The sequence below is a fragment of the Teleopsis dalmanni genome, chromosome 1, assembly GCF_002237135.1.
Source record: "Teleopsis dalmanni isolate 2A chromosome 1, ASM223713v2, whole genome shotgun sequence".
Taxonomy (NCBI): Eukaryota; Metazoa; Arthropoda; class Insecta; order Diptera; family Diopsidae; genus Teleopsis; species Teleopsis dalmanni.
Window position 1 is genome coordinate 74,842,693 of NC_051846.1, and position 144,179 is coordinate 74,986,871.

A 144,179-nucleotide genomic window follows, 5' to 3' on the forward strand; every position below is an offset into this window, starting at 1 on the left:
TTATACTACACATAATAAAATCGCATTGAATTTGAGAAATCTAAAACTTCAATACATGCCTGCAAGTTTTAAGTTTAAATATAAATTTTTTATATTTAAACCATCGCTCAGATTTTAAAGATGCCTACAAACGAGTTATTTTAATCAGACAAAGAATATAAAACAGTATCAGCAACAAAGTTATACTCTGTGTAGGGCACCATACATATATTATATTATTATTTTTATTGCAGTAATTGGCAACACCAAACAAATCATCATTTTGTATTTGTAAATTTTGGAATTCACATTCAAACTTCAATAACGCGTCTCTATCTATTACGCTTTCATTCTTTTAAATAAATATTAAAGAATACACGCATTTCTAGCTCGGAAAAATGGATAACAAATTATCTAAATGGTCCACTTTAACGTAAGTATATATTTACACAAATACATGTTATGAATAAATTTGTGTTGATAAGCAATTTTTAATTTCAGCGAAAAGGAAAAAGTTGATATTTTAAGTGGTGGCCTTGATACGGACTGTAGCTTTATTGCTTGCGGTAGTCCAAATTCAGAAGCTGTACATTGCCATCAAACCATATTGTCACAGACCTCTAAAGTCTTTTATGATATGTTTGCTAAAAACGCTGGTGAAGACTTGACCAATAATGAAATTCGTTTGGACAATGTCGAAGCAAATACTGTCCATCAATTTGTTGATTTCGTTTATTTTGGAAACAAACAACAAATAAGTAAGCTCTCTCTTCAAATTCTTAAGGAATTGGTTTATATTGCAGAAAGTTATAAGATCAGCGATCTATCTGACTCTTGCTTGAGTGCAATTGATAATATCAAAACCAACATATCGTTAAGAGATATGGCTAATTTTTATGAATACGCTCACAGAGTAGATAATCAAAAGCTGATTGAGTTATTCAATCGTAAAAAAACTGTAAGTGCGCTGTTAAATACAATATTCTATTAAATATATATGTATTTATTTTAAATTTGCAGGAATGGTGTAATAATGTACAAAGAGATCAAAATGATATTTATTGCTCGTCCATATACGACATGAGTTCAGCTTGTTTCATGGATTTTATAAAAATATTTGCAAAAGAAAATGTGAAACATTGTTTCGAAATGGTACAATATTACATAAAAAGGAATTTAAGCGATAAATCAGTTGAAGGTGAAAATGGGGAAGAGAATTTAAAGAAATTCGAAGATGATGATCATCTTAAAAAACCAAATGGTGAAGTTATAAATCGCGAAGATATTTCTGACGTTTCTAAGATTGATTTAAAAAGTCCAGAAAATGATTCTAAAATCTTAGCAGATACTTCTAATAAACGTAAACGTAATATAAACGAAGGAGATAATTCTGATGCATCTCAAGATGACTTTAAGGACAAAGGAACTATTTCTGAAGCATCTGAAGATGAGTTTAAACAATCAGAAATTTCTAAGAATCAGAAAGGCGGTTGTGGAAAACTGCAAGAAGACGTGAATAGTTCCAAGGAATCTAAAACTTATAAAAAAAATAAATTAATTATAAATATGTTGTTAAATTTGATTGATTTCAAAAGTATGTCTTTGGTTGAATTTCTCAATGGACCTATTAACTCTGATCTACTAGACGTTAATACAAAATTAGAGGTTTTAGCGGAGATTGTTCCAAAGAATTAATCCTGTAAATTTATCTTCAGAAAACAAAATTTAAGAATACAATTAGTATGTACAATCATATTCAATAAAACTACTTTTCGATACGTTATTTTGATTATATATAAATCTTTTTATTTTTTTTTTGTATGTTTATAAAATTTGTGTTAATATATATAAATTGAAAAGGATAGATAAAAGAAGACTTTTTTGCTTCAGCTTTTTAGTCTACGGGATCTGGTTTCCAAAGTCAGTGAATGGAGTTTATTAAGTATGGAAAAAATGGATTCGGTATACATCATGGTTATCCAAAAATACAATTTGTATAAAATATATTTAATTTAAATTTTAATATATATTGTGATACACACGAAAGAATGACGTCAGTGAAACTTAACTCTTAACTAATTGTGAAAATATTAAATTCTCTAACTTCAATAAATTGTATTAGTTGCGTTGTTGTAAGATTTATATTTAAATCTTTTTATTTTGTTTGCATTTCAGATAAGAATTTGTTGATGTACATATAGTGACCATATACATATGAAAAATTGCGATATTCGAACGTGCACTACATACTTTGCTATTTGTGAAATTGCAGGGTTACATAGGCATCACGTTTGAAAACTTATTAATCAGATGAATCTTATTATTGTGAAATGTTGCACTTAAATTTAATTTGGTTTTGAATATGTTATGTGAAAAAATAACATATATAAAAATATTGATACAAAAACCTAAAGAAATGAAAGTTTTATAATAATTTTAGATATATTTTTTCTACTTTTTTTTGTCCTTATATACAATACAAAAAACAAAAATAATTATTTAAATTATATGCAAAATAGTTTTTTCAGTTCAAGTTTACAATTAAATTGAGATAGAATTAAAAAGGAGCATTCAAAAGTTTGTCATTTTATTATTTTACCGAATGCAAAGTTATTGATTAACCTCTTAATGCCTTCAATGTTACTTTTATTAATATTAATAACAATTTCATAGCTAAAACCAAAAGTTTTATTATTTTTATTCATTTTAAATTAAACTTACAACAGAGATACATATGTATATATTGCTATATCAATATCTTCTGCGTAATATTAAATTTATGGTTTTGTTTTTGTAAGAATAAATGCAAAATTTTAAACGAAACAAAAAAAGTTATGAATGTTTGTTTTTCCTTTTAAGGCATAAATATTTGATGACAATAAAAGATGGATTTTTTGTTGGCATTAGCAAATTAATCTGTGTATGGTTGTAAATTGCTGAGTGTGTTTAAAGTGGCAATAAATGAAATTTGGTTGGAATTAGTTTGTATAAGTTTTATTCTACAATTTTAACTTTAGTTTTTGCTTTTCTAATTAATAATCATAATTTTATCAAGATATGTAAAATTTATCAATGTATTAAAATCATTACGGTTTATAAAAAAATTAATCATATTTTTCACGTAATGTTTATGAAGTTTAAAAAAAAATGTGTTCTTGTACTAATTTTGTCGTGTTATTAGTGAAACAAATAAAATTCGGTATTTAAGCCGTGTGCGAGTTCGAGTAAATTGATGGTAAATTGTGGGATATAATAAAAGATGTCGATATGGCAGCGAATGTTGGTATTTACCAAAATTTCAAGTAGGGTAAATTAGATAAAAATTAGCTAAATTAGGTGTTACCATTGTGAACATTTTATAAGATATTTAATAAATAAATAAATAAATGAATTTGAAAACTCTTAATCAAAAATAATCAATAAGTGCAATAAATAAATATTTACATAAGTGCAGTGCAAAAAATTCCTAGACAATTTCAATTTACATTACCTCAATTTACTCGAACTCGCACACGGCCTTAGGCTACAATATTAATACTAATTGACATATATGCTGTTTAATTCTTAAATAAATATAACGTACAAGAATTATGCATTCAAAAATTTTGTAGTTATTTTGTAGTTAAGTTTTGTAAAAAATTCTGCAGTTATCAGTGCATTTAATACTATGTTCAGGCAGCCAATTTTCTTTCATTTCGTTAAAATGAAATTAAGTTAATTTGGAAAGTGTTCATACTGCCCCAAATTAAGGAAATCATATATTTTTTGTTTAAAAATCGAATGTTAAAAATTACATGCTCCAAACACTACTTGTATCTGGAAAATTGATTGTTTTAACTATAAAGGATGGCATTCAGCAGTTTTATTAGTTCTTGTGGATTTTAGGTATGTAAATTATTATTTTCCACTTCTTTTTAAATTAATAACAGTTACAGTTTTTTCTCTATATTCAAATTTAAAACTTTGCATTTCTTTTTAAATATTTTCCCAGTTTTATTAAAGTAAACTGTCACTGACATTCACTTTATCTTTTGCTTAAAATTTATCTTACGCATGATTGCATTTGAAATGTGCTTTAATTTCAGCCTTCGTTTCAACGAAATTATGGCAATTTTCCTTAATTTCGATCTAACCTTAAAACTGAATTAAGGTTATTAAACAACTTAATTTCGCTGAAACGAAGATGAAATTAAGATTTCTGCGAACTTAGGTCGTGTGCGAGTTAGGCTAAGTTGATGCTAAACCAAATGAGAGATTTTTTGGGATATTTTGCACTGCCATTTATCAACACGTATCGACACATCAATACATTATCGACACAACTTAGAATTTCCCTCATTTAGAACGCAACTTAGCCTAACTCGCACACGACCATAGTATATGACTTATTAGTACTCTGCTTATGAGTAGCTTATACGCCATTCTACTTAGTAAAGTGTACACACTCGTGTAACGCTGATTCATTAACTCCACCAATCGTTAACGAATATACTTATGGATCATATCTGTGGTGAATAAGAATGCGTAAAAGTAGTGTATAATACGGCGTTTACATTGGCCGAAAATGGCTCATTTTGAATGACTCATTTGAAAGTGTTTACATTCGTTGTATTTCATTCGTTGTCATGGTAACAATTCAAACTGAAATAAAACTACTAAACATTTGTTTATCTTTTTTTGTAAATATGTCAAAACAGCTTTTACAAACTGTCAAAATGCCATGAAGAGCTTTCATTTAGGGTATGTTCAATAGATTCCTTTGCATTTGGAACATATGTGGAATGCATTCGAACGTCATTCATACAGAATGTGAGAAAATTGCTCATTTTGTGCTTGAAATTTTATATGCAAGAATGAGCCATTCGATACTCATTTTCGATTTTTGACCAAAATGAACCATTTTCGGCCAATGTAAACGCCGTATAAGAAAAATATTTATACATACTTATATTTGCTTTTTATGAGTGTACTGTAAGCAATTGCTATATAAAACTTTTTTGTTTTTTGATTATTGCAAAAAAAATTTTTATCTAGTTATACTTAAAATAAAGACCATGCGTAGGAAGAAAGAGGAAATTGGAAAATATTATATATAATATAAATATTAAATTAAAAATATTACAAAAACAGTGCTTTCATTATTCATTTTCCATTTACCACGATTAGACCAGTCTACATTGAAAATTGAGTGCTTTTGCAAATTGTTACTCCATATATATACACACGCCATGATTTATGTGTCCGTTCTTGCATAAATATTCTTTGTCTGAAAGTGGCAATCAGCTGTTTTCCTAAATGCATAATATGCAATTGTAATGATGCCACTTTGCGCACTGAAATGCTTGCGCATTTGCATAAATATTTTTTAAAAGCTATACGTACAGAAACATTTGAACAAATATTCAAAGATTTGAATGAAATGGATTCGTCTTTCTTGTGTAGTCATATCGGGATATGGAAACAAAAGTTTGAAAAGAAATTGTACTCAATTGCAATCAGTTTTAGAGTTAATAAATATTTACAAGCTATTATATCTATTTAATTAATAGATTAACGTTTTTATATTTTTTTAAATCAAAATAAATGTAATATATATTGTGCTGTTATTGACAACAAAACAGTAATCGAAATGAACAACATGTTGACTACTGTTTTGATTCATAGAAGGAGAAGAGCTGCATTAAGACGAGCGGCTAACTTGAAAAAAATTTGTGCCTTAGAATCACTATTGTCTTATTACAGAAATACAAATAGTCGAAATGTATGGACACACGTAAGATTTTCAAAGAACAGTAATATTTGCAAAAATTGAATACATTTTTGTCTTTTAGGAAAGGGGTAGCAGATTTTGGGAAGATGATGTGCCAAAATATTCCGATTGCCAGTTTAAAAATAATTTTCGGATTGAAAGATCAACTTTCTCGTACTTAGTAAACAGATTTCAGCATCTCAAAAGGCGTGATACTAACATGCGCAAAGGCATATCTGTTGAGAAGCGTGTCGCAGTTGCTCTCTACGCACTTTCGTCTTCTGTCGAATACAAAAAAATAGCTAACCTATTTGGAATTGGTATATCAACGGTTTGTGAAATGGTGTTGGAATTTTGTGAGAGCGTTAATAATAAACTAGCTAATGAGTTTTTAAAGGATTATCCTTTTACTGATGAAAGATTAAAGGAAATTGTTGAAGGTTTTCAAAGTTTAGGATTTCCACAATGTTGTGGTGCAATAGGTACATATATTTACTTTGTGATCTGATAAATAAACTAAAAATTATATATCCACAGATGGTTGTCATATTGAAGTGTCTCCATCAAAACAACAGGCCCCAGATTACTACAACTTTAAGGGATGGTATTCTATTATACTGTTTGCAGCAGTAGATCATAAGTAAAAAACAGTTTTAGTTTTGGGTACATGAAATATATTTTAAATATTTTATGCTTTTTCAGATGTCGCTTCACTTACATAAATGTTGGTGGTACAGGGAGTAGTAATGATTCACATATTTTTGAAAACTCCTCCCTTAAGAGATATCATGAAGAAAATGACATTTTTAAAAAATATATTAACGTCGATGGTGTAAACGTACCTATAATGTTAATAGGTGATTCTGCTTTTCAGTTATCATCAATATTAATGAAACCATATCCTTATCGAATAAACCAACCGGAACATGAAAGAAATTTTAACAAAAAGCTGTCATCATCAAGACGTGTTGTTAAAAATGCCTTTGGTCGTCTGAAAGCAAGATTTCGGCGTCTCGGAAAGGGTTTCGAAAATCGTATTGAAAATGTGAGTAGCATTGTTAAGGCATGCTGCATTCTCCACAACATCTGTACTGAAAGGGATGATCGTATAGTTGAGTCTTGGCTACAATTCATTCCTTCATCCAAACATCAACCTAATGTATCAACAACACTGGGAAATAAAGATAAAGATGCTAACGCTATACGAAATGCAATAAGTTCTTATTTAGGTATGTATTTGAAATATAACAACAAAAAATAATATAATGTAAAATGTGTTAATATAGTGTAAAATATTAACTTTTTATTAACTAATTGTGCTACACATCACGATTTAAAATTTTTGTAAAATTTACATCTGAAAATTTAAATAGTGATTTGTATTATAACAATTCCACAAGTTATTTTTAAATCATTAGTACAAATTGTTATAAAACAATAAAATAAGCAGCAATACTTTAGTCTATTAGTAATTTTTTCTATTATAAAAAATTTATAATCTATATCTGAGGCTATTTGTAATAACCATTATCTTGCCTTTTTCTAGGTTTACTACCAAATGTGAACGTTACAACAGACGAAGATGATGACATTGACAGCGAAGCAGATCTCATCGACTGTGACGACATACCTACAAGTGGTGCTAACGCAGTTTGCGACGCTGATAATTTGCTGTCGACATGACTGTTGGCGTCCTACATAAGTTGAATTAATATCACTGTTGGCGATACAATTGCTGCTGCAATCACTAACACGCCTGATTTGCGTCGAATTTTCAGTATTTAAATAAACTTATAATAGAGAGGAAATGAGCACAAATTTGTAAAGTATTTTTTGCATTTATTTTATTTATTAATTCAATGGTTAGTTCAGCAACTAGGAACAAAATATATAGTTTAAAAATGTTATTTACATTGGAAAATACACTCAAGGAGAGGGTTGATAAAATTCGAATTTAAGATAACGCAAATTAAGTTAATGTCCTGTTGGTTCATTTATAAGCAGATTCAATTAGTTACACTAGCATTTCAAAAACTAGAAACGGACTATTACCAATCAGCAAACAATTTCAGACGATTAATGGTTAGTATTTGGCAAGTTTCGAAGCAACTATATAGTTAGCCCAATTCAATTCATTAAAATAAATTTTTGCAATTCATGTTTTCTGCACTATGATTCATTTTTGTATATAAAAATAGATAACATGTTCCAAAAAACATAGAAGTCAGATGATTTCTTGCTTTTTTCCCTAAAGTAACCTTAGTGTGTTCTAATTATCTATATTGCTAAATTTCTAAATAAAATAAAAAGAAAGTTGTATGGTCATAAGTTAATATTTATTATTCAAAACATTATTTATTAATTTATCTTATTTCTCATTTAGCATTTGCAATTCTGCTTCCTCCATAATGTTCAATATCTTTTTCTTTGTCTGAATTTGAAGTGGTAGTGACATACTTTGCACCAGTTTTGCATAACCAAGAAAAATTAATTCCAAAGAAGATAAATTTGTATGATTAAAGGATTGTGTAAAATCCCCATTCGTGTCATTTTCCACACATTGATGTTCTTGTAAATGAGAAACTCTTTCTTGCACCACCAAATTCATTTCATTCTGCTTTAAGTCATTTTTTTCTATAGTTTTATCCCGAACATTATTTGTGCGAGTTTTTTCTAGGATGGTGCATTGATTATCCTCATCTTCAGAATTTAAAATACGATCCAATTCATTTTCGTCATATTCAACATTCAACGTACTATTTTCACAGAGCCTAAATTCAGAATGTTCAATTAAAACAGAAAATTAAATATCAGTTAATCTTACTCATCTTCAAATATAAATGCTTGCATAAACTGCATATCATTAGCATATGTAAACTTTGTTCCTTTTGTCAAATAATTCCTATAATTATAAAGAACTGTTTGCCACATACTTATTGCTCCTGAAACTTTAATACATCATTAAATATAACACACAATTCCGAGATTTAGTACCACTCTCAATATTGCAAGAATTCGCGATTTCCATCCATTTTTTTTTTTGTTCCTCTGTCAAATTATTTTTGATAAAGGGTTTCCGGTATAAAATTTCATTCTCTTTAACTTTTCTAATTAATTTCTTTACAGGCATTTCAAAACACACCAATTAGTCTGTTATTAAACAAATATTTATCCGAAAATGTTTTGACAATTGCTTAAGTTATTGTAGATGCCACCTTTCTCTAGAGCAGTGTCAGTATTCTAAAATATATAATATTAGGTCTTTTTCACGATATACTCATAGTAAAACTCAAGTAAAATTTACACCAAAATTTGCTGGTGAAACGCACTTGTTTAAACACAGTGTTACTCAAAGTTACTAGGAGTAGCTCGTGGAACAGACTTATTATTAGGTAGTGTACACTCTCATGAAGATCGCACCTGTCGATAATAAATAAATGTAATATTTTTAAAAATATGTCAAAACAATATTTGCCGACGTAGCAAGATAGTTTATGAAAATAATTCGGTTTAATCAAAAAGACTGTTACGAACGGCGCTAATCTGTAGGTTTTATAATTTAATAAAGTATATAAATAAAATAAGTTTTGTACAGAATGATGTTAAGATATATTATTAGCCAGTCAGTTTGGTTTACATCAATAAATAGAAATGATTGACTTGTACACCTATTATGTAAACTAGAGCTGCCTCAATTTACAAGTTGAAGGTAGTTTAAACACACTATGAGACCGTTTTCGATTGATGAATATGGGGTCACTTTTTCAATCGAGATCGAGATTTTCAGAGCAATTTTCATTTTCTTTTGGTGATTTATAACACTAGATATTTTGCTAGAGTAGCAAGACTACTCTGAAATTAATAGTTGTTTTATATGTATAACATGACAGATAAAGTCTAATTTGATATTTATAAAAATATTAACACAACAACGAAATTGTTAAATCTAAAAAGGTTCGATTGGGCAACAAAATTTGTCAAATTTAGTGTGAATCTAGATAAATCCAGGTTTATAGTTATGCGCGGTTTGAGTTCATTTCTAAAATTAATTTGTTCAAAATTCGATATTTTACATTGGTTCTTTATGATACATTTATATATGTATTTTTAGGCATAGATTTAAGGGTTTCAGTATTTTGATTTAAAAAATGGAGAAATAAAGGACGTCTACTGTTATTATTTAAAAATTTAATGCTTAATTGAGCATGAGATTAACCTGCTAAATAAAAGCCGTAAAGAAATTTAGTGTTAACATTAAGTTACTGCATACATTTATACAGGTGCTACATTAGCAAATGTTTGATTTGACTGTAAGACCGTTTGCGAGTTCGGGTAAATTGAGGAAAATAGTAAATTATGTCGATATGGAAGCGAATGTTGGTATTTACCACAATTTCGAGTAGGGTACGTTAGATAAAATTAAGTAAATTAGGTGTTACCGTTGTAAAAATTTTGTAAGATAGTTTAATAACTTTGATAATTTTGGTTAATAACCAAATACTTTTTTTTGGTTATACTTTTAACCAAAAATAATAAATAAGTGCAATAAATAAATAAATAAATGTTTATATAACTAAACAGAATTTACTTTATCTTAATTTACTCGAACTCGCACACGGCCTAAATACATATTTAATGTTTGACTTTAAACCTATCAAACTTCGGTAATTTCATGTTTATTATAAAAATGTCCATTACAAGTTTTTAGCAAGCAAATCGCAAGTTTTAAACTTTGTAATTAAAAAGGTTGCCAGACATACAATTCTGAGTGCAGCTGTGCGTTAATAAATTTGTGATTTGTGGTTAAATGGGCAGCACCGCAAAATGGAAAAACAAATTTTGTGATCTGGTGTTTTATTTAAAAACTATATACATATGTACACAGAAAGACCGTAATGTTTTTAAACATGACGATTAATTCAACATACATGTCTAATTTCGATTGTAGTAAAAATTGATTTCAAAATGAATTCAAATAGAAAAATTTCTAATGTTGAAGTTTTGGGCGATGAAAGACTAGTAAAATCAGCTCGTCGACCTAGAAATTGTCGTTCTCGAAATATTGTTGCAATATATTGCGATGTGGTTAGCACTAAACGCTATGATAATGTTGATATATTAGTTCGCGTTTCCATTGTAAATCAATCACGAAAGGTATTGTTGGACACATATGTAAAACCTGAGAAAAAATTAGTTGACAAGCGTATTAGAATAAACCGAATAATACGCACGGCTTCTAAATATGGAGAGGATTTTGTAAATGTACAGAATGAAGTGGTTAATATATTGCAAGGTAAATTATTAAAATTTAGTATAATTAAATAATTGCAATTCCAATATACAAAACATAGGTAAAATATTGGTGGGTCATAATATAAAAAGAAGTTTGTCGGTTTTACATATAACACATCCACAAAAAAATATACGTGACACACTTGATTATGAGCCATTGCGCCAGTTATTATCAAATGGAAACACAACTGCATTAATCCATATATTTAAAGTAATACTAGGTTCAACAATTCTAAAACGGCTATATAATTCCGTCATGTATGCAAAATCAATAATGGACGTATACAATCGACTAATTCCAAATTGGGAAACGTATATGCTTGAATTGCAGAAGAATAACAGTAATAATATATAATTGTAAAATTTCATTTAATAATATATCAGTTAATTTCTTATTTTAAAGCACAAATTGAATCTGCTGAAGAAAAAACTCAGATTATTTCAATTGGAATTAGTAGCTTGGATCCAATATACCAAACAGATGAAAATAAAGCAGATGAGTTGTTAGTAGAACATGCTATAGATAATCAGAAGAAAGAAGTTGATGAAGGTAGATATTTTGTTGTGTTTTATGAGTTTCATTTGTAAATATGGTACCAAAATAATTAATTGATCTAAACGTAGATTCCCCAGAGATAGAAGATAATGAATATATGTTCACATATAATTTAGAGTGGTTATTTGCAGAATCCATTGTGGATACTCCAAAAAAAGTAAATAATGGATATGTCACAACAGATGTTGATGAAGGTAAATATTTTATTATGCTACATACTTTCATTTGCCAATAAAGAACTTGAATCATTATTTGATTGGTAGATTCGCCAGAGAAAATGGAAAGTGAATATATGTTTTTAAACGATCTGAAGCGCTTATTTGCAGAACCTATTGTAGTTCCTCAGCAAGAAGAGGCAGATGATGGGCATACCAAAGCATATATAAAAGGAGGTTAATATATTATTGTGTTATGAAATTTTAACTCTAAATACATCAGTTGATTTATATATACATCAATTATTAGATTCACCAGAGAAAGATGAGAAGTGGTTATGTCCAGAACACTTGGTGGATCATCAAAAAAAAGGGCGTAATGAACATGCTACAACAGATATTAATAAAGGTAAATATTTTGTGTCATGAACTTTCAGTTGAAAACAATAAAGAAATATTTCATTTTGTCACGATGGTCAACTGAAAATGAAACAACTAAGATAACAATTGTAAGCCTTAAATATGGAAACACATATCAAAGTACTATTAATTATATATGAAAAAATGTAGAAAGTAAAATTTAAGTATTTATTTATTATATTTTATTAGGTTAAATGTTTGTTTTCTATTTCATATATAAATAATTTTTGCAGCTGACTCGGAATGGCATAAAAATAGTTCCAAACTTCAATACGATGATAAGAAGAATAAGAATAGTGAATCAGTTCAAGAAAAAACTTCATCTGCAGATAGAAGCTCTGGTCATGGACTACGATATCAATATGACCGACGACCGAGATATCGTAGGAGTATTGCCACAACCAACCGTAAATATAATAATGGTATACCAACAGAACAATTTGTGGATCCTTCAAAAAAAGAAACTAATGGATATGACAGAACTAATAATGGTGAATATTTCATTATTTTTTAACAATCAGACGGAAGGAAGTTAAAAAAAGTCATAATTTTCAAGATATAAAATATGTTTAATTGTAATATTAATTATATAGAAAATAGTTTCAAAAGTAACTTGTAAATATTTAATTTTATTGTATCTAGTTTGCTAATTTATTATTTGTTTTCTTTTTCGAATATGAAAAACATGAAGCTGTCTCAAAGTGGAATAAATAAGTTTCTAAAAAACAGCACGTCCATAAGAAGCCTAAATCAGGTCGAGAAAAAACTAATATTATTTTTTTTAAGCTAAAATATCAAACTTTAGATTACGAGATAGAGATAGAAGACGTCTGAGATATCATGAAAATATTACTCCAATTTATGGGTCCTCAAAGAAAGGAAGAAATAGATACAACAGATCTTAATAATGGTAGAATATACGAATATAAATCGTCGTGGTATATATTATTTCAAAACGATTAAAGTGTGTTAGTAAAGTTTTTAATATACATAAATTATTTGGCGATATTAGGAGTATTTTACATTTACGCATTCTTACGCTTGCTTTGTTTTTTTTGTTGCTCTCATTTCTGTTGCATTAAATATATTTTATGTTTCATTGTTTATAATTCTTCTCATCATTATACAAACAAATTTTACGTGCTTAAATTAATCAGCTTTATGCTTCACTCAAACTTTTATAAGGACATATATTCTGACATACAGCTATTATTCATAAGCTAGCCATTTGGTATTTCTATAGTTGTAATTTATAATCTTTTTTCTATTTATATATTATTTTCTATTAATGTTTGCTTTTTCAGGAATAGCGGTGGCTAAAACGTATAATGTTGGCCCAAAGAAAAATGACAGATATGAAATACCATGTTCAGAAATTCATTTAATTGAGAAATTGGGACATGGAAACTTTAGTGAGGTTTACTATGGCAAATGGCGCAACATTGATGTGGCTGTAAAAGTCTTAGATGAAGAAAATACGTCAAGATACGCATTCTGGAGAGAAGCGGATATAATTAAAAAATTTCGTCATAATCGTTTAATTGCACTGTATGCAATGAGTTCACAGGTCAGCTATAGTTTATAATGTACAAAATGCAAGTTGTATTAATTTTCAGTGTGAAATCGTGAAGGAATCATAATGATTTTTTAAAGTGTGATGTTAAATCATTGCTGTATTATCAATGGGTTTCACAAATGTCATCAAAATATTATCGTTTCATATTTTTCAAGAAAAATAATATTTAAACTAAAATGGATATTAAATATATGGAAAATATAGACTAGGTATCTATTAGATTTCATTAATTGGTGGAAATTATAACATGGTTTGCTTAGATAGCGGTTAGAAAATATGTAAATACAGTCAAACTTCTATAACTCGAAATCCAATTTTGCAAAGAAAAGGTTCGACTTATGGAGACTTCAAGTTAGAGAATTTTTTTTTTATTTATTTTTGTTTTATTTTTGAAAGAAATTAGAATTATATTTTAAGATATTTATTTATTTATTTAAAATCAAATACAGCATAGAAGTTATAGTGAAGTAAAATAATTAGAAATTAGTGTTTGGGATTTTAATTCTTTTTTTATTTTCAGTAAAAAAAGATTCCAATTTTTTTCAAGCCTTATAGTGTAGTATCATTCAGTTGGAGTATCATTCATTTGTAAATAAAAATTCAGAATTAAGAAGGAGTCTTCTACTTCATCCTTGGAAGGCTGATGAACACTTACATCCACCGAACCCTCATAATCACTTTCCGTTGCGCTTAGAATTGGATTCAGTAATTTAGAGCTATAGTGCTCAATAATATCGGCATCTGCAGGAAAGCTTGATGTACAAATTTCATTGTCAAGCTTAATATAATCGTTAAGAGAAGCATTTAAAGTTATTTTATTTACTTTAAGCCACGACGCCAGCGACTGGCAGTTGCACAAAAAAACAACTTAAGAAAGAAAAAATTTAACATTTGGTTTGAAAAAAGGGACTTCCCTTAACAGCAAAATGCATTTATGTATACTTAAACCAACAACAATTCGACTTATAGAATGCACTTTCCCATATTCTTATCGGCACGGAACAAAATTTTTGTTAGAGTCATAAAAAAATTCAAGTTATAAGTTTGAGTTATGGAAGCAGAATTGTATGTAATTAGTTCTCTAAAACCTTGGTACACCTTTTTTGGTTAAAATTATAGAAAATTCAAGTTATAGAAGTTCGAGTTATGGAAGTTTGACTGTATATGTATATAAGAGAACTGTACCGAATCATAATTTTCATACTTAGAATACACTCATAAAAACCAAAATATTTTTTCATGCCCTAATTATAATCATTTAATCACTGATTCATTAGCCGGTGCTAATGAGTCAGTGTAATAAGAGTGCGTACAATTTTCTAAGTAGAGTAGCATACATACCAGCTGAGTCATAGCATATACTCGAGTAGTATGAATCAATGAGTATACTCACGGAAAATGAATGACTACCGCTTCGATCAGTTTTGGTACTTGTAAAAAATTTGTGAGACCGCTGTTGTTTGCTAAGCAAGCATATTGTTTGTCTTCTTGAATATTATATGTGCATTAAATTAGAAATTTTTTTAATTGGAAATTATATGCACAGTGACAATAGTTGAAAAATTTTCGCCGATTTCGACGAAATACTCATGAATGATACATAAATTTTTATGTCAAGTGTGAGTGTTAATGATTATCGTATGAGAAGAGTATAAATCATTATAAGTCCTGTAAGCTGGTTGTATGAATCAGGTGAAGTCGAGTATACAAAAAATAGGGTTGGAATGGGTACAAGTGACATATAGGCAATGATTTGAGTATAACTCAACTATTAAGTACTCATTGAAGTTCTCTAATACAAATGACGTTGTTGTTTAGTTTTTGTTGAATCTGTTCCTCTGAAATAAATATTCTATACGTTTTCGTTTTGTATTGTTTTCAATTGTTTCTTTACATAATTGATCAGTCATCAGTGATCTTTATAAATAACTCATTTGTTTTTGAAGTATTTTGATTTTGTCCTTTTGTGGGAACTAATGCACTCATTCTAATTTCGTTCTAACAAATTGTACATTTTCATTTCACATTTGTTATAGCATAAACGTTATATCATTTATAAAAAAAACCGGTTTTTTTAAAAATATTTTATTTTTTTTAATACAGATTGGTCCAATTTACATTGTGCAAGAATACATGCCCAAAGGCAACTTATTAAATTTTTTAAGTAAAGGCGCAGGTCGTTACTTATACTTCGAGGATCTTATTGACATAGCAATACAAATAGCATCTGGTATGGAGTATTTAGAATACAAACAGTTGGTACATGGTAATCTGGCAGCACGTAACGTTCTAATGGGTGAAAATAATATAGTCAAAATTTGTGATTTCGGTTTGGCACGTGCTATAACTGACAATAACTATTGTCCAAAAAAAGATCCACGTTTTCCTGTTAAATGGACTGCTCTAGAAGCCATAATGTTTAATTTATATTCTATTAAATCTGATATTTGGTCGTATGGTGTAGTATTAATGGAAATTTTTACATATGGGCAAGAGCCATATCCTGATATGGATAATGGTCAAGTTATAGATTTTATAGAACGTGGACTACGTATACCAATGCCAACAAATCATTTCATGCCTGTTCAGTTATATCATTTATTGTTACAATGCTGGGATATTACGCTAGATAAACGACCAACTTTTAAATTTCTGAACCATTTCTTCGAAACGTTATCTTAAACATTGTATTTAGAGATGCTTTACTAAATAAAATTGCCATAATAGTTTAGGCACAAAAGTTTATAATTACAACTTTTAAATAAATTTAAAATTAAAAATATTATATAAGAAATAAACAGAATATTTAAAGATAAGTTTATAAATTATGTGTAATTAATACAATACTAAAATTTTATGTCGCAATTAATGTAAATATATTAACTGAAGTTTCAATATATGCTCGTTAAGCTAAGCTTTGTTTTATATATAGCGGATTGAACGCGCATTTTTATGTATTTATTTATTTGTGAGTTAACACATAAAATTAATATTTTGAGTTTATGCATACATCACATCTATACTTATTTATTGATTAAAATGTTGTAATATCAGTAATAAAAATGTCTTATAATAAAAGTATTTTTCTTTTAATAATTTTAAAAATTCATAAAATTTTCTCATTATATTAAATATGTTTAGGAAGTGAGACCCATCTTCCTAACATATGAAAAGCAAAATTGATTTTTTTACTGGAGATCCTGATTTAGCAATCAATTCTGCTAATAAAAGTTTCATTTAATGCCGTTTCTATTAGAAATGATATAAATTTACAAGCACTTTGGAGATGACGAGCTAAGATCATTTTTCAGTAGCGTTGGTATGCAAAATTCACCACATACAATGCCTAAGTCTTTCACAATCCCACAACGCTGAAATATGATATTGCGTCGAACACTGGTTTACATTGTTGTGTTTGGTAAACGAAACCAAATTTTGCTTGTTTTTCATATAAATAAGGTATTACACGCAGATTGACCACTTAATTTGATAAATATAGTGAATATTTGAATATATTTACATATATTCTCTAGAATTGCCTTCTTCAGTTTAGACTACTTTTGATCACATAAAGCATATGCAAAGTTTAAATCTGTATGAACAAATTATAATTTCAGTTATTTGAGCCTTGATCATATTCTCTCTAACTTTTTTTTTAAATATTTTTTTTTATAAAAAAGTGATTACATCTAAACCAGAGAACTGCAACCAGTCATAATTTTAATACTCAAAGTACACTCATAAAAACTATGTATGAATGCGTATAAATTTTTTTCTCATACGCCACCATGTTCGCCATAGAAATGACTCATAAGTCTTTTCGGTAACAAGTGCCGGTGGTAATGTATTAGCGACATAAATATGCGTACACTTTTCTAAATAGAGTAGCATATATAGCTAAAAGAGAGAAAAGTCCTCTACGAGTTGGCAACTAGTATCGCATACGAATGAATCATGAGCTGTATGAGCTTTATCACGACATTGATATAATTTAGCGAATTAACATCGTGAGAATGGATGAAGATGCTCCAGAGAAAAAGGTGTAGTTGGCAGAAGAAGACGTAGAGGCAGACCGTGTCTCCGGTAGAGTGATCAAGTTGAGGGAGCACTAAGTGGAGTTGATGTACTTGATTGGAGAAGGCGCACACGAGGGCGGAAACTCGGTAACGAGTTGTTATGGCCAAATAAGTAAGTAAGCATAAATAGCAGATAAGTTATAAGTCATAGTATATACTCGAGTAGTATGAATCAATGGATATACTCGTCAAAAACGATTCGATCAGTTTTGGCATTCGTAGAAATATTATGTGAGCGCGAGTATAATTCGAGTATATCTCGAGTGTTGAGTACTTATTGAAGTCCTTTGATTTAGACATATTAAAAAAGCAAAGAAATGGAAAATAAACACGTTTTAGTTGCTTCTGAAAAACGTTCATAAACTTCTAAAACACAAATATTCTACTTCACAAGAGTACGATATCAACGCCTGAGTTCCTCAGGGTAGTGTCCTTGGGCCTTTTCTATACTTAATCTACACAGCTGATATTCCATAATACCCAAACAAATTAATGACGACGTTCGCTAACGACACTGCTATAGTCAGTACCGACCGTGACTGGACTATGGCATCACAAAATCTATGCATCTTGCTTTAATTGAAGAGTGGGTTGCTAAATGGAGCATTAAGTTACAAGAAACTAAATGCGTTCAAGTAACTTTTACTTTAAGGGGAGAAATATGCCCGGCAGTAAAAATCAATAATGTAGACATTGCTCAATCACATTTTGTGAAATATCTGAAAATTCATCTAGATAGAAGGCTCACGTGAACAAGTCATATTGAAGCCAAAAGACTCCAATTAAATCTTAAATATAAAGAATTGTACGGGTTTTTAAATCTCAACTCTAAACTCATTCTTGATAACATAATATTAATTTATAAATTAATTTTAAAGCCAATTTGGAACTATCGTATAGAACTGTGGTGTTCACTATGTAACACAAATATAGAAAAAAATCCAGAGTACAAATTAAAATTCTCTGACAAGCTACGTGTGCTCCATGGTATGTCAAAAACAAAAACCTTCACAAAGATCTAAATCTACTAACTGGTAAAGAAGTTATTCGCCAATATACATCTAAATTTCTAGAGAGACTCCAGTCGTATCTAAATTCTCATGCTCAACATATATTTTCTGCAACTGCACTAAATCGCCTTAAAAGAAAATCATTAATAAATATGAATATTCTAGTTTAGTAGCATACATGATAATTTTTAAGATTCACAAAATTATTGTCAATTTCTATTTAGAATGATTGAATAAATAATCGAATGAATAAAAAAAAAGTCAATGAAAATCAATGATGTTTAAAAAAAAAAGAAGCTTCGAAAACTGTTAGGACCATAGTATCCAGATAATTGTTGAACGACATGTCAAAAATAAAGTGAGGCAGTATGTTTACGAACGTCGGCGAGTAAAGTTGTGCACACAAGTATTGCTATTGCTTGTATACTTTTTATTGTATTGCAATTTATTCTAATACACATATATCAAACTTAAACTAACGTCGTGTTTATTTTTGACAAATCAGAAGTGGGATACAAATCCAAAAGCGAATTGAAAAACACAGTATAAGTGCATACTCGCCGGTAGACAGAAAGTGGTCGCCAGACAGACGACAAACGGTTAAACGGTAGTAAGAAAAAAAAAACATGCACGCACGCATGCTTTAACGAGAATCAACGGCGTCGGGATTCTAAGGAAAAAAAAAAAGTAATAAATAACATGCACGTACGCATGCTTTAAAGAAATTAATATTCGTAAAAGGAAAAAGTAAACAACATAGGGGAGTTTTGTTCAAACAGCCAAACGGAGCGGTTGCGGTGAATTAAACAATGTTAAAAAAATTGAAGGAGTTAAGCATAAAAGATCTTAACGTGATCTTAAATGCAAATGGGATTCAAGCAGTAGGCAGTAAGCAATCTAAAATTGCGGAAATAGAAAAGGTGTTAGGTAGTGACGAAATCAACACCGAACACTACGACCTTGATAAATCGGAAGAAAACGTAAGCATGTCAAAGCAGTTGGAAGAGCTAAAAGACATAGTGATGAATTTAACCCAAGCGGTGCACGCAATGACTATGCAACAGCCAGAGCAGGTCACGCAACGACAGGAAAGTTTGGCTGAGGCAGCAGTGACGGGTGTGCGGACGGAGGCAATAAGTTCACCAGTATCAACAGCAATCACAAGGGCAGATACAGTACAAGGTAACTCAATTGTTAAAGATGTTGTAGGAGTACTGCCTGAGTTTGATCCGATCAAAGGTTGCATAACGTCTGAACAATTTATAACAAAAATCGAACAGCTTCAACGAGCATATTGCTGGAAAGATGAAATAATTTTGTTTGCGGCTCAGCATAAAATGAAGGGTGTAGCAAAGGAATGGCTGGATGCGCAACCAGTGTTTGAAACTTGGCAGGAGTTTGTACGGGCGTTAACCCAGGATTTTCCAAGCTTAATAAATTCGGCAGATGCGCACAGAGAGATGATGCGACACAAGCGTAAATATAACGAAACGCTTACCGAATATTTTTATAGCATGTTAGCTATGGGACGGAGAGCGAATATGGACGAGCCATCTATAAATTCGTATATAATAAATGGGCTAAATCAACCGGAGTCTACAAGAGCATTGTTAGCAATAAATGTGCGTTCATGCTCAGAACTTCTTCAGTCGATACAAAATATGAAGTCAGCCCAAAGTGTTCCACAGCATTTTAATTTTCCAACGGCAAAGTCAACAGACATTAACTACAATAATGAAATAGCAAAGGGACCGAAGTGCTATAATTGCAATCAGATGGGGCACATTACAATCAAATGTACGGCTCCACAACGAAAATTACGTTGCACGAAGTGTTTAAAGATAGGCCATGAAGAAAAGAATTGCAAGGCAAAAGGTTCATCTATATCACAAGTTTACGAAGAAAAAACAAACGCGTACCCTCCCATCCTGAGAAAAATTAAAATTGGGTCTTCTGAACTGTTAGCATTTGTAGACACTGGGAGCGATAACACTTTAATTAAAGATTCTTCTGTTCCGAAAGATGTAAGTAGACAACTATCGGTGAAGAGGTTGCAAGGATTTGGTGGTGCAGTTGTAGAATCACGGGAACGTATTTTAACAAAAGTCGAGTATGAGGGCAAACAGCTGTTTACATCTATTCAAGTGGTTCCTGATGAATTCCTCATGTATCCAGTTCTCCTAGGTAGAGATGTCATCAGCCATAACAATAATCTGATAAAAACTGAAACTGAAACACAAGTAGGTGTATCAGTTAATCGACAACATTTTGATATAAGCGCTGATATCAACGGTACACAGCGCAAGCAGGTGAGTGCCTTACTAAAACAATTTGAAAGTTGTTTTGCCGAAGATCTTTCCAATATTGGCAGATGTAAGACGGCAGAAATGAAGATCGAAGCATCATTTACGAAACCGATTTTGGGTAAACGGTATCAAGTGCCTTTTTCCCAAAGAAGTACGCTACGCTCAATTCTCGATGATCTTTTAAAAAACAACATAATTCAACGCAGTACATTACCACACGCAGCATCGGCGTTATTAGTACCCAAGGCAAACGGGGAAAATCGATTATGTATTGATTATAGTGCATTAAATGCAGTGACGGTTAAGAAACAATATCCAATGCCTATAGTGGAAGAGCAATTAGCTAAACTGGCAGGAAACAAATATTTTACCACGTTAGACATGACGTCGGGATATTATCAAATACCGATGAGTGACGACAGCAAACTATTTACAGCTTTTATGACACCCGATGGTTTGTTTGAATATAATGTTATGCCATTTGGCTTAGTCAACGCACCAATGGTATTTCAAGAGGTCGTTTCAAACATAATAAGAGGGCTTGAGAATCAGCACAAGATCATTAGCTACGTGGACGAAGTAATCATTGCATCAACTTCAGTTGACGAGGGACTAACCATATTAAAAGAATTTCTTAATGCAATGGCTTCAGCTGGCTTAACGTTACGACCGTCGAAATGTTCTTTTATGCAGACAAAAGTAAAATTTTTGGGACACGTCATAAACAATGCTGGTATTCAGCCGGGTACAGAGAAAACACGATGTATTGATGAATATCCACAACCGAGAAACGAAACTGAAGTACGCAGATTTTTAGGTGTTACAGGATTTTTCCGTAAATTTGTTAAGCAATACAGTTTGATAGCTCAACCGTTAAGTAAATTGCTTAAGAAAAATCATCAGTTTATATGGGAAGAGGAGCAAAACAACGCTTTTAAACTTTTGAAAGCAGCCATTACATCACAGCCTGTATTGACGTTATATGATCCAACAAAATATCATGAAGTTCATACAGACGCAAGTGCAACAGGAATTGCTGCAGTACTATTTCAACGAGAGCAAGAGGGTTTAAGACCAGCGTTTTATTATAGTCGTTTGTGCAGTGATGCCGAAAGTCGCTATTCAAGCCACGAACTTGAAGTACTGGCAATTACCGAGGCGCTAGAAAGATTTCGTATATACTTGCTAGGAGCAAAATTTTTAGTGGTAACAGATTGTAACGCAGTAGCTACTCTTAAAGCGTCAACAGCACTAATACCACGTGTAGCTCGTTGGTGGTTAAAGCTACAGGAGTTCGATTTTGAGTGCATTCATTGCGCAGGTGAACTTATGCCACACGTAGATGGTATGAGCAGACAAGCAGTGCTTCAAACACCAGACAAGCCGTTAACAGTTGCGGATAACGTGTTAAAAATTACTCCAATTGATGAAGACTGGGTGTTCACCATGCAAAAACAAGATCCAAAAATAAAAGAAATTTGCGAAATACTCCAAGGCAAGAACGATTGTACACGCTGGCCACAGGTGAAAGAAGATTATGTTATCTTAGCGAGTCGATTATATCGCAAAACGGAAAATGGAAACAAGCTTGTTATTCCACAGGCGGTTCGGTGGCGTATGCTGAAATCCAACCATGATGATGCAGGGCATTATGGAACAGAAAAAACTTTAGAACGTATGCGACGTTATTTTTGGTTTCCACGTATGAGAAACTACGTAAAGTCTTATATAGCATCAAGTCCAGAATGTTGTATAAACAAAGTGAAAGGAGGAAAACCTGTAGGAGAATTGCATATAGAAGATGTCATACCAATACCATTCAGAACAATTAATATTGATCACGTTGGACCGTTTCCAAAAAGCAAAGCAGGAAATTGCTATATCTTGGTAATTGTTTGCGCATCTCTAAGTATACGTTTTTGACAGCAGTGCGAAATACAAAAACAACACCCGTTATAAAGGCATTGAAACAGATGTTTTCAGTATTTGGTCAACCACAGCGCATTATATCGGATAGAGGCACGTCGTTCACATCAAAAGAATTTGAAAAGTTCGTAAAACAGCACGGAGTTCAACATATTAAAACAGCGGTGCGTACTCCTCGTGCCAACGGCCAGGTGGAGAGAATTAATAAAACAATAGTAAGTGCTCTAAAATGTTGTACAAACAAAAACATGGAATGGGATCAACATTTACTAAAGATTCAATGGACTATAAATACGAATGCCAATTCAACAACGAAATTCACTCCTAACGATTTGATTTTTAATTTTAACCCAAAAGATGTATCATATAACAGAATAGTTCAGGTATTAGTAGATAGTTCAGAAGGGAAAACTGATGTAATAACAAATCAACAACAAGCAGCAATCAACATCAAGGTTGAGAAACAAAAATGGAAACAGCGCTATGATTCAAAGCATACAAAACCATATCAGTTTAAAGAAGACGACTTGGTGGTTATCAATTTCGATCCAACAGCGTCAGGCGAAAGTCATAAACTCGATCCTGCGTTTAAAGGTCCGTATATTGTTTCAAAAGTATTAGGCAATGATCGCTACGTTGTAGAAGATTTACCAGATCGAAGTGTTACTCAAAGGCGTTACACAAATGTTGTATCCAGTGATCATATCAAGCCTTGGTGCGCTTTAATACCAATTCTAGATGTCGACGAAAATTCTTACAACTATTCCAGCGATGATGACGAATTGTCAGGAAAGGCCGAGTTGTCAAAAATAAAGTGAGGCAGTATGTTTACGAACGTCGGCGAGTAAAGTTGTGCACACAAGTATTGCTATTGCTTGTATACTTTTTATTGTATTGCAATTTATTCTAATACACATATATCAAACTTAAACTAATGTCGTGTTTATTTTTGACAGACAATACAGATTTGGTGCATTTTTTTATCATATATATGTTTGTGCATGATATCGGCGACTTTACAGGTACTGAAGATGCGTTACCTGTCCTTCATCTTTGTTCATCTATAGTTCTGTATATAATGCCTAGGTTAAGTACCGCTTTTATTTGATTCTTTGCAATGTTAATGCCAATTCTAATAATATTGTCAACCAATTCATTTTTCTTTATGTCTTTTTAACAAGTAACCTGATATAAACAACGCCTACCAACGCCTATGAATCAATGCGTCTATTGCTGAACATTATTTGTTGTTAGTTGTTGCTTCAATGAAGCAAGTTTTACCTCTTTTCTAGCAGAAAAATTGGTCCAGGCGTTGTTGAGTTATGCGCTTACCAACACATTTTTCGATTCATTTTTACATATAAGAAGACAAGAACATAACCAGAATAAATGAGTTTGTATGTTGTAGTAAGTTGTTGATTATTGCAGGTATGTTTATTAAATCCCCAGGACTTCCTTTGTAGATCATTATCTTCGAGTCACTCAGTTTTTATATATTTGTCACCTTTAAGCTTCCACTGTCCCTTTAAATTATTTTCCAATCAGGTTTGAACCCTAAGTTCGACTAAAACATCTTAGTCGGGGTTTTTTACTGAATCCCAGAAGGGTGGCCAAAGTTCTTGGAAGAGAAGATACTGTTCTGTTCAAAAGATTTTTTTGCCCCGACTATAAATAGGTAGGAACAAAAAACTGCCACATTCCAATTCTTTTTGACAGACCGAAGGCTGTCGGGTCCGCTAGTAATTGATAAAAACACAAGAGTGACGGAGTAATTAATTATATTAAAGGGACGCGGATGGTCACATAAAATCCATCTTTTTTGTGTTAGGTAAAATGTTTGGTTAATTTCTATATGAAAAGGTGTACCATTTCCAAGAAATATAAGAAAGGTTAAAAAAAATGAATGACAGGTTAAAGATGATTTTTCGCGTTAAATTTGAAAAACAATAAAATTATTTACAATGTGATACATGAAATATATTATTAATGCATTTTTTACAAAAATTATCCGCTGAAGAGTTTTTTAAAACCTATACAAATATATACACAAGATCGTTTTTATGTTGTTTTTTATATTCCATTTTTATTAAAACAAATCACCCATCTGTAATAAACTATTATATTTTTGTAGCACATCACCAAATATTAGGTGAAGTAAATAGTAATCCATTATTTTCCCAATAGATGACTTTAGTCATCTATATCCCGCGTTGTATAAGTCCAATCAAGTTACGCAATATAGCGTTAGAAAGATGAGATTTTGTAATAAAAAAACTTTCGACAGTTTGGTAATTGGTTGAATCAGTTTTTTATGACCGTGAACTAAAGATGGACACCAGCAAAGAGAAAAATCACCATATTTTACAGTTTTTTTTGATAAAAACAAAAACGCAATCTAGATGGCTGAAAATGCATATAATGTCTATGGTTCGGATATTGTAGCAATCAATCCTGCGCAATTTAGGTTTCGTAGATTTCGTTTTAGTAATATCGATGTCAAAGATGCACCACTCACTGGAAGACCAATTGCCGAAAATGTTCATAAAATCATGGAAATTATCAAGTCCCATCGTCATATTAGCATTGTTTTGATTGCACAAGAGCTCAAGATTGCACAAAAAATCTTTTGGACCCATTTTAATTAATGGTAATCAAACGTTACTCGGTAATCAGATATTCGGTAAAGTGATAAAATCGTAAATGCCTAAGAACCACCTTTAAAATCACTTTCGTAAAATGTTTAAAATTGTTGTTAATGCGACTGATTTCAATTTTGTTGTACATAAATGCAAGGAAATAGCAAGAAAACGTGGATAATCAAATTTCAAATTAATATATGATTTTTATTATTTTTTCAAACACTTTAAATTTTAAAATTAAATTTAATTGTATCATTTCACAATAATAATATAATAATATGCGAAAATTGACAGGCTATCCTACTTACCACTATCTAATCTTAGAGTAATCACTCTCCGCACGGGGAGGTACGCAGATCTTAGATAAATCACTGAATAATCATGAAGCTTATAGGCAATACATAAATTATTCAATGAGATGGGTGGGACCCTGTAGTACCCCCAGCTATCAAAGAGTAAAAGTGCCCAGTTGCGCTGACTCGAAAAAAGGATCAACATACAATAATAAAAATCAGTTGAATCTGGTGTAACAGTAAAGCAACAAGACCTGATGACTCTGTAACGTTCTAAATTTACAAAAACAAACACACCAAATTTTATTACTTAATTTTAGCATAAACATTATATATGGTTACTGCACACATAAACAAATTCTTATCTAAAATGTAAACAAAATAAATATAAATCTTACTGAGGTGTTGTAAGCACAATTTATTGTAGTTAGAGAATTTAATATTTTCACAATTAGTTAAGAGTTAAGTTCAACTGATGTCATTCTTTATTGTGTATCACAATATATATTAAAATTTAAATTAAATAAATTTTATACAAATTGTATTTTAGGATAACCATGATGTATACCGAATCCATTTATTTCATACTTAAATAAACTCCCTTCACTGACTTTGGAAACCAGATCCCGTAGACTAGAAAGCTGAAGCAAAAAAGTTTTCTTTTATCTATCTTTTTCAATTTATGTATATTAACACAAATTTTATAAACATACAAAAAAAAATAAAAACATTTATATATAGTCAAAATAACGTATCGAAAAGTAGTTTTATTGAATATGATTGTACATACTAATTGTATTCTTAAATTTTGTTTTTTGAAGATAAATTTACAGGATTAATTCTTTGGAACAATCTCCGCTAAAACCTCTAATTTTGTATTAGCGTCTAGTAGATCAGAGTTAATAGGTCCATTGAGAAATTCAACCAAAGACATACTTTTGAAATCAATCAAATTTAACAACATATTTATAATTAATTTATTTTTTTTATAAGTTTTAGATTCCTTGGAACTATTTTCGTCTTCTTGTAGTTTTCCGCAACCGCCTTTCTGATTCTTAGAAATTTCTGATTGTTTAGATGCTTCAGAAATAGTTCCTTTGTCCTTAAAGTCATCTTGAGATGCATCAGAATTATCTCCTTCGTTGATATTAGGTTGACGTTTATTCGAAGTATCTGCTAAGATTTTAGAATTATTTTCTGGACTTTTTAAATCAATCTTCGAAACGTCAGAAATATCTTCGCGATTTATAATTTCACCATTTGGTTTTTTAAGATGATCATCATCTTCGAATTTATTTAAATTCTCTTCTCCATTTCCACCTTCAACTGCTTTATCGCTTAAATTCCTTTTTATGTAATATTGTACCATTTCGAAACAATGTTTCACATTTTCTTTTGCAAATATTTTTATAAAATCCATGAAACAAGCTGAACTCATGTCGTATATGGACGAGCAATAAATATCATTTTGATCTCTTTGTACATTCTTACACCATTCCTGCAAATTTAAAATAAATACATATATATTTAATAGAATATTGTATTCAACAGCGCACTTACAGTTTTTTTAAGATTGAATAATTCAATCAGCTTTTTATTATCTACTCTGTGAGCGTATTCATAAAAATTAGCTATATCTCTTAAAGATATGTTGGTTTTGATATTATCAATTGCAGTCAAGCAAGAGTCAGATAGATCGCTGATCTTATAATTTTCTCCAAGATAAACCAATTCCTTAAGAATTTGAAGAGAGAGCTTACTTATTTGTTGTTTGTTTCCAAAATAAACGAAATCAATAAATTGATGGACAGTATTTGCTTCGACATTGTCCAAACGAATTTCATTATTGGTCAAGTCTTCACCAGCGTTTTTAGCAAACATATCATAAAAGACTTCAGAGGTCTGTGACAATATGATTTGATGGCAATGTACAGCTTCAGAATTTGGACTACCGGAAGCAATAAAGCTACAGTCCGTATCAAGGCCATCACATAAAATATCAACTTTTTCCTTTTCGCTGAAATTAAAAATTGTTTATCAAAATAAATTTATTTATAACATGTATTTGTGTAAATATATACTTACGTTAAAGTGGACCACTTAGATAATTTTTTCTCCATTTTCCCGAGCTAGAAATGCACGTATTCTTTAATATTCCTTTAAAAGAATAAAAGCGTAATAGATAGAGACGCGTTATTGAAGTTTGAATGGGAATTCCTAAATTTACAAATACAAAATGAGAGCACTAAAGAATATTTGGCCGAGTATTGCTTGGTGTTGCCAATTACTGCAATAAAAATAGTAATGTAATATATGTATGGTGCCCTAACAGAGTAAAACCGAAGATTATTCAAAACGCCAATAAAACAAAATAAATTAAAACATAATAAAATTCTAATATATTGAATATTACTATGATTTATATTATATTATGAATTATTGAAACTAAGATAGGAATACCTAATGTCTCTTTGCAAACTTTAAAAGTTAAATACATTATTATAAAATAATGTTTATAATATAATCCATTTATAAAACAATGCATAAAAAAATAAATGTTTTAAACAATAACTTCTACACTTAATGATATATGTAGATAATAAATTAATAAATAAAAAATTAATTAATTATCATTATTTGAGTTTTAATAGTTTAACAAAAACATTCCCAGATGTACAAAAACAAAAAGTTTTTGTCTATTTCCAGCAATACCCACTTATAATCAAAATCAATACCGCATTTGAAATGTATTACAATACAAAAGATATTTGAATACATCCACATTTTATTGAAATTTCATATGTTTATACCAATTTTTGTTTGTTTACCATAGAGCCATTGTGAGTTGTTGTCTATCGGTAATAGACAGTAGAAAAGTTTATATTGTTGATAGGCAAAAATTAGCTATAAAATGATAAACATGTAAACAATGATAAAATGATAAACATAAACATATAATTATTTTATATCTATATCTATTTTATATTTATAATCACGCAAATGTTCTTTTTGAGTACTGGTAAAACTACATTATTTTATTTTTATGGTATAACAAATAAATGAATTTATATTAATAAATTAAGAAATTTAATATTATAACCGCTTTTTCATTTTTGTCGAAAACAACTATGAAAGTACATGTTTGTTTCTGCGGCCCTCCAATCTGTACAGTGATTTGTATTGGCCCGCGATCGCATCTAGTCTGGACAGCCCTGGTCTATATCATGCTTAACATAATTTCTATAGATTAAGTCTGTTTCACGAGCTACTCGTAGTAAAACTAAAGTAAAACACAAGTAAACTACAAACTGAGAGCGTAACACAAATAAAGTGCCAAATTTCGCTCTTTACATAAATTTTCATGGAACAGCTTTGTGTAAAGTCTGGTCTGGTGAGAACATCAGTGCCGCGGAGATAAGCAATACAAAAATTTAAATTCGAACCAAAACAGCTGAGTCACTCATGAACACAATTTAACTTGATATAAAATGTACGAGTAAAGTCTGTATAGCAATTTCAAATTTGGATAGGGATGTTACGCTCTCCCAGATGCTCTCATGTACTCGAAAATTTGCTGGTGGAACGCGCTTGTGTAGTGTTACGGTTAGGTTAGTACGAGTAGCTTATGGAACAGACCTAATATGTTTTTGAAAAATTGAATTTTTACTGGGATTACACTGAACATATACAAATATGTGTAAAACTATTATTTGAATATGGCAGTTCTACAAAAGTCAGATTTGTTTGACACATTATTTTTTTAAAATAAAGTGTGTGGTTATTATTATTTTGGTCATACAATAACAAATAATAAATTTGTAATTTTTGTGTTGATTATAAAAGACTTTTTCAGGTGCCTTTATATAATGAATAACAACGATCGAAAGAAACCTTTAAAAGAAAATAGAAATAAAAATTCACAAAATTCATCCCAAGAATCAAAATCTATCGAGAAGCAACACATGCTAACAAATATAAAAAGATATAATTCTGGTTCAAATTGGAACAAGCATATTTCTGAAAATCATAGTAATAATCCTAAAGAAACTGAATCAAATAAACAGACTTCTGACAGTTCAACTTCTCAACTGAGTAAGTCGGCGCGTCGTCGTCAACGACGTCAGCAAGAAATACAACTCACTATTAATCAAGCAAACAATGCGGAAAGCTCAGCACATGCTCCTGTTGTAAATAAAGCGGATCAGAATGTTTGTATTAAAGCAAACAATGTAACTAGAGGTATATATTTAATTGTTGATTATTGAATATATTATATTATTAAAATGAATGTAAGTAATATGAATACCAAACAGTCATGTCGCTAGCGTATATATTGTTTTAATAATCTATGAAATTAATAAACCCAATAAGAAATTCGTTCTTTCTATATATAGATTTAGAGATAATGCTTATTACATTCCACGATAATATAATATATAGTTTAATAAAATATGACTGTTTTAATTTGGTAATTGAATTTAAAATAGTCTGTTAATAATCTTACTATAGTTGGTTACACTGATTCTAAAAGCATCTTAATATATTATTTGGGTTAGAAACTATTGATGAGAAGTTACTTGTACCAACAAATATAAGCAGAAATGCTGCTGGTTCAAATTGGGTTAAGCATTCATCGGATAAAGATGACGATGTTAAGGAAGTTGTATTAAATAAACAAAATTCGGAGAGTTTGAATTCACAGCTCAGTAAATCGGCACGCCAACGTCGGAAACGTCAAGCACAACGTGAACTCTATGTAGCAATGGACTGTGAAATGGTTGGTATTGGGCCCCATGGCAATGATGATATGTTAGCCCGTGTTTCAATTGTAAATAAATCAGGCGAAGTGTTATTGGATAAATATGTAAAACCACGAGAGAAGGTGGTGGACTATCGTACTGAAATAAGTGGAATAAGACCAACCGATATTGAAAATGGAGAAGATATTACTGTTGTACAGGATGAAGTTATTGAAATTTTGCAAGGTAATGAATTAATTTCTTAAATATAACGGTGAGACTAATTTTTTACATATACATTTTTTTGAACAGGCAAAATATTAGTTGGTCATGGCATACGTAAAGATTTGTCAGTCCTCTACATAAAACATCCATATAAAAATATACGTGACACTTCTCGTTACAGGCCATTGTCTCGATTAATATCGAATGGCCGAACACCATCATTAAAACGTTTAAGCGAAGAAATACTTGGTTTAAAAATTCAAACAGGAGAACACAACTCTATTGAGGACGCAAGAGCAGCAATGAACATATACAATCGTTTAAGTCAAGATTGGGAAAAATATATACAAAAAAGGAAGTACAAAACCAATTCATCCCATTTTTATTGAAGACTTTGATACAATTTTCTATACTTGCACATCTTTGTACATTATTTATATCAATTCAATAAAAAAAGTAAGTTAATAATATTAATATCAAAGACATCAGCTGTGGTTTACAGAATTAGGTTATATTTTTCCTTAATATAAGAAAAAGTTTATTAATTACATAAAACATTGTTTACAATGTTTATATTTATCCATCATTCTTGTCATCTATATTATTATACAGTTTTGCCGATTTCTTTAGCGCTGTGTGTCTTTCCATGAGCTCAACCCATGGATCTTCCACCATGGTTGGATGGTAATACGATACATCTATTCGATTGTTTATTTGTTCCTATTTAAAAAAAAAATAAGTATATTGAGATAATTATATTAATGTTTACTTACAAATTTCTGATATCCTTCGCTGTTGCGGTTATTCTTACGGAAATTATTGAATTTATTCCTATGCGGTCTATTTTGATTGTTTCGATAGAATGGTATATTTTTTTCCGCTTCGAAATTCCGGTTCATAGATTTTGCTGGCGTTGAAAAGAAACGTCCTGGTCGACGATATGGATGTTGTTGCATATTACTAGACGATGGCGTCTGACCAGGTCCACCCATTTCCAGAGAAATATAGTCTTCGGATTGAGAAGCATATTTTGGTTCAGATTTTCCATATGGTGCTGTATAATCTTTCGGAGACGACATATTCAACAATTCACTTAGATTTTAAAGTATTTAAAAAATAACTTTATTACTCGATGTTACTCCTTTGTATTACTGCAACAAACTAAACAGAAAAACTAAGTGTGTGACATTTATTAACAATTTCCAAAGTGAAAGCAGCAGGGTTGATTTTTTAACAAAACAATGTTGCCACACTTTGCAATTGTACATTAATTATGTTAACCTATATTATGTCGTTCAATAAAAATTACATTTGATATATTTATTAGATCTTTTTTTATTAAATTAGATTAATTGAATTTATTATGGACAAAGTAACATTCTATTCATATAGCATAAGTAATTTTAGTATTACTTGTTAAACTTACTGTGCAGTTAATGCTAAACATATTAATACTAAACATATTGTGTTAAACAAACCTCAATAAAATTTGCTACATTTACGTTTTGCACATTCCTACATGTATTTATAGAATCGATGAGTTGTTCCATAAAATGGATATAATCCATAAGCATATTTAAGTAGTTTATGACAATTCTTTGTTACACATTTTTCACTTTCTCAACTATATATTATATTTCCAAAACAATTTGTGTTGAATTTACAGAATGTAAAAAAAAACAAGATTAGACGTTCCGTTAATAATAATTAATAAAAATTGTTACTTTGAACATCTGTTTTGGTTAATAGTAATACTTTTATGTATTGCAATAAATCAATACCAGCTTGAAGGTGCTATAAAAATATGTTTATACAGTAAAACACAGTTTTGATTCATTTCGTTTATTTTTTTTTTTTAATTGAAACCGTAAATGAAAATGTATTATTCAACATTCGTTCACGAATTCCAGCAATATGTTTTAATGAAGTCATATATAATTAATATTAATAGAATTACAAAAATTTAACATGTAGGTTAATATAATAGAATTAAAATTTAGCAAATGTTTAAGATTGTATACTAATTTAGAGATAAATCGATTTAGTAATATTTATTAATCTGTTTGACTTGTTAACTGAATAAGACGATCAAATCAAATTAAACACACAGTGTTTGTGAATAAATAATGTAGATTACATTTAGGGTGTTCACGGGGCACCGGTTATCGGGTTATGTGTGTATGTGCTTATATGAGCAACAACAAAATGCACTGAATAAAAATAACCAACTTTGCACAACCCCTGCCTATGTATACAAATTATGTGGTTATGTGATTATTTGCAGTGTTGAAAAATAATATAAAATTTAAGCAAATGGCATTACAAAAAAGATTAATTTCACCAAATGGCACCACGAATTTTGAATTTCAAATTGGCATCACTAACATTTGAAGCTAGTTTCGTTTGTAAACAAACATTTAAAACGTAAACAAACATTTTGCAAAAGTAAGTTGAAATGATCTATACTAAATAAAAATATACAAATGTCTTATTTATTTCCCATTTTCAGTGTCTAACGAAATGCGGAAACGTAAACGTGAAAATGAAGTAAAGAAATGGACGGAGCAAGAAATAAAAACAGTACTAAGCTATATGCAAGAGCACAGGAACATAGAGGTAATTTGTATTTTGATTTGTATTTTTGTTACTTTGGGTTATAACTTTTGTTTTTATAAATATATTTAATGATAGAAACCAACAGCCCAGCTATATTATAAAAAATTGTTGGCAGAAACAAACATCAATGCAAATTGGAACATATTAAAATGTAAAATTCGCCATCTGAAGAGTACTTTGCAAAAAGCAGACGCATGGATTAATTCAACAGGCGCTGGAGTTGAAGATGATGACAATACAATTACTGTAAAAGGTAAACTTTATAATCATTTTAGTGCAGACTTTTTACTACAATAGTTTTAAATTTTTTGTTTATGTGCAGACAAGGTGGTTAAAATATGTCCACATTACGAACAGCTTGTCGACATTTTTTCACCTTCAAAGGAAATTGAATTTGTTGTAATGGACACATCGAACGCATTGGACTGTACTCTTGATGCAATTGATTTGGAAGAAGATAGTGTTATATTGGATGGTGAACTATCAGCATCATCAGAAACTATCTCCTTTGAAAACAAGGTTAAGCGTACAGCACGTCCTACTTGCATTGATAAGCTTAAAGATATGGAGAGTGACCGGGTCAAATTTCGGAAAGAGCAATTAAGCTTAGAAATTGAAAAATTCGAGTGGACAAAAGAAATGGAAAAACAAAAATTAGAATTGGAAAGGCAGAAAGTTGAGAATGAGTTCAAACTCAAGAAATTAGAGTTAGAACAAAAAGAAAGAATTAAAAAATATAAAGTTGATGTGAAATATAAAAATAAATAATAAAACAGACTTATTAAAAAAATTTAAAAATGTGTACTTTTATTCAAACATCATATTATACAGTGTTTGTCTTTTTAGCTCAGGTGTAGGTGCAGCAATAGTATTGCTATCATACTGCGCTTCACACCATTCGCTATTCTCACTTTCAAATTGTGAAAAATTGCGGTCTTCCAACAAAATATTATGCAACACACAACAAACGAGAATCCAAGAATTGAAAAATTTTTGGCTTTTTTTGTCTTTTATTTTAATTCTCATTTGTTTTAAACTGCAAAACTTTTCTTTAAGGATTCCGAAACAATTTTCAACTCTAACGCGGTATTGGCTGTGTCTTTTATTGAATTTGTTTTGTTGTTCAATATTCATTAAAGAAGAATTGGTGCGATATGGCGTTATCAAATGTTTAGTCAACTGGTACGCAGAGTCGCCTGCAATCCATTCTTCTCCAGTAAATAAGCACGCGCTGTTTGTTGCAATATGCGATTTCTTAAATATTTTAGAATCATGGTAGCTTCCCGGATTACCCACTAATGCGTGCATGATGCGGAGCTTATGATCACATACAACTTGCAATTTAATAGAATATATTCGTTGACGAGAAAAATATGCCTCATGGTTATTGCTAGGTTTTTCGGCCAGCTTTATCTCACTTCCATCAATATAACCAATACAGAATGGTAACTCACTGAACGTATGAGCAATAAGTTGCCTACGCTCAGTCGCACTAGGCCATTGAATGTATACCGGTAATTTCTTCAAAATTGCTGAAAATACTCTCTGGGTAATTTTGGTCAGAGTGCCACCATCTCCCACTCCAAAAATTGTCGCGATTTTTCGCACTGATGCACTTTCTCCTGAAGAGCCTAAACGGAATAGTACTATCGCGAGTTGTAAATCCACGGGCAGTTGCAAATTGGATCCTGAACCTTTGAATATTATATCATTTGCAAATATTTCAACAAGACGAGCAAATTGACTCTTGTTGACACGTAACATTTGCAAAAATCGTCCTTCGTCGAAACAACATAAAATATTATCTCGCCAATGAATGGATTTTGGCACACTTAGTTCATCCCCTCGTCGATAAGATGTGATTGTTCTTAAATCTCCATTAGTTCATCCATTCTTTCATCAATGAGAGCGTGCCATTGATCGAAGTGTGCTGTGTCTATAAATGGAAAAACTTTGATTTTTGCAACTATTAAGCTTTAAAACACATACCTTCGATAAATTCAAGATCTTTAATAGCTGCATTTATTTTTAAGTCTATAATTTGATTTTTTATACTCTTTTTAGGCATTTTGTGTTGATTTTGAAATTTAAATTTCTTTGTACTTACGACAAAAACAAAGAACAGCTGATTGTATAAAAATAACCAGATAACCTACATAAAAGTCTGTTCACGGTGCACACAGATTATTTTTCATTTTATCATCACATAACCCGATAACCAGTGCCCCGTGAACACCCTAATTTACAAAGTAATGAAATTGGTTGATTTTATCATGCAGAGCTCCTTAAAATTGACTTTCAAAAAAAGTTTTTTCTTAACGACAAAAATTTTAAATTAATTATTAATTAGATGGCGTTTATTAAAATGTTAATTTGTGACAATAATATGGTTATAATTATCACGTCTTAATCTGTTGTAACTACATAATTAAAAGCAAGTGTCTACACTGCTGTATTTCAATTAAAAAAACGGTAACAAAACGAAGGAAGAATAATGTACGTATATTTGTGACATTAACAGTAAAGAAATCTTTTTAAAGAAATTAAATTAAAATGTAATTTAAAGTCAGCTATAATTGTAGTGACTATTTAACTTAATAGAAAGGCTTCGAAACATTTGATTTGATACAATATATTGATAGAAAGGCTTCGAAACATAGTGAACTATACAACAACAAAAATATGTTTTGTATATTTTTTTATTATTTTTTCACATTTAATTTTTTTATAATTGAATTTTTGGTTGATCATACAGCTGTTTCGAGTTTTACCAAACACTCATCATCAGTGACCTTGGAATTATTTTTTATATTTAATTACTCGTAAATAATTTTTTTCAACTGCAGGTACCAAGGCTTGAACTCATATCGTGCTAAATTTTTCTTTATATTAGAACAAAATCATAAACCAGCTGTAAAATATTTGAATTAATTAATTATATTTATTAAATTTATTATATATTGTTAAATTTCAATTGTATTTTTTTGTAGGGGCATTATTTATTACTTGCTTAATTATTTTAAATAATATAAAAAGAATTTTTGTTTTTGCAGATCCTTTTCGAAATTAAACTAATAAAGAAGTGATTAAAACTATTCAAAAAAAAAAAAATATTCAAAAATACATTTCTTTATTCCACTTAACGTTTTTGTCAATTAGCATGAATAAGTGGGAAGTTGCATGGCTTTTGATCAGTATAACACTAATAACTTAGATATGGCAAATAAATTAAATTAAGCAAAACATGAGGTTAAAAAGTAATTTAGTTATAATGATTGAATAATGCAAAATAATTTAAATTATTATGATCTTAGTAAGACCATACATACTAAGCTTCTCGATTAGGGAAGCAATTTTTATACTAGGGAAGTAGGGAAGCAATTCTTATAATCATATTTTTACTAAAACATAATATTGAGATTTGATTGGGAATACATTGATGGACTTATGAACAATTTTTTCATAATTATTTTTATCAAAATAAGTGGTAGTAGTATGTTTAGTTGTGATACATTTTTAATAAAACTATTTTCACATCAGTATGTTTACACGGAAGCGACAATAATACAATAGGTGTTTTTGGCAGCTTTTAAGTGTGGCGAAAAAACAGTAATTAGTAGGTGCTTAGCGAGATACTGGCATCACTGTTACAATCTGTCAAGTATTATGTTTTCGCAAATAGTAAATCTTGCATATGTGTACATAATGCAAGCGAATTATATTTTATATAAAAATAAATAATAAAGTAACATAAGGAATTAAAATGAATAGTGCAGGAAATTTTGATAATTGTTTTTACAACAAAATTAATAATAGTTTAAAATATATCAATTATACTTATACTATATATTTAAAATATTTATTTTTCACAATTTTGCATATTTTTAAAATATTTCATTTCTAGAATTCTCAAATTTGTGAAGCTTTTTAAATTTGTTTGAATTTTTGTTTACATACTTCGACAGATCATTGGAATATTCGTTGAAATATACAATGAAGATTCACAATAGTTCGATTATTGAGTCGGTAACATTTTTTCTGCAAGTGCTAAAATGTTTGATCACTTCACAAAGTGTTGTTGTTTTGCGTACATTTGAGTTACTTAAATAAATTGTGTTAAAACTAATGTAGTTGTTATATTCGGAATATTAGCATTTGACATTATTGAAACGAGCAGAATTAGCAAAATCGAGAATAACTAAGTTATAAAAAATAATTATTTCTGGTTTAAATCAGAAATAATTTGCTTGCGTCAGACAAAATTGATTTGTGTGTTAAATACATGTCAGAGGAAGAAACCTAAAATTATATTGCATAGTTTGAATATTTCATGCTAAAAATATGAGGTTTATTCCACGAGCTACTTGTAGCAAAGTTCAAGTAAAACACAAGTAAAGTACAAACTGAGAGCTCAACACAAATAAAGTGGCAAATTACGCCCTTTACACATATTTTCATGGAACGGTTTTGTGTAAAGTCTGGTGAGAACACCAGTGCCGCGCAAATAAACAATACAAAAATTTAAATACAAACCACAACAGCTGATTCAAGCATCACACAAATTTTATTTGAAATACGAGTATGAGTAGTCTGTCTAGCCTTTTCAAATTTCGACAGGGATGTTACACTCTCACAGATGCTTTCATTTACTCGAAAATTTACGGCTCAAAGTTACTACGAGTACTTCGTGGATCAGTCATATTATTATTTCGATCAATTATAAAAAGTAAGGCAAGGTTATTATGATTACACATTACATGCAACACACATTTGTTATTTGCTGCCACATGTGAAAAGAATTTGCTACCTATAGAAATATATGATATGTTAAAATAATAAATGAAATAAGAATATGTTCATATATATGATAATAATAGAAAACAAATATTTTTATTTTAACTGGGATCATATAATTGGATTCGATATAAAAGCAATTAGAAAATCAAAAATTCATTTTAGTTTAGTATGGTCACACTTATAAATTCATTTTCATTTTGTTTCGTTTTATTGTCTTGCTTCGTTTGAAATCATTCTGTCGTTTAGTTTTGTCCGTGGCGGTAGGCATTGATGTGTCGCATTTTCGAAAAATGAAAAATAATTAAATTTTGTGTATTTTCAAGGAAGTTTGTTTATCGTGTGTTAATTAAATTTGAGATAAATTAAAATCATATAAAAAGTGAAATTGTGTTTTGTGTGTAGCGGCTTTATTAGGTTTTAAAGTAAATTGAAGTTCAATTCTGTTTGTGTTAATATTGAATATATGATAATTCATTAAAAAAGGGTGGGTTAAAGTGTCAAACGCAATTACTTAAGAATTGGTTGAAATAATTATCTTTAAAATTATTATTAAGCTACCCAGACAAAATAAAATTTAATATTTCTCTGCATTGCAGTTTTTTTTGCATTGTCCTATTCCTTTGTCTGTTTTCTCTTACCTATGCCTGTTGACATTTGAGTAGCGCAGTTGGAGCAAAAGCCGATTAGGAATTTTTAACCAGCCGCTTTTATTAAATATCCTTTTTTATGTTAAAATTTTAATAAAATTTTTTTAATCAAGTGTTCATGAATTAATTTGAAATTTCAATTCAAAATTGTTAATGTGTAAAATTTTTTTAGGTTGATAAAAAAAAACAAAATCAAAAGTGTTTAAGAAAAATTTTATTCAGTCTTCAAAATTATACAAAAAATTTTAAAATAAATTTTTGCAAAAAACTTTAAAAGCACAAAACAACAGCTTTCGTCTTTTTTTAATTTGAAGTTGTCAATTAATCGTAAATTTTGGATCTGTTCAACGAAATAAAGGAGCAACTTTCAAGTTGCCCAGCAAAAACTCGTGCACTCTGTCGCACTGTCCAGACGACAGTGTGGGACGCTGTATCATCAATAAGTGCAGTATTATACGCTCCGGATAGCATTGGAGAAGCCGGCGGAGGTGGAGGCGGTTCCGGACAAGGCCCAGGCGGCGGAAGTACGAGTCGTGTAGCAGCCATTATGGGTGCCGTTAAATCCCGCCATTTAACGACAGCCGACAATTTAGTCGAGGAAGGTGGGGCCGGTGGCTCTTCACATTTTCATACTCTCAAGAACGGTGGTTCAAATACTACTGGATTTTTGCAAAAACAAGATTTACGCTATGATATTGGCACCAATTCACAGTATCATCATGTAAGACAACCAAGTGTGCGAAGTCGTAGTCAACAACCAATGCCAACATCTGAGGAACTGGATCGAAGATTTGCTAAAGTTTTGGTGAGTGCATTTTTAAATTTTTTGTTTTTAAATTTGAGAAATATTAAAATTATTGATTGTTGGTTGCTTTTTATAGAGAAAAAAGTAGGTTTTTAAATTGCTAGAATAAGAAGTTAGCACTAAAATTACTAAATTAAAAATAGTCTATTTTTTATTTCTTTATATGCTTTTTATTTGCTTGAAATTAATAAATACGCGTGACTGTTTACTTATGTATCGGGTTGTTCTATTAAACCAGAAAAATGTTAAAAAAAAACTTAGAACCTGCTCATGAAATTCAATCCATCCGAAAATTTTTAATTGTTGCATTTTTTGTAGACTTTATAAATTGCAAGTCTGCTGAAAAACAATTGCTGACTAAGTAAATTAAATATACTCACAACAATCATCTAAAAACAGTTAAACAAATAAAATTTTGTTGTATAACATTTTAAGTTCTGAAATGTTATAGATTCCGAACTATACTACTATATTTCATATATATAGTAACTTCCGGTGATAGTTTCCCCTTCGCACACAAGTAAAATATGCTAAAAATATTTATGAGATACTATAAAATTTTTTATGGTTTTATAGTGTATATGAAATTCAAAAGATGTTTCAATACATCGAGAATTACTTTAAGTAATAAAAAAATAATTATATATCTTATAAGAAAAATATACAAAACATATATATAGAATCAATATGCGGAAATAAACACATATACAACTGCTGCGTAATGTTTATGGTTTTTTAATTTTATATAAATAGTAAATACTACTATTTTTAATCCTTTCATATAAAGTGAATTATTTTCGAAAAAAATTATTTAATTTTAATCATTCTCAGTTTTTTATAAAAAAATTAAATTAGATTTCACTTTTTATTAATTTTTTTATAGACAAATATGTGATGGTTACCAATAAATTGATTTCAGGAAGTAATTGTAGTTGAAGACTTAACTTTAAAACCAACTAGATCGTATTGTATGATTATTTAAATTTAGTTGTATTTTTAAATTACTATTAGATAAAAAAATCTTTTACAACTTGATAAATTTTTCTTGTTGCAATAAGTAGTTAGTAAGGGGGTGTTGGTTCTAAAAAAATTAAATTAGATTTCACTTTTTATTAATTTTTTTATAGACAAATATGTGATGGTTACCAATAAATTGATTTCAGGAAGTAATTGTAGTTGAAGACTTAACTTTAAAACCAACTAGATCGTATTGTATGATTATTTAAATTTAGTTGTATTTTTAAATTACTATTAGATAAAAAAATCTTTTACAACTTGATAAATTTTTCTTGTTGCAATAAGTAGTTAGTAAGGGGGTGTTGGTTCTAACCCTTACTAAGCCCATGCATTCCGCAGATAGATTGTCGGGGTAGTTTTAATATCAATTCCACAAATTTTACATCTTTCAGAGATTAATTTTGTTAGCCAGATGTTTTTATTTTAACGACAGTAAACCTTCATCATAGATCAAGTATTTATCTGTTCTAAAATTATCATTAAGTATTGTTTGATTATGTATTTCAGTAGCTTTATATAACACAATTTAGATATACATATTAAATGTCTGCTTTTCGTTTGACTTATTGTTTTCTTATTCTATAACTAAATTATATTAACTGTCATCTAATAATTAGATCCTTGTCATTATTAATTTATAATTTTCTTGACGAGCTCGAAAATTAATTTTTGCTAAGGTATATTGAAATATACAGGAAATAAAAGATAAGTAGAAATGTGTTGCCTTAAGTTAATAATTCTGTCAGGAAAGTAGTTCCTTACATATTGGGTTATAGCTATTGTGATATTATCTATATATTGCGAATATTTCAGTTTAGACGATAGTAAAATTTAACACATGTCAGTTTTCAATGATAAAATATTTATTTTATAATATCACTTGTACATTGTTCTGTTATTGACCTATCAGTAAAGCACAAAGTAGTGTTTGATTTGAAATTAAATTTTTTCTGAAGTTGTTGAGTTTTGTGTAATTATATAATTATGACATTACAACTGAAACTATATTTTTATGTTATTAATTTATAGTAGAATCATTTCTTTGTAATACATTACCATCGGGAAAAATATGTACAATTTTAACAGAGCTATGATCTTAAAACGACTGCCATTGCATTTAAGACCTTTGAGTTATGTACTGATTAAAAATAGTCATTATAATTTAGTAAATATAGCTAAACAGAATTAACTATTTGTCGGTGTTTTCTTGACTTTGGTATACTCTGATGACGATAATGTAATTAGTCTATGTGTTACCAATCTTACTCATTTCTTCTGAATTTGAATATTGTACTCTTCTTCTTTTTATTAGAAAGTTAATTTTACCAATTGGTATGTTTATACTATCTGATTTCTGCATTCATTCTAATAGCTAGTATATTAAAAACTGGTAAGTGATTTTCTTAGATTATACACTAAAAAGGATGCAATTACCATCTATATTGCAATTGTTACAACTGTGTAGTTCTTAGTTTTTCAAAAAAAAAAATAAAAGTACATCTTAAACAAGTTTATTAAATTTTTAATAAATAAGTTTAATGAAATCAATATATGTAAATAATATATATGTATGTATGCCTATTATATATGTATATACATATGTATATTATATATGTCTATATATAACATGTATTATATATATATCTATATTATAATATTAATATTGTATTGATGCTCTTATCAAAAGTTCAAGCTATTGTTTGAAAATAATAACAGTAGTTATAATTATATATATATAAAAAATCGTCTAATATAAATTTTGTTATCAAATTATACTTATTAGTATAACCAATGGTTTATTCGTTGAAGTTGTTACCATAAAGGCGATATCATCTGAAATAAAAATCTGTTCACTATGCTTTTATGTTAAAAATGCATGTAAAACTAATCTGATTATTTATAAAAAGAATCAAGTTAAGTCTAGTTCTAATTACTTTATTATTTTAATAAAATGTAAACCAACGGAAATATATCTATACTTTTGAAAATCTTTTTTTATGGAAAATATTTCCATGGAGTAGGAGTGATATATAAAGAAAAATATATTTATTATTCGGGCTAAGTGTCAAAATTATACTGTCATGACGGGTCGAGTGTTGAAAATAACTGAATAAGTAATATATTATAAATTATATATTGTTACTTACAGTTATATCAAGAGTTTTTTAGTTGTACTAAGTACAGTGTCTGAAGTACTTCAATTTATAGTTATCAATATTGAGTTTTCGAAACGTTGAGCCAGAGAATATTGTTGTATGTACTTACTAAACTTATAGTAACTGTTGATCCTTGCAAAAGTCTATCATATAAGATAGTTGATAAATTTGATATTATTTGACATCATTCTTAATTACTGTAGGGCATGCATTAAATGTAACCGAGACATTTTTCTTCTTTATATCCACCAGATGATCCGCACGAATTTTCATGCTAAGAGACCTTAGAATAGATTCGGTCAAAAAATACATAATGGACACAGCTCTGAAGCTATATGCAAAAACCGACAAGCTGCCCTACTTAGCACTATCTAATCTCAGAGTAATCACTAATCACACGGGGCGGTACGCAGATCTTAGATCAATCATTGAATAATCATGAAGGTTATCATGAATACTCTAATTAGTCAGTGAGATGGGCGAGACTATGCAGAATCCCCCCAGCTATCATAGAGTAAAAGTGCCCAGATGCACTAACTCGGAAAAGGCTTAACATAACATAACCAGATGATCCCTCTGATTTTTCTATAGTTGATATAGTGCAGTAATTTATGTAGTTGGTGGTTACAATATCCCGCTAAATTGATCTAATTACTTCTTTAAGCACAGACATTTTTTAACTTGTCATAATGAATATATTTCATATATAAATCCAATAAATCTGCATTATATGTACTTAATTATTTTTAAATATTACGTATAGTTAGTTCAGTGCTTTATTGCAGTTCACTCTGATTTTATTTGTCTACTAACAACTTTTTAACTGAACGTATCTCATTAAACAGCTTATAATAATTATTTTTCTCCTTTTTAAATGAATAGTAAAAACTGTAAATGGCATTTAAATTAAAGTCTGTAATTGTTAAAGCAAATATTTTATATAATTTTCAAGGCTTGCATATATGTATCTGTGCGGTTTGCCGCCGATTGTTGATATGCATAAAAAGTTGATTGCCATAGAAACACTTGTGAGATCACTAAAGAAAATATTGCTTGTCTTTCACAGCAGTCGCACCTAAAAATAGGGGATCTGAAATTATAGTTTTCTAAATTTGAAAATTTTGTTATAAAATATAACACTTTTATATCTCTGGAATTATTTGAAATTATGCTATTTAATAATTTGTTTCGTGGATAAGCTTATGAGCTACTGATATAAAAGCTACTTATTTTAAAGCTATAACTTTTTTTAAAAAATAATTTTTACTATGAAACCCTAAAAATTGAACATAATAATTTGCTTTAAATGCATGTCAAGTGTGAAGCATTTAATAAAATGTTTTCGTTTTCTTATGACCAGGGCGAATAAATGATAAAAAATTAGCCTTCGTCATATATTTCATTTTATCCAGTAAATTTAATTAAGTTTAAATTGATTGAGTCATTTAAAACATTGAGGTCGTTTTTTTATTGTACACAATAAATATTTTGTACAATAAGATATTTTTCATTGTTATTAACTTTAAGATGACAATTGTAAAACACTCCTTGTTAGCTGTAGAAATTGATTTAAAAATTAAACGCTTTTAACATTTTAATACAGATATGTATATTTAATATTCTTATAACATATTAACACCAAATTACTAAAAAATCTACTGTACGTGTTTTCTTTAATTAATTTTTATTGTTATAGTTTTGCTTTTTATAGTTTAATATAACTATTATTATAGTTATATTAAGTCAACCGCTTTTCGTATGCAACCATTTGCTATAAAGAACGCAATCAAGTGATATTATTTAGATCTATAAAACTGGTTTTATTTAAATTTATTAAAATATACCATATCAACCGTAGGAAGTTGATTACTTTACATTTAAACTACATCTACTACAAAGAACGGTTTAAACCAGAACTTAGGTTGCTTTGTATAGTTTTTATATATAAATATTTTATATTTGTTTAATATGTATAACACATTAATAATCAATACATTTGAAAAATTACTACTGTTTATACTTTAACACTTTAAAGTTCCAAATTGGGAACTCTAAAAAATGTACTATTCTTCTCTTTTGAATAGTAGCTTCTTTATGGTTTGTATTGGTAGTTTTTAGTTTATTTATAAAATTATATTCTGATGATAATTTTGTCTATATATAATAAATGTTTATCATATGGATTAAAGCGGTAAAAAATTTTTTTTATAATATGCAAATTTATGGTTTTTTGTATTAACTGAGTTTAAAAAAATTGGAATATATAATAAAAAATTCGTTTAGAAAAATTAAAAAATTGCGGCTAAGAAAAATATATGCTGTAAAGTAATTAATTTGGTCTCATAAATTGGACTTGTAATTTTTTTAATGTAAATTTTATTTTATAGACAAAAATTTCCTTGAAAAAATTTCTAGAACATTGACACCTAAATTTTGAGCTTAATGAATAATAAGTTAAATACGGTCAGAATTGTTACTTTAATCATATTTGGTTCCATTGTATAGTTCAAATGTATTATAGTTCTGTCAATATATTTTACAATTTCGTCTGTCTTTATAAAGCTGTCAATTAATTTGTGAAAAATTAAGGCAACCTTGCAAATTAATGGTAACTAAACACGTTAGACACGTGTAACCTAATCTTTTTTGTAGTAAACCCTATGTAAGGCTTTCAAAAACTGCTAGATTTCCCTACGTCATTATCCTTATTTTGAACTGTTCTGAACAATTCAATTGCGTCTGCTTACAATAAATCTTATGTTAACAGCATCCATTTACATCAAACTTCATCTGTGGGGTGCATATATCCCACGTTTGGAACATTCATTGACATAAAAATCACACATTTTTATACTTTTGTTGATTTTTATAGATTATCAGATCAGATCCGCAAAAGTGAAAGTGAATTAAAAGATACATAACGCATGAAAAGACTTCATACATATACCATACATCAAACCACTAAATTTTTACATTAGATATGTAATGCGCTGCTGTCACTTAATAGATCTGCCAGTTTTGAGCTTATCTTCCTGTGATCTCTATTAAATAATTCAGTTAGTCATTTGAATGTTTATCAGGTGTGCTACTCTTTCAATTATATCTTCTGTCTGTTAAATTTATTTTCTATTTTAGAACCGTTTCTCTAGGACACAACTTACCATTTACTTTAATTCGCTCATACCTTATAAATTGTACTTGTTATGAGTCAATGTGTAAAATCCTTATGTGATTAAGGGTCGCGAACATTGATATAAGAAATTTTTTTGAGATATTTTGAGAAAGTGGTGTTTTAATACTCTAAACGCCATCCTCATCCCATGTCGATTCTTCAATCTATTTTCTCACTTTGATTGACTGTAAAGATACTTATATCTGAAAGTCTGTTTAATTTCATTTTTTTCGCAATTCTTTATCTTTCTCTTACTATTTCTATTTTTTGTACAAATATCTGGAATATAGATAGTACACTTTAGGAACTATTTATGCTAATAATTAGTTTCACAATATGTGTTTTTATTTAAAACTAAAATAATTATTCCGACTATCGAAAATTCATCTACAATGTTAACACGTAATTGCAAACTTTATGCAGATAAATTATGCATGATAGATGGTTGACAAAGGTGCTAACAAATGTTATTGCCCGTTAGATAATAATAATTTAATATACTATAAACAAGTAGTGTCTATCAGTTTTTTTTTATAGATTGATCGAACCATTCGAAATCTTAAGTTGTCAAAGAATTAAAAATTTGTATTCTGCTCTAGGATATATATAAATAAGTGTTATTATAATGCCGTTCAATATACATAAATTGGTTCAGTTTTATTATAATAAAATATCAAATATTGAACGCCAGTACTCAGTATAAAAAATACATTTACAAATACTAATAGTTACTAGACTTTTTAAAATACCATTTTTGATTTTATCTTATAATATCTGCAATATAAAATTTTTTATTTTGACATATACAATTTGTTGGCGCATAAAAAAAACGTGTATGCAACTCCAATTAAATGTCAAAAACATGAGCTGCAACTTTTTTATTGGGATGTTGCAATTTGAATTTGCAGCACAAATTGTAGAATGAAAATAAAATTATCTATAAGAAATATATATATATATATATGTGTGAAAAAACAAAAAACATATCTTGAGCCATGAGTCATTGTTGTTGCAGCGCCTTAACATCGTCTCCATCGTTGTCATCTCGTCTTCATTTTAAGAAGTTTTATTGTTCGTTGGCCGTATTTATCCGTCATTCGCTTTCTGGATTTTCAACAACCACAAGTTCAGAAATGTATATTCTTTGTTGTTTTCTTTTATCTAAAAATTCTTTTTGGTTATCGTCATCGTTACGTTCTCAGATTGCGTGGTGCATTGCGCGCCTGTTACAAAAACGTACACGTTGCAGATACTTTTCGATATTTGGTACTTTGCAGCGAAATATTTGCTGCATGCAGTATGCAGCACATGCAGCATGCAGCATGCAGCATGCTTCTCCCCATTCCCTTTATTTTGTTTTGCCAATATTACATAGGATGTGTGTGTTATTTTTCTGTGTTACTTGTATATTTTAATAATTTATTTTTAAGTATAAAACTTTAATCGAACTATTTTTAGTTTAAGATAATTTTGTTAATTGTTGTCACTCTTCTATGCCTTCTTAAGTATCATATCGTACGTGTATAAGCAAAAAAATGTCTGTCAAAAAGTGTGTGCTCCTCCATCACTCATTCTGTTAGATTCAAAGATGAGAATAAAAATTTTGTATATGCCGTTGAACTTAGGCAGTTCAAGTTGCATATGTTTTGCAGTTTATTATTCATTGATTCAAAGTTTTTAACTAAAAGCAGATATGCACGAACACAAATGTCTGGAAATTGGTTGAACTTTATCTTATATTTGTATTTTTAAAATTTCTGAAATATACATACACAAGATATTTTTATGAGTTCATGTGTTGTAACCAAGTCGTTGTTTTTCTGATTATTTTATTACATTTATGGCGCCCTTGCCCTTGCTCTACAGCAATGTTTGTCTTGGGCAGCGGATTATGAATGTGCTCCTTTATATAAAATTTTGTTATATAAATTTTGAAAACTATAATGAATAAATAGGTTTAAGTACATAGGGATTTACATTTAGTTTCTTAGGACTTCTAACTATAGTATATTACAAATATTATATTGATAATTAAAATAGGAATGGCGCCCAAAGAACCGTAGCACTGCAACCGTTGTAGATTTTTGATAATTAACAACAGTTTTGATTTTTATTAAAAGTTAAAAAGTGAAAAATAAATACATTAGTTGCATAAAACTTAATGAATGATAAAATTCTGTCATTGAATAAATAGCCCATTATATTTATAATTGGAAAATATTGCTGGGAAAAAAATAATGTAAAAAGAAATCGGACGCTGAAAAAAATGACTAAAATGTTTCACAGAACTGCAGGGCTTAAAAAAGTAAAACATTTTACACTAAAATCACAATTTTACAAGACAACCATTATTACCAGTTATATGAAAAATTAATTAAGGTCACCAAAAAAAAATCGATTTTTAAAAAATTTTCAAGGAACAATAACCTAACTTAAAGCTATATGGACTGCCCAAGGAACTTTTCGTTAATTAAACAACTACAGTATTTAAAACTATTCCAGCAAATTTTATCTAGCTTATAAAAAATATATATATATACATTATATACTATATGGTATACATACTATATATATATATCCCACGTTCGGAACATACATATTTAGTATACTAAATACATATAGTAGTATTTAAATTTAAAACAATTAGGACAATTAGGAAATCTATTTTAATCACATGAGGTCGTAAGATGGATCCTTGCTGAAGTATTGTCAACATTACATGACTTTTGCGGAATAAGAATAGTAATTGAGATTGAAGTAACGGTACTTCAGGATATTAGGACAAACCCTTTGGATAAATTCTGCATCTGTGAAGTGCTATCGTTTTATCGTAAAATACCGTGTGCTAAATCAAGCAAATAAGGGAAGTCATTGACTGTTTAAATGTCAGTCAACTTGTGTGGAACAAATTTTAATTTTTAGAACTTCAGTACAGGTTTTGCTTGATCATTGATAGCTTTTAGCTTCGACACATTTTCAGCATCTTATTAGTATTTATTATTTCTTACAATTTATAATCGATAAAAACTTAATTCAACTGATTACATATTCAATCTCTTTATTAATTGTAAAGTTCTTAGATTTCGAAAATCTAAATCTGTTTTTTGATATAAGTAGCTAAGCTAAATGAAAATAGAATTCTAGAAACTTGTATACATCTTTGCTACACCTTATCGGTTACTTGCCCTTTTCATTGCGATACATTAAATAAAAATTATTTAGTTATTTGTTTAAAAATATATTAAGGATTTACTTGCCAATATTACCATTTCATGGTTCAATTTATTTTAACTTACCTACCTACACATATACGGAATGTAATTAATTACTTATATATAGAATGTAGTAAAAGTTCGAAATTGTGGTTTGCTTTTGCATTTAAGTAATTTTCATTACTACGTTTTCAATTATGTACGATAATTAAATAAGAATTAAATTTTTCCCCTCAAAGAATTTTAAATTGCTTCTTTGAAGTGGTTAATTTGGCACTTTGTTCCAATACAAACACTAAAAGCAAGAGTATCTACAATAACAAACCAAACTGGATAAAATGTTTAAAAAAAGAATGTAAAGGGTGTGATTTTAGTTAAAAAAAAAAAATGTAAAACAGTAGGCGCGTTCAGATACAGTAAAGCAGCAGTGTTGGTGTTGTTGCCGCTGATCTCGAAAAATGCTGCAACATCGAAACCATGCACGCGCTTCTCATACTAGTGTTCAGAGGAAATCAGCAAAGATACTTTTTCATTATGTTGTGATGTGCAGATGCATAGATGCATATGGGCAAGTGGAACGATGCTGTCACACTTAAAATAAATAAACATGCTTTCAGCGTAAGAATAGAGAGATATAAGATATGAGAGATATGAGCAACCACTACGTGTGCATTCCAGTACATATGGTTTTCTATTGAATATTGGTTCAGATATTTTTTTTAATTTTTTGTTTTGTGAATATTAGGGTTGTTAACATTTGTCCACTGAATTGAAACAAATTTGTTCCAAATTTAGTAAGTCTAAAGCAAAAAATTAAAAATAATACTAAATAAATTTTAAAAAAGATGCAAATTATGAAAAATTATTTGTTGAAGTAATTTTTATTTCTATTAAATATGTTGAAAAAATTAGAAATTATAATTAAATTTTAATATATTATGTTAGTACTATTATCTAGTTCAATATATATATATGTAGTATTTCTTTAGCTATGTATAATGCTTAACTGATATATAACTCATTTTCTGTTAATGTGTGAGATTCAATTCACGATCGATCGATATCTTTATATTCAGATCAATCTAAATATGATATTTTGAGGTCGTGTGCGAGTTCGAGTAAATTGATGGTAAATTGAGGGAAATAGTATTATTACGTCGGTATGGCAGCGATTGTTCGTATTTACCAGAATTTCGAATAGAGTGAATTAGATAAAAATTAGAAAAATTAGATGTTACCATTGTGAAAGTTTTTTAAGATAATTAATAAATTAATTTGAAAACTTTTAACCAAAAATAATGCAAAATAATGCAAATAATAAATTTATTTTACCTCAATTTACTCGAACTCGCACATGCCCTTATTCTATTATTTTTGGCTCCCATATTTATGGTGTGTGTCTTCTTTGGTTCTATTTAAATTTAGTGTTCCTTGTTTTATAAAGCACCAAATAAAAACTATTGGTCAAAATAAAACAAATTTTTTTCATAAACAAGCCTATTTATATCAGCTGTTAAACTATATAATGTTGTATATATATATATAGGCAACATGACTTAAATGTAACTTTAGGTACAAAAAAAAACATTCAAATCCATTATATTAGGGAAAAAACGAAATAATTTCTCCTAATAACCTCATAGTATATAATTAAAAGATCTAAATTAGGTGTTTATGGTTTATTTTAAAAGTATCCTGTAAACTACCCGCATTATATTTAAGTAGTTTATGAGTTCATATTTTTATGATTTATATTTTACTTTTGATAGATTTTTCTTTGATATTGTTTATCTTGTTTGAAATTTCATGGATCAAGGAATCGCTCTCCACTTTATTTAGCTTAAATATAAACAACTCTGTAAATAATTTTTATTTGTATTTATATTTATTTATTTCATTAAGTTTTATCATGTATATTGCAAATAATTTTGTCTGTATAACTCCATTAAAATTAAAATTCTTTTGGTTCTTGATATGATTCACTTAAACTTAAGTATTTCAAAATTTTTTACTTGTATTGTTAGAGGCTCACCTTTATCAAGTTTTATTAACTCAAAAGTGAATGGTTTCTACCTGCAAATGACAAATTATATTTATGATGAGACACTTCTTTCTCTGTATCATAAATGTGTATACAGTAAATTGTTTAGTAGATTTCTTACCAGATATAATTAGATCACTATTATTTGAGTATCAAAAATGACATAATAAAACTTCAACATGAATAAACTATTCAACACACATCGTGTGTGTATCTGAAATATGTCGTTCTTATTATTCTGTTTATATTGCATATCAGATTAGCAATTTATCTTAGCCAAAATTTATTAATATTAACCTACGGGCAAAATCTAGAAGTACGAATAGTTACATTTTATTTACTTCAATTAAAATTATTTTTGCATTTCATACTTTTAATTACGAAGAAAAATTAAAAGTTATTGATCAAGTGCTCCTGGCCTTTTTCATTATTTTTTATTTTTTTTACTTAAAGTTTATTAACCTTATATTGAACAATACTACGTATGTACTTATGTATAAAAAATTTAATGTACTAAACGTGTACCGATTTTGCGAAATTGTCCAATCCTTTTTTTAAGATAATGTATAACATATGGTTTTTTTCTTCAATAACAATACAATTAATGAAATTATCTTCATTTTTTTCATTTTGCCTGCACTGTCTTTTTTTTTTAATTTAATTTATAAAATTTAAACTTAAATTAAATTAAATAGATAATATTTAATTATATTAAAAACATATCAATGAAAATAAATAATAAAATTTAACGAAATGTTTAATGTTAAAATAAAAAATTAAACTCAAAAACTATATTACGTTGAAATAAAAAGTTAACTAAAAATGAAAAAAATATAATAGAATAAAAATAAAATAAAAATAATATAAATACAATATAAAATTTTAGTTTATAAAAAATAATAAAAACAAAATGTGCAATTCTAAGGGAGATTTCGTTTTTCTTTTAATTAAAGTATGTACTTCCATTTAAACTATAAGCATATCGATATACATATATCAATAATAACAAGAATTAATTATTAAAGTGAAGAAAAAAATTAAATATGAAAATATTGGAATGCAAAAATTTGATTGTTTGGCTTTAATTATTATATGAAACAGTTTTATTATTCTCGTAGTAGGGAACTATATTGATATATACCATAATTTAAATATAAATAAATAATTATAACAAAATTATGTATAAACTAATTTGGAACTGATATAATTTTCGAGCCTATTATATACGTATGAAAACCTATATATATAAAATTAAAGTATGTTTAATGAATTAAAAATTGGTATACTTTATTATTAAAACTGTCTAAATAAAACATTTGTCGGTTACTTCCTTAAAGTTTTTTTTCTTCCGTTCTTAAAGTTTTTCCTCTTGTATATCGGTTATTAATATATTACATAGTTTTTATATTAGTGTGAACTAAAACATTTAGAGTTTCTCAATTTAGGCTGTGTGCGAGTTGGAGTGAATTGATGGTAAATTGAGGGAAATAGTAAATTATGTTGTTATGACAGTGAATGTTGACCAGAATTTCGAGTAGGATAAATTAGATAAAAATTAGGTAAATTAGATGTTACCATTGTGAAAATTTTATAAGTTGTTTAATAAATAAATAAACAAATTTGTTAACTTTTGACCAAAAATAATTAATAAGTGCATTAAATAAATAAATATATAAATATTTACATAAGTGCAGTGCAAAAAATCCCTAGGAAATTTCAATTTACTTTACCTCAATTTACTCGAACTCGCATACGGCTTTATAATGTTAATATTTAAAATCGTGCTAAATATTGATTTTAGATATTGATACTCTTTTAACCATTTATAGTAAATAAAAACATATGTACAGTGAATGGTTAATAGTGAAATGAAAGTGAATCCAATACATTGAATTCAATACATGCTTAAAATTTTATTTTGTAGTATAATTAGAACTGAACTTATCTTGTGTGTAAACGTCGTTGTTAACAATAATGTATCTACTAAGTCATTCAATTTTATTTAATTTTGTATTTCAATTAACTTGAAGCAATGCTTTTTTTTATTAAATATTAACTCTTAAATTAATACTTAAAAATAACAATAGTACTTACGAAATGTATTAAATTTAAGTAACTCAAATTTGCTTATGGTCAATAGGCATTTGCGTGACTGGCTGTTTTAAATTTTCATTGCTTTAATCAGCTGTTTTGTTAACTCACTTTATTTAATTATTACAACATTACCATTATTTAATGTCAATTTTGTTTGCGGAAAGTGACACGTCTTATAACTAAAAGAAACTATACAATTGTTAGAAGGGTTCAAATAGAAGTGAAAAGACAGCAACAAAATTGTTAATTAATTTATTAAAATTTGGTTGACCATACAACACTGTTTCGAGTATAGCCATCATCCTACTTATCATCAGTGGTCTTAGGAAATATTTGAATTTTTTAATTAATTTATAGTTCGTATATAATTTGTTTGAACTGCAAGTGTCAGACTTAGAACTCGTGTCTGTTAAATTAGAAGTGATTACTAATCGTGTTTTTCCACAAGTAGCCAAGGTTACTTCTATTTCTTAACGTCTTCTATTTTGTGCAAATAGTACCAAAAAACCAGCTGCCTGTATAACAGTCAGCTGTTATAAACTGCTTAAATTTAAGTAATTTAAGTGGTATTTAAGAGTTGTTCTGAGTACTCTTAAAATGTTTAAACTTTTAAGTATAGTAAACGACTGTGAATAGGAATTTCATAAAAACAATTTTATTATTTTTAACAGTTAATGTAAATAAATTTTTAAATTTTAATTTCAGCGAGTCCACAGAATCAAATAGATAACCTAATAAAACTAAAATATGCATTCCCAAAAGAAGAGTACTGTATGTTTACATATGTTTTAATATGGTAGATAAGTTGTTAAGTAAACATAATTTTAGCAAATCCACTTTGAGTTGCTTCTTCGGCATGATTACTCAATTCAAACAATATCTGAATCCGCAGTCATTCACTGTCCATCAATAAATGCAGGAAATCCAGAAATAAAATTATGAACGTGAATTGTACGTGCTTATGTATTTTTGAATAATTTTTCTTGTGTAAACACAAATACAGATTGGTTTCTTTCTCATTTAATATATGAATGTGTAATTAATAATTGTTTATTCTTTTTAAATATGTTTGTATGAACAGAAATATACATTCATATCTTTTTCTTTTGTACCTCAATATTCGTATTTTGGAAACTACTCCAGGCTTTTTAGTATGGAATTATATATATTATTAACAATTAAAACATAAATTATTAATAATAAATATATAATTATAAATTTGCATTGTTTAATATTTATTAATATTATTTCATATGTCTTGTTATGAGGGAAGTGAGGCTATTAAATGGTAAAAGTGTAGTTTGCGTTAACTAGTTTTTTTGATTTTTAATTATTTATTTTTATTTCGTTATTTTATTAGTTTTTTATTTTAATATTTTTTTTTTATTATATATGATTTTATATTTCAGTTATTTTTAAGTAACATTATATATTTAGCGCAATTACATTTTTATTTGTAATTAATTCGGTATATTGTATTTATTATATAAATAAATTATGTACATTTTACTTATAAATTATATATATAACAAGTATAACTTATTACTTTTTTTTTTACATTTATAATGTTAATGGTATCTTTTATAATTTATTACTTCATGTTTTTAGTGCAGTTAGTTACCATATTGGGTGTTATTTAATTTTATGTATGTATATATGGTATTTAAGTTAAATTATGCACTATAAGCCTAATTGGTAGAAAAAGTTTATTTCGTAACTGATCTATTGAAATTGTATTTCCTTTAAATGTAAAAGTGTGTAAGTTAACTTAATAATGTTTATATTTTAGTAAATCATATTGAAGATTTTTTGTAACTTTCGTTAAGCATTTGGGAACTACTTTAATAACTTCTTATAATTTTTCGTTTATGTGTTCAATTGGTACCGTTTGCTCTTTACTATGGTATTCATTAACGCTCCGATGGGAACATGGGTCTGGCCAGACCTTTTTTGATTTCAAACACAATTTAAATACAATTCTAATTTATTGTCTATACATTTGTCTATACATAAATTGTGACGATAGAGCCTACAGAAGAATAATTATAAGCATGTTTTTGTACACTTCATATACGGTTCTCATGAGTACCGTACGTGACTATTAAAATATGTGCCCATCGAAGTGTTAAAGTTAATATCCACCTTTCTAGCTTATTATTAGATTCCATACAAGCACTGATCAAAAACGACCTGATGTTATTTTTAAAGAATTGATAGCCATAAACGCAGAGAGTTTGCATTTCTATCAATTTTCTCATTTCTGTTGGTGTCCAGATCTCCAGTCGCCCAATTGTCAGACTGGAGTTTCGTTACCCTCATGAACACATATCCATGAGTTAGAGATTTGAGCACAAAGAAAAAATATGCAGTTGTAAATGCATATAAGAAAAGAATGCTGGCATTACATAGTCGTTTGCAGGTAACGAAAAAGAGATGAAGAGAAACAAGGATTAAACTTAGGATCCATGAAACTATATATTACTATATTATTATTTTTGACGTAACCATGAAACAAATAATAGTAACACCGTTGTGCTCTGATGAAAAACGACGCCACCATATATTTTACTGTAAGTGTTAGAAATTCTTCGGGAAAGTGGAAAATTTGACTAAATTTGCCAGACATTGCCACTTGATCCAATCGATATGCAGTGCTTTAGCAATTTTGAAAAAGTTGCAGGGTGAACTAGCTTCTACAACTGATATATTTGTCTTGACAAAGAAAAAAAATTTAATGATTTCATTAAAAAAAAAAAAAAAAATCCAAAAATAATCCAAAAATAATCCAAAATTAATTCACACATGAAGCAAATATAATTTATTTATTTATAAAATATTAACTACTTCTCGTTAAAAAAATTTGCATATCAAATAAGTTACTTTCCCTTTTTTAAATATCGGTTAATAATTAAAATAGTATCAATGTTTCCATGCGATGCTCTTCATTCATCCAAAAAATCACCTTAACGTATTCATATAGTCTTATAGAAATCTAATAGGATAATTAAATTTTTTAGTGTTAATAAAAGAAAATAATTGAAAATATAAATTTCCTTTTAAAAATGTTAAAAAACAATTTATCGCTGTTAAAAAATTTTTAAAATTGAAACATTTTAGTCTCATTTGTAGATTTTATAATTAGAAAGCATTTTATTTCCTTTTTAGTTAAAATAATTAATTTTTTATGTGCAGAAATCTGTGGTCAGCTACCATAGTTGTATAAATAACTATATTTATATTTGTTTTAAGATATATATATATATATATATATATAGTTTCATTAAATTACACCAACAACAAAACAAAAAAATCGACCCTATCCCAATAAAGCCGGACATCACATGTTCAATAAAATTCGCATATGTTTGGTTCGACAAGCGCACATGCCAGTGAAGAAAGAAACGCCGTTGAAGCGATCCCGTCGAATGCCTTTAGCACGGCTACATCGCATTATCATTATCCAGAGTATATCTGTGCGCTACATTTTTTCTGTTTAACAAAATACGAATATAAAACAGACAAAGAAATTTATTATTATTTGAGTTTGAGTAGTAATTTTGGTTTTTTACTTCAAATTAAAATTGAACTTATGCGATGTTGTTCTCTTCCCTTTCAATTCCCTTCCCTATGCGAGCAGTATCCATTCGGTGCCACTGCTGAACTTTGTTAAATAATTCACAGGAAAAGGGTGCGTTGGAAGTTTCTCGACTCATAGTTATAGTTAATTTGAAAAGGGAAAATATGTTTATACGTTTTCATGCAATATTTACGCTGTACATTGGGTATACATTCAAAGATACAGATAGATTTGTCATTCGTTTTATTTTTTCTGTGTTTCTGCAATTTGATTGTACACTTTTAGATTGCAAGGCATATATCTGAAAGCTATGTTTTAATCTATTACTGCGGTTTTGTTTTTGTTTAGCAGATACATTTGCGCTGGAATGATGCGCTGTTATTGATGAGAAACAAGCTCTGGCTTGTTGCTGACAGCATCACAATCTTCCATGCTTTGAAGTAGACATTATGTGTTAAGCAACATGTGGCTTTGGTGGCCTATTTCAAAGCTAAATCCATCGATTTTACGCATAAATTATGTGCATCTGCACATATTGTGAGGTAGTAATAAAATATAGCATAGATTTGGAGCATTTATTGCTTTTCTGAAAAGAGTAAAGATGAAAGAAAAAAATAAAACACCAACAACATCTTACGATCAATTTTAATTTTTTTTTTTAATTTTATTTTTAAATTGTCAACATTTTATGTACTAAAGGGAAAGTTTTATGTGGTTTATACTTTTCGATTTATTTGATTAATGGTGTCTTATTAAGATTTCACTAAAATATGTTTTTTAGATCCAATTTAATTTTATCTCTATTACAACATTCCGACAACTACATAACAAAAACAATATGTTTTATCTACATACATATGTATAAAAACTAAAAACACTTAATTAAACCAAATTCCTATTAATAATTTTATTGAATTATTTTATTGAAAATAGTTCAATACATATTATATTCTCAAATGTGAAAACCTTTTGATATATGATACCTGAACAACATTTGCCTTTAATCTTTACTTTGAGTTTTATTTCAAACCCCTGTAGAGAATTAAATTGTTAGCTACAAAACCAAGCCAACGTGTGTGGCTGGCTGTGCCTTACTGGTTATGAAAGAACATAGATAAAAATTATTGTCTATATAAAGCAGGAATATATTTTCTATATTATCAGTAACAAAATATATATGCATACATATGCATTCAAAGTTCTAAATGATACTTTCGGCTTGTTATCTCTTAGAACGCTTAGAATGTTAGGCTTAATATAAGCCAAGCCGCCTATACTATTTTCATTTGTGCTGCGCATATTATCAGTTAAGCATTCATTTATTAGATTAGTTTTATATATTAGTTGTAAACATATAAATATTTATATATGAATATATTTCTATATATGTGTATGAGACATGAGTTGTATAAATTTTTTTATTTTATGAACAAAATATATTGTAAGTACGTAGATACATTAAGATTCTTGTACTTCTTTGCTAATTTCAGGTTTTTATGACCACCGCTTAATGTTGGGCATTATAAAGCGAAGTGTATTAATACAGTCATTAATATGCAATTAACTGTTTTAAAATATAAAAAACGTTCTTACATAACTCACGTTTTAGAAATATTTAAAAAAAATAATAATAATAAAGATATAAAAATAAGTTATTACTTCGTATTTAGTATGAAAATCTTATTTCCTTATTTAAAACTCATTTTACAAATCATTTTATGTAGTACAACTGTTGGCGGTTTCACGCAAACTATCAAGAAGATTTGTGGCAATTTGTATCCATGTTGAATAGATTTGCTTTAAATCATAGGCTTTCAGGGAATACTTGTGTACTATTTTTATTTTTGCTTATTTAGTTGCAAGAAAATTGCAAGAAAAAATGTGAAATTCCAAACAAGCGTACACATATGCGTTGCAGTCCACATTAAAATGGCATTAAAATTTCCCAACCTATGAAATAAACAGTAAAAAGATAAATGCAAAAAGGTATTCATGCTTATTTGGTATCGGTGTCGAGTTACCTACTTCCAATGTGCATATTAAGACATCGGAAAAGCAATAGAGCACGAAAACCAAAAGCCAGTATTATTATCGGATTTAGCATTGACCTTTAAGGTGTTAAAATTCTCCAAAGTTCTTGGTTTTGAATACAAATAAGTTCCTCATTTTCTCTTTTGTTAACTAATTAAAAAGGAGAAAATAACGAAAAAGAAATTTTGAAAAATTAATTCTTGTCAGTTACTTTATTTTTTCTGCAGTATTTCTTTTTAAAGAAATTTACATGTAAAATTATATTTGGAATTATAATTAAAAATTGAATCCACCTCTAAATGGTTTAAAATTGTTGTTGTAGTCTAATTAGACGAATGGTCGAAAGTGAGTTATCTGAACGACATCTACAGAGAAATTATTGAATTATTGAGGCCCTATGCCACTTTCCACTTAGGGAAATGGACAATAGCCCATCTTTAATTATTCTCATTGCATGAAAGATTTTTAAAGCACCGCAAGCAAGACTCTGATCGAACATAAAGTATTATTTATATTTTGTGGGGACGTGGGAAGTTCCTGACAACCGTACTTTTCTATTTGTGTTGTCTTTCTGGTCTAAAACAAAGATAAACTGACATATAAAACGCGTCATTTTGTTTTCTTCACCACGTCAAATTACACTAGTTATTTCAATTTAAAATAAACTCATTTCAAACTATTTTCATGCTAAAATAGTTATTTTCTAAACAACTATTGGATTTAATAATTTCAAAAAAAAATCTACAAATCATATATATAATGGCTTTAAAAAAAATAGAAAGTATTTGTATTTTGTCATTTTGGTCGGTATAATTTGCAAAGTATCCATAGTTAATATGCTGTATTTGAAGTCCCAAAGCAAGTTGTTAGTTGATATAGATTTCCTTTTTCAAGTAGCCCCATAAAAAATCAATTTGTGGTGCCACGAATCAGAAATGATTTTTGGTTATATCTCCATTAGATAGTTCATTGGAAAGGAGAATCCTAAAGCACTGTTTTTTTTGGGATCTGTATTGATCATAACGCTTGCACCAGCAATATTATTAAATAAATATGATCTCTAAATTTTTTTCTTAGTTATATTACACGAAGTACGTGTATTAAAAATTAGTTCATATTTTCAAGCATAATAGTGCTTAATAATCTAATAATAGTAAAGGGTTTAGCGATCAATAGGTCATTGATATTCAACTTACTATATAACTTGTGAGCAATAGGAAAAATTTCTTTTCCTTTGTCTATATTTAAAAATTTTCTAAAGGAATCTTGTTTCATCAGTAAATCAGTGAATTAACAAATTTTTCTTATAAACAGGTTTTCTCTCAATTTGTCGATCAGATATCAGTTCTCATAAATATTTACACGAAATTTTTATTTTAGAGTATTCTTAGCAAAATATAGTTGTGTTTATGGCTTACTTAAGACCAAGGACGCCGTACGGCGGTGTTAAGAATACCAATTGTAGTGTGTTCTAAGTACACTACTCAGTTGTAAGATTTACTTCTATTAAGGTTTTCCCTTAAATTAATGTTATATTTATTGATTCCAGAGATATGTGGGTGGTGTGGCTTATTCTTACTTACAATTCGAACTTGGTTATTTACAACTTTTAATTCTATCTACATATAATAAGATAACTTCCAATATATATATGCCAGTGATGCCCAGCCCGTTGCTTGTTAAATGCACAAATGTAACTGTTTAGTGCTCATAAGGTTTGATAAGTAGAATTATATAGAAATCCAAAAATAATTTCACCGAAAAATTTTTTTCTCAGAATGAGCTAGTAGAAATATAATTCAATCAAACACATCCCAGATATATTTAAAAAAAATTAGATTTTGGATATTTTTTTTATTTTAAACAATATAATTCTTTTCTATTTTTATTTTAATATATATGTTATATATAATAGTATTCATAAAAAAAATGGAAACGTTTTAAGATGTGTTGTTTTGTTCCTTCATAATCGCTCCATAGACATCACTCCAAATTATACAAACAAATTATATCTTTCTTATTTATTAGACAAACTTTTTGTTTTTATTCAAGTAACAAGTCTCAAGATACACTGATCACGTAATTAAATTAATCTATACATATTATATTTGTTCTCAACATTTAAAAAATATATCATTTGTTTATCTACTAGATAAAGTTATCTAGTAGATGCAAGATTTTCTTTTGATCGTGATTAAATCAACGTTAATCCTTAGCTACTATAAATGGTTGGCTCTACTCAAAACACGTAATAATACTTAATCTATTTTATCTGAAATTTGTATTATCTAAATTATTCTTATTCAAATATTGTTTGTGATTTTTTTAAAAAACAAATTTAATTCTTTAAAACGATTATTTTTTAAATTTATATGATAAAATATTTTGGTTTGTTTTATTTTTATATTATTAATTTATTTTAATACAAATATTATTATTTATTATACCATATATAAGCTTACTAAATTAGTATATTTGATTTTTTTTTTATAGATAATTTTGTATTTATTTAAGAAATAACAAATACTAGATTTTTTGTCAATTTCATTTTCATATTTAAAATATTTTTATATACAGTGAGAAATTAAAAAAAAATAATTATAAGAGATAATATAATGATTCAATAAATTATAATAAATTCAATTGCAGATTAAGTATTTTATCTAAAAACAATAATTAAATAAAAATCGCATCATTAATGAGGTAAAAACAGTGTTAAATGTTGTTGTTGTTGTTGTAACCCGCCGGGACCTGAAAGCAGATAACAATAAAGAATTACAAGACGAATACACGGGTAAAGGAGTGAATAGGTGGGATTGAGTACTGTGATGAGGGAAGGGGAGGGTGTGGAAATAATTTAAAATTAACCAGGATCTAGCCGAAAAAACCTAGCTACCTCAAGAGGACGAGTCCAAAGATCGATTAGACTTAAATTGGTGTGTGCATTGGGACAAGAAAACAGATGGGCGACGTCATGGGGCGTGGAGCTGCAGTTTGGGCACACATTAGGAATGGAGCGTTAATACATGACAAGTAACTGTTAAGCACATGGCTATATCCTGATCTGAATTGAGAAAGGACCGTTTTTGCCGCACGAGGAAGACTACGTTCATCCTGAGAAATGGTAGGCGGAGGCCTATTAAGGACCTTGTTGGGAGTCAACCTAGGTCTCGAAGAAGATACTGCATCGGTGTGGAGTGCTATAAGTCCACGTTTGTATTCGACCCCACTGATGTAAGCTCCATTACAAATTGGTCGATATGATTATTGAAGTTGGTAAGTGATTGACGGATGCAACGTGGAGGGAGGGCTCTACTAGCCATGACGCCATTGGGATGACCAACTGGGACTTCACAAGTGTTAAAAGTCGATATGCTTGCTGTGCCTATAATTATGTACGTCACTGTATATGTAGTAGGTATATAAGCATCATATCCAGATGCTTCGGATACAAGAATTGAATCTAATTTTAAATTATTTCAATTATTCATATATATCATCAAATGGGGTTTAGGATTGACTTGTCTCTATATTCAAATGACTTTTCTCTGCTTAATAAAATAATAATAAAAATAAAGTTATTGTAACTTAGAAAATTTTTTTCTTAAAGTTTTCTTGACATGATAGTTCTTGATAGTTACTATGTCCCTCTGCTGTTTATAATTTACTCTTTTCTGCTTGTCTTTTACACGATTATTTTTTAGTATGTTTAAAATAAAGGTCTTCAGTAAACCACTCAGCTTGCAAATCATTCAATTGCTTAGTTGCTTGCAAGAAATTTAATCCAATTTCATTCACACTTCATATGTAGGGCAAAATATTCACTTATTCAAATTATATTTATTTACTTGCTATTTACATTTTAACACACATTTATAAAGTTTTTATTAAAAGGTCACCAAATCACATCCATGTCTCTATTTACTCAAAAGTGCTTATTTTACTCAAATTGACTATAAAACAAACATACGTACATATGCAGATTATATAATAATTCATATCTATCAATCTATCTATCAATATAGATAGATAAATATATGTGTATTACAATTATTATATTTGCATAATTATTTAGTTATTATATTGAAAGCCAAATATTGTCTAAGAAAATGTGAAAACAGTTCGTTTTTAATTGTTTAATCTAGACTTGTAGTCACTATCGGAAAACTTCTATAGGACGTTTCTACTATTCAGTTAGTTTGTTTTGGGATTGTCTTAAAATCATAATAAAAAATTATGTTATTAATTCAAAAAGTGTAATAACACCCACGTAAAGAAAATAAAACTATTAAATTGAATATTGTGTGTATATCATATTACCGGAAATATATAATTTTTATGTATTTAGTTATATAGGTATGTATTAGTGTAGAGTATAGTGTATATATTAAACTCTCTTATAGGAGAAGTTATTGACGCCAATATTGAAATAAATTATTATCATATGGAGAGGGTAACGTATGTTGGTTACTATACGCTATACGAAACAGTCATCATTAGTGTGTGCAACGCAATTAACGTGACCATTACAAATGTCAATTTGATTAGCACTTTTTAAGATAAATAAGAATGTACTGCTTCTGCAGATGTGGTATGGAGCACATATGATTAATTAAACTGAAACTACCTTAAGTACAAGATGTCTAGCAGCACGTTCATTGACTGAAGAGATGGTGCTGAAATAGTAAACAGAAAAAATTAATTTCTGTTGTGTATATTTGCTTTCAGTTTTATTTGAGTACGATTTAGTATTTCTTTAGAGTTTAATGTCCCATAGTGGAAAAAGATAGGAACATTGCTAATTTGCTACACTTGGTTTAAGGCACATATTGCAAATTGGAACCGCATTTACACTCAACTAACAGTGCCTGAAACGGCTTTGTCACGTTTTAATTTTTTTCTATTGTTATCCAGTTAAGCAAAAAATATGCAAATTGTTTCCTTTGTTTTAAGTTATTTTGTTTACTTTTTAGTTGTCTTGTCTTGTCTTGTCTTTGCATTAATAATTTACCTTTTTTTAAAATCCTTTTTTTTTGTAAAAATATTTCTAATTTCTTTTTTTGCCTATTTTTTGTATGATTTATTTTTTACCTTTCTTTTTGTTTTGTTTGGTTTCATAATTCTCATGTGACACGTTCTTTGGATTTTTCAGCGTCTATTTCATTTGTACTTTAAGGACTTCACTTGTGCTTAAGTTGTGACGAATGTGAATGTCCTTTTTATGGCATTGCGATTTGAAAAGGATACACAATGATAACATGAGACGCTTTTAAAGTTTATGTTAAAGCTGAGGTTTTTAAAATAATTTTCCTTTTTTTCGCAACAATATTTCTATTGAATTACATCAAATATTGCTATATTTTGTAAATCTATAGCGAAGAATACTATAACTTTGAATACTTTAAAATTGTTGTACCTTCTGCTCAAAAAGTATTCGGATTTTGTAAATAAAACACACAAATTTAAATTTTATTTCAAAGTTATTTTATCTCCTTCAAAATATTCTCCTTCTGCAGCGATACACATATGCCAACGCTTAACCCAATCTTCCATACACTTTTCATAAGCCCGTGAAGGTATGGCTTTTAGTTCCTTCAGCGAATTCTCTTTTACCGATTCAATCGACTCAAAACGCTTACCACGAAGGGGTAATTTGAGTTTCGGGAACAGGAAAAAGTCGCACGGATCCAGATCTGGCGAATTTGGTGCCTGAGCGATGACAGTGGTGCCATGTTTGGTCAAAAAATCGTGTACTACAAGAATTTTCCATAGTAAAAATCGCTAAATGCACTTGAGGTAGTCTCATATTAACAGCTGCTGTAAACAAACTAATTTACAGATGGTGCTCAAATTTGTACCATATGTCAAGAAAGGGTATTTATGTATTTTGAAAAAGCTCTATTACTTAAGGAGTATTTAACAAACATCAAAATCCGGATACTTTTTGAGCAGAAGATACAAAAATTTATACTTTATCTGCTGTATTTAATTTAAAACAATGATTTATCGTTTTTTACAGAGCTATACTTTTTAAACATTTAAATATAAAATCAATGCAGCTGTTTATAAATGTATATAAATAAGTCGTTTAAGCACAGAGTAGATTCTTTCATAACTAATTATATTGTTAATATTATATAGTACACAAAATTATACACACTAGCTAATTGTGAATTTGATATTATGTTCTCAATCATAATGCAGCAATATGGTAAACAAATTAACAAATTTACGTCATTGAAAATAAAATTAACAAATCTTCAAGAAAAAACATTAAATATTTATATATTTATTTATAATTTTATTTTTATATATATTTATTTATAAATTTATACATTTATTTATATTTATTTTTATATTTTTCTTTAAATTTTTTATGTATATTTTTTTTATATACGGATATTAAATGTACTTATTTGTTGTATTATAGTATTTTTAACCTTATTTCCCTACTCCGATATTCGTTTAATATATGTGTATGTGTATGTTAGGTAATTATTATTAAAATCATTAAAAAAAATGTGTAAAATAATACGTAAAAATAATTTTTACATAATAACATATATGCATATACACGATAAATTAATTTTAAAAAATATATCTAGAATAATACTATTATTTGGATTGGGGTCATCCAAATAATTGAATAACCCATATACAAATGTTAGATTTATTATTATTAAATTACAACTGTTAGCTTGGGCTATAAAAAAATACTTTAAGGATTTTTCACCAATATTTTTTTTTAACCGAATAATTTACTAAAAATTTTCTTATAGTGATTATGTAATTTTATTACATCTTATTAAAATTATTTCAGCATATTATTAAAATATTTAAGGAAAAATTGTTTTACAATATCTTAATTAATTTTAATTATTTAATTCCATGGGAAAGAACATTTTTTTTGTTTATTGTAAAAATGTAGTCGTCTAGAAACACTTGCTTATTGTTTATCCATAAAGGTTGTATTTTTTAAAATATTTCATGAATAATGGCATATTTGTTAAGTTGTGAGCTTGAATAAATAAAATTATAATTCGAAAGTGATAATTAAATATATTAAACTTGTATACAAAAATATTTAAACAATTTATTATAATTTTTATTTTACTTCTCTCAATATATTTATTTTCGTTCAATGTTATGTACTTTTAGTGAATATTCCGATATTATCTTATTTATTCTTTTTTTGCTTTAAATATATATGTAATTTTTTAAACGATTTTAATATAATTATAAATGTGTATTCTTTCTAAAACACATTTTCTGAAACTATAATGATTGAATTATCGGTAAATAAATTATTTAAAATTAGCATAAATAAAAGTTTATTTTTTACATTATTCAGTTTTTATTTACACATTTGTTTATACATATTTTCATTATGACTAATTATCATAATTTTATTAAAAAAATTGTTCTTTATAAACAATTTTACTTAATTTCCTATTGTTGAGTTTGGCGCTATTATAACTGCTTTAGATTGCTCACGTGTTGTGAATAAACCGCGCTTACTAATTCACGATAAGTTCTTCACGGTGAGAAGTTCATCACTGCTTAATTGTTACCTATGTTCTGAAGAGTGATTAGAGCTATTAGTTGTTTATAGATTTATGTTATAATATGTAATACTGTAATAATTTAATTACATTTAAAACTAATTTACTCATTAAAACTAAAAATTCGTAAATCTATTTAATCAGAAGTTTAAATATATATTATGACGTAACATCAATGTAATGTATTATTGAAATATGGGTCAACTTTTTTTTGTTTTTTAAAAAATTAAAATTGTGACACAAGATAAAATTCTTGATTATCAAAACAAAGCTTAAGCCAGGAAGATGGCGACCGGAAATGATTAGTTTTCTATAGATTATATTTCTTATTTGTTGTTATTTGAATAAAAATAAATAAAAATGTACAAAAATAAATGAAAATGTTATATTCTATGATAAAAAAATAAATACAAATATTTATAAGTAATTTAGTGTACTATCTCCAGTCACATTCTCTGTAACTGCCCAGCTTTGATCTGGGCCAGGAGTACGTCACTGAGTGAATAACTACTCTCCTATTCAGACATCAGGAGGTCTTCAACGGCTGACATTCTGATCTTCAGTCGGAAGGTGGAATGTGTTCTGTTAGAATCTGTTTGCAGCACAAAAGATCAATTTGGACGCAGTGCTCCGCTTCGTTGGGAGCTAGTACCCCGTTCATTCCTATTTCTATTCCTATTCCTAATCTACTATCTAATAAGAACATTTTCAATATTTGATTTAGAAAATACATTAGAGATTGATGTTGTTGTTGCTATAGTTATAATTATTGTTATTGTTTTTATAGCTACAATATTATAGTGTATGAATGTGTGTGTGCGTATATATAAAGCTAAGTAAATATGCAATTCGCTTAGAAGTATTCCAATGTTATAATTAATTGATTTGTATCTTTTTAGAAATTAAAAACTATAAACAAAAAGTTGCAAATTTAAGGTTTAAACTTTTTTACTTATAATTTTAAAATATTTTTTACCCATTGATTTTCCGTGTTTCTTTCAATTATAATTGTTTTTAGTTTAAAGATATTAAAGAAATATGTATTTTAATTTTAAAACGTATAACAAATTTACTATTTATAGATTTATTGAAGGAAATATGTATTTACTGAACCAATTATAATAATTAATTAATTATAAATTTAAATTGATAAAACTATAACAAAAGTGTTTACTATTTGACAACAGTTATTGTTTGAAAAATAATAACTACATTTACTAATTACTAATCAACATATATAATATATGTTACAAACCACATGATTTAGACATTGACTACACCAAATTTAGACGTAAAGTAATTTTGACGGTTACGCTTTTTATTTTAAATTTATTTTTCAAGAAACTTAAAAAAATTTCAACATCATTTACTCAGATAATTAGTCAGACATTCTGAGTAGTTAGGCTTATTTGTAGATATTTTTATATTTCAATGAAATACAATTCAAAGAAAAAAAAAATACAACCAAAGAGTCACTTAAATGCACTCAAATAGGAAAAAAATAAAAAGCCTTAACTGACTACTTAGACTACTAAAAACTCAAAAAATTTTTTGCGAAGTAATTCTGTATAAACATTTTCAGTGTTAACAGATGAACCTAATAAAGAAATGAGCACAAAATTCTATTTGAACAATAACTAATAGACAAAAGCCTTAACAGTCGCAACTTTCGTTATTGCATTTCCTTGTTTTTTTGTTTTGTTTTTGTTAATACTAAAAACATACAAGAGAGGCTGACCTCTCAATACAAACACCGATGTGTAAACTGTTTGAGATAATAGAGGAAATCACCAATACGGTGATTAACAATTTATGAACTAAGCTCGGGAACTGTGAGGCCGCTAGAATCTTATGGCTTAATTTGGACAAAAACAAAACGAAAATTCTTTAAGGCTTCAGCAAATCTGCACTTCGTGTACTTACTGGAGTACTCACGGAGCACTGTGCCATTGCGTCTATGCTCCAACGGTAGCAAATTCCAACAAGTGGATTATGCAGAAGTTGCCAAGATGAAGAGGAGGTAGAATCTATCAACCACTTCTTGTGTCTCTGTCCAGGACTGCAGACAAGAGAATCAATGTCTTGGACTTAGCTTTTTCACTGACTTGGAAGGAATAACGAAAGCAAATTTATCGGATTTCCTCAACTTCATCAAGAAAAAGAAATGTTTTAACAAGGATAACCAAGGTTAGCAACTTGTCTCTCAATGCATAATTTTTGAGGGCATCAGATTGGGTAATATATGTCTCTGAGTGGAAGTGCCGATAACTGTCAGTACGCGCCTTTTGAACCTAACCTAATACCAATAACAAATTTTTTATAAACTAAATTCAATTTATTTTTAATAAATTAACTAATATTTTTGTTGTTGTCTTTGCATTTTTATTCGAACCCTTCTAACTTTTAAATGGTTTTTTTTCGTCATAAGACGCATGACTTTCGGCAAGAAAAAATTAAAATTAAACTACAATTTTTGTGGGTATAATTTTGCAGAAGTTATATTCAATGTCAAATTAAATAAAAAATAAACTTTATATATAATAAATAATAAATAACATATAACACACAATTTATTTTCAGTTAACTATATAAATAGACCCAATAAAATTTTATTTAAATTTTGAATTAGTTGTGGTGTATGCATCATTGAAAGAATTAATTGCACAGGATTTAAGCTCGGTTAAAGTTAAAATTGTGCTCTTAGCGGTAAATGTCTGCTTAGTGATTTCCAGAGTCACTCCTCCTCATCTCATCTGTGTGCAAGCACAATGGCTGCGCATGGCTTATTGTCATTATAAATTTCAGCAAAATTTTTTTATGTACTATTGTTGGTGTTCCTATAATAGTCGCTGTTGTTGTTTTTGTTGTTGTTATTGTTGATAACTCATTCTTTAATTTATATAAATTTATTCACTACGCAAAACTTAAATGTTTATTTTTATGTAAACACACATTGTTGCTTTATGTGTACATAACTTATCCACACAATATTTATACTCATAAACATACAAAACCTGACCGACCGGACATGGTTTTTGATTTTCGTTGATTAATAAAATAAAAAGCACTCAACTGGTGTACAAAAATATATTAAATAATTTGACTGCCGCTTTTTTCCATATTGTTTTTTGTACTGCACTCAATTAGAATATAAAGCTTAGCCTTCATTGTGAGAAAAGTGAGTCACACCAGTACACAATAAACCTCATTTTTTGAACTTTAATTCGTAATATATTGTATATAGTAAATTCAAATGTACATATATTGTTTTGTGCCAAATAATATATATTATTACAACATGTAAAAATTGCGTTTTCTTAACTTTTGTAAGAAGAAAATAAATAGTAATAAGTAATAAATAATTATATAAATAAATTTATAGTTATATATTATAAATGAATTTTATTAATATTAAAAATTCTATAATTTACAAACATTTTATGTACCGGTCAGAAATGTGTATACATAAATTTATATTATTTTCATAAAAATTACACTATAAAGAGTAAAGTAAAAGAGAATAAATATGCATACGTTAATAGTTTTAAGATGCAGACTTTTTATAAATCATGGCTGTTGCATGTAGAAAGACATCAATACTCTTATTGCAGACGCCAGTAATTGACACAAATTATTCAAGCATTTAAGTATGAAATATGTTATCATCTTCAGCAATATTTACATTTGCATCGCACTTAGTTGGAACTTGATTTATAAACTATTTTGTATCTGCATGTCAAACTCACGAAATAAATTGCATATTCTAAAACATTTCAATGTGTCTATTTCACCATTGCAATTTTTTAATTGCACTTGGGATTGTCTGCAATGTTGTCGCTGTTAAAGTGGAACAGATTCTTGGCGGCATTTCAACCTTTAATACTTGATTTAAAGTTAATGTACTCGTATGTAGTACATATATTTTTTTGCGAATTTAGCTTAATAACTTTGGCACCATATTTTCTAAAATATATGTACATATAAATATAAACACTGTGTTTAATATATTTTAATCCATAGCTCTAAAAACTAACGATGTCAAAGTGCACTACTTATAAATCTATTGCCATGCATTCATGTATGTATTCCTTTTGAATTTTTAATGTGATGCTATTTTGGAAACTGTATTCCATTGAAGGTATATGTATATATATGTATCATAAATTGATCTAAATGGAAATACAACATAAAAACTATTAAATGTTAAGACACCAAGAAACATATCATCAGATAATTATGAATTCTAAGAAATAATTATCATTCATCGAAGCATTTCCGTAGCACGAAACGTTTACATTTTCTAAACGCAACAGATTGAGATTAAAAAAAATTGTTGCTCTTTCACTTATAAATAGATTTGAAGAATTTACATTACATAAAAGGAAATTAAATCTACACACATAATACATTATTTCTACTTATAGAATCGAATGTAATTATTTTAAAGTAACCATAAAATGTTATGAATAGAATTAATGCGTTTGTTTTGCAATAGCTTACTATCTTCGTCGCAGTTAGTAACTTACGCTTTAGTTGGTATTAACTATAGTCACATAAAAGTTGAAATATGATTTGTTTAATTTTATTTTTTTTAATTATTTGTTAATTTATTATGACATATCATCAATTTATCCAATATTAAAAAAATACATAAATGTGTCATTTTTTTTTGAACTAAAGTTCAGTATGAGTATTATATAGAACTGGAACGACCGATAATAAAGAGTTAAACATTTTTTATCATTTTTTTTATTTTTAAAAATATTTTTTTTTTAAATTTAGTTCACTTTTTTTATTTTAAAATTGTTTTATTTAATGGATGTATTTTATAAAATAATTTTTCATTTATGCACCGTTTGTCTGTAATTTTAATTAATATGGAAATATTTTTCAAAACTTGGTCTACAACAAAAACTTTTATAGTGGACTAGTGACTAGTTACTTTAGGATGACCTTCTCGGTATTATTTTCCTAGATTAGGTTCTATACATAAGAAAGAATAAAAATGAAACAATATGATTAATTCAATTATTCTACAGCTGGTTTAGGATATCGTTCTAATATAAACACAGCAAGTAAATTTGTTAAAATTTTCACAACAAATTAACAAAACACCAGAAAAATGTGCGAACATAAAAGTCAAGTATGGCTTTGGGTCAGTTGGTGAAGTAGCGCTGACTCTAAACTTCAAATTTAGCAGGGCACGCATTCGATTCCTGGTACTTGCAGCCTTAAAAAATTATTTATGAATAATTAAATACAAGAATTATTTCCAAAACCACTGATGATGGGTATTTGGCAATACTTGAAGCAGCTGTATGGTCAGCTAAAAATTTAATTAATTATAATAATATAAAATGAATTTTTATTGTTATAGTTCACTACAGTTCGAAAATACTGTTTATGTTATATATATATTATAAAAATTGATTTTAAATACTTAAAATGTCTTTAAATTTAAATAACAAATTAATTAAGTGTTTAAATCTTTAAAAACTTTTAAAGTTTTATGTATTTACCCTACTACAACCAATTTGGGACTTGCATTTAGCAATTTTTTTGAAAGAACATTTGCTGATAAACATTCGAGGAAATCAATAACTCTGTAGCTTATATGAGCTTTAAGTCAACAACTAATTATAATACAAAGAATAATGATCGCTAAAAAACAAATTTATTTTTAGAATTTTTGACAGTTTTTGCATATGAGATTTGAATGACTATAATTCTGTTGTTATAAGAGTCAAGTTTTTTCCTAAATCTTTATGAATATTATCCATAAAAAATAAGTTCTCAAACATATTAAACAACTTCTATATGGGTTCTAACCAAGTTCTCAAACATACCAAACAAGATAAGTTCTACAAGATTCTGATTCAATCAGATATCATTAAATTTGATTTCTATTTTCCTTTATGGATTTGTGTATGTATGTACCTATTGCAGTAATTTTTTTTAATTTTTGTAGATATGTGTCATGCCGTTTTCGATTCATTAATCTGGATTTAAGCCAGATTTACTCTCGATCTGTTGAATTTGGTTGCCTAATCGAAAATTTTTAGAATAATGTAACATTTTTGTAACTCTGTTAATAGACATCTCAAGTGAAGTGAAATGTTAAGATTTATTTGTCAAATCATAAAAGGTAGGTAAAACCGGCGATCCACTTAGTCCTAGAAGATAGTTGTATTCCCGTATAATTACTAAAAACTCAAGGGTTATAAAATTAATTAAAACCTTTGGCAAAGCTTATAATGCTATTCAGTGGGAGGTCTTGCAGTTCGCCAAGATCCTTAAAAATGAAAGTCCTTAAAGAGATAAATAAGGTGGCGCCGCGCATGTGCTGAATGCAGTTTCATCGTCCTCTCCATAACTACGACAGGTATGATTGAAAGGGAGATTTAGTCTTTTGGCATAGTTACCTAAAATACAATGACCTATAAGTAAACCTACAAGTCTGATATCTCTACGGGGCATCTTAATGAGAGAGTTTGATTTCCTTTTATTGGAGCATGTCCAGATTGTATACAGATGTTACAGGCATTATTTAATTTCATTTCATTCAGATTCTTAGTTCCGAATAATATAAACCGAAAAATTTATTTATTTTTTTTTTTTATGAAAATTCAAATTAAATGGTAACGCGTTATGATCTGCTACCAATTTAACTATCTTTGAAAATCTAAGAAATGTTGCTACTTCAATGAATTTTTTTGTTTTGATTTATACTGAATATTCATTAGTGTAAATTTACATATTAAAAAGAATTCCTACTATACTTAGTAATATTAAAAAAATATTGTTTGTTCGATGTTGTCGTGTTATTCTATTTAATATACTTTGTAATATTTATACAAATGGGTTCTGTAAATGCAAATATTTATATTTCTGTTGATGATTGACATATACGCTATACTGACTAGTTAAGATAAATATATCTAATTATAAGTTCATTGAAATATATGTGTATAACATATCGTAATTAATATTAATGAATGCTAATTAGAAAGATTGATTTCAAAATTACTTTAATTTCCAAATATAAAAAATTAAAATTTTTGGGCTTAAAATCAATAATAGTTATTTGCTTTTACATTTAAAAGAATTTGTATAAATTAAAAATAGAAAAATAAATACGTTTTTTTTTTTTTGGTTAAAATACCATTGTATACTTTCAAATGTGATGCAATGTGAACACACTTGGCTTGGCACGATGGTAAAAATACCTGTCAAAGTAGTCAGCACCAAAGGTCTTGCTTGCATAATTAAAAAACTAAATAGCATGACACTCAAACTATTTGCTTACAACATTACAGCCGTGATTCTTAACAGTTAGTTAGTAAATAAACTTAATTCTGCTGGCCAGAAGTGGATAGAATTACACAGAGTCTAGTCAGTTCCAAACAATTCCTTGCTTGTTTTGAGATAGCACTGCTAATGGATTAAACGATGAATGCCATAATTGTATATGACAATAATTATGTTTAACTTATTTGATTGACATTTTTATTTAAAAGAATGTTGGTTGAATTTACTTCTTTCTGTTCGTTTATAATTATGATAGAAAAACTGATTTTTTAACATAGTTTGGTATAAAATAGTATTGTATTAGTGAGGCCAATCTGTACTGGTATGTATATGTAACGTGTTTTTTCTCAAGATTGAGCCTACACATATACGTAAAATTTAATATATATGTATACTTATATATACATATTAATATAAATATTTATATAATGTATATATATATTATTATAATATAAATATAATATATACATATATATTAATTATATATGTAGTTGCTGCATTCGATTTGCCAACTGTTTTGATGGCTAAATGATATGACAAGATATTATATTGGCTTAACTATTTCGCTAAGAGAACGTTGCCACATTTTCTTACTACATGTCTATTGAAAATAAATTCTTCTAATTATTTTATGTAAAAAAAAGCCAGTAATATATATAGATCTATAATTATTAACTTGATTTGAATTCCCTTAACAAATTTCACCCACTTCTCTTTTTAAATCATATTGTTTAATTGGTATGTATGTTTTTAAAACTGTTTCTATATTTTTAATTGAATATTTCTAGTTTATTAACAGAAATATATATAAACTTACATATATACTCAATGTTCCTATTGAATAACTAAAAGTTAAACATCTAAAACTGTCGTCCATAAATCACAAAATACACAATTGTATTGCTTTCCTGGTCGGCAACGGTTATGTTTTGTTCATTCATCTTTCGAGTTCATTTTTTACTGCGTTGGTTTTGTTCTATTATGAAAAAACCTTAACATTTTCTTATACCGGCATCGATTGATATCTCCTGAACATTTCTTAGTATAAAAACTGTTTTAGAGAAATAGAGTTTATTTTTATTTAAGGTGTGACTTGGTTCAATGAAAACTGCAAACTAACATTCTATGTAAATTCCTATATCATTTTATTTGAAATTTGTGAAGGAGTTTAATTTTTAGTTTTATTATATATATATATCTTTAGCTTATAGAAAATATATTTAATTTATTGTTTTAAATATATTTATTAATTTTTGTTTCATTTATTAAATTAATTTTTTTAACAAAAATCTTTGAAAAAAGTGCATTGTTAGTTTCAATATTTTGTTTTAAATTAATAGCTTCGATATATTTTAAATATAATAATAACATTGTATATAATTTTGCATTATTATTTATTTACAGGCTTCAATGGATTTACCACCAGACAAAGCTAAACTTTTGAAAAACTACGATGATGAAAAGAAATGGGATATTATATGTGATCAGGTATGTTATAACAGAGTAATAAATTTTTAATTGCTTATAGTTCCAATTTTAATATATACTAATAATAGTAATATATAATATATATAATAAACACTAAAGTGTTGCAATTTATAGAATATGATTAAACAATAAATATGTAAATATATGAATGACACTTGTATCTAAATTTTAAACCAATCATATTTAATCATATTTGAAAAATGGTTCATCTAAATATAATTGAAAATGTTCTTTAATTTGATATTTAATACATTTTTTAATGGGATCTAATGTTGATCAAATGTTGATTCAAAATCTTACAACAAAAATATACTTACTAGAATTAAACGATATTTAATAATTGAGGTGTTTTTGAGATATCTAAGATTTTATGAAACGTTTTTTCTGGATGAGTTTTCTTGTGCACCTTGTTGAAATAGGTTTATATTAAAAATGTAGTGTGTTTTCAGAGTCATTCATAAATTGTTCTTTTAGTTTTTTATACTAAATAATCAATTCCTAAATTTATATTACATAGTCAAGAGTACCTATTTTAATACTTTTTTTTTTTAGCAAATTTTATGTTACGAGCATGACACTATTTGTTTTTAATAGTGACGGCACGTATTTGGGCTTGGGCATAGAACAACTTTCTAATGCCATTTTCATTTTTTATTATATTTTGAAAGATACCACTACTTAATATCGAATACTTTTGACATTGTTTGTTTCTCCAAAGCACTGTCAGTTTTATATATGAACAAAATGATGAATTACGTTTTTAAAATACAATATATAGTTTTTTAACTTTGGGTAATATCCAAGACATCGCCAATAAATTCCTTTTAATTAATATAAGCGTATATAAATCTCTATGTTTATATTCAAATTTCAAATGTTATCTTTTTTTCTGTGAATTTTGATTGATTCATCGAACTTTTCCTCTGTGTGTATTCCAAGTCATTTGTAAATTCTCTATTTGTTGTTCCTGAAAAAACATGTTTTCGGATGGGGTTTACCCTAAATTGACTTGGGGCAGCGGCTCTGTTGATGAGAAGGAAACTATAATCCACCGCATGTGTCAGTGTTCATTTTTGGCTAATAGAAGATTCAAAATCTTTGGGGTCTTGGACTTGTCCAACTTTATATACTTTTTAGTCGTAGTTTTTAGCATTGTTTTACACTGACTGCTGCGGTTTTTCGGGAATAGTTCTGGTCTGTTTATGAACAGTGCTAACCTGTGGTAGTGACGCATCATTATTTGAATTTAAGTGGGTTTTGATCAAAGCGTCGCCATTTCAGCTTAACCTAATCCAAATTTTAACTTAGTAGATCTCATAGATGATGACTTAAATTTTAAATTTTAAAATAATATATTCTTAAAAGTTTGTTGAAATGGAATATTTGTTTATCTAACATCAATTTGAATTTTTTATTAGTATATGTTATCTAATGTCTAAGTCTATTTATTATTTTAACTACATACGAGTACATATCAATTTACATAAATTAATGTAATGAAAATTAACAAAACAATAGTGTTGACCTGGTGTCAGTTAATTAAATTAACGGTAAATTGTGTTCGACAATGTACATTCCAAATAGAAGCTCAATTTTTCTATTAAAAATACAATAGTTTCTAAAATTCATAATAAATCAGTAGTGTTATTTATTACAAATTAATAATAATACTGCTGACGCCACCGATATGCTTCGTCCTCATAGAACCACACCTTATGTTAATAATTATTGAGTCGAATCCATGTCATAACCATATCGACTCAATATCCATATACAGCTTTTTTTATGAGCATTGGTAGCCTAAAATACTATACCAAATATGAAACTGAAAAGCTTTGAAATGAGGTTAGGCTCGCTCAACATATGCCGTATTCAAAAAATTAATTTTATTTAATGCAATAAACGTATGTATAGAATATTTATTATTATTTTTGTTAAGATTAATTTCAAACATATTAACATTTGCCAATTACAAAATTCACAACTACAATTTAATAACGAATATTTTCAAAAAATCGTATTAAATGAAAAATACAGAAAATTGTTTTTTCTTTTGTAATATTTGTTTATTATTTAATTACAAAATTTGTTTATAATATATAGTAATATTAAAATAAATATATTAAAACAAACTTACACAAAACTCACCGTCAATACTTAAAAAATTATATTTTTGTACTTCTCTGGCTCGCTATTGAGTTTTATAATGAAAGATATATCTTTTGTGTGCCTCTCCCTTTACTTTTGCCCCTGACACTTAATCACAAAATAATGTGCAGCGCTATTGCACTTTAGGTTGGGAAAGCCAGCCATACGAGAGTTAATGTGGGTTTTAACTGGCAGCAGTGGTAGCACAATTTGTTCACGTTTGGCTAAGTACGTGATGCAATTGCAGAAAATGAATTATACAAAATCCACGCTACAAGCTAGTTGGTTAATGATAGTAACTTGAAGTAAAGAAGAAAAAAATATAATAAATTATGTGTTAAGTGAATTGAAAAAATTTTAATTTTGATTTTATTAAAGAAACAAAATAAAACAATATTAATTTATTAATCACATAATATATATTTATATATATTTATTTTAAAAATTTTATTTTATATATTACACAATTTTACACAAAATTTTTTAATTGATTATGTATGCAATTGATATATATAAATTTTTTGTATATAATATTTATTGTATGTAGAATTATATACAGTTAAACATCGGTTATCCCTGTTTCTATAAAAATATATAATGAAATTATTCCTTTATTTAAATAAATTTAAGTCGATTTAAAGCATTAGCTGAGAAAAGCATACCGATTTCAAACTGATAAATAGGAAATAGGATAAATGAAAAATAAGTGTGAAAATTTTAGATTGTTTTGATCATTAGGCGTTGAGTTAGATATTAAAGTCTATAACTTCGATTAAGTGTAAATGTCTTAGTCAAATACTAATTTTTTATGGATATAAATATAAAAAAAACTTTTGACGATTTTGTTCTATTGAAATGAATTGTTTGTTGATAGCTGACTTCATGGAAACGTGACCAATAATGATAAAATCAAAATGTAATGATAGAGTCAAAATATAATAGCAACGAAAAAAGCCACCAAAAGAAATACCAAGAAATCGTATTTTTAAGTGAAATTCTGGAAACATATCACAGAGGACAGTAATAAAATTTGCTTATAATTTTAATGCTGTTTAGAACTGTCTAAGCGTAAAAAATATGATTCCTATAATCAGTATATAGGTGAGTAATAATGGATTTTATGGGATCTACCACTTTAAAGAAAGAAAGAAAATTTTGGTCGCTTAGGTTATGACGTCAGTATTTTAACATATGCATGACAAAAGGTTTATAAACTACCTTGATAAACAAAAAATCGGTAACAGAAGATGTTATATTAAAAAATCGGCACTTTACTCTTTGATAGCTTGCGGGTTTCTGCAGAGTCCCACCCATCTCACTGACTAATTTGTGTATTACCAATAAGCATCGTGATTATTCAATGATTCATCAAAGATCTGGGTTTATCACATAATCATAAAAATGCCCTTCTACCAAAATAATGCTAAATCTACTACCACTATCTAGTAGATATCAAAAAATTGTTAAAGAGAAAGAGATTTTACTATAATAATCAATTTATATCCGGAACAAGCACATATTTGCATGTAAGAGAAAAACTTTACAAGAAAGGTATAAAAATGTAAGAAAAAAAAATGAAATGGAACTATTTTGCTGTTTGTTAGGTTATGTTAGTTTATACCGGCGACCTCTTAGCGATCCACTTAAGCCTATTGGCCCATTGTGTTACCGTATATAAAGGTGTATTGCTGTAAGAAGAGCCAAATTTTCTAAAAAAATGTTTTTTTTTAGTCGTAGCTCACGAGACTTCCTAAATAAAATTTGAAAATACCTTAATCCTTTTTTTTGCAATTGTCGTATCACTGTTTTCATTTTAATAATTTTGTGGTGGATAGTTGGGCTGTGTTGTAGTAATTGGTTGTATGAATGTCTTTATGCGTTTTTAACATAACTGTAATTGTCCTTCTGTAATAGAACATATCACTGATGTTAAGTAAAATTGAGGTTTAAAGAGAATAGTAATATTAATATTGAATTAGTTGTTATAAATAAAAAATATAAATTACTTAATAATTCTATAACTACAAACTTCAATTATGATATGTTTTATATAATATATGTATACATATAATATATGAATATAGTCATTATTTTACTTATATTGTATTACAAGTTTATAAAATACACTGAAACTTCAATTACATTGGAATTGATTGCATAGTGAAATAATAACGTAGTTAATAAAAATGTATAGAACTATGTAACTTAAAAAATCTAACGTACGAGTATATATAAAAATTTTTTTTCATAGATTATTATACAGTTCTACTTCCAATACTGATATTAAATATCAGAGCATTGTGATATAAGTTTATATAATATTGCAATTATAAATAACCAACAGATAATTTTAAAAAATCGTGATGATATGCAAAAATATTTTCAAAATTTTCAATATAATAATCACTTTAAATCTAATAATTAGAAGTGAAGTAAAATATTTTGTTTAATATTTTTTGATATTTACCAGTATTCAAAATAGTTGCATTGTCAGCTAAAAACTGTATTTATCTTATAATTGTTATCAACATTTCTTTCGAAATTGTTTATTTTTTATATAAATTTGCAAATAAAATAAAGAAATACTTACTTATATTTTTGTAATATAATATATAGGATACAATAGATATACATATAATGTACAACATTCATACAAATACATACATAAGTGGAAGTATTACAACGCCATTCATGGCATTTTAATGCAAACCGTATGCGCGGGACGTAACTCCTTTAAATTTTTAATCATACCACTATTATTTAGGAAGCCATTCGCTAAGTGATTTGATAGCGATACGCTTTCCCAGATATTATTTTAACAGTATAACTATTTATTATTCATGGGAGTTATTTTAAGTGTTTTCAAATATTTCCTATAAAATACGTTGATTACAATTGCATGAGTTTCCGTATATTAATAAAACGATTGATACTCCATCAAATTGGTGATTAAAACAGTATTAAAGCAATGTAGGATTGTTCAATAATTTGGTACAATTTATTGATAATTTAGTGAAACTAATATCATTGATTATTATCTCTAATGGATAATAACCATAAGTGCAAAATGATTGCTAATAGTTATAATTTGTAATACAGACGACGGACGTATCTTACACATTTACTACCATTATTACTCAAAAATTTATGCTTGTACTATCTCGAATTCGTGATCCAATTTTACACTTTTTTGTTATATTACTGTAAAATCCATACGTACTTATGTGTTGCCTAACGACTTTCGTGGATTATCAAGACAAGAGTGCATCGAACTTACTTCCACATTTGGCAATGAAGCTCCTTTGCCACTGCGAAACGTTGCTACAATGATTTTAATCGCACGAATTTGGTCAGTTCTCTCACTAACCAAATTCGTGAAGGTCGTACAAAATCAGTTGTTGTGCTAGAAAACATTGATGCTGTCCAAAAACTGATAATACAAGATCGTCATGTGACATACTGTGAGTTTGAGGTTGAAGTGGAATCCTAGGCATTAATTCCTTTATAAAATATTGCACGTCCATTTAGAAAAAGGTTTATTCTCGTTGGATCCCCAATCATTTGACAAAGCTCGTGTCGATTGGTGCATACAAATGTTTAGGAAGTACAATGATGGTGCTTCGAAAGACGTATACGAGTATAAGATTGTAGCAGGTGACAAATTATGGATATATGCGTATGAGCCGAAACGTTAACAGCAATCGACTCTATGAGTGTTTCAAGATGAACTAAATCCAACAAAAGTTGTATGCGCTCTAAGCTAATGGTCACTTGTGCTTGTTTATTCGGGAAAAGTGGTCGTGTAGCAACTATGCGGACACTATTACAGGAACGTAATGTGATCAATTTCGAGTGATATAGAACCATTTGTTTACCGGAAGTCTTCAATGAAATACAGCACCGTCGCATGAATATAATGTGAGTGCTTACACATCTCGTCTAACAACCGATTTGAATATTTAAAAAATCGAATTGATGGGTCATTCGTCGTATAGTCCTAATTTGGCACCCAATGACCTCTTTGTTCAGGAATGTCAAGAACAAATTGCGTGGATAACGATTTTTGTCGGCAAAAGAAGCCGAAGCCGTTGTTGCATTCAAAAATCATGTTTTGGAGGTGTCTGAAGAAGATTGGGAAAATGCTTTGACAAATGGTTCAAACGCATGCAAAAGTGTATTCATCATAAAGGAGAATACTTCGAGAAACAGTAATTTCTAACGACAAGTTAATTATTATTATTTTTATTATTATCATTATTAGGCTCAAAATATAAATAGAGACTCGTATTATTATTATAATAATTTTTATATTTTAGAAATGTTATGGTTTTCAAAATTTATCTAATGACAAATTAACCTTTAAACCACTTCTTAACGTATGCAATTAATTATCATTCTTTCATATATTTCCGATTTAACTTGGGTAATATATTAATATATTGCTGTATTCCTTATATACATATATTTTTTTTTTGTATGTGTTTTGTTTTTATTCACAAAGCAGAGGTTACATTTTGCCCTTCGTAAAATAAATTTTTTTTGTGTTTTTATTAATGTATAATTTATTACAAAAGTCAGATGAACGAATGTCAGCAACTTTGTTCATTATGACACTTACTTTCTCAAAAGTTTCTAATTTGTTTATTGTTCAGATTCTAATGGGAATAGTAAAAAAGATGTCTAAATATGAGTAATGTTGCTTAAATTGTTTTATACTATAGTTACTGATTTTTCTTGCTCATATATATAATTTTAAGTCAGAGTCGCAATTACCTAACAATTAATACTAAATAAATGAACAATATACAGTAAATAATATTAAAATTAGTCATTTGATATGCATATGTATTTATTTATAATGTTGAATTATGACGACATCCTCATTTTAATGTACGATATCCATTATGTGAAATAGTATTGCAAGTATGAATGTGTACTTTTTATATGTAAATGATTTGCTAATAATTACTGTATTTATCAAGTACATTTTTTGCAACTGGAAAAACATTGCGGGTATAACATTTAAAAATAATGACTTATATATATCAGTACACTAAAAGGAAATATAATGAAAAAATTTACTTAAAGATTTATGTATTAATATAAATATGTATAGTATAGTATATATAGTATAGTATATATAGTATATTTATAACATATTTAAGAAGTTTCAAATTATTCTCTTAGGGGTAACGCCCCTTAGTTTATCTGGTAATCGCACTTCTCTAAGTAGTTTTTGATCAACTCTACTTCCTTTTTCCTTGTGGGTTTCATTTAAATACCGCGTTTAAGATGCCGTTAACAGGCTTGCAAAATATGTGAACTATACAGCCATAGTTTTGTTCTGTTATTTGTTTGCCGATTGACTATTGGTTCGGGTTAGCTCATAAACGTTCATAAGTAATTATTCTGGGTCACCATATTCTTAGTGTGTGTCTTCCGTAAGCATCTGTTAATAGAAGTTTGCAGTTTATGTTTCGAAGCAAACATTAACAGTTTTGATTTTTGTTATAAGTGCACTTGAAATCTTCCATAAATTGCGAAACATTACATAGTACTATATTAAAATTATTGTATGGTAACTACCAATGTAACAGATTTTTTTGTATTCAATATTAAATGTCATTATCGATTGGTAAATGTATATTCAGTCTAGATTTACTCTCGATCTGTCAAATTTAGTTGTCCAGTTGAACATTTTTAAGTAATCTAATATTTATTTAGTTGTTGTAGTAGACATTTATATTTTTTACAAATAACATACATATATCGAATCAAATCACAGTTTATCTGCCAAATCATATAAAACAGCTGTTAATTTCAGGGTAATATTGTTACTCTGGTAAAAAATCCTGAGTGTTATAAAATAATCTCGAGTGTTATACATTTTGTCCCAGACTTACTTAGTTGGCCATTGCAGATGTGAGTCGTCGTTGGCTGCGAGTGTTCTGCGAGTGTTGTGAGTGTTATAAAGTAATCTCGAGTGTTGTACATTTTGTCCCAGAATTACTTACTTAGTTGGCCATTAGCGATGTGAGTCGTCGTTGGCTGCGTCGAGTAGCCTCCGTCAGTCAGCCCGATTAGTTGCTTGCTGTCGCCAGTTTGTAGTACCGAGGGCCCCTAAATCGTTGGTGACCTGGTCCTTCCACCAAAGATGCGGACGTCCTCTACTGTGTTGTCCCAGACTTGTTCCAGACAGAAATGAAAATAGCACTAAAAGGGTATTAAAAGTGCATTTCAATTAAAAAAAAATTAGCTCAGATTTAGTAATGAAAAATGCCAAAAGTTTAATTTAATTAAATATTAATTTTTTCTTAAATTTTTGAATGCATTTATTAATTTTCTAAAATTCTATTAAATTCTAATATTTATTAATCCTATTAGCGAACTTGTTGAAAGTATGTCATTTGAATTAGGTCGCATCAAAACAAAACTAAAGCATCTAAAAATGCTGCTGCTAGTATTTTATGTGTACAACGTTGATTTTCCACAAATATTTTCCTGTAGTAGTTCGTTTAGTAGTAAAATGTCATAAAATTTCCACAAGGCTTATAAGAATATTTACAATCAAGTTTGCTGGCAGATGAATCACAATTTTATAACTTCTTACGGTTCTTAAACTCTGACATATTTAGTGATCATAGGCGGTAATAAATAAGTATAATTCATTTGTCTGCCTAACACCTGAATACAAAAGACGCGGAGGCAGACAGGCATCAGAGTTAGTTGCCTATTTAGTATGTAACTCTCGTAATCTACAGTCGCCAAAGTTGTTCACGTTTTCAATGCACATTTTATATAAAATTTGCATCAGCTATCGCACGGTTGCGACTGTAAACTGCAGTTTTGAATTACATATGCCTGCCATTTATAGCATGGCATATAGATGTATATATAGCTATATAAGTATGAATGTAGCTAAGAACATGTTTTGTAAAATGTTAAACTATTTTTTTATTTTTTACAATTTTTACAATACAATTTTTACAATTTTTTTCATCATTAGATAGAAAAGTTTCTTAAATACTCATATCAATTTCCTTGTTAAACAAAAGTAAAAATACTATGTAAAAATATACATTTATTGGTTGAAAATTATATGGTTGTGTTTTCTGTGCGTATGCTGAGTCATAACAGAAAAAAAATATAAACACTTTTTTATACCAGAACGAACGGTGGTTAACCTATACTTTTAATACTAATTTCTGGTTTTGTGAAAAATAATATACTGCACAGCACATCCCACACACATCAAAAGATTTTGAATATTATTTTTTCAAGCTTTAGACAAGTTAAGCAAGTTCAGTGTTTTGATTTGTGTTTTGTAGATACTAAAAAACAATATAAATATTTGGTATAAAATCATTTTTAACTAAAAAAGTAAACTTTTTTTTTTGGATTATGTTATGTTATATTATGTTTTGTAATACTACGTCTACTTACAACAACGCCTTACTACTTTTTTGGAATAAATAGAGCATGTACTGTCTAAAATAAACTTTATCTCTACTCATGTTTCTGAAATAAATCTTTCTTTAATGAGAGCTAAACGATAAAAATGAAATATTCCATAATTAGTCTTATCAAAGCTTACAATTTGTTTTTAGTTTCATTACAATTTAGTCCATTATATAATAATTTAAATAATGTTTTTTAGAAAAATATTTATAATATAAAATAAGCACAATTGTTCTTTTATGGAATGGTTTTTCTATTATTTATAACTAAAGATTGACTATATCTAGATAATTTAGATTAAGAATTTTAGATTAGATTAAGATTAGATTTAGATTAAGAAACTATATTTATAATTAAATAAATAAATATTGAATAATCTAATAATCTAAGATCATTTAATAATCTAAGATTATTTAATAAACTAAGATTATTTAATAAATTAAGATCATTTAATAATCTAGCTACTAATCTAACAATCTAAACGGAAATAAACAAACTAGTTTGTAGTTATGAAAATAACTATATATTATATATTGATTCCAATAGTTCTTTAATTTACGGATCTCATCCCTGTTGAAGTTTTCCTGGGGTATATTCTAAGGTTCCCATTTAAAGCATTAATAATTGACAAATATTACTACACTGATATTTGTTAAACTGATTTGTTATCAGCAGTTAAGAATTATTAAATTACAATCGTTTCAAGTTTGTTTAAAAAACGTTATACCTATTTACTTAGGCGGTATGTATTTGTGTTATTTTTATTTGTGAATTTGTTAACAAAACTTTCACAGCAAATTAACAAAACTCCAGAAAAATGTGCGAACATAAAAGTCAAGTACGGTTTGGGGTCAGTTGGTTAAGGAGCACTGACACTGAGTTTCAAATTTGACAGAGCATGAGTTCGATTCCTGGTACTTGCAGCCTCCAAAAAAGGTTATTTACGAATAATTAAATACAAGAATTATTTCCAAGAGCACTGATGATGGGTATTTGGAAATACTCGAAGCAGCTTTATGGTCAGCGTGTTTATTTATTTACTTAATTTTATTTTGTTATTTTAAATATTCTTTATTTTTTAGATACTTATTTATATGTTATTATATTTCATTTTAATTTATGTTTGTTAATTTGTTTTAATTTATTTTTAAATTCTCATTTATTTATTTATTTATCTCTTGTTACATTATTTTTGATTGGAATGGAAAGTTAGTCTATCAATATAGAAATTGGTACCCTACCAAGTATAGTTTATATATATTTTTTATAAATATTTTTTTATAAATATTTTTTATATATATTTTTTATATATATATTTTTATATATATTTTTTATAATGATTTTTTATATAGATATTTTTGTTGTAAATTTCCAGTGGTTAGCCAGCACCGTGTCCGGGTATTGTCACTCTACAAAATACTGAGGGCATGGCTTTGTAACTATGATTTGGTTATGGAGGCATGACAGTTACAAAGTTCCAGTTTGGTTGTGAGACTGGAGGTTTCAGCACAAAAAAGAAATATACAATATGATTTGTCAAACATATTGCTTTTTATGCTCCACAACTCTTGGATAGGGATATATTAAAAACCTTGGAGTGACTAGATCTAGAAATGCTGTGAAAAAAAATAATAAAATTTTTTACATACCAAAGTAAGGAAATTAACTCGTATGAGTAATAATAGATTTAAACCAACAACTACTTTATGATAAAAAGAGGTGCGGGTCTAAATTTTATTTATATATGAATTTTTGAATATGGGATTCGTTATGCCACTATAAGTTGGTGAGAATAGCTAAGAGTAGTCAGTGAATAAATGAATACGAAAAGTTCATACCACAATTATAAATTAAAATTTCGTTTCACCAATGTTACACAAGCTGCGTAGTAATGATCTATGTTGATCAAGAAATTACCAATAATTTATATGAGAAGACATCTAGAGTTTAGTATCGATTCTTTTAAATCTGGCAAGTGTCGTCCAGATGTTTGTGTTCTTCGCTTAAGTTTTTTTTTGCTTAATCGTTGTAGTTAAATGACTGTAGAATAAAATGATTCAGAAGATATTTTGTATGCTTATTTCAACTTGTCTTTGCCAACTTTAATCTGTTCTAATTGAAATAAAATTATTCAGTTAATTTCACTTTCCTGATAATAATTTTTATAAGAACTTTTTGGTTAAGATGTAATATCGTACTAAAGAGTTCATAAGGTAAAATGAAGTATGGAAATAGAAACAATAAAATGTTTCTCTAGTCTAAAATGGCATGTATAGTTCAGATTTTGTAGTCTTTGTTGTTCAATATATGACCTTGGGCGATATTTATGAAAACTTTCCCAGGGAATAACACACAAGCTGCATTAATGACCTTCTCATTTCGGTAGGCCTTTTTAATCTTTTTAATCTTTTATTAGGTATTACTGCTGCATTCTTATGCGATCGTTGACACTGTTTGTAAAGTTTTATCTCGCTTTTTTAGGTTTATATCTTTATTATTCTATCTATATCTACTACGCTATATCCAAGGATTAATTTATTTTTAAATTTGAAGAGAATTTAACCAGTAAATTTTTTTGATACTTTTAATTTATATTATTTTCTAGTAAACTTTTTTTCACAGTTAATGTAAACTTCTTATATACGTATGCATTTTTATTTAAATAGTTTAAAAGTATTCACATATAATAGAATAGTTATGCCGCAGAATAATTTTATAAAGTAATTTATAATAATGTAAATTAATAACATACTCTTATTAAAGACTGATTTTTAATCTAGAATTAATTTCCATTTGCATAGTGCTAAATCATATGCATTAAAAAGTAATAAACAGTTTAATGAAAATGGCATGAAAAATGTTATATATGTTATATTATAGAAATAATACTATGCTAATATAATACATAATAATTACTATAAAACAGATAATGAATAGGTCCACATCTATGACTTTTTAGTGCGATACGCGGTGCTGTCAGCAAATCTATGTTTTAAATGAGTTATGGCAAAAATATATAAAAAAATTATGATGAAATTTTTTTAAAAATATTTAAAAATTGCATCCACTTCTTTAAAACTCCTAACATTCTGGTACAATGACTTAAACTAAGCTATAACCGAACAGAATTTATCCCCAGTGTGTTGAAACTATCCTAAATAATTTGAATATATAAAAATAATTAAAAAATTTAATAGCCAGATGATAAAATTGCCTTTAGTTTTACATTTTATTATTAAATTTTATATAATAAACTGTAAGCTATTTACAGCAATGCTTCAAGGAAAGTTACGAATAGTTTCATCATTTCATATTGAAAAGTTTAAAGTAATATAATAATGAACCTAAAAAGGATTTTATAAGCAAATCTTCGCAAATGATTTCATTATTAAGCTCTTTATTTGATGTAATTTTTATTTTAAGTTTGATGACTTAATGATGAAGTTTTTTTTTTAATTTTATATAGATATAAAAAATATTGTTTTACAATAGTTTTATAATCTACTATTAAAATGAATTAAGTAATGAACTAAGCTTAACTCGGGATTAGTTTTATCTTAAGTCTTCTTTAGACAGACTTAACCGGCTCTCCATAAGTTATTAAAAATTCTGCATTTTAGCAAAAATTTGTAGGCGTTACGACTTTCTGCAGTTTAGCCGGTTTCATGTTAACTGTTTTATATTGTAAATTATTTTTACGTCTAAGTGGCGGTTTGTGTTATTCACCTGTTAAATATTTATGTTGTTTGCAATGTTGTCAAAGATTACGCCTACTTAGCTACACAAAAGAATTCGTAGCTTAAAGTTCACAGATTTGCTGTAAATTTTTATGTATAAGAGAATTTACTTTTGGTTTTTACGGAAACTACGATTGTGGTAATGGCAGCATATTTATTCTGTCAATTTATATATTTTTAAATAAATATTTACTTAAAATAAGTGTACAATAAATATATATTCTGACTATATTTCATGGTATTCAATATAGACCTCCTTTGATACAAGTATTTTACATTTATGTTAACGCAGTTTTTAGTTTAAGAAATACTGTTCGAACGTCTTCTAGGTGTCGATGTGAACCCGCTCTAAGATTTGGCATTTATCTCATTTGTTATTAAAAACAAACGTTGGCCTTTAAGTATTTTTTTGAGTTTAAAAAATTGAAAATGGCGCCGTGTGCCATTTCTGAAGAATATCACAATATGACATTTTACTGCTGTTTTGTTTCGCCACGAACTGTTGCAGTAAAAACTAATTTTTCTTACTAATTTTGCTACCGCTCTCTATTCATTTACTCTCATTTAATACGAATTTTGTCGTGGTTCCCAACAATTTTTTGACTAAGAACCACCTATGATATTTTTGTTTTTAATATGGTGTTTGTTATTATACCATTGGAGAACGTGCTCATCCTCTAAAATGTTTTTAATAAATCATCTATTTACAAGTTTTACTGATTCTATTAAGTATACTATTGCAGGATTATTGACCGGTCACTGTAGATTGATTAATCACCTATCGAAGTTAGAAATTCAATCCAACTCAGACTGCAGATCCTGTAGAGAAGAGAGAGAAAGTGCATACCATGTGCATTGGAAGTGCTCGGGACTGATGCACAATCGAAAAAAACAACTAGGGGGATATTTCATAAATCATAAAGGTTCAAGACTAGGAAAGATATGCTCTATATTGTTTTTCATTAAATAAATCGGGCTTGGAGAAACTCTCTAATCCGACTAACCCACGAAATTTTGATAACATAACAGATAACTCCGAGTCTTAACCTAAACTAAATTAATTATTATTAATTAATTAATTATAATTATAAAAATTATAAAATTTTCCTTATTATTAAAAAATGTTTTTTATATTATTTTAATTAATTGAACTATTGGCTGACCGTACAGCTGTTTCGATTATTGCCAAATATCCATCATCAGTGGTCTTGGAAATAATTCTTGTATTTATTTATTCGTAAATAATTTTTTTTTGAGACTGCAAGTACCAGGAATCGAAATTGTGCCATACCATATTTGAAGCTCAGAATCAGCGCTCCTTCACCAACTGACCCAAAGCCGTAACTGACTTTTATATTCGCACATTTTTCTGGAGTTTTGTTACTTTGCTGTAAACGTTTTATTAACAAATTTAATTAAAATAAATTTAATAATTTAATAAATTTTTTAAAATATTTTATTCTACTATATAATGTTTACTTTCGATTTCTTCGGTTTCATTACTCAACAACTTTTTTATCGTATATTATTTTATTAAATATTTTAAGTGTCTATCTCTCTATTCTTTATAAATGACAAATGTTCATTTTTTATTTTCCACTTTTAAAAATTAATAGCCTAAGGTTATTATGAGTATACTATATTTAGATTTAATATCTATCTTCTCTACTAGTTAATTTTAAAATGTTTATTTTTTTGTTTGCTACACAAATCTAATTATTTTCTCTTCGCTTTACATTCAACTTGGATTGTAAATACAAAAACATTGAAAAGATTTTTTTTGTATTTATAAGGTCTGCACAATAGCATTTGTTTATACCTAATATCTTACGCACTGTATATATTTTAATTGAATTTAAATTTTTTAACCTTTTGAAAAAACAAAAGGTTAAGGTTACTATAATTTATTCATTTAATGAATGCTAAATTTTTTCTTCGTATTTTTGGTCTTCACTCATTGTTTGTTTCAAGAGTTCAAAAGTTGTTAGGGAAAAATTAATGCTTATTAAACTTAGTGGAATGCTCGGGGTGATGTTAACCCAAACAAAATTAATGTTGTGTGTATTAAATTTGTAGGTTACTAAAACGGAATATAAAAAATAAAAATATAGTTAAAAACCTTATAAGCCATTTGTAATTCGAATTGTTTTGACAAAACCTTTCCGATATAAACGGAATGACGATGCCAAATATATGTTAGTCACGACATTTTTTCATTATTTCTAGTAATTACTCATATGTGATGTGTTTTAGTGACAATAGTCCTACTTAAAGTCCAATTGTGTGATTGTCACGCACGATTACTTATAATTAAATCTTTAAGTGTTTACACTTATTTGTCGGCTTTGCTACCTCAGACTGCACATTTTGATTACATTGGTACAATTTATTTTACAACTTTTTAATGCTAAATTGATTGTTAATCAATAAAAAAGTTTCAGATTCAGTCTTAATAATTTTTAGTTTGATTTCGATTGGATTTCTTGAACCAATTTAGTTAATTGATCTATCTCAACATTTTCTGAGGTAACGAAATCGTAAACAATCAATTGTGGTTGAATTGTAATTTGAGTGTTCAAATTGCTTACATTGTTGTAATGTAATACATAATTTGAGTGTTGTTTACTATTTCAGAAATTATGTAACATAAATATAAGAAAAATATCTTTTTTTTATTGTTAATTTAGTGTTTCGTTGTAACCTAAATAAAAAAGCTGTGTTGATAATTACATCAAAATATCAATTAGGTTGCCTGCATGTAACTAATTAATTTGAAATATTTCTACATTAAGCTGTATTTTTTTTTAAAATTCGGTTAAAGTAATTAAATACATTTTATAATTTGAGATACATTGCTTTAAAGACTAATGCAAATACTTTAAGCAACATTTTTGTGTAGATGCGCTTATTCAAGTTGATTTTAATTTTTATATATTTTTATTCATAATAGTAATTTTTTCTCAAAATGTATTATATTTAGGTATTTTGTTAAGGGTAACCAGTTTCTATTTTGATGATATAAATCAAATTTATATTTAACACGTATTGGCATTTGAACATTTTAGTCTATTTGACTAATACCAGAACACTACATCGATTACAAAACAAATCCCTTTAACTCAACTTATGTTAACTCAAATATAAAAAGGATTTTTTTTAGATAGTTGGTTCACAAGATTGTGGCAACCATTTCACAGATTGACAGATGATTTATATCAAATACGTTTAGCTATTTCAATATGCTTTTATATATTTTTTTGCCAACTACATAGTCTTGAATTGCATGAAGTGCGCAAGATAATCAAGCTATTTCAATTTATGTAGCGGAAACCACCCAACATATTGTACATCATATCACTTTTATCTGGATTTTTTTTCTATGCTTAATTTTTCAGAATTTACAATTAAGATCTTATACTCGTATATAGTGTTAAGCCTTATTTATATATTTTATTTTTATATCAAATTTGTGAATATAGCTTTAATACGATCAGAACCTGGAATATTAATCCAGAATTTTTTCTAACGCATAGTCACCATGCCATTACAATAGTGTTATGTCCGGTTTGCCCACACTAAAAACAATCCCCCTCGTGTCCCAGACCATTTTTAAAATTAGTGATTAATTTCTTTAAATATAACTTGAAATTTTTTTTTTTCTGAAGAGTTGTTCTCATTTCAATCTTTAATTTGGAAACCATATTATTATTAAAATGTGAAAATATTTAGTTTTTGTTTTATCTGTATATATATTTCTGTATACACTTCTTCTACTATAAAGAAAAGTTGGTAAGAATATTTGCATAACAGCGACAAAGACGGTAGATACCATGTTATGCAGAACACCATTATTTTTTATATAACGAATAGTCACCACTATTACTTTTTTGATATTCTTTGATTGTTTAAAAAGATTATGAGTAAGCATATTCACATATACATACATATTTGCTACACGTACGTGCACATATTTACTGTACCTAAAAGCTCAAGTTCTGTCATTTATAACTGACCAATGTGACAAGTCATAGAAAGTCTCATCACTGTGACCAAATTTCAAATTGCAGGCAATGCCTAATGACATGGTCCATGTAAACTGTATACAGGGTGCTTTGCTTTAAAGTTTAAGAAACAAATAAATAAATGCCGAATACAAATAGCACGTTATACTTTTCTCAAATAAAAAAAAAGTACTTACTAGTCATGATCTCCATATAAATACTAAAATTCGTTTTCTAAAATGCTGTTTGGTCAACACTTTTTTAAGCGATCAAAACCTAGATTTTAAACACAGGAGATATCAACAAGCTTAAGTCATTTGAATTATGGGTCTTTTGAAGATTTTTAAAAATATTATGGGCAGATCATGTTTCCAACAATGAGTTATTGAAAACAATGCATTGTAATAGGGAGTTACTAACAACTATAAAAATAAGGAAAACATCTAACTAAGGGTATGTTATGAGAAATCCTACCAGTACGAACTGGTAAAATTAATCATACAAGGCCCAAATTAAAGGAAAACGGGGAATCGGGCATCAATTTTCATGCTTAAGAATTATTAGACAACAGACCGGGTTAAAAAATGTTGATCACATTATAGATGCAGCCAAAAATACTAATGAATATATAAAATTAGTCAAAAATTTATAACTTTGTGTTTATTAAAACTTATATTTATGTTAACATTGTATTTTGATGTCTTTAAAATGATAAAAAATGCAATGTATTTTAAAATTTATTTATAATGTTATGTGATCACCAATATTCGAAAACGAGATTATAAATAAAGAAGAAGAATTATTGCATAAATAGATTGAAATATTAGTTGTTAAATTTTTTTAAAATAAAATTTTTTTCATTCATCTCAAAATAATTTTTATTTTTTTTTTCGTATTTAATTTTTTAATTAATTAATAATTTTTTATTTTTTATATTACATTTCATAAGATGAAACGTATATCTTGATATAATATATACGTTTGTTTCGCTGTAGTTTATTTTATTTTTTAATTAATTTAATTATTTAATTAATAATTTTTTATTTTTTATTTTACATTTCATAAGATGAGACCTTTTAATCTGCATTATTTTTTATTTTTAGTCTACTTGTAATTTTTATATACTTACATATACATTCTAAAATAAGAAATGTAGTTAATAGCTCTATTAATTTGCAAAATAACTATACATTTTATTCTAAATTTTTTTTTTAAAATTTTTTTTATATTATTTATGTTCTTCTAATTGGGCAAATTGCTTAGCACAATGTTGTTTATATATTGTATGAATGAGAAGTGCATTTCATATTTTGTTTTAATGGAACTGGGTCAACAATTATAATTACAATAATTACAACAACATTTACGTTGAAAGTAACAATAAAACGGTTACAGTTGCATAGTTTAGTAAACACACTTTTAACATTGTTAACAATTGCAGTTGTTTTTGTAGTAATGTTTGCGTTCAGATTCAAGGTGTTTACGGTTGTCGCTTTCATTAATAGTCTTTCGTTGATAGTCTTAGCTCAGCATTTATAGAGCGAAAAATATTCAAACACTGGGGTGAATACATTATATTCGATTTGGTGAAGACGAAACGAATATGTCTTTCCGTTATAGTACAAATTTTATTAAATTTTCTGTAAGAAATTCTGTGTTTACATTTTCAATCACGCCTCACTAAAGAAGAAAATTTCTTCATCCTAGTTGTCTTTATTTTAATTTATTTAAAATTTTTTTTAATTTATAATAGTTCTAATTTATTTAATAGCATTCAGATATATGTTTTTATAGCATTAAAAATTTTTTGTTTTTATATATGAAAGTGTGACACATTTTATATTAAAACGCTTGGTAAATGTTTTTACTCGTAATATCATTATGATATGGCGGACATGGGTTGACCAGTTAATATGATGTTGTTTAAAATGAATTTTTTTATCTGCATCATCATAAGTATTTTAAACTCATTAAGTTTGATGGATTACATGCAACTAGGAGTGTTATTTTTATCATAACCTACATGGTACTTTTCAACGATATGATAAAAATTATTTTATGTAACATTTATATTTTTTGCTTGATGAAGCGAACATTTGGTTGTTGCGAAAGGAAGTTTATAGTTTGATTGTTAGTATTTAAACTTTAATAGACAAAGTTATAATATCAATTTTAACATATCTATCTTTTAACAATTTATTAAGTATATTTTTTACCTAACAACAAGAGTTTATAAGATTTATTTTCTTTAATATGTATTCTTTAGACAAAAATATGTATTATCAAAATATTATATATAAGTGAGATATATATATCAAAGTTTATTAGCACATACTTTACATAGTTTCATAAAAGTGTCAAAATTTTTGTTAAGTAATAGAAATGTTAAATTTTAACAATGTTCAGTAGAAAAAAAACACAGGAACAGTGTCTCATAAGCCCATTTGTAAGATGAAATCGAAGGTATTAAACTAGATGCAATATTGTGTATCTATGGTTTATATGAACCACATATACAAATTCAGATTTCGGACACATGAATAATGAAATTTACAGTGATTATCCTTATTGTTATAAATTTATGTTTATGTACTTTTTATTTTTAAAATATATTCATATATTATATATTCATATATTATATATTCATATATTATATATTCATATATTATATATTCATATATTATATATTTATATATTATAAATTATATATTCATATATATATTTATCAATTTTACGTTTGGGGGTAAGGTATGCTATGACATGATATATAACATAGACATAACTGCAGGGCTTAGTATACACCTTTTTCTTACTAACGTACCGCCATGACTAGCCTTCAACATGGTATGGTAAAGTATTGTCATAAGGCAATACACTATGGACATGGGTCTATAACCATGAAAATGGTTTGGAGCCATAATAGTGATGAAACTTGACTTAGGATATAACTGGAGGTTCGGACATATGAATAATAAAATCTTCCCCTTAATGGCGAGACTTGACGAGACTGAATACAAGTTATTTACATTATTGTAGATCGTCATTCCGCATATTGTCCTATGTTATTCCATTATTTTTGTTTTTTAACATACTTATGTTTTCATGTATTCTATTATTGCTCTTTTTTAACGTTTTGTTTTCATATTTTTTTTTGGAATTATTATTTTGTATCTAAATGCATTACATATGGATTGAAGTTCCACTTTAGTTAAAGCAGCTGACTGGTGTGTTTCTTCTTCAATTGGATCAAATAAGTCTTGTGATCTTGCGTAAGAACTCTATTTAAATTCATAATTTCTCTTGTTTAATAGTTAATAATTAAAAATCATCATATCAAAAAAATGTACATTACTTCTGATGAAAGTATCTTTTATATATTCTATAGGATATTTTTTTTAATAGGTAAGTGTGGAAACACTTTTTAATAAATTTTTCGGAATATATGAGACTATATCTTAAGAATGACAAACTCAATGTTTGCTTTCAAAACTAGAATCGTGGTGAATATGCCCGCGTATAATGTTGTCTTCGAATACCTTTACAACTAATGCCTTGAAGGTGGTTATTAGCACAATCTAAAAGATTAGAATCTCTGTTTTAGAAGTTAATACAGTCATCGAAAATCTAGTTGAATAACTAGAATAACTCGTTAATATTTCTGTTAATAAAACATATTTATATTATGTTTTATGTGTTATATTTAAAACACATATTTTTTACTGAAAATTTTATTGCTCAGATAATGCATAACTTGCATTAGCTTTTAGGGTAATTATGAAGAGCTTGATAACCGTTCTATTAAATAAAAAAGTGTCTACTACAAGAAACGTTGTACTACGATTAGTACTTTCTTTAAAAAAAAAAAAACTTTAGTTTGAAAAATATTAAAAATAATGATATATAATTGCATGAAATGAAAAGAGTAAATTGCTAGGATAGTTTTTAATAAAAATAATTCTTGCAAATCTTCATATAAAATCAAGCACTTGCAGTTCAACTTCATATAATTAAATAAAAAAAAACTGTGTCAAAAGATCAAAAGGAAATGAGATTTCCATAATTTAGCAATCGCGCCTATCTAGGAAGCAAAAAAAAAGACGACATATCAAAGAAGTTTTAAAGAACAAAGAACTACGAGTATTTATCGGAATAAAAAGTAGTAAAGCACAACGCTGAGAACAATGAAGGCACAACTTAATATATTTTTTCGCAATATCTTTTCAAATGCAACCATCACTGCTGCACTGATTCGTTGAACTTTATCGCATTGTGCGTTGATAAATAAATGCTAATGAGTCAAAAAGAAAAAGAAATTTTGTAGATACAAAAAAATGTTAATCTTACTTTGCAATTCATTTCATCATATGAACTTCATTTAACTTGCTTTATATTATATATACAATATATAAAAATATTACTGATTATTCCATATTCATATTCTATATTCAGTATATATAAAATTGAATCAGTTATTGTAAATTCTACCCACTAAATGATGTTTGCTTAACAATTTATAATCTTTTTCAAGTAGACGACTTTAATTCTTATTTATTTGTATATGCCTATATATCTTCTTTAACTAAAATTTGAAAAATTTAGCTTATAGCAATTAATGAGTTCAATAATTCGTGTTCGTGAATTCATTCAGGCGGTCATATAGTTAAATTCAAGAATATGCAACAAGAATATTTCCCAATGTTTTTTAGATAGTTGTGCTGTTATATAGGTTCTGCAAGACCTTCATTTAGGTACTAATTACAAATTACCTACTTAATTACAAAAAATTTGACTTAGAAATTGAGAAACTTAAAAGTTTTGAACAAACTACTAAGAACTACCATAATGTCTTCTAGTTCTTTTAACGGGACTATCGAACTGCAAAAGTCTACACATAATACGTAAAATAACGTATTTAAAATATTATTAATATAATAATATTTTTATATTTTGTGAAAAATATAAGTTCTGAAAATTTGTTATTTGTACTGTAATTAAAGACTGATCATGATTAAAAAAATGAAAAAACGGAATTGTGAAATTGATAAGCTTATTTCTTTTAAGCTGGAAGGACTATTATTGACCACTATTCTAATTTTTGGATTAAGTGTCTCGATATAATCAAAAAAAATATTCCAACTGTGGGGGAACCATTCTGACGGAATGATACTGAATTTCAAAATGCTCATTATCAATTTAGTAAAATAACACAAAACTGCTAAAATTGGTGCATTAATTTTATATTCTTCACCATGACTACTCAAAAACTGTCCATAAATTCTATCTCATCAATTTCATATTAGCATTTCCAACAACTTTTCAACAGGAATTGCCAATTAAAAATATTCCACAACACTATTCAGAATACTTGATTACAAAGCATACAAAACTCTTGACTTGAATACAACACCATTTCGTTATCGTAAACTGTATGCTTTTCACATGATTTGGAAGAGTGCTGGACTGTAAACTTGTCGGTCTATAATCCTTTTTTCTGCTCTGGCGATAGTCATACATAGTGGACTGCATTAGTAAAAAATCTGAAATACATACTCATATTAATCAGGAGAAAACAAAAACGATATTCATCATTAGGAAACGTAATCAATACAATACATAACTCTCACATAGGATAAGAAGATGATACCTTGAAATAATTGGGTTTTATTTTCAACAATAAGTAAAGTGTTATTCTGTGAAAATCACATTAACATTACTGCCAGATATGCGAATAAAACATTATCATTAACAACTCACACAAAAGTAAAGAATAAAACGTTGAAATTGACCACCTGTAAAAAAAAAATTTCCTTAAGCTATGAAGATCTATGAGTATATATAGGGAATACCATTAACTTACTAGCGTATTTGTTAGAAATGGCCCCGGATGACTTTCTTTATTTTGGTAATTTAATTACATTTAAGGTAACTGTTTTCAAACGACTGATACCATTTCCTAAATTCTTAAGTAGGAAATGATTAAATCGAACGGCACTAAAAATTTTTTTTCGAAGATTGGAAAAAGCGCAGATTAGATGGAAAGGGACAAATAAATATATAAATAGAAAATGTAAAAATTATACGATTTATTTAAAGATTATTTTATTTATTTTTTTGACAGAATATAACCATTATCATATATTAATTACTTACTAATAACATTTTTTATTTTCTTTTGTCTTTGTAGGAAAGGGTACAGGCGAAGGATCCACCATCGCATTATTTGAACAAACTACGTACTTACCTAGATCCCAAAGCATCACGTAGTCATAGAGTAAGTATATATGAAGATATCTTGTTAAATATAGTAAAGATAATAAATTTTGAAAGTAGTTGCAGTTGGTTTAAAGAGTAGCAGTTCATTATTAAAATGCTTGTTTTTTTGAATCCTCCTTATTTTATTTCCTAAAGTACATAAATAATTTTTGTTTTAAATCAACTGAATTTGAAGAACAAATTGTTATTGTTTTTAACAAACTTTATGTAATATAGTTTTAATTTGAATTTGAAAATGTAATGTGTAAATTATTTTTCCATACAATTATAAAATTATTTACACATTAAAATAAAGAATCCCCGAAATGTGTTAATTTACTTATCTGATTGGTGCTTTTCTTTATTTTCTTCTGACAATTGGCACTTTGTATTCTTACTAAATATATTTTTAATTTTTAATTTTGATTATTTATTCCGTTTGAAACTTTTGCTTAAAACTCATTAACCAACCTACTACTACATGGTTAAATTTAAAAGTTCAAATATAAAATTTTGTTTATTAATGCAAATTTTCAATTCTACTCACACACTTACACTTACATTTTTTGTTTATTTTTCTGTTCTTTTTTCTCTTTCTTGTCTTCTTTTTTCCTTTTATAACTTGTTTTTCCTTTTTGGGTCTTTTGCACTTAATCATAACAAACAAATATTTTTCGAAAAACTTTTTGTTTTGTAAACTTGTTGCACACTTCTCCATACTGACCCACACCGACATTTCCTCACTCTACACTATTCCTCAATCTGTACTACTCCTCTGATCCATACATAAATTCCTTTAATATATGTATTAAAAAATTTCCTCATATCCAATAACATCCTTTCCCAATACCTAAACCAACACTTACAGCTTTTCTTCCTCTACTTTTTTTGTCAGAAACGAAAAATGGTTGGTGAATCCACATCCACTCAGGTGTTACGTGATTTGGAAATATCATTACGCACAAATCATATAGAATGGGTTAAGGAGTTTTTGGATGAAACGAATCAAGGACTAGATGCTCTCGTTGATTATTTAAGTTTTCGTCTACAAATGATGCGCCACGAACAGCGAGTGCAAGAAGCTTTGTCAGAATCGGAAGAAAGGCTGAATATGACGAATAGTATGGGCAGTGGAATTGGTGGCACACCAAACGATGCTGGAAGTACATCTCTAGGTGGTGGAGGTTGTAGTAATAATACAATGGGAAATTCCAGTTTATTAGACTCAACAAGACAACAATCTTCGCTTGCTACACACACAAGCTTGAATAATGGATTTTTACGTCCCTCGCTGGCCGAGGTACTGGATAGTCCAAGCATTAAACGCCGTTCACGCCACATTGCTAAATTGAATATGGGTGCGTCGACAGATGATATACATGTTTGTATAATGTGTTTACGCGCTATAATGAACAACAAATATGGCTTCAACATGGTGATACAGCATCGCGAAGCTATTAATTGTATAGCTCTAAGTTTAATACATAAATCTTTACGTACAAAAGCATTGGTACTAGAACTATTAGCTGCAATATGTTTGGTGAAAGGTGGACATGAAATCATACTTTCCTCCTTTGACAATTTCAAAGTTGTCTGCCAGGAGAAACGACGTTTCCAAACCCTAATGGAATATTTTATGAATTTTGAAGCTTTTAACATTGATTTTATGGTGGCTTGCATGCAATTTATGAATATTGTAGTGCATTCGGTGGAGGATATGAATTACCGCGTTCATTTGCAGTACGAATTTACTGCGTTAGGATTAGATAAATATTTGGAGAAACTGCGTATGACTGAATCTGAAGAACTAAAGGTACAAATTTCTGCTTACCTTGATAATGTCTTCGATGTAGCAGCTTTGATGGAGGATTCAGAAACAAAAACAGCTGCTTTAGAACGTGTACAAGAACTTGAAGATCAATTAGAACGTGAAGTTGATCGTAATTCAGAGTTAATGTATAAATTAGCAGAGTTAGAGAATGAAGCACTCACTTTAAAAGTTGAACGAGAAGAACTGTTGGCAACGAAGCTAAAATTCGATGAAGAGGTTACAACATTAAGGCGTATTCTGAAGCAAAATGAGCAAGAACTGAAAAAACGTGATTCACTTTTACAAAGTAAAAATTTAGAATTACAAACCTTAACACGCTCATTGCCACGCTCAAATGGCGATGGTCCACAGGTAAATGGAAATGCTACATCACCAAGCAACAGTCCAACATTACCACCGCCTCCACCACCTTTATCGGCAGCAAATTCGCCAACTGCAATGGCTCCACCGCCACCACCACCACCACCTCCGCCAGCACCGCCTGTGCCACCACCACCACCATGCATGCCTGGTGCAGGTGACTTGATGAATGGTTTAATGCAGTACCCAGGAAGTCAGGTTAATGGCGGTTTACAAAACCGTTTGCCCGCACAAGCCAATGCTGTTTTACATTCATTCCAACCACCACCACCACCAGTAGCAGGATTTATGCCGGCACCTGATGGAGCTATGACGATTAAACGAAAAGTGCCCACAAAATACAAGCTGCCAACAGTAAATTGGATTCCGCTGAAACCAAATCAGGTAAGTTAATAAATTGAGGTATGAAAAAGAAAATAGATACGAATAGGTTTAATGAAAAGGATATTGCTAGGAAATTAACTAAAATTGGATTGGAATGCTTACATTGAAATTCGAATATAATTTTTTTTTTTTATTTTTTGTAGGTACGAGGTACAATATTTAATGAATTGGATGATGAAAAGTTATTTAAATACATCGACTTCATTGAATTCGAAGAACGCTTTAAAATAGGCATTGGAGGTTCTTTGTCAAATGGTAACAAATCAGAGGTAGATGGTTTACAATCGTATCCAAGCAAACGTTTCAAGAAACCGGATCATGTGTCACTGCTCGAACACACGAGATTACGAAATATTGGTAAATAACATAATATAATGTTAATAAGAATATATGTTAATAAGAAGAATGTTATAATTTATGTTTAGCAATCTCTCGACGAAAATTGGACATGCCCATTGATGAGGTTATAGCGGCTATACACAGTTTGGATTTGAAAAAGTTATCTTTGGAGAACGTTGAATTATTACAAAAAATGGTCCCAACAGATGTAGAAGTCAAGTTATATAAAGAATATATTGTTGAGCGAAAGGACCAAAATCTACTAACTGAAGAAGATAAATTTATGCTGCAGTTTTCGCGTGTCGAACGTATTTCATCCAAATTATCCATAATGAACTACATGGGCAATTTCTTTGACAGTATACATTTAATTAGTCCGGTTGGTATTCTATTTAACACATAGAAGTGATAAAATTATTAAGTTTTTTCTTTATATTGTTTTTAGCAAATTTTGTCAATTTATACTGCTGCAAATTCAGTGAAACAGTCTCGTAAATTTAAAGAAATTTTAGAAATTGTATTAGCATTTGGAAACTACCTCAATAGCAGTAAACGCGGTCCAGCATATGGATTTAAATTGCAATCCCTTGATACATTAGTTGACACGAAATCAACTGATAAGCGTTCCTCTTTACTTCATTATATTGTTAGTACAATTCGGCAAAAATTCCCTGATCTCTTAAGTTTTGATACTGAGCTGTATAGCACTGACAAAGCATCACAAGTTTCACTTGAAAACATTATAACAGATGTACATGACTTGGAGAAAGGTATGGAACAAGTAAAGAAAGAAGCTGAACTCAGAGTAAAAGGTGCTCAAACTCACATTTTGCGGGACTTCCTTAATAACTCTGAAGATAAGTTGAAGAAAGTGAAATGCGAGTTGAAGAATGCACAGGATGCATTTAAAGAATGCGTTGAATATTTCGGTGAATCTTCACGTAATACTGAGGCAGCAGCCTTTTTCGCACTGATTGTACGGTTTGCACGAGCATTTAAGGTTGGTGGTATATCACACAAACTTTGTACTTTATGCAATTTATTGGTATATTTAGTAGTTTTAATATATACTTTAAATTAGGCTAATGAACCGTTATCAGCTTAAGAAGAGTTAATCCATTTAATCATAATCATATTTTTAGGTACACGATCAAGAGAACGAACAAAGAAGAAGAATCGAAATAGCCGCTGCTTCGAAAAAAGAGAATGAGCAGGTCATATTACGCAATAAAATGAACCAAAAGAAACAGCAGGTAAAATTGTTGGAAATAATGTTTATGTCTATATTTGGTTATTTTTTTGTTTTTAAAACAAACTTTTACTTTCATCTTCATACTTCATCGCAATTAATAATAAAATTATTGTATATTTTTCGGTGTGTGTGCTTTTGTTTTGCGGTATGAAAATAAAAATGTACAATAAATGATAATTTTATGTTGGAATATGCAAAATGTCTACATAGAAATTGGGTTGCGTAACTATGGAAAGCAGTTTACTTCATAAAGCGCTCTTTAATTCTGACTGAAAACTCAAACCCCTTTGCACAAGTAAATAATGTAAATAAATGGACAGTAAATAATGGAAGCAAGAATATATTTTACTAAATTTTGTTGTGTCGTACTTTTCGTTTTCAAAATTAAATAAATTATATATAAAAATAGAGAAACGCACAACATTAATTAATTTTAAAATTGTATATAATACAAACCACATATTAATTTAAAAACAAAAAAAACACACTTAACACACATACATTTAAACCAAAGACTGCCAAGAAAAACAACAACAAAATTTATTCATTCACAAGTGCCTTTAAAACTCATCAATTTATACACAGCATACTACCCTTTGCAATCATTTCAAGCAATTGGGACTGTCGTCTAAAGTGTAAGTGCCTAACAAAAGTTAATAATATATATATATATATTTTATAAATTAAAAAATTGTGTTGTTTTCTTGACTCCTTTTGTTGTTGTTATTGTCCTTTGTTGTAATACTTCTTTAATTTTTATTTATCGATAACAATATTTTTTTTTTATTCCAAAATCAATTACTATTTATTTATTTTGGGCTTTATATTAAACATTTTTTTTCTATCTAACAAAAGGTTGTTTACAAAAGACTGATTTTATATTGACCACTATTTTAACATAAACTTATTACTAATAATTCTGTACTTGCTTGGAGTTGTAACTAATATATATTTTAAGATATTTTTTAAAAAAAATTTTTTTTTTTTTAAAAGAAAAGTTATTTTTTTAATTTGCATTTTAATGCAAAATTATAGAATAAGAATTTATACGAAGAAAAAAAATTTATATATATCACTTACATTATACTAAAGAAAAAAGTTAGTTAAATAATTAGTTACAGAAGCTATAAAAATGATTTCAGCAAATAGTACATAATAGTACATACTATACTTCATTAATGGACACAGTCTCACGAACAGCTATAGTTCGACATATTTTCGTCCACATATAATATTATACATAATACCCCTTATGATCCTAAGGAGTGGATTTTTATATTATTTTATATTTATCGAGTACATATTATGTCAATAACATATTTATACAATACCTCTGTTTTACCATACATTTCTACTATCGGGGTGGCCATATTTTATTTCAAGCCATTTTCAAATAAAGTTAGTCCAATTCTTTTAAATAAATAAAATACGGAAGAAAATAATCCAATAATTTTTACTTAATATGATAACATGAAGTATTGGAACTGTTTTTTTATATTCAGTTATTAATTTTTATATAAATTGTTATAGTTTCATAATAGTTATTATAAAATCCTGCCATAAAGAAGAAGTCAAAAAAACTTGAAAGTGTTGGTAATTTCTATATAGAAAATATCAATATAAATTAGTATACATATATAAAAACTTCTTCTTTCAAAAAATGCACAAAAATTTTTTGAATAACGACCACACTATTTAGAGAAAGTGGACTTTAAACAGACAACCAATTAAGAATTAAAATTATTTATGACTCCTTTTCACTCTATTAGTTTTTAATGACTAATAATATCTATAAAGTTATTTCTTTATTTTTAGATTACATTATTCATGTGTCCGAACCTCCAGTTATCTACTAACTGGAGCTTCGTCACTATCATGGTTCCATATACATTTTAATGGTTATAGACTCAGGGTTATGCCCACAGTGTGTTGCCTAATGACAATACCTGGACGCGGGTATCTAACATTTTTCAAAGTAGAATGATTTAACATAATTCATAATAACAGCAAAGCTGGTGAATAATTCTTAAGTTTATTCTAATTATAAACAACTATATAGTAGTTCGTTTCTTTAACTTTTCAAGAATAAACTTATAGCTCTGAAAACTTCATCTAATTTCGGCATTTCATTTTCATCATAAGCGGTATCACAAAATTCATATTGAATAAAAATATTTTCAAAAATTTACATATGTATATACTTATTTTATTTTCCTTGTTTTTCCAAATTTCTGTTATTGAATTGATTATTTCCCATTAACAAATGCACTAAAGCTACGAAGATTTCCAAAGTTATGCAACGATACCATAATTTCATTTCAAACTAAAATTTCATTTAAATATTTTTATATATTTACAATATATAAAATAAAAAAAAAATTAATTTTCTTTTTCTATTTAAAATTTTTATTATCGGGTGATGGCGTTTATTTCTTATAACTTAACAAACATATTTATTGATATATAACTACACATACAACAACAATACAGTTACCAAATACATGCGCGCTGTCCTTACAGGATGCAGTCATCAATGAATTGAAAACAAAAGCAAATTCTGTACGCGAAAAGAAACTACTGCAACAGGATGAAGTTTACAATGGCGCTCTCGAAGATATTTTATTGGGTCTGAAAATCGAACCTTATCGAAGGGCTGATGCCGTACGACGTAGTCAGCGTAGGCGTATCGATAACAATCGTCTTTCACGTACTTTAGAGGAATTAGATGTCTAAATAGAAAACATATTCTAACACCTCAACATTTCATCATGGAGAACAATACTTTGATATTAAATTTTTGTAAAAAAGTACATTTTAAATATATTTTTATTATTATTTAAGTTTTCGTAACATGTACGTTAATAATATCTTAAAAGATAACTTATAAATTTAAATAAATGCCAATTTGACTGCAAATTCGAAATCAGAAAAGCTAAAGCTTAGTCGTTATAGTAATGAATATTGAATATATTATTCGAAAAAAATTAGACATAATTTATTTGTACATTCCTAAGTATTTAGTTAATAATATTATATATAAAAACGAGAATGCACAATTTACTTTATGTCTCATAAATCTCAAAAATATTTGTTTTTTTGTTTTTCTTTTTTTGCTTTGTATATTGTTATGTTAAAAATTAATAAGAGCAATATTTTTTTATTTGAATCTCTTTGTTTGTGTGACTTTTGTGTAGCCAATTTTTTTTTTGTTATTTTAATTTGTTTTAAATAGTTATTTTTATTTAATGTATGTAAATAAATTTCAGCTACATATTTAAGTGATATCTTTTGATCCATTGTAATAAATTGTATTTAATATATATATTAAAATATTATTTATATTATTTTATATAATTCATATATATTGCAAGCATATATTGAGATGCAAACGTACTTTAAGTAATTCATATTTATGTTTATGTTTTTGTTCAATAATAGTCTTTATAATCATAATACATATTATGTTAATAAAATTTTATTTAATACTTAAATTTTGTGTTTTAATTTTATTTTCACATTGTTGTTTATAAGCTTTTAATTATAAGTTTAATTTATAAATTTCTTTAAAATATTTATTTTATTTATTATATTTGTTAAAATGTTAACATAAAGTAAATATTTATACTATAGCTTAATGAGAATGTAGTTTTGAACAAAATCGGTAATAACTAAATAATCTTTCAGTTTATTCTAAAGTATAAGCATTATTTTCACTATAGTTCTATATATATTGTCACCAAAATTCGTATAATTTGTAGACTTACTTAAAAAATAAAATAAAAATTAGATGAAGTGAAATCTTCTGAAAAATGTTACCATATACATATATAAAAATTTTATATATATGCTGATGTAACCACAACCATCTGTTAAAATTAAAACTATCAAAAAATATTGCAATTTTATGTGTTAATATTTTTTAATTATGATTTTTCAAGATAAGATTTATTTTGTATAATAATGAGAGTATATTTATTATCAATGTGTTCATTTTTAAAAGATTTATGTGAGCTTTTAAAAAAATTTTTTTTTAAATTTTTTTCTGTATATTTATTTATATAGTTCTTTCCTATATAAAAATTGTCAATATTTCAAACTGAAATTTTAAAACATTTTGCTTTGATAAGAAACTCAAGAAACATTAAACATGAGTAATTTTTATATAGGAATTAACTACATAACTAAATATACATATAAAACTAAAAACTGTTTTTATTAAAAAAGTTTACATAAGCATTTAAAAATGGAACATATTATTAACAGAAAATGAGCTCAAAATAATCAAGAGTATTCAGTATGATTTAGCATATGCGTTAGGTTTTTATATAATTTATATTAACTATACAATTTATGTTTTTAACAGCATATATGAAATATAGCTCTTTACACGGACAAAGCTTCCAATAACAATATTTAATAAATTTTTATAAATCAACTTTTTATACATTTGTAATTTATTTATTTCTTTTCAAACTTATATTACAAATAATTTTTTTTGATTAAACTTGACTATCATTGATAATAACCGCAAGATATTTAGTTTACATAGAGTTCAGAAGAAATATTTTTAAAAATATATGAAAATAGAACGAATGTTTTACATTTTCTTGAGAAAATGCATAAGCGTTTAAAATGAATATTTAATAATCTATAAATTTAACGAAAGTAATTGCATTTAAAAAAACAACACAGTGCTCTTTCACAAAAGTGTAAACTGGCTTATATGAACCCTGGTTTATGTGAATAATTTTTCTTAACATATACTACTTTAAAACATAAACGATATTCAAAATAGTGAACAAAAATGTTGGGCTTACTTAATTTACGTTTTCGATTAAGCACTATATCTTTAAAAAGTCAGTTTTTGAATATTATACAAACACCAAAAATATTTTTAAATACATACCAAGGTTTAAATAACTTTTTGCCAAATATATACAAAAAAAAAATAAATTAAAAAAAAAGCTATTATAAATACGCAATAGTTATACAGTATTTAAAATATTTTTATCATAAAAAAAATTATATATTAATATACAAATAAACAATGATTTATACAAGAAATCAAAAGTTTACATAAACCTTTTTTACAGTATTTCAATAATATATATTAAATATTCTTTTTGATAATTATATTATATATAATATATAAAAAAAAGTTTTTTGATAAAACACTTTTTTTATATATGAAAAATTTTTAAAAGAAAATATTAAGAAAATGAAAAAATTATTCTTTAGAATAAATTAAAATAAAAATTTTAATACTTTTATTTAACATATAAGGTACATAAAATATATTTGATATAGAAAAATTTTAGTAATAATTTTTTAATAATTTTATATTAAAATAAACTTAGACGAGCTTAATTTTACTTTGTTATAAACTAGGAAAATAAATATTTGCATATCTTTTGTTAACGTGCGTATATATTTTTATATTATATAAGAATCATTAAAACTTTTTAATGTTAAAGAAATTATTTTTAAATTAAGTAATTTAATGAATAATGTTAATTATAAATTAAAATTTCTAAATTTTTTAAGCTATGTGCAATATATTTTTTTAAAAAAATATTGGCAAAAGTTATATAAAGTTTTTCTATGTCTTTTAAAAAATATTTTCTTTTTGTTCAAAAGGTTTTATTTGCAAGATATAAAATTAAAAACTGTTTTTTATATTTTATTTTTAATTTAGCTTATATACTTAGTACATATATTCACGAGTTTGGAAGTTTATTTGAATTTTTCGTTAAGGCAGAGTATTATTCAGCAAGAACAAAACACCCTGCAGATTTCGTTGATAAAGTTGAAACGATATATAAAGGATTAACAATAAAAGAACAATAAATAACCATTAAGAACCTCCAACATACAGCACCACATCAACTGAACAGTATACATTCCATACCTAACTATATCCTAATCCTGTATATAAGTATTTATAATTCCTTTCAACTGTTATACAGATCTCCGTGGGTTATCACAACATCCATAAAAATAAAAAGAAAAGAGGACGGTGACAATATTACTTACAGGCTACCTTTTATAATTAAAGCAGTTCCATAAAATTTATTTTTTATTTATATCGAATTTTCAACAATTAATCAAAAAATAAATATTTCAGCAAAAATAGTTTTTATTCTAGTTTGTAAAATCAATTGCTGTTATATTCCGTTTTAAGAAAAAAGTCAAATTAACTTTGAAATGTCACCGACATTTATATAAATACATAATTATATAAATTCATAATGTTAAAAATAAAAAATCAAAAAACAGTTTTTCGTTAAAAGTTAACGAAAAAAAGCCTTTAAACAACAAACACATTATCGAATAATACTGAACTGAAAACAAATAAATTTAAGAATATTTTATGTATAATATATTTTAAATTATACCAAAAAATTAGTTTTCTTTTGTGTGAAAAACTTTCTTATAATTATTATTATTTTTTTATTATAACAACAATAAATATTATATTATAAATATATTAATTACAAACAATTAATATTCTTATAATCTTTCTTTTAATTATTGCTTATTAAATATAAGCCACCTCAACATGAAATAAATTTTTAATGGCAAAGCAAGAACGACATAAATAAAATAATTTTTATATAGTATTAATTTTTAATAATTCAATTAGAAATTAAAAAAAAACGTATTCAAGAGATTTCCATTAAAGACTTCAGACTCAAGTCGAAATATTGACTTTAATTTTTAAATAAAGTTTAATAAAGTTTACCAGTAACCCCATATAATATCGCATATAATAAAATTTTACATTAAAATATATTTAGAGCATTTTTTTGAGTTGTAATTTATTTAATTAAATTGATTAAATTAAATTGAAATTAAGTTGTAATTTATTGTTTTATTATAAATAGCACAACGACTAGTTTAAGACAATATATTACACACATTCTAAGCATTATAAAATCGAAATATTAAATAATGTTTAAATTCGTTACCATTACTTGATGGTAACCCATATAATATATATAACCTTTATAATATATATATATATATATATATAAGCAGTATACATAAAATAAATTTTTTACAATGTGACCGTTAACAATTAAATATTAAGCAATTTTGTTATTTAATTTTTAATATATTCGCTTACAATAACATAATTTGTATATAACGCTTTATGTCCAGATCTACGAATATATATATATAAGCAGTATACATAAATTAAATTTTTTACAATGTGACCGTTAACAATTAAATATTAAGCAATTTTGTTATTTAATTTTTAATATATTCGCTTACAATAACATAATTTGTATATAACGCTTTATGTCCAGATCTACGAAGATCCTTTCATACAAACTTATATATAATTAGATTTATTAAAATGTAGCCATTTATTAAAATAAAATAGATATAAAACAATTTTCTTTTAGTTTTACTACTGATAATAATGTTTTTGCGAACCTAATTTTTTATCATATTTAGTATTTAGCAGAAGCATGCCTCTGGAGAGGAGCATCAGACCGAAGCATAACAACGAGTTGTCACATCTAATTAAGTAAGCTAATAAATTAAGTATACGAATACATTACTAGTAAAACAGTAGAATATAAAAAATAAAAGAAGGTTTTTATTTATTTTATTTATTCTAATTATTTTTTTCATTTTCAAAAAATGATGTTTGAAAGCTATTGTGTGTACTTTCATTACAATATTTGGATTTGTTGGATTTTTCCGAGAACCCAGCGATGTATGTCATTGGTAAGCATGGTATTTTTGGTTGGATATTGGTTTTTGTTTTACGCATTCTATTCATCTGTTTTAGAAGAGAATATATAGTATATTTATGATAAATGTTGAGCAATTCTTGATGATCGCAAATGCTGAATACACGTCTAATCAAATTTAGAGCTATGTTCCGAATTACATAAAGAGGGTGTTTAGAATTAGTATGCTATCCAGTCTTTGTTGCTTTTTATTAAGTGTTACTTATTAACAAATTTAAGTATTAAACAACTAGCCTTAACCCCAGTTAAATAAAATTTATGGATATATAAGTCGAAATAACAATTAATTATAAATTAATAGGTTATTGCTTTCCGCTTTGACGGAAGAAACTAAATTCTTAGTATAAACTATTGTTTTCAATAGAGAGGTATATTGAACAGTAGTAAGTAAATTACAACAATAAAGCTTTTTTATTTATTATTAGCTTAATTTTTGGCTGTTCATATACGATTTCAACCATTGGTACTTGCACTCCCAAAAATTTTCTAAGACCACTGATGATAGGTATACATTTTTATTACAATATTTTTATACAAAAAAATTAGACTTTATATGAAAAATAAATTAAAAACTGCTTAAGGACATCTAAAGTTAAACTTTTCGAGTTATTTTTCCTGAAGAAAATTATTGAATTATAGAACCAATAGATGAAAAATAATAGAAATAATAATTGAAATATATATATCTTCCTATTATGACCATTAGAACAGGGCTAATTTATCACTTTTAATATAGAATATGAAAATTGACGGAATTTACCATGTTTAAATAATAATGTTTTAAAGTAAAGGTAAAAATCGCTACAGAAGCAAATTTTAATTAGAACATTTTATACTAAAATAAATTATTTTAATAAATATGTTATTCTTATTATATCAAGAAATCAATTTTTTAAATTAAATGCACTTGTTCAAAAAATTTCAAAAAGGAATTACACTCCATTGGCAACTATGGTTTGACGGGGTATTATGTTTTAAATGAATGTAAACAAAACAGATGAATACTCAAGTAAAAACAAAACGTGAAAGTAGAAATGAACTGAATCAGCTGTTGAAGTTCACTTCTTCTGGCTGTTCATTTTGATATTGTGCTGCCATATTTATTAAAAAATCTAACTTTTATTCAACTCAAAAATTCTCAAAAAATAATTCTATTATTATTTTTGCAGTTAAATTATATTAACAGCAATTTCAATAATGTATATAAAATTATTTAATGTAATTTTACATAATATCACAAGTTGTTTCTAAAAATTAATACTTTTGCAACTAATTATTACAGATTTTATAGATAATGAATAAATGAAAAGAGATATATATAACAGTTGTCACACACTTTATAACTTTAATCAATGTGTCAACGATTTTTAAGAAATAAATGAAATAAGTGTGGCCAAACACTTTGGCCAGTAAAAAAGTGTTACCAACGCAATAAACGAACTATTCTAAACCTTTATTGGAAATTCCAGAGAATATTGCAATCATATGTCAAAAATCATAGCTAAACAAAAATTCAAACAAAATTAAAAAATTTCATAAATTTGAAAATTGGAAAAAAAGAAAAAATCCCAGTATTTTATTTTGAAATTTTACACATTCTCACCAGTCCTTTTAATTCTGTAATCATTTACATTTTCAATTTATATTAAATATTTATTTTTATACAAGATGTGATTTGCTTGAGTTATGTGCACATATGTAAGATTTGCTATTTGTCAAAACATAACAGTTGACAGATTGCAATAATGATGCGATGCTAAAGTCTCATGCCAGCATGCATTTTTTGGCATACTTGCGAGCCACCGAAAAGGCCTAAAAATTATACTTACATGTCATTGTATTTTAGGTATCCATGCTAGGAGACTAAATTTCACAGTCGTGGAGAGGACGATGAAAGTATCTCACATTCGCAGCATCGCTATAATACTTTAGGGGATTTCTTTTTCGAGGATCTTGGCAAACTACAGGACTTCTCTCTTAATAACATTATAAGCTTAGCCAAAGATTCTAAGTGATTTTAAATCTTGAGTTTTTTAATAATACGGTAGCACAATGTGCCTATAGGCCTAAGTGAATCCCTTCCCTAACCTGACCTTGTTGTGCATATTTCAATTTGTATTTTATTGTGAAAAATTATTTGTAATTATATATAATAGTTCTATTCTACGACCTACTTGTAATAAAACTCAAGTAAAACACAAGTAAAGTGCAAACTGAAAGCGTAACACAAATAAGTGTCAAATTATGCTCTTTACACAGATTTTTATGGAGCTTTGTGTAAAGTCTAGTGAGAACATTAATGCCAAAAACAAATTAAAATGAATTTTAATTCATTCCAAAACAGCTGATGCACACATTTCACAAATTTTAATTGAAATAAAATGAACGAGTAAAGTCTCTGTAGCAAGGTCAAATTTCAACAGGGAGGTTACGCTCTCTCAGATGCTCTCATTTACTCGAAAATTTGATAGTGGAACGCGCTTGTGTATGCATAGACCTAATAATAATAAAATGTATTACAATTAATGACATGTATTACGGCCGTGTGCCAGTTCGAGTAAATTTCTTAGGGATTTTTTGCACTGCGCTTATGTTTAAATTTGGTTATTTATTTTTTGCAATTATTTATTATTTTTGGTTAAAAGTTTTCAAATTTATTTATTTATTTATTAAACATAACACCTAATTTACCTAATTTTTATCGAATTTACCCAAAATTCTGGTAAATACCAACATTTGCTGCCATACCGACATAATTTACTATTGCCCTCAATTTACCATCAATTTACTTGTAGTCGCACACGGCCTACAATACAAGTTTTTTATAGCATATTTATCTTAAACTATTATTTGAGTTGATCTGGTAGCACCATTTGAATAAGAAGTTTAAATGAATTTGCAGTACAATAAATTTACTATTGACAAATGCTCAGTACGTTCGTGGTGTTCGCGGTTACGCATAATTTGTTTAAAGAGATTTGTCAATACTTTTTTTATTTATAATATTGAAAAGCTAAAGAACTTTTTAAAAGTGTCAATGCATTTAGTATATGTAATTGCGGCAAACTGTAAAGAGAGGTGTACTGGCTGAACTTCTATTATTATATATAGAACGAGTGTTCGAGTGTTTAAAATAAATTTAAGAAATTTATAAATAAAATGTTTAAAAGAACATTTAAAGTAGTTTTCCGTCCAATTAAAAACAATTTTCTACTCCTGCCTCCAAGCTATTACAACGTTGTCTCCACCTATGTAAGTATTCAATAATTAGCGCGTTACGCATATGAACTTTAATACTCAAGTTAAATCTGATTAGATTAAGAGAATGTTTCTCAGGTAAATAGTATTTGATGATGATTGACTTGTGCTTAAAATAGTTTTATTGACCTTTTATCTTACCAACATATATATATATATATAATTTTTTTTTATATGTAGGACACTGGTTGCGTTACTTTACAGTACAATGCACACACACATTACGCCTCTTGGGCACCTCATGCGGGTGTGATCAAAGACACAGAAATTGGGATCAATGCCAGGGTTGCGAAGGAAATTGGTAAGAATATTTATAATATATTTTATTCATAAATTCTTAAATACAACAACTACAACAAACATCACAGATTGATATATTTAAATGAGATTACGTCTTTAGTAGCATCAAACAAATGCTTTCAATATGAAAATCAAATTGGCGTGCCGTCAAATTTGTTTACTTGTAAATATTTTGAAATATTAAAATTTATTTCATTAAATTTCTGATTTATTTTTAATTATGTGAATTGTTTATAAATCACATTGTATGTCTTTTAATTACAACGGACATTTATTTTAAATATTATTTCTCTCTAGGTTTAAATGAAAACGATTTAGTAAAGTGTGCATTGATCGCTGACGTCATGAATTTACGAAATGTTTACGTTACACCGGTCAGTGCGAAGGATTGGGAAATTATTGTAAGTTAACTAATTAATATTTCAATAAAGTTTTATCACATTTTATAGATATATTTAAACTATAGTAATTGTAACCAGACATTCAGATTATATCGTGACAGACTAGCTTTTTGATATGGTGTTTAGCTTTCCAACGTTTGAAATTTTTTTTTGATTTTTTTGACTTTGATATGTTTGCAACTTTTTATAACGTATTCACAAAATATTGGCCCGTGCGACTCGTGAAGTAACATTAGCATGACTTTTTCCGTATTACGTTCCTAGATTTTAGGTTCTACACATAAAAAAGAATATATAAATCATGCAACAAATAATGCCTCTACTAACAGAGAATAGTATTAGAATTTAAGAATTAAAAATTAAAAAAAATATGATTAATTAATTCAATTATTCTACAGCTGGTTTATGGTTTCTTTCTAAGATAAACACGGCAACTGAATTTGTTAATAAAACTCACAGCCAGTTAACAAAACTCCAGAAAAATGTGTGAATATAAAAGTCAAGTACGACTTTGGATCAGTTGGTTAAGGAGCACTGATTCTGAGTTTCAAATTTGGTAGGGCACGAGTTTGATTCCTGGTACTTGGTACTAGTACTAGTTCACTACTGTTCGAAAAATTTCTTTATAACGTATTTAATTAAATTAAATTAAATTAATTTTAATTAAATTAAATTAATTTTAATTAAATTAAATTAATTTTAATTAAATTAAATTAATTTTAATTAAATTAAATTAATTTTATTTAAATTAAATTCATTTAAAATAAATTAAATTAAATTAATTTTAAATAAATTAAATTAATTTTAATAGAATTAAATTAATTTTAATAGAATTAAATTAATTTTAATAGAATTAAATTAAATCAAATAATTGTTTTTAAATATTTTGTTGTTTTTTCAAATATTTGTATATATCATTTAATTATATAAAGATTTGCTCTATTTCAAAATGTATCGCATTCAGTCAATAAAAACCTGGTTACTATAATTATAGTTTATTATATATAATTCTAAAATATGCAATAATATTTTGTCATTTCTAGGAATTGAGCAGTGAAAAAATATCGCTTAGCGTACTGGAGCAAACTCGTATTGTCAATTCAAGTCAAATTCTAATTATTTGGATAAATAAATCAATGCAAGTTGCATTGACAGTTGGTAAGTAGTACACAATAATAGGTCTGTTCCACCAGTTACTCAAAGCAAAATTCCAGTAAAACTTCATTAAAACTCAAATTGTTATGTTCTTGAAGATTTTCTAACGAAACACGTTTTTATATAGTCGGAACTAACCGCAGTCTATTGGTGGCACAGACCTAAAATTGGATTATGTTTTTCTTGGTAATATTTTGTATAAAATCTTAGATCGCTTGAGGCCTAGTTTGAATTATGGTCGTATAGATCATAATACAGAATTAATTATTGCTCCAAATATCTACAAAGGCATAAGTAATGGTGCAGTTAATGGATCGTTATCAAATGGAGACGTGTCTGATAGTACTAATAAACTCCTTAAAAGTCGCACTGCATCACAAATAAGTGGAACTGATAATTCTAGTATAGCACGTTCTACAACTGTTAGTAACGTTAAAAAGTTGACTCGTTCAGAATCATTAGCAAAAGTGAATCGGCGTGATAGAATGGAACGTTTACTAAAGGATTTGTGTCGAGAGAGTTCCACTACATTTGAATTTCGTGTCATAGCAGGCGAATGGCAAGAAAATGCACAAATTTCTGATGTTTATGTTAATAAGTCAAATTGGCCAAAATTGTTGGAAATGAATAATATTTATTTATTGCGCACACCTGGTGAAAAAGAATTTTATGTTAAAGTTCGTGTTGTGGGGGAATCGAATATAGCCAAATCGACTCATCCGAATATTGAGTTAAATGTTAATTTGATGAAATTGTTGAATTTAAAAGAACTGGAAAAGGTTGTCCTAAAACCAAAATCAATGGTATTAAATTTTGTTGAAAAAATTGAATTATTTGCCCATAAAAAAACGCATTATAAAATTGTTGAAAATGCTTTTAAACGTTATGTTATAGCAAAAACAAATACTGCGCCAATGCTAATAAATCAGGATGAAGTTGTACGTTTGGAAGAAGATTTGTATGTAACAATTGGCATAATACCCGAGCATTTTCGTTATTGCGTCATCGATTCGCAAATTTTAAAAGAAAGTAAAATTTATGCAGCCGATTTGGTGCGTAAAGTGGACGATGTTATTGATGTGACGCCTAATATCGATTCGCCCATATCTATAAAGGACCTCATCAAGCTGCCACAATTTGACAGTATCCTGGAACAGTTAACTGGAGAATTGAAAATTAATTTATGCCTTAATGAAGAGAATGCAGTATTGAGACAAGGAAATATACTGATAGCGGGTATGTATTAAATTAAGTATTTCTAATTGACTGATTTAATATATATTTATCGATTAACAGGTGCCTCTGGTACTGGCAAAACTATTTTAGTTGAAAGAATTTTAGATGAATTAATACGAAAACCATATTATTGCTTTTTCGATATATTTTATTGTTCGCGTAGCAAAGGTCGAAAGGTACTTTAACAAAATTAACTTAAGTATATTTTTTAATTAATAATAATATTTTTGGTATTTTTTTTGTTTTTTTATGTTATCTATAGCCTGAGTCTATTCAAAAAGATTTACGATCGATGTTCACCACTTGTTTGCAAAATGCTCCTTCCATTGTGGTATTGGAAAATCTGGATGTACTTGCTCATTCAACAGGCGATCAAGCTACGCAGGATGGAGAATATTTTAATCGTATTGCAGATACAGTAAATCAGTTAATTGTACAATATACAAGCAATAATCCTGTAGCAGTTATAGCAACTGTAAGTGATTTGCAATCAATAAATAAAAGATTATATTCTCCGCGTGGAAGTCATCTGTTTCAAAATGTTACGAAGCTACCAAATTTGGAAAAAGAGGGACGAGAACTTATAATTGAAGAGCTATGTAGTCACATAGAATCGGAAAAATTAGATTTTAATAAATTTGCTAACCTAACTGAAGGCTACAATAAGGGTGATTTAGTACAACTAGTAGAACGTGCAATATTCTATGCTTATCGAATAAGTATGAATTTAGTTGAATTGTATGTTTTTAAAATTTGAATATATAATCTATTTTAGGTAAAAATAATCCGATTTTGACAAACGAACATTTAACAAACTCCTTAAAGAATACCAATTCATATTGTCTACAAGGCATTGAAAGTCATCAAAAGCTTAACGACGAAGAGGAACAAGATGAAATGACTGTGGAAGAAATCCCTGGTTTAGAAACTGTAGTTTCAGTTTTAGAAGAAGTAATAATGTGGCCATCAAGGGTATGTATTAAAAAATTTAGTACACATATGATATAAGTATAAATAATTTCAATTTTCTTTTAAGTATCCTACTATATTTAATGCATCACCCTTACGCAATCAAGCTGGTGTTCTTTTGTATGGACCACCTGGAACAGGCAAAACATTTTTTGTTTCAAAAATGGCTCAGTCTTGGAATTTACGTATTATTTCGGTAAAAGGGCCTGAATTGCTAGCAAAGTATATTGGGCAGAGTGAAGAAAATGTGAGAAATTTATTTAATAGGTATATACAAATATATTAAATTTATAAATAGATCTAACAGTAAATATTATTTATAAAACTACAACTTTTAGAGCACGCAGCGCCAAGCCGTGTCTACTGTTCTTTGATGAATTTGACAGTTTAGCACCAAAACGTGGACATGATTCCACAGGCGTTACTGATCGTGTTGTAAATCAATTACTAACTGAACTTGATGGTGTTGAAGGACTTCAAGGTGTAACAGTTGTTGCAGCTACATCACGTCCAGAGCTATTAGACCCTGCCTTGCTTCGTTCTGGTCGTATTGATCGTTTAGTAGAATGTGGATTACCTGATGCGATGGCGAGAGTACGCATATTCGAGTCATTGTCGTCTACATTAAATTTAGATTCTTCCGTTGACTTTGAATATTTTGGTTCTAAGACTCAGAATTATACTGGAGCTGATATACAAAGTATATTAACATCTGCTAATATGATTGCGGTTAAAGAAGCAATTGCAAAATATGGACATGAGGTAATAATAACCGTTTTCATTATAGCTTTTGATAGTTGTTAGATTAGTTAAATTACTCAAATATAGAGTTACAGTATATTATGTAAATAAATAATACATGTACCTTTTTTACTTCTAGAAACTACCTGCCAAAATATTTATCACACAAAAACATTTAAGTGATTCATTTCTTACAACGCGACCATCATTAAGTTCATCCGATATAGCCAAATATCAAAAAACGTAATATTTTAAAAATATTGTATTTTTTAATACATTAAAAGATTTTGTTTTTATTTTCGCAATACAGTTACGCACGGTTTACTAACAAAGAGAAGGGATCCAGGGATTTTGTCGCAAAGCGCGCTACATTGGCGTAGTTTGATATATTATGGTTTAATTTAAGGAACGAATTTGTAAATATTATTATGGTAAAAAAGAAGTAAAGGTTAATGGAATCAATAAATAAAATTTTATTTCAAATTTGTGAAATTTTTGCTCACAAGTTTTTGGGTTGCCTTACAATTTTTTTTATAAATGTTGTAAACAGATTTTTATATATAGTACATAGTACATATTAAGGTAGCAAGCAATTAATGAATTCTAAATTGTTTTTTTGTTCACATATACACATATGACAAATAAAATTTAATTTGAATTAAAGCATATTCATATAAAAAGTAATACAAAACAGCATTTTTGTACTTTTAATATTACTAAGAAATACAAAGGAAGGCACATTATATGTAAATGCACTAGTCAATTTGTTTACTGAAGTTTATTTTTTGTGTAATAATAGAAAGAATAGTTCTTCCAGATGGTCTACGGTTTCAGCTGCTTAGCTCTGAAAACAGGGAGTCAAAAAATAAATAATAAATAATATTTAAATAAAATTTGTACAATTATACATAATTCAGTTTTGATTTACACTCAAACTTTTACAAAATATTTTCGAAAAAATGATTTTTCTGATATGTTAATAAAACCCATTATTTTGGTAAATTTGGAAAACGGCGAATAACTAATATTTTTATTCGATCTTTATGTTAAACCATCCAAAATGTTTTTATTAAAACAGTCTAACATCAATCAAAAAAAATTTTTTTTTTGCGAGCGTCCCATCACATTGAAAAACGAAAAAGTTGAATAAAGTGTAAAATAAAATATTTTTTATCTGCACATTTTTAATTACCATATAGTAGTTAAACCAATTAAGGTACATTAACGTTATGTAGCATAAAATATTCGTACAAGTTTCACCTTTAAGTGGATATACAGGACGTGTGCGAGCCTTAAGTTGCGTTCTAAATTAGGGAAATTCTAAGTTGTACCGACAATGTAGTGATGTGTCAATACGTGTGGATAAATGGCTAAATGTGTGCAGTGCAAAAAATCCCAAAAAATCTCCCATTTGGTTTAGTATCAATTTAGCCTAACTCGCACACGTCCTCAATACTATATGAGGGCAACTTTAGAAAGAAAGTTATGAGGATATATGCAGGGTGATGCTTTGAGAAAAGTCAAAATAACGGTTTTTCGCAAATAACTCGTATACGGTATACAGGGGAAAAAATCGTAGTGATTTTCGAGTTTTATGTTAAATTTCCTTATAGAAAATGTAGGTTTCGTCTTTGGAAAACAAAACTTTCAATTATTAGTAAAGTAGTTTTATTTAGATAATATAGGAGGTTAAAACTTTACATTGGTTATTACAACAAATATTTAAAAGAAGGAAAATTACGTTAGCCGAATTCATTTAGTTTGTAATAATAATATTTTGCCGACAAATTGGAATATAAAGGTACGGACATGTATGTTCAGTGTGTTTAACAGTACTTTTCAAATAATAAAGTCACCTTAACTATGTTACAAATAATAGGTGTAGTAAACAGAAATCCATTATTTCTGCATGAAATTGAAAGCTTATTTACCATAGTTAGAATAATCCGATTTAGGTTAAATGTGCGCCGTTTTGCTCGATAACTTCTTACCATTTTGAATATAATTTCATTTTGCTTCTCTCATAAAAGTCTTTGTTCCTATTAGCAAAAATTAAGACAGTAGATTTTTACAACCATCTCTTGAAGTGAATTTTTAATCAGAAAAATTGTTCCCCATGAACAGGAACATGCATGGCGAACAGATGGATGCATAAGAACTTCCTAACCAAGTTCCCAGGGCTTTTTGCGTGCCATTATTTATGTGTGTGGCTTGGTGTTGTCCTGATGAAACATAATTCCTCTCCTATTGTTCAAAGCTGATCGTTTGTAGGCGATTGCTTCTCTCAAACGGTTCAATTGTTGATAGTAAATTCTGAGTTCAGAGTTTTGCCGTAGGGAAGCAACACTAAGTAGATGATTCCCTGACAATTCCACTAAACATAAAAAAATTTTAGATGGAGTATATTATTTAACAGGTTGTAAAAAGACTTGCTCTTAACATTATCACAATCATGTAATTGAAACAGGAATATTAATCATTCTAATCAAGTTTATTCTGATTTATAATTCTGGTATTGTATGCACTGTTAACATCCCTGTTATAACACTATAATTTCTATTAATAAACGTAATTTACGTACTCATTATTGGCTTATATATATGCGGAATATTAGAAATACAGTGTACGCTCGGTATTCGCGACTAAATGAAAACTAGAGCTGTTGCGGAAATCTAACTTTCGCGATAACTGAACCCTAATTTCATTGAAGAAATCGTGCGCAATTAAGAAAAACTAAAACCTAAAAACTGTCATATGAATCCTTTCCCTGCGAAGAGGGGAAAAGAATACTCTTGCGGTTAGGATTGCCTGTCGTAAGAGGCGACTAAAATCCCCCAGTGTCAGTCTGGCACTTATGCAAGAAGTGCAAATGGTAGTGAGTTAAGCAGCCTAACTTGCGACATTCGACCAGAAATGATCTGATCTGGAACTATGGGGGTCAGTGGACTGAAGCTTCCATTTGGTGTTGGACTCGTAGGGGTTGTGGTTAAAACCCAAACGTACACGGGAAGAATGATTGAGGATTGTCATTCATTCGCCGTGGAGTGTGTTTCATACCGGGTGCAACAGCCTAAATTGTAGCAGAGGTTTTTGGCAAGCCTCGCATCTCACCAAGGTGGAAGTTATGACTTGCATGAATTTCTTCATTGGTACCGGCGGAATAAGAAGTGATATTCCAATGGGGCTTAAATTAATACGTGTGTTAAGAGCACCGTGATGTTGAGCCATCAAGGCAGGGAATCACGTAAAACATATAGAGACATCTGTCATATGAATCCAGCGCTTCCGTTTCTGATAATTCTATTTTGATAATTCTGATAATGCTATTTAATTCTATCTTCATTATTTTCTATGGAAATAATTCACTACAAACATCACGAATGTGGTATAGAATTGTAATCAAACCAGGAAAATAGATATACATATTATAATTAGAAAATAAAATCAAAGTCGCGAAAATATAACCTTTTTTTTTGTCAATTGTCGCCATTATAGAAATTGCAATGCTAAAAATAAAGCTGTCGCAATAACTGGGCCGTCGCGCTAATGGGTAGTTGCGAATATGGAGCGTGCACTGTATTAGATTCGGTTAGGTTTTACCGGCGATCTTAAGAATCCATTTAGGTCTATTTGCTCTGGAGTTGGCCATGATCTTCAAAAAAGCACGTCCTTATAATACTAAATCGATGCTTACTGCCACCGTTAGGCAGTAATAAAGCAGATGTGAAGGAGTTTTCTTGTCCTCTCCACAATTGTTATAGGAATTATTCGAACGGAGATGCAATTTTCTAACATAGTCCCTTAATCGGCAAACTTACCACATGACTGATATTTTTACGAGATATCTTATTTACAGTAGTAAAAGAAAACACAACTGTTTTCTTTTTTATCGTCATCACCACAGAAAAAATTTAACCATCGTTTGCATGATGTCAAAGATATGTCCAGATTTTTTTGAATTATTAAGCTTCTCATACTTTATATTAGCCTTCGGTACTACGGACCGAAGGCTAAAATCTTCGCAACACTTTTCTAGGAGATGGTTACCCACCATAAAAATTATAAACTTTTGAGTCTGAAATTTGGGTCGAAATAGATTTTTTGTCAAAAGAAATAAAAATCTAAATTTGAAAATTTTTGCAATTTTTTAAATTTTAATTACATTTAAATTCTAATTTGCATTCTTTATACTTGATAACTCAAATTTGTATGAGTATAATATAGAGAAAGAATTTTTACTTGACTCGTAGAGAATATTTTTTTATTTATTTTCTGATTTATGGAAGAAAATCTGTTCATACGTTTAAAATCTATTGAAATTCCAAAATATATTATATGTAATGTCTCAAATAGATGATATCAAAAATAAATAAAATATGTGATCAGAATAGGAAATTATTTATTTCCATAAAATTACATTTGTTTGCATCTACAATGTTAACGACGAGAGAGAATAAAATATGTAGATGCGGCTCTTCAAAAAATTACTACTAATTTTTAAATGGCTGAGAATATTCAATTTCTTTTTATTATACTATATCTATATTTACAATATTTTATTCTATAATATATAAAAAATATTTCGATCGACGTATAAAGTGATTGCGATGTGAAGGATATCATTAAAAAATACACAAGAAATTAAACACGTTAATCTCGGCACGATCGAACAAGTGGTAAGACGCAGTGGTAATGCGGGTGGATTTTCTCTTTTCCATGCAATAAAGAATGATCTACGACAGAAGCCTTAAACCCAAACCAAAAGCAATAAAAAGATGTAAGTCACGTAACGGATATTTTAAATTAATATTCAATAATCGCACGCACACGTTTTGTATTTGTAGCTTCAAAATGTAAAATAACGAAGAGATAAACAAATATAATTTTTCGTTGGTCATATTGGCTATGAAGATCACTATAATGAATTATGTTTACCAGTTATGAAATTTTGATACTATTAATCCGTTGCATTTGTTCTACCTATGTTTTTCAGAAAGTAGATTTCAGATTTTACTTTAGGCTCACAATAGTTTAAAGCAACAGTGCAAATAAAAACAAAATAAAATGCAGTAAACAAATGTACACGTATATGTGCGTATTTTTTTTTTTAGAATATAAACAACTCTTCCCGGAACATCTAAGTAATCTGTGCATATCGCTAATGTTGTGCAAACTGTTACTGATTTCTTTCTGTGTTGAAATTTTTAACGAAATATAGGAAGACTCAACGATATGTGGACATCTATATGCAATCTGGCCACGTTCCGATAAAAGGATATCCGAAATTCTTATTTAGATACTCCATAGAAATATCGGTCTTTTGGTAAGTTTACTTACAGGTCACTGTAAACTAGGGAAACCATGCTAGAAGATTAGGTCTCCCTTTCAATCAAACCTGTCGCAGCTGTGTGAAAAACGATGAGAGTACCTCTCATCTACTATGTTTTTGCTCAGCTCATGCACGGCGGCGACTCAATACTTTAGAAGCCCCCTTTCTTTAGGATATTGATTAATTACAAAACCTAGGGTTAGGTCTTGTAGTTAAGGCTTCGTCAAAGGTTCTAGGTGGTTTTAAACCCTGAGTTTTTCCTATATATAAGGTAACACAATAGGTCAATAGGCTTAAGTGGATCCATCTGTGTGTGTTTGCCACTTCCATGCTTTCTGACTTAGATAAACCTAAAAAACGGTATAACGCCCATTGACCGCATCTCTCCGCGTTAATTAACGGAATCAAGTTTTCGCATTGCAGTGGAAATCTCCATTCGTTTCTAAGAAGTAGTTTTAGGGGGTTAAAGTTCCACATTGTGGCTTTTGATACTTTCCACCTATTGCAAAAATAAAAAATAGTAACAACTGTTTTTAATTACAACCCATCAAATGTAAACTGATATATAAACTGATTCACTATATCAATAAATTAAACCTAGATTTAGCAACGAAATCACTTCAGTAGAAGTCCCTGCGGTTTTCATATCGAATTTGATGAGGTCATATTCTATTCTATGGGATTAGCTTTTTTTAAAACTGGCACACCATTAAAAAATATAATTTAAATTTAATTTTAAATTAAAAATTTAAATTTAAAATTTAAATAAAGTTGGTGAATTATATTATGTAGGCGGTGATAAGAAAAAACTAAGTATATACATTAGGGTGCCATTAAGGTATATGGGCAATTTTTTGTTCGTAAAATCGGTTGACGGCACCCCCCAGATCGGTTCATTTTACTAAAAAAATAATCTGTGTAAAATTTTAGTTCAATTGGATAAGTGGAAATGGTGCCCCAAAGATTGGAAAATAACGATTTTTTCCATAAAATTCATCTTTGATTGCTTATATCTCCGACATATTTAATTTTACATAAAAACTGTCTTGCTAAAAGTTATAGACCTATTTAAAATAAACAATTCACTCATACAAAGTTTTTCTGTATTTCTCATAGTTATTGAATAAAACAAAAAACAACCTCGACAAAAGTAATGGTAGGATAGATCCAGTCTCATAGCATGTCTTCCTATTTCGCAGTGGCCCATCAGCACAGGTGGCGCTGAGCAGGTTCCACCTTAGTTGAAGTAACTGATAAGTCCAGTATTGCTTGGCTATTCTCAGGTATTGTTGTTTAATTGCCAGTTTAACTGTAGCAAGTGGAACGCCTATATCTGAGAAGTGAATGTTAGGGAGAAGAGTGATTGCCTTGGCAAGCTCGTCTGCTCTACTAGAAACCCAAATGACTTTAACCTTAATAAACCTAGCTAGGTCATTAAGAGAAGCACAGCAGTTTTGATTTAGTTGACAGACTAAACAATAATTTTGATCACCCAATTTAAATTGAATTCTGCAACGTTGTTTAATGTTTGTTTGCTTGTTTATAATTTCAAAAACAATATCACGAAACTAACTCGTTTATATAACTGAATATCAAATAGATCATTAATTTATTTGGATATTTTGACACCGTTTTCGAAACAAGTGCAATTTTACTTGTATCGCCATTATATTTTAAAATTGTAGCTGTAAGCTAAATTCATTAACCTTAGAACTGTAGCGCCTCTTAAATTAAGGTCGTTTAATTTGAAATCGTCGAAAGCTAGTTACAGTGTGCTTGGATATATGTCCTCTACAGATAATAAAAGATAATAATCGATATTAGAGCTGGTATAATATAAATTAACATATTTCAATTACTCATTATTTTACAAGTCCTGTAAATTAATTTGAAATCGTCGAAAGCTAGTTACAGTGTGCTTGGATATATGTCCTCTACAGATAATAAAAGATAATAATCGATATTAGAGCTGGTATAATATAAATTATTTCAATTACTCATTATTTTACAAGTCCTGTAAATTATAAATCATTTATGCAAATGTAATATATTGTATTTGATAAGTAATATATTATATTACAATCATATATAAAATTAATATAAAGTAACAAGAAACAAATTTAATTTTTTTTAAAATTGAAAAAATAACTGAACTTTTGAAATCATATATTTTTTGTTTTATGTGTTAACTTAATTTAATGAGTTTTACGATTTAACGATTTGGTCGTGCGAGTAAAATTTCGTAAACTGGATGTCTAAAGTACTGATAACAAACCGCTTATACTATGTTCAGACAATGAACTTAAAATGAAATTAAGTTAATTGCGAAAGTGTTTATAATGCCCCAAATTAAGGAAATCATGTGTTTTTTGTTTACAAATCGAATGTTTCAAACACCATTTGTATCTGGGTAATTTTAAAAATTGATTATTATAACTATAAAGGATTGCATTCAGTAGTTTTATTAGCTTTAGTAGATTTCAGGTATGTGGATTATTATTTGTCACTCTATTTTAAATTAATAACACTTTCGAAATTAACTTAATTTCATTTTTACGAAATTAAAGATTAATTTGGCTATCTGGACATAGTATTACTGTTTTTTCTCTATATTCAAATTTAAAAATTTATATTATAATTTCTCTTTTTTTTTTTCTTCATCTTGTAGTGGAGCATAGCGCCTCCGATTTGCATTACATTCAAAATATTTTCGCGGTTTTATCACAGTTTACTGTCACTGACATTTATTTAAAAAATGTCCCTTTTTCATTATCTCAATTTTATCTTTTTCTTAAAATTTATCTTACGCATAGTTGCATTTGAAATGTCCTTAATATTTAGCCTACGTTTACTTAATTTCGTTCTAGCCTTAAAACTAAATTTTGTATGGAAGAAATAACTTAATTTCGCTGAAACGAAGATGAAATTAAGATTTTCGCAAAATTAAGGTGTGTCTGAACATAGTATTATTCGTTTATTTATAAATAATATAAGTTTGATTCATTTGTTATTTAATTTTTATACTATAATTACGTATATATCTCTTTACAGCAAAAATTATTGTGTTGTGTCAGTTCTATACGACAATTCCGATAAAAACTGTAGGGCTCATTCAGCCAACAACAACATACATAGGAGTATACAAACAACTGCTTACCATCGCGCAATATTGATGCAATAACCGAAGAACTACGCTTGAGCACTACGTACTGTTGGCGAACGAAGAGGAAAACAATGAAGAATTGCCAATATTTCCCAAATATAGACAACCTACAAGCATGAACTATGCGTGCCATACGGTGCGCATAAATTAAGGAAAACCTATCTATCCATACCAAACCTAAACAATTCAATAGATAAGTTGATATTTAAGGAATTAAAAAATGCAACAAAGAAAATAAACATGCTTAGAATGTGGCAAAAACAAAAACAAAACAAAATAGAAACCAACAAAATATAAATTGTTTTATATTAAAGAAAACAATTGCAACATGAGCGTCAGATACGGGAGGGAGGTCGCGCTCATCCACATGTTTTTACACACATGTACCGATGTCACCTTTGATGCACATAATGTATGCACGTAACATTGAGCAACGCAACAGGTAGTTGGTTGGATAGTGTTTTAGTGTTTAGGCGTACAGTATGCTTAGAAGCTATAAATTTGTATGGCTTAAGGATCGTTTAAGTGATTGGTTTGGTGTTGTTCTTGTTGTTGTTATTATTGCGATTGTTGCGGATGGTTATATTATGGCGCAATGGTGACGATATTGACAATGACTACTAAAATGACGACGATAATGTTGTTGACAAGTGCGTTGTTGTAGTGGTTGTTGTTGTTGTTTTTGTTGTTGTTGTTGTAGCAAAATAATAATTTTGTTTGTTGTTTTTGCCGCTGAAACTTTTGTTATTGTTGTTGTTATTGTTTGAGTTGTTGCCAAAATGAAATCAAAGTTTATATCGTTGAGTTAAGCATTTAGTTGAGTTTGGACAGTGGCTTTAGGAGGTTCGGTAGATTAAGAATTTAGTATTGTGAATAAAAAAGAAACGTTGTGTTATTATTAATAAAGAATATATACACAAAATGATAAATGATAAAACTCAATAAAATGAATTGAGCTGTAAAATGTATACATAAGAGTGGCCGTTTAAAATTTTTTTATATATAAAATGAATATGCAGAATGCAAATTGTACGTGATTTTTAAGTTTTAAATATAACGAAATAAAAGTAATTAAAATTTAAAAAACAAAAAGAAGTATGATTTAAAAATAATTTAAATCATAAATAAAAACTTTGTTGCAAATTTTTAAAATGAAAATAAATAAAAAAATTAATTTTATTAGAAAAATATTTTGGTTGAAAAAAAAGAATATATAATAAAAATTTTAAATTAAAATTATTAATATATTATAAATTCAAAAACAATACTAAAATTTTAATACAAAATTTTTAATTGGATGTAATATCCAATTAATGAAAATGTTGAGTGATTTGTAATATAAAATGTGTAGTTTTCACACTACACCATGAATAATTTAAATTTACATTTATGAAAGCAAAAGTAATGTTAAAATAAAAAAATTTAATTAGAAAAAATAATTTTATTTATTTTTGGTCAAGATTTTATGAGAATTAATAAATTGTGTTCACAGGGCGAGAGACGTTCCTTGTAGTCCAGTTCCTTATTCTTAGTTAATATTAAAATTAATTTTAGTGTTAACTTAAAAATAAATAAATAAAATAAATAAATAATAAATGTTGTTCAATATTAAAAAAGTTGTAGTTAATTTTTAAATTTAGATTATCATTAATAACAAAAAAAAACTAGTTTGTGGCTGTTCAGCACTAATTTGTGTCAGGGTGAGAAATTGCGCCGAAAGTTCTAATCCCAGTCTAATATCAATCACTTCAAAACGGGAGACATTCTGCTAATTCGAAATGCTGTTTAGCTGCTGTTCGAATAGGATAAACTGTTAGAACTCTGCTATGATCGTAATATTTCGCTCTCCGGGAGGCTAAATTCCTGTGAACTTAAATCTTATCTCTAAATCTTAAATCTCTTCTAATATGTATCAACATAATCAACTATAAATACATATGAATAGAATATAATTGAGTAATGTTACATTAATATACATATATATAATTGCTAAGTGTAGTGCATTTTTCAAATTAAAAGTGATGAGGTGTTTTGAAATTCTATATGTAAATTTATTTCAAGTGATATATTAAACATGCAATTTTTAAAAATTTTATATTAAACTGTGAGCTCTTCATATTCAGATAATATTTTCTTTAGCATATCCACCGGTTATAATTCGTATATAATTATGTAAATATGAATTTGAATTTATAGATAAATAAGTTTATAATAAAAAAATAAATAAATATTATAATAATTTGATCTAATTAAATAATTTAAACAATTTCATTAATCAAATTTTTATATGAAATGTATATATTATATATGTATATATGTACAAATACAAAAATTTGATGTATGTTATACAGTTTCTAAAAGTGTTTCTCTCTAATCTGCAGATGAATTTTACCAGAAAATAAGATAAGAAGCGTCACTCTCCAATCTTCCCAAAAAGATATTAATGCAATTTGTGATTAAAAATTATTATTAACTGGAATTTTATATTATAAATGGTGTTTGATAAATGGTGTTGCAATATCCATGAAGAATAAATAAATTCAATTGGTTTAGAAATAAAAAAGGCAACTTTTAAAATTCTTCAAGACCAAAAACAAGTGCTGCTAAAAGAAGAAAATTATTGGAAGAGTTGACAAAGTAGTCACATAATGCATTCAATATAGAAAATTTATAAAACTTAGAAAAATCAAGAGGCAACATTAAAAAAATACATAATTAATCGAGAAGAGGAAATGAATAAATTAAATTGTGAATCGTGTAACCAAGTGAAACGACTAACGACAAATGGTATTGACCACCTTTAATGGTTGGCATTTTAGAAGTGCGTGCACATATATAATATGAACGCGGTATACGACAGTAGTATGAAAAAAGTATATAGAAGACTTCAACGGAATTCAAATGGCTTAAGTAACAAACTAAGCAGAGACAATATCGTGTAGTGCACAGTAAATAATAAAAAATAGCTGAAAACACTCATTACAAATACTGTTCACATAGTTTTGTTTTTTTTTTGTCATCCTGAAGTAGTCAGTTTTTTATTTAGTTTGAAAAAAAACAATCATTAAATAAATCAGTACCAAGCGTTCGGTATGTGCACAATAAAAGCAGTTGACAATTTAATAGCTAAATAAATAAAATAAAATAAATTTTGAATATAAATAAATTAAATTACTATTAACAGTTGCGGTTTTTGAAAAATACTTCAATAATAATTCAATACTTATGTAACTAATTGTCTGGTTTGGCAAAAATGGCACAGGTAACGGTAAAAACAATAGAAAAATTTCTAAAGATATTGTTATATATAAATTTGCATTTGATTATAATAACTGCCAAAAGCTTAAACAACAACAAAGAAGAATATAAATTTAAACTTGGCACTGAGACTAATATGGTGCGTAGTGTACCCTTAAATTCTGATGTTGAAATAACTTGCCGATTCGCTAAAGTAATTTGGTATAGAAACGATCAACTAATAGAAGCAAATAGAACTTTAAATTTAAGATCTATACAAGCCAACGACATCGGTACCTACAGTTGCTATACTCCTATTGAACTTCATGGTTTAAAATGGTCGAACCTTACACTTAAAATAACAGACCCACTCTCTACGATCGAAGACGATATTGCTGATTTTAAGCTTGTCTCATATGACGATACTGTTAATATAGAAAATTCGGAACAAAATCAAATTTTCGATCAACCTAGTGAAGATGAATACATTCACAAAACAGTCGGTGAATCAGTGAAATTTAGTTGCGGTGAACAGTATAATTCCATTTACAACGTTACATGGTCATTAAATGACACGTTACTCGATAACAACGACGTGCATTACAAAATGAGTCAATGGTCTTTACTGGTTGATAACCTAAAGTTTGTAGATCAAGGTATATACAAGTGTTTTTTATGCAACAAAATTGATTGTATGGAAAGGGTCACTATGCTCGTAGTGCATGCGTTTAACAGTTCAGCTCCATATGTCAGCGGTGCATTACAAAACCAAACTGTTAACCTTAATGAGCATGTCACATTTGAATGTGAAATTATTTCCGATTTAACACCTTTAAATTTTATTTGGGTGAAACATCAGGAGTTGAATATACCAAAAGTATCTTTAGAAAAAGCGCTTTTGCAATATCAGCAGACACTGACTCTAAGTTCAGCATTTATGAAGTTACCTACTAACCCAGATTCGCCAAATATATTACGTTTGGGTAATGTGCAACTAGACGACCAGGGTTGGTATACTTGTATTGCCTCTAATAATTTCGGCTTTGCAAAAACCAGTGCATATCTATCAGTTTTTGCAACTGCTGAGCTGCATAATGAGACTATTATCAACGAAACACTTACGTATGTCCCAATAGCCGTGGATAAATACATCCCAAAAACAAAATTATCAAAACAGGTTTTAAAAAGTAATAGTATGGAAATTTATAATCAGGACATACAATCTACAGCGATAGATAAAAATGATATTGATAGTGAACACCATAGTGAGTTGGATTTTGATGCAAAGGAATCGACAGACTACAGTGGCAAAGAATCTGCACCAGAATTTAAAAAACTGAATCAACTGCATCCACTTATATTGAAACCCGCTGGTAGTACTGTGAGTCTAGCATGTGTTGCCAATGGGAATCCATTGCCAAATATTACTTGGTCGTGTAATAACACAGAAATAATACGCCATATTGGTAAGGTTACATACAAGAAATGGTCTGTTACAATGGAGGATGTCATTACTTCTGATACTGGTGCTTACACTTGTCATGTATGTAATAAACTTGGTTGTCGTAACTACACTACCAAACTTATAGTGACAGATCGTTTACGTTCGAAACCAATACTTAGTGATAAGTTTCCACAGAATCAAACAGCTTTAATAAATAGTAGTGTGAATTTTAAATGTGTAGTCGTTTCGGATTTAGAACCACATATAGAATGGATTAAGCACACCCATGCTAATCGAAGTTCCACAGATCTTGCAAAAGATATTCCTATCATATCCAATAAGGAGAATAATGAGAACAAGGAATTTATTAGATTACCTACCGATGCGGATCAGAAACATATACTGCGTTTAGAAAATGTAACGCACACTGACGAAGGTTGGTATACGTGTATAGCTGCGAATAATTTAGGTCAAGCTTCAGCAAGTGCATATTTAAAAGTCGTTGACAAGTTGCCTAGTCGTGAAATATACACAATTATACGTAATCATCCACTATTGATAACAATAGTTGCAATAGTAGTGTTATTGCTACTCTTCTTTGGATCCATTTTCATGGTTTACGTTTTACGTAAACTTAAACATGAGAAATTATTGAAACAACGCATTGAGACGGTGCATCAATGGACCAAAAAAGTTATTATATACAAACCACCTTCGTCAGATAGCGGTAACTCATGTGACTTACAAATGCCGGTCATTAAAATAGAAAAGCAACGCACCACTTTTCAGACCTCATCCAATATGGACTCATCACAAGCTTTCAACGAATATGAATTTCCACTAGACTCAAATTGGGAAATAAATCGCAATCAATTGACACTTAGTTCAACACTTGGTGAAGGTGCTTTCGGACGCGTAGTCAGAGCAGAAGCAAGTGGTTTAACACATGCACCTCCAAATTCGACTACAATTGTGGCTGTAAAAATGGTTAAAGAGGAGCATACTGATGCTGATATGGCAAGTTTAGTGCGTGAAATGGAAGTTATGAAAATAATTGGAAAGAACGTAAATATAATAAATTTACTTGGATGTTGCAGTCAACAGGGTCCACTTTGGGTAATAGTCGAATTTGCTCCTCATGGGAACTTAAAAGATTTCCTTAAAAAGAATAGACCTATTTCCACTATTGGCAGCTCCAGTTTACAAAGATTTCGTAGTAATTTTGAAGAGGAGAAGGCACAGTTAACCGAAAAAAATTTAATCTCATTTGCATTCCAAATTGCACGTGGAATGGAATATTTAGCGTCGAGAAGAGTAAGTTGTCTTATTTATGTGTTTGTAAATACTTATGAGAATTAGATGTTATTTGTATTCCATATAGTTATCATTATTTATATTTTTAAATTATTATAGAACATATCTGGTTTCTTTATCTATATCTTTGTCATTATTATTTATAGTCAGTCTTGTTTTAATGGCACTAGTGTGTGCTTTTTTACTTAACGCATTGTAAGTAATATGGGAATCGTTTGAAAGTAATTTGAATATCAATTACATGGATTACACGGAAAAATTATTTTTTATTGTTATGTGTTTTATTAAGCACATAAAAGTAAAAAGAATTTAATTACCATCGAGAAAAAAAATTATTTACATATATATAATTCCATTAATTATGGAATCAAAATAAAAAATAATGCAGGAAAAAATCAATTAAAAAAAAACTTGAGAAAACAAAGCCAAATTTAAACATTTTAGAAAATATGTGATTTGAACCTGGGATTTAACTTAGACAAAGATAATCTATTGCCACATTTCGCGCCACAATTCTTGACTTATAGCTTGTTTACATTTAACTTTATTTAAATATTTCATACTTTATTAGATGTATTCGGTAGCTCCAAAAGGTGGTTAAAAACAACAAGTCGCTAGGTAATATATTGGCATCACTGTTGGTGTCTGTCATATGTTATGTTTTCGCAAAGAGCAAACACGTTTGGCTTAGAAATCAACATGCAAAGCAAAAACAAAATTCGCAAAAATAAGTCCATTTTCTTCAAACTGCTTAACGAATAAGCCATTGGCATTACCATAGTGCTAAATCTTAAAACCGATCTATTGTAAATGATTTTTCAAAGAAAATGGAAAATTCTAGTCAGATGACAGAAAAATTTGTTTATTATTTATAAAAGTAAATATATATCTGACAGACTTTCTTACACCGCGTTATCAAATCTCAGAATGGTTACAGGCTCCTCGGGGAGATATGCAGATCTGAGGTCAATTATTGCTTAGTCTAATGAAGTGATAAGCAATAATCCAGTCAAGGCGCAAAGAGGGGTTTTGTAGAAACCTCGCAGTTAATAGAGAGTAAAAGTGCTCAGGTGCACTGACGCAACTCAACTAGTCTGAACATAGTATATCTATTTTGAAATAGTAATTTTTTTTTATAAAATTTGTAATGACGATTGACAGACTATTGTATATATTATTATTATGACAGGGATTTATTGTTGTTGTTGTTGTTGTCGTTGTTGTGATTTGAGTTAGTGCTATTGCGCACTTTTACTCTTTTGTGGCTGGGGGGCTTATCCTTGCCCCACACTAAACTTTAACTATACTAGAATCATTATCATTTATTTATCTTCTAACTGATGACGGACCGTAGGTCAGCATATCTTCCTGTGCGTCCTGAGGTGGACTTAAGGTTTGTTAGGGCGGGGATGGGCAACGTATCAACTTTTGTGAATAATTTTAGGGATTTATAATTTATGTATTATGTTCATTAAAAATTTCAATACATGAATAAAAATAAAACACAGTCTTTAAAATAAAAACAAAAAGTTATAAGACAATTGCAAAAATGATAAAATAGTGTTAAATACTGCTCATTGAGCATTAACTAGTGATGTTAGACGTTTGAAAATTATACAATCGAATGTATTGACAACCTCGTATTGCTTTCTGATGAGCTTAAGCTCTCAAAAATTTCAAATATTTGGTCAATGGACCGGTCTTTATTCCACTATTTTACTAGGTTTTCATCGATAAACCCTAAAAAAAATTATACTTTTATATAAATTCAAATACAATATAAAGTGCTCATCAATTACTTTTTTGTGTTATTGATTTTATATATATGTATTATTATAAAAAACTTTTTTATAAAATTATCTGCAAGTATTTTTATATTTACATGTATTTATCCATCACAAATGTGTTTGAAATTTTTTTACTTGTCATATGTTTCACTGATTTGGCAGTGATGTCAAGTTATTCTCAAGTAACCAGAAGTTATTCTATTGGAGCAATCGTGTCAAAAGAATACACCTAATATTAAAAATAATGTTATTTTGAAGTGGTCATATTTTTCTTTTTGTTCAAGGAAATACAGTTGAAAAGAAACATTCCTGTATCGGAATCATTGATATATATTTTAATTTAAAGCGTATAATTTAAATCATTTGCGTTATAAGCTTATAACATTTTCATGAGAAAAAGTTAAATCCTTTTTGAATAAATTTTAATACCAATTTGAAGATGTATATTTTTGACAAATAATTAAAGATAATTTAAGTATGAATTGCTTTTGTTTTAATTAATTAAAAAATATTTTTTATTGTAGTGCATTCACCGCGATTTAGCAGCGCGTAATGTCTTGGTCAGTGATGACTATGTAATGAAAATAGCTGATTTTGGCTTAGCACGCGATATACAAGATACGGATTATTATCGCAAAAACACTAATGGACGTTTGCCTATTAAATGGATGGCACCAGAATCTCTGCAAGAAAAGTTTTATGATTCCCAGTCCGATGTTTGGTCATATGGCGTACTGCTTTGGGAAATTATGACATATGGTGAACAACCATATCCCAATATTATGTCAGCTGAAGAACTTTATAGTTATTTAATAACAGGCCAACGAATGGAAAAACCTCCGCGTTGCTCTTTGAACATTTACATGCTTATGCGACAGTGTTGGCACTTCGATTCTAGTTCACGACCGACTTTCAAGGAAATTGTTGAAAATTTAGATAAAATTTTACAAGTGGCAAATATTAACAGTAATGAGGAATATCTGGATTTGTCTATGCCTATGCTTGAGACACCGCCTTCGTCGTGCGATGAAGACGATGAACCTGAAACCTTTAGAGAGACTTCACCATTAAGATATCAGTACACTTATAAATTTAACAAGAGTTAAATTTTTTTTACATAAGTGCAACTTAATGAATATCCTGTTTCGAGATATATTTCAGATTAAATAGAAAGCCATATTTTGTAATTCACAAATACTCATATTATAAGTATTATTCGTAAAATTGTTGGTATGTTTAATTTTAAATTTTCTAAGCACGTAATTTAATCAAAACGATAAAGACTTAAAATTAGTTTATAAATTGTATATGTTATAATAATAATGTATTTAAGTAACTAAGCTTATTAAATTGAATTGTTAACCACACATTAGAGCTTTTCAAACTCTAATTGAAGATTAACTTTAATGCATGAAATTTAAATAAACTTGTATAAATTATGGTTTGCCATATCTACGTGTTATCTTTAATTTTGCCTCTTCAATTCAATATTTTAGCACTAAGGGTTATGTAGATGAAGGGTTATTGTTTGAAAATAGTGATGAATATTAATTGAGTTGAATGTGACATTACTACGGATCATAAGTAAGAAGTTCACATAAGGTTTAAGAGTACTTCTATGAATAGATAACTACATTTTATTTAGTATGTTTAAATTTCATAAAAGCATTTGTGAAGTATAATAATAGATAATAATTTCAAAAAATTGATTGCATATAAATAAATATTAAAACAATATTAAAACATATTTTTATTTAAATATAAAAGGGTGATATTTAACGTATTTAACTCTCCATAATCGTGATTAAAATTTGAATCAGACTTGAAGTAGGTATTCTCAACATGTTTTCAAATACAACATAAATTCAAATATAAAAACTGCAATCTTTTTTATTTGCTAATTAGTTTATGTTTTTTATCTTCATCCTTTTTACTACCAATATCGAAGTGACCATTTTCATCATTTCCTCAGTGTCATCCAAACGTATTTAAATTTAACGCGCATCGCTGGTTTTAATGACGCCCTTGGAGGTTTGTCGACTTTTGTGTTATTCCTGCCTCTGTACACTTTGTTCGCATTTTGCAATATTTGTTAAATATTTTTATATTTTTATATTTTTATGATACTTTATGTGACATTTACGGTGTGTGTCTTCCTTGGGGCCAGAGTTCTTGCAACAGTCCTCCGCACCGAACTATTGAATGTGATTTGCCAAGATTTTATTAAATCATTGTTTTTACTCTTCTTTTTCTGTTCACGGACAATTCACTATGCTGAACAGTGAAAGAATAAATATCAGGATTAAAATTGGATTTTTACTGTTGCGTCAAGAATTTGTTAGCAACGCTTACGTATTAAAATTGAAAATGGATTTGTCGTGTCTAAATTTGATTAGCATTGCGTAAAGTGAGAAAGACTAAAATTAAAAACGTGAATAATAAAAATGATAATAAAAATAAAAATAAAAATAAAAATTAATTGAGGTATATAATTCATAAATAAGTTTCTTTGTTAATTAATTATATATGATTTATATGTACAGTCAAACTTCCATAACTCGAAGTCCAATTTTGCAAAGAAAAGGTTCGACTTAAAGATTGAGAAGATTTCAAGACAGAGAATTTTTTTTGTGTTTTTGAAAGAAACTAGGATTACATTTGAAAATGTTTATTTATTTATTTGAAATCAATTACAGAAGTTATAGTGAAGTAAAATATTAAAAAATTATGGCTTTCCTAATTAGAATTAGAGATTCCAATTTATTCCAAGCATTATAGTGATCATCGGTTGTAGTATCATTCGTTTGCAAATAAGTATTCAGAATTTTGAATGAATCTTCATTTTCATTCTTGGAAGGCTGATGAACAATTTCATACACCGAATCCTCTTCATCACATTCCGATGTGTTTAGTATCGGATCCACTAATTTTGAGCTATAATGCTCAATAATATCGTCATCTGTAGGAAAGTTTGATGTACAAATTTCTTCAAACTATTTGGGCGTACAATTACTTTTTGCAAATAATTTAAAAATTCAATTTTTTTCTAAGTTTCATACATGGTACTTGGCAAAGGGCAATATAAAGTGTGAAATATTTTTATCCGGGATGAATAATATAGTATCAACTGTATGATTTTCATGAGCAATTAGCGGTTAAGACATCTTTCACTATATTTATATCACGTGTTAAATATAGGCTTTATTAAGATGTTTGTATTTGTTTTTAATATACATTTGGATATAGTTGCCTCATTTGACGGACTCGAAGCCTATCTAACACCTCTACTATTCTTTGGGCACCAAGTTGGTATCTACAATTGAACATTGAATGCCAGTAAATGAATAAGAGTGTGTGATGCCTACTGGATTTTAGTCGCCTCTTACTGCGGGAATATTATAACTCCTTTCTCGCTGAGGCCATTGTTGTATCAGAACAGTAGGAAAGCTAACATAAACAACGTTCTCTTCTGTAATCAGAATTTCAAGTATTGTACTGTACCGCAACAGCTCAGTACACGTCGCATTGATATCGTCTGTTCCAGCAGTTTTGAAGTTCTTAATGTTTTTAATCAATTGCAGTAACTTATGACTTTATTAATTTTCCTGAAGTATCTGTTCCACTCACTTTAATGGGTATTTTGGGAATGAGACGGTTTGGGTATGTTTCTTTTATAGCTGATTTTTCTTTAAAAGTAAGATTACTGTTTGTATATTTAAAGAATATATTAAATAATTAATCAAAGACACATTTCTAGTATTCTCATTAGCAATATATAACTAAATTTTAGTGCATCAGTCTTTAGGTGGAATATCAATTGTCGGCTTCAAACAGACATTTAGAATGCATTAGTGGGTGCAAGAAAATGTGAGTTAAAACAGATTATTTTTTATATCTTGCCTAGGTGAGGCTTAGTTAATCTATTCTACCACACAATAAATTTGAACAGCATTGCAAACCTTGGCCTAATGAATATATAGAACTTTTTTTGGTGAACGCCTGAAAATTTTGCTAAAACACTGTGGGAACTCTAGTATATGGTAAAAGTTGTGGTCTTTCTAATATACTAACACAAAATATTATGTTGAAATAGATTATATATTTTTAAGTCTCAATTTGAGTGGGTTTCAATAATCATATCCGAGATTTATAGTGTAAAAATAACGATTCTTGAATTATTCTGTTAGCTTATGTTATATTACAATCTAAACCTAGTTATTTTTCCTTGAATAGGACACAGTTTTTTAGGTTTAAATAAATAAAATTAAGTAAAAATGTTAAATTTATAATTTATATTGATAAGCTTCCTTTATTTTAGTTTTTACCTTATAACAGACAAATTAGGTTAGAACCTAACATGTTTCGTTATTAAGAAACGCGTTTACAGTACAACAGACCTGCAAGTGTTCGTGTTGCTAAGAGCTCATATTTATTATTCCAAAAATTGCATTTAATGTTTAATTAATTAATTAAAAATAATAAAATACAAAATTAAAACAAAACGTTTAGCAAATCTTTGAAATGAATTTTTCATTTGATCCAAGACTCTTTGATGATAACAGAAAAATGTATATATACATAGGCGTCTATATTGCATAATTGAAGAGGCCGATGCCTTAAAAGAAAGCAAAAACAATCGTTGATTGATAAACTTATGTCAAAATTAAGCAAAATAAGAGACAGACAAAGAGGCCTTAATTTGTTGAACTGATGAACCTATTTACATAGCGAATTAATATCGACAATGTGTGTGATGTGGTGATAATAAATTTACAGCAATTAGTATAAAAGGGCTTGTCCACTGGAGTAAGAACGTAGTCTCCTTCCGAGTGCAATTCAGTGTGCTCAATATATTGATTAAGCTTAAACAACATTCTTAATACAAAAAATTAGTCTATAAAGGTCTAACGATGATGAAATCCTTGATGTTCCTGACCTTGTTGGTCGGTTTGACAGCAGCAGGCGTGCTGAGTAGTAGCAGTAGGTTAGGACGAGTTGGATTATTACCAGATTACATTATTAATAATATGGGTGAGTTTAAAAATAATGATCGACAAAATTAAATGTATAATTATTGATAATAATTTAGATATTAAGCGTGTGCAACGTGTGACAAACGAAGAATTGATACGCCAGAAGTTTATACTAGATATTTTTCAACATGTGAATCAACCACTTAATAATCCAGAGATACTAGATTTAGCACAAGGTTTTGTTACGGATAATAATAGATATATCCAGGTAATTGTTGCATATGCATTGCCTATAAAAAAATCATATTAATAAAATGGAACTACATACTTTTATTAGGGCATTGATGAAGAAATGCTAAATGTTATTGAGCTGGATCGTCAACACAGATTGTTGCGCAAGACAGATACTTTCAACATCGTGGAGGAGCAGCAGTTACGTCAAATGATTGGTTTATATCGCTTATTTGTACGTTCAATAGATTGGAATGTCTTCCAAATGAATGTGGCTTATGCACGTATGAATGTGAATGGTGTTATGTTTGTAAATTCTTTATTAATGGCAATTAGAGATCGTGCCGATACTCAATCGCTGAATATTCCAAGTATTAATGAAATTTTACCTGAACTATATTATAAGCAGGAATTAATTAGAAAAGCGCAAAATATGGATTTGAGTGCTTTGGAAAGTGATACAGACACCATAAAACCAAATATAATGGATGTAATTGGTTTAGGGAGACGCACAAAATTAATGAACAAATTTTCTGCACTAAATTCGCTTGGATATTTTGATCGTTCTTCAATGTGGATGCCTTGGCGTGAAATGCGTATGCAAATGGCAATGCAAAGAACACCAGGACAACAACCTAAAACTATAATGCTTAGCGCTAATAAAATTGTATTACAAGATCAATCCAATATCGCTGATGACAGTACAGCTATGTTAACGGAGGATGTAGGCTTAAATGGTTACATGCAGGAACTCATTAGTGAATTGATTATTCGAATAAGTAACCAATTTAATCGTGTAAGTTTGGATCGAAATGTTGACGAATTAATGCAACAACGAAATGAATATATAGATTCACGTCGTCGGCAAATGTCTTTTGAAGACAATGAAGAACCCAATAGAGCGAATGATGATAATGATAATAGAGATATCTTTATGACTTCAGGAGTTAATAATCGTTATGAATTCCAACAAGAGCCATTGGATAGATCAAATATTGATACTGAGCGAATGCGTTATATTAGTAGGTTACCAACAGCAGATATAAATGACGATCGTTTACTATTCATAGGTCGTAAACGACTTTTAAGTGGTTTTAACAGAATGGATAAACAAAGTCAAGAAGATGACAATGATAAATATATTCAAAATAGTGAAAATGCTCGACAAAATGTTGTTAGTGCAGGAATACGAGACAGTATAACAACTGAACAGCAGAGAGTTGATCGCTTAAATATGAATTATGATCGTTTTGAAAACATGAATTCAGAAACGGAAAGAATGCGCATTGTCGATCGTCTTCCTACTGTTGATATTAATAGTGATCGTTTACTACCTATAAGTAATAAACGTATTTTAAATGATCTCTATACACCTTATATACGTAATTTGGAAGGACAGCGCGAACGCTTTTTAAGTATAGTACGTGATCAAGTACGTGATGGACGCCGCACTAAGAACGAATCAAACCGTATGGAACAAGAACGTATATGGGATCAGCGAATTACGGAAAATCATCGTCGGGGCATGAACTTGCAAGAAAGAGATGACGATATTCCTGTTCATGATCAGCGACTTGATAATAGAGAGCAACCAGATCGTGTAACGAATAGGCGTAAGGTTGAAGTTAAAAGTATAGATGATGAGGATGATAAAGCGTTTTTGAGAACAAGTCAAATAAATAATCTACCAACAAGAGATATAAATGATGAACGATTATTACCTATTAGTCGTAGACGCTTCATCAATATGGATGACAACGTTCGTGAAAACACACAGGAAGGAAATACTCAAGACGATTTGAGTAACATGCGTGATAAACGAATCCGTGATGGTCGGCGTGTTAAGGATCAAACAAATCAGCAAATTGCGGAAAATCGTCGTCGTGGCATGAACTTGCAAGAAAGAGATGATGATATTTCTGTTCATGATCAGCGACTTGATAATAGAGAGCAACTAGATCGTGTAACGAATAGGCGTAAGGTTGAAGTTAAAAGTATAGATGATGAGGATGATAAAGCGTTTTTGAGAACAAGTCAAATAAATAATCTACCAACAAGAGATATAAATGATGAACGATTATTACCTATTAGTCGTAGACGCTTCATTAATATGGATGACACTGTTCGTGAAAACACACAGGAACGAAATACTCAAGACGATTTGAGCAACAAGCGTGATAAACGAATCGGTAATAGTCGGCGTGTTAAGGATCAAATAAATCGTGGAAATCTAGACCATGAACAGCGCATAAGAGATCAACTAATGGATGAAACACGTGATAATTATGAAGATCAACATTTACGAACTATTTTACGTATGCGCAATATCAAAGATGATATGAATAATCCTATTTCAGAAGACTCCTACAAAAATGAACGATACGATGTCAATGAAATTCGGAATAGAGGCAATCAACTACCGACTATTGATGCCAATAATGATAGATTATTACGCTTAAGTCGTAGACGACAAATGGATTATGAAAGCTTGCGTGGTATGGAAAATATAGGAATGGATAGTCAAAATGATGATCAGAACCAATGGATTAGAGATGAAAACCATAAGAATTTGAATAGAAACGATTGGAGAAGTGATGAAAGAAAAACTTTTCAACGTTTTCCACGAAGTGCTGCAATGGCGGGAAAGAATGTGAACTCACAGAATGTCGGTGAAGTTTTGGTCCATAATTTGCAGCAATTGATGGCCCGATTATATATGGAATACAGTGCATTGAGTTCAAATAATAATCTAATGATAACTAACATATATAAGAAATTGAATGCAGAGCGTATGAACAATCCTCGTTTAGCCGATGAACAAAATGAACGCTTTGCTTTGCGTTTAAATGAAATGCGTTTAGAAACACTAATTAATCGCAGCATGATAGAACGAATTAATGATATAATGGAACGTATTAATCAAGAAATTGTACCTTCATTAGGTGTTAAACAAAGTGATATAAATATCTATGAGGAAACTAAAGAAGTTAATTCCTTGGTAGGGGATATTTTTATGGGAAGACTTATTAAGGGATTAAGTGTTTTAGATATATTGCGTGAGGTGATGTTGCAAAACATTGAAATTAATCAAGGTTCTACTATGGCTCGAATATCTTTAAGTGATCCTGCAGTACAATATCTATTGCAGCGTGTAAATCAAATGATTATGGATCAACAACGTACTCGACAAGTCGAAAATTATCGTCGCGAGGATTTGGAGATGGCTGGTGTAGCAATCAATGATGTGATTGTAGATAAGTTATGCACATATGAAGAAGCAAATGATGCCGATCTCATTAATTTACTTAACTCGAAAATATCATTAAGTAAAGATCGTAAGCAAACAATGTTAGTTGCTCGTCAGCAGCGTCTTAATCACAAATCGTTTACTGTTAAAGTTGATGTAACTTCTGATCGTAATCAACGTGTACTTATGCGTACAGTCTTAGTACCAAGTATGGAAGACGAACAGCAACGTCAAAACTATATTGTATTAGATACAACAGTAATTGATTTGATTGCTGGTCGTAATATGATACAACGTAAATCTAAGGATATAACATGGACTGCACGCGATACTTTGCCATACACAGAAATGTATCAACGTGTTATGATGGCAATTGATGGAGAAATCGATATGCAACCTAAGACT

General features: G+C 28.3%; 12 protein-coding genes across 17 annotated transcripts in view; 9 read left to right on the plus strand and 3 right to left on the minus strand.

The window, feature by feature from the left end:
- The window catches only part of LOC119676904, a 4,431-nt gene extending 2,681 nt beyond the window's left edge, over window positions 1–1,750 (plus strand). Inside the window, exons 2-4 of the mRNA XM_038088175.1 lie at window positions 234–412; window positions 481–937; window positions 1,000–1,750. Of these exons, the coding sequence (XP_037944103.1) occupies window positions 378–412; window positions 481–937; window positions 1,000–1,674 (1,167 nt within the window). The 5' untranslated portion in view covers window positions 234–377 and the 3' untranslated portion in view covers window positions 1,675–1,750. The remainder of the gene's footprint in view (window positions 1–233; window positions 413–480; window positions 938–999) is intronic.
- Window positions 1,751–5,288: 3,538 nt separating this feature from the next.
- On the plus strand, window positions 5,289–7,903 carry LOC119672140 (protein ANTAGONIST OF LIKE HETEROCHROMATIN PROTEIN 1-like). The gene is made up of 5 exons (XM_038083116.1): window positions 5,289–5,752; window positions 5,811–6,210; window positions 6,266–6,368; window positions 6,431–6,957; window positions 7,275–7,903. The coding sequence occupies exons 1-5, from the start codon at window positions 5,609–5,611 to the stop codon at window positions 7,409–7,411; spliced, it is 1,311 nt and encodes a 436-aa protein (XP_037939044.1). The 5' UTR covers window positions 5,289–5,608; the 3' UTR covers window positions 7,412–7,903.
- A 145-nt stretch (window positions 7,904–8,048) lies between these two features.
- Window positions 8,049–9,044, minus strand: LOC119670207. Of its 2 annotated transcripts, none has more exons than XM_038080374.1 (3): window positions 8,723–9,044; window positions 8,553–8,670; window positions 8,049–8,499 (listed from the first exon to the last, which is right to left on the minus strand). In XM_038080374.1, exons 1-3 carry the CDS (start codon window positions 8,856–8,858, stop codon window positions 8,097–8,099), a joined length of 657 nt encoding a protein of 218 aa, XP_037936302.1. In that variant the 5' UTR covers window positions 8,859–9,044; the 3' UTR covers window positions 8,049–8,096. The 2 variants fall into 2 exon arrangements, with proteins under 2 accessions (XP_037936302.1, XP_037936301.1); XM_038080373.1 differs by having other exon boundaries at window positions 8,553–8,676; window positions 8,723–9,039.
- Window positions 9,045–10,592: 1,548 nt separating this feature from the next.
- Window positions 10,593–16,489, plus strand: LOC119668079. The gene is made up of 9 exons (XM_038077465.1): window positions 10,593–11,021; window positions 11,080–11,361; window positions 11,424–11,570; window positions 11,645–11,770; window positions 11,840–11,968; window positions 12,042–12,140; window positions 12,385–12,642; window positions 13,456–13,718; window positions 15,831–16,489. Exons 1-9 carry the CDS (start codon window positions 10,694–10,696, stop codon window positions 16,407–16,409), a joined length of 2,211 nt encoding a protein of 736 aa, XP_037933393.1. The 5' UTR covers window positions 10,593–10,693; the 3' UTR covers window positions 16,410–16,489.
- A 10,244-nt stretch (window positions 16,490–26,733) lies between these two features.
- LOC119668709 lies at window positions 26,734–28,315 on the minus strand. The gene is made up of 3 exons (XM_038078310.1): window positions 28,063–28,315; window positions 27,538–27,994; window positions 26,734–27,475 (listed from the first exon to the last, which is right to left on the minus strand). The coding sequence occupies exons 1-3, from the start codon at window positions 28,095–28,097 to the stop codon at window positions 26,813–26,815; spliced, it is 1,155 nt and encodes a 384-aa protein (XP_037934238.1). The 5' UTR covers window positions 28,098–28,315; the 3' UTR covers window positions 26,734–26,812.
- Window positions 28,316–29,726: 1,411 nt separating this feature from the next.
- LOC119672220 (RNA exonuclease 4) lies at window positions 29,727–31,400 on the plus strand. Its single transcript, XM_038083216.1, has 3 exons — window positions 29,727–30,216; window positions 30,534–30,962; window positions 31,029–31,400. Exons 1-3 carry the CDS (start codon window positions 29,844–29,846, stop codon window positions 31,328–31,330), a joined length of 1,104 nt encoding a protein of 367 aa, XP_037939144.1. The 5' UTR covers window positions 29,727–29,843; the 3' UTR covers window positions 31,331–31,400.
- A 36-nt stretch (window positions 31,401–31,436) lies between these two features.
- On the minus strand, window positions 31,437–32,120 carry LOC119672221. Its single transcript, XM_038083217.1, has 2 exons — window positions 31,715–32,120; window positions 31,437–31,661 (listed from the first exon to the last, which is right to left on the minus strand). Exons 1-2 carry the CDS (start codon window positions 32,018–32,020, stop codon window positions 31,518–31,520), a joined length of 450 nt encoding a protein of 149 aa, XP_037939145.1. The 5' UTR covers window positions 32,021–32,120; the 3' UTR covers window positions 31,437–31,517.
- Window positions 32,121–33,415: 1,295 nt separating this feature from the next.
- Window positions 33,416–34,365, plus strand: LOC119669253. The gene is made up of 3 exons (XM_038079080.1): window positions 33,416–33,557; window positions 33,633–33,810; window positions 33,880–34,365. Exons 1-3 carry the CDS (start codon window positions 33,462–33,464, stop codon window positions 34,323–34,325), a joined length of 720 nt encoding a protein of 239 aa, XP_037935008.1. The 5' UTR covers window positions 33,416–33,461; the 3' UTR covers window positions 34,326–34,365.
- Window positions 34,366–39,334: 4,969 nt separating this feature from the next.
- On the plus strand, window positions 39,335–106,213 carry LOC119670359 (formin-like protein). 5 transcript variants are annotated; one of them, XM_038080611.1, is made up of 9 exons: window positions 39,335–39,806; window positions 75,381–75,464; window positions 98,993–99,079; window positions 99,929–101,635; window positions 101,779–101,992; window positions 102,061–102,353; window positions 102,420–102,974; window positions 103,117–103,227; window positions 105,717–106,213. In XM_038080611.1, the coding sequence occupies exons 1-9, from the start codon at window positions 39,549–39,551 to the stop codon at window positions 105,957–105,959; spliced, it is 3,552 nt and encodes a 1,183-aa protein (XP_037936539.1). In that variant the 5' UTR covers window positions 39,335–39,548; the 3' UTR covers window positions 105,960–106,213. The 5 variants fall into 5 exon arrangements, with proteins under 5 accessions (XP_037936539.1, XP_037936547.1, XP_037936522.1 ...); XM_038080619.1 differs by having other exon boundaries at window positions 99,956–101,635; XM_038080594.1 differs by having other exon boundaries at window positions 39,451–39,806; window positions 105,747–106,213.
- Window positions 106,214–113,901: 7,688 nt separating this feature from the next.
- LOC119668278 (peroxisome biogenesis factor 1) lies at window positions 113,902–119,676 on the plus strand. Its single transcript, XM_038077733.1, has 12 exons — window positions 113,902–114,241; window positions 114,428–114,548; window positions 114,845–114,948; window positions 115,992–116,106; window positions 116,314–117,339; window positions 117,400–117,515; window positions 117,602–118,058; window positions 118,115–118,311; window positions 118,376–118,575; window positions 118,647–119,070; window positions 119,189–119,292; window positions 119,360–119,676. Exons 1-12 carry the CDS (start codon window positions 114,149–114,151, stop codon window positions 119,427–119,429), a joined length of 3,027 nt encoding a protein of 1,008 aa, XP_037933661.1. The 5' UTR covers window positions 113,902–114,148; the 3' UTR covers window positions 119,430–119,676.
- Window positions 119,677–130,917: 11,241 nt separating this feature from the next.
- Window positions 130,918–136,577, plus strand: LOC119667910 (fibroblast growth factor receptor homolog 1). The gene is made up of 2 exons (XM_038077265.1): window positions 130,918–133,536; window positions 135,848–136,577. The coding sequence occupies exons 1-2, from the start codon at window positions 130,936–130,938 to the stop codon at window positions 136,427–136,429; spliced, it is 3,183 nt and encodes a 1,060-aa protein (XP_037933193.1). The 5' UTR covers window positions 130,918–130,935; the 3' UTR covers window positions 136,430–136,577.
- A 3,554-nt stretch (window positions 136,578–140,131) lies between these two features.
- The window catches only part of LOC119667909 (fat-body protein 1-like), a 4,355-nt gene continuing 307 nt past the window's right edge, over window positions 140,132–144,179 (plus strand). The window contains exons 1-3 of the mRNA XM_038077264.1: window positions 140,132–140,354; window positions 140,413–140,564; window positions 140,634–144,179. The exon at window positions 140,634–144,179 is cut by the window's right edge and continues 307 nt beyond it. Of these exons, the coding sequence (XP_037933192.1) occupies window positions 140,234–140,354; window positions 140,413–140,564; window positions 140,634–144,179 (3,819 nt within the window). The 5' untranslated portion in view covers window positions 140,132–140,233. The remainder of the gene's footprint in view (window positions 140,355–140,412; window positions 140,565–140,633) is intronic.

What these genes read in the sequence shown, in the direction of transcription:
- LOC119672140 (XM_038083116.1), top strand. Translation starts at nt 5,609, where the DNA reads ATGAACAACATGTTGACTACTGTTTTGATTCATAGAAGGAGAAGAGCT. An exon ending in GTCGAAATGTATGGACACAC is followed by an intron (nt 5,753 to 5,810) that starts GTAAGATTTTCA and finishes TTTGTCTTTTAG; the next exon opens with GAAAGGGGTAGCAGATTTTG. An exon ending in TTTGCAGCAGTAGATCATAA is followed by an intron (nt 6,369 to 6,430) that starts GTAAAAAACAGT and finishes ATGCTTTTTCAG; the next exon opens with ATGTCGCTTCACTTACATAA.
- LOC119670207 (XM_038080373.1), bottom strand. Translation starts at nt 8,858, where the DNA reads ATGCCTGTAAAGAAATTAATTAGAAAAGTTAAAGAGAATGAAATTTTA. An exon ending in TTCTTGCAATATTGAGAGTG is followed by an intron (nt 8,677 to 8,722) that starts GTACTAAATCTC and finishes GATGTATTAAAG; the next exon opens with TTTCAGGAGCAATAAGTATG. An exon ending in GCATTTATATTTGAAGATGA is followed by an intron (nt 8,500 to 8,552) that starts GTAAGATTAACT and finishes TTCTGAATTTAG; the next exon opens with GCTCTGTGAAAATAGTACGT.
- LOC119668079 (XM_038077465.1), top strand. Translation starts at nt 10,694, where the DNA reads ATGAATTCAAATAGAAAAATTTCTAATGTTGAAGTTTTGGGCGATGAA. An exon ending in AGTGGTTAATATATTGCAAG is followed by an intron (nt 11,022 to 11,079) that starts GTAAATTATTAA and finishes TACAAAACATAG; the next exon opens with GTAAAATATTGGTGGGTCAT. An exon ending in TGAATTGCAGAAGAATAACA is followed by an intron (nt 11,362 to 11,423) that starts GTAATAATATAT and finishes CTTATTTTAAAG; the next exon opens with CACAAATTGAATCTGCTGAA.
- LOC119668709 (XM_038078310.1), bottom strand. Translation starts at nt 28,097, where the DNA reads ATGGAGAAAAAATTATCTAAGTGGTCCACTTTAAC. An exon ending in TCTAAGTGGTCCACTTTAAC is followed by an intron (nt 27,995 to 28,062) that starts GTAAGTATATAT and finishes TTTTAATTTCAG; the next exon opens with CGAAAAGGAAAAAGTTGATA. An exon ending in TATTCAATCTTAAAAAAACT is followed by an intron (nt 27,476 to 27,537) that starts GTAAGTGCGCTG and finishes TTAAATTTGCAG; the next exon opens with GAATGGTGTAAGAATGTACA.
- LOC119672220 (XM_038083216.1), top strand. Translation starts at nt 29,844, where the DNA reads ATGAATAACAACGATCGAAAGAAACCTTTAAAAGAAAATAGAAATAAA. An exon ending in AGCAAACAATGTAACTAGAG is followed by an intron (nt 30,217 to 30,533) that starts GTATATATTTAA and finishes TATTTGGGTTAG; the next exon opens with AAACTATTGATGAGAAGTTA. An exon ending in AGTTATTGAAATTTTGCAAG is followed by an intron (nt 30,963 to 31,028) that starts GTAATGAATTAA and finishes TTTTTTGAACAG; the next exon opens with GCAAAATATTAGTTGGTCAT.
- LOC119672221 (XM_038083217.1), bottom strand. Translation starts at nt 32,020, where the DNA reads ATGTCGTCTCCGAAAGATTATACAGCACCATATGGAAAATCTGAACCA. An exon ending in GCGAAGGATATCAGAAATTT is followed by an intron (nt 31,662 to 31,714) that starts GTAAGTAAACAT and finishes TTTTTTAAATAG; the next exon opens with GAACAAATAAACAATCGAAT.
- LOC119669253 (XM_038079080.1), top strand. Translation starts at nt 33,462, where the DNA reads ATGCGGAAACGTAAACGTGAAAATGAAGTAAAGAAATGGACGGAGCAA. An exon ending in AAGAGCACAGGAACATAGAG is followed by an intron (nt 33,558 to 33,632) that starts GTAATTTGTATT and finishes ATTTAATGATAG; the next exon opens with AAACCAACAGCCCAGCTATA. An exon ending in CAATACAATTACTGTAAAAG is followed by an intron (nt 33,811 to 33,879) that starts GTAAACTTTATA and finishes GTTTATGTGCAG; the next exon opens with ACAAGGTGGTTAAAATATGT.
- LOC119670359 (XM_038080611.1), top strand. Translation starts at nt 39,549, where the DNA reads ATGGGTGCCGTTAAATCCCGCCATTTAACGACAGCCGACAATTTAGTC. An exon ending in GAAGATTTGCTAAAGTTTTG is followed by an intron (nt 39,807 to 75,380) that starts GTGAGTGCATTT and finishes ATTTATTTACAG; the next exon opens with GCTTCAATGGATTTACCACC. An exon ending in TTCCGCTGAAACCAAATCAG is followed by an intron (nt 101,636 to 101,778) that starts GTAAGTTAATAA and finishes TATTTTTTGTAG; the next exon opens with GTACGAGGTACAATATTTAA.
- LOC119668278 (XM_038077733.1), top strand. Translation starts at nt 114,149, where the DNA reads ATGTTTAAAAGAACATTTAAAGTAGTTTTCCGTCCAATTAAAAACAAT. An exon ending in ACAACGTTGTCTCCACCTAT is followed by an intron (nt 114,242 to 114,427) that starts GTAAGTATTCAA and finishes TTTTATATGTAG; the next exon opens with GACACTGGTTGCGTTACTTT. An exon ending in AGGAAATATACTGATAGCGG is followed by an intron (nt 117,340 to 117,399) that starts GTATGTATTAAA and finishes ATCGATTAACAG; the next exon opens with GTGCCTCTGGTACTGGCAAA.
- LOC119667910 (XM_038077265.1), top strand. Translation starts at nt 130,936, where the DNA reads ATGGTGCGTAGTGTACCCTTAAATTCTGATGTTGAAATAACTTGCCGA. An exon ending in AATATTTAGCGTCGAGAAGA is followed by an intron (nt 133,537 to 135,847) that starts GTAAGTTGTCTT and finishes TTTTTATTGTAG; the next exon opens with TGCATTCACCGCGATTTAGC.